Raw genomic sequence first — 144,179 nt, 5'->3', positions numbered from 1 at the left:
TTACTCCTCACTTCATTCCCAGTTACTCCTCACTTCATTCTCAGTTACTCCTCACTTCATTCCCAGTTACTCCTCACTTCATTCCCAGTTACTCCTCACTTCATTCTCAGTTACTCTTCACTTCATTCCCAGTTACTCCTTACTTCATTCCCAGTTACTCCTCACTTCATTCTCAGTTACTCCTCACTTCATTCCAAGCGACTCCTCACTTCATTCCCACGATTCCTCACTTCATTTCCAGCGACTCCTCACTTCATTCCAACGACTCCTCACTTCATTCCCAGCAAGTTCCCACTCCCTACCCCCCCTTTACCCAGCATTGCCTCTCATTCCTAGCACTATTACCAGTACATTCACAATTCATCCCCACGTGCAATCTTGGCGCATTCCCGGCCGATTCCAAGTTAATTTCCAGCTCATTTCCAGCTGATTCTTGTCATCACGCCTGGAATTATCTCATTAAAGAGCTAATTCCAGGTCCTGAGGGAAGCGTGTCTTTGTGTGTAGTGTGCCTGGGGGAGTCTCTTTACTAGGGGGGGGTGTAAGATTAGGGGGAAGGGGAGCTGGTGTATGGGAAGGGGGGAGGTGGAGGGTAGTTAGGTGGAAGGGGGGCTGGGAGAAGGGGTTTAACGAGTAGGAGGGGCGAGGCTGAGGTTGAGAGGGGGTGAGTCTCTCTCTCTCTCTCTCTCTCTCAATGATTAACACAGGGGGTAGCAGCTCCTCACCCTGTGGAAACTCACGATGGTAAAAGAAATCACATTGAGGCGAATCTTGGCTTAATTATTTACCGTTGTTGTTGGTGGTGGTGGTGGTAGGTGGTTATGATCGTGGTTGTGGTAGATAGTGGTGGTAATGGTGGTGATGGTGTTAAGTGATAGTGGCTGTGGTTGTGATGATAGTGGTAGTGTTTGATAGGTGGTGGTGGTGTTGATAGTGGTTGCTGGTGATGGAAGTGGTGATGATAATGGAAATAATGATGGTAGGTGGTGGTGATAGTGGTGGTAGTGGTTGCTGGTGATGATGATGATGATGGTGGTGATGGTAGTGTCGATGATAATGGTAATGACAATGATAATGGTGGTAATGGTGGTGGTGGTAATGGTAATGGTGGTTGAATATGGTGTATGGCGCGGTATCCTGGAGGAGGTGGACCCCGAGTATCAGGTGACTGTGTCGAGACCCTGAATGGCAAGGACCTGTTAGGATAAAGTAGGATTGTGGTGAAGGATGGAGGTTGCTTAAGGAGGAGTGTTGAGGATGAGGGGAAGGGAAGGGAAGGGGGTGATGTGAGTGATGGGAGGGGTGGTGTGAGTGATGGGAGGGGTGGTGTGAGTGATGGGAGGGGAAGTATGAGTGATGGAAGTAGTAGTAGGAGCAGGAGAAGTAGAAGGGGGAGGAGGTTAACGGGAGAAAAGGGAGAAGGAATAATAAGAAGAGGAAGAGGGGAAAATGAAAATGAGTAGGAGTAGGAAAAAAAGACGATAAAAGGAGAAGAAGGAAGAAGGAGGATGAATAGTAGCAGGAGGAGAAGGAGGAGGCGCAACAAGGTAAGTCGTGAGGAGACAAGGTGCTCAGTGAGAGGTCCTTCAGGTGTGGCTCACGTGAAGATTACCTGCACTAATGAAAAGATGTGTAGCGGTGATTGTCGGGGTTCTGGGCCGGCAACCAGGGAGATGGAGAGCTCTGATAATGAGGAAAAGAGAGAGAGAGGGAGAGAGAGTATGCTGACAGGTGGGTGTGTGGACGGATGAGTATGCTGACGGGTGAGAATGCTGATAATTATAATGCATTACTGTGCTTCAATAATTAAGGTTAGATACATACATTAGTCATTAACAATCAAATATTAAAAGAATTACGTCCGTCTGGCTGTTAGTAATGTGTACAGGTAAAATTTTCTATATTAGGGACCAGGTGATGGTAATTTAATGAGAAATACTTAAAAGGTGTTCCCTCGTGAGTGATGGAGATGTGTGTTAACAGCCGGTCTGGAGGGGAGTGGTGGTGGTGGAGCCGTGTGGAGGTGGTGGAGCCGTGTGGAGCTGGTGGTGGTGGTGGTGGAGGGGAGTGGTGGTGGTGGAGCCGTGTGGAGGTGGTGGTGGAGTCGTGTGGTGATGGTTGGTGTGGTTACTGGTGGTAGTAGTGATTGATTCCACTACTCTAAGGCCAGTGAGTGATAAAAGGTGTGGCTTAGGAAACACCACGGATGTGAGTGAAGACGGTGGATCAGCTGGTGGGTGATGGCCAGGTGGTGGGTGATGGCCAGGTGGTGGGTGATGGCCAGGTGGTGGGTGATGGCCAGGTGGTGGGTGATGGCCAGGTGGTGGGTGATGGCCAGGTGGTGGGTGATGGCCAGGTAGTGGGTGATGGCCAGGTGGGTGATGGCCAGTGTGCAAGGTAATCCAGAAGCCGACGTGGAGACTGGCTTGTGTTTGGTGGCCGTGTTGTGCTGTACTTGTAAATGTTGTGGAATTATTTTTCTTAATGACTGTTAAAGGTGTTCTCAAAGTAAACAATGACTTGATGACGTTTTGGAAATCACAAACTATCATCTTGAAAACATTCTCAAATAACACGTCACCGAACACACGTCCTGGGGATGATTGACTGTCTGTAAAGCTTTCTGTAGTTAGTAGAATGTTTTGACAGTGATGAAGTTATTTAAACATGATAGAAATATAGTAAGAAAATATATCAGGGATTAATTAAAACTTTAAGAATAAATAATCCAGAGATTCAGTCAAGCTTCAATAGGAGCTTCAAGGCACGTGACAAGTATAACAACGACTTAAAATCATACCTGAAAAGGGAGAGAGGTAAAAGCGTGGAGGCCAGGGTGGAGTGCTGCTGTGTAAAGCTTAAGAGGCTTTTTAAGGCCGAGGTTAAGATATGGAAATCGTCTTGGAGAAACGATGTCCGGAGTCTGAGAACCTGTAAAGTGAAGGCTCTTGTAGGAGAATACACAGGGAATATTGTGGGGCTGCAATCTGGAAATTAGATTTAGAAAGATGTAGCCTCAAAGGTCGGCTGAGAGAGACTTTTTGCGACTCTCATATAGCTGGAGGGCTTTTATTGTCCCGTGTACTATAAATACACAGTAGTTGGGCGTCTCTAACCTCGTAAAGCGAGAGGTACATTGGCTGAAATCAGGGAGGTCATCCATTTACTTGAGAGGTCTAGTGAAGTACAGGAAACCCTCATACACCTGGAGGACCTCGTATTGTTATGCTACCTTGGGTATGGATGGTCTCTTGTTTCTAATGGTTATCGCTGGCAGTCTCTGGAAACCTGTGAAGGATACGTTGGCTGAAATCAGGCAAGTCAGGCTAAAGTGCCGTTGCCTCAGAAGGTCTAGATGAGAGAGTTAGGGCGATCAAAGCTCACGTCTTGGGAAGGCCTCTTATACTAATGGGGGAAGCTTGGGACCTGGGAGGCAGGGAAGGTAGTCTTCAGAATACGATGACACACACACACACACACACACACACACACACACACACACACACACACACACACACACACACACACACACACACACACACACACGTCTGGAAGCTGTTTACTGATACTACATAACTGGAAGATATCAAGTGGTCATGGTAGCTTTGTGCTGGAAGTTCTTAGGAAATACGACGACTTATTACAGGGAAGACGGTGGGGTTGTACTGGGTTTCTGGAGGGACAGTACAGGCGTCAGGGACAGGAGGGAACACATTACAGTACATCGCTGTGTGTGTGTGTGGGTGGGTGTTGGTAAAGGTCTTCGTGATTCTTCAACATTCAGTATATATATATATATATATATATATATATATATATATATATATATATATATATATATATATATATATATATATATATATATATATATATATATATATATATATATATATATATATATATATATATATATATATATATATATATATAAAGTTTGCCTCGGCATTAACGAAACCACAGACAAAAAAAAAACTGTTCTCTTATTTACAAGGATTAAAAAAAACTATACAAAAAACTCCCGCATCTACAAAACTTAAATAAAGCCGAATAAATTGCTTTCATTTTTACCGGAATACAGAAAAGCGGAGGGAAAATTTGCTTCAGTATAGTGTGGTGAAATTGACTCGGGATACACCCGTGGCCGCGCCTCTTCCACACACACCCACTCAATGGCGAAACATCAATTTTCTGTCAGGATGCAGTTTAGAGAGGCAAAGAACCAGCCTAAGTGTATTCTTGTGGAGTCTTTCGGAGGAGATATTTTTCACAACTAAACACAACATTTCAAACAGTCCTGGGGGGGTTTCCTTGGATGGCGTCTTAAGATTAGGCACCGTAGGTTAATCCCCAGCTTAATTCCACCTGATGATTAAACACCCCTGACGTTACCTGGGGGTAGGGTGGGGGGGGGTTAGATTAGGTTAGCGTTAGGTAGGTTAAGTTAAAGCTTAGATTAGGTTAGCGTTAGGTCAGTTAAAGGTTATGTCAGGTTAACCTTAGGTAAGTTAAAGGTACAGTCTTGTTCAAGATTTTTCGAACACTGCTGGAGATAGCTGGCAACTCAGTCCGTTTGTTAACTATAGTACGTACTATAATATAATACGACACAACAAAGCCCAACCATTAACTAAGCAACGGGGAACTAGGCAACCAATCACCGATAACCCTTCACATTCATTCATATTTTTTTACTACGTACTATAGTAAACAAACGGCCCTGAGTTGCCAGCTGTCTCCAGCAGTGTTCGAAAAATCTTGAACGAGACTTTACATTGGACAGACGTTAAGGCTACGGGTAACCTGCGTGGGTATAGCTTATTATTATGAGAGGAAGGAAGTTGGACGGGAATATTAATCTAGACAGCAAGTTGAAGGAGACTGATAGCAATTTCGGGGAGAATTGATACGTAAAGGTGAAAGGAATATTGAAAAGGCGTAAAAGATATGTGTGAGGATGACCTGCGTGGGGAGGTAGGTAGGTAGGTAGGTAGGGAGGGAGGGAGGGAGGGAGGAAGGGAGGGAAGGAGGGAGGGAGGGAGGGAGGGAGATAGGTTGTGTGGCGTCGTTCTGATGAAGACTTGATTCAGTAAAAGTGGAGGCGTAACTCACCCTGCCTGCACACGTCAACAAAATCATCGTCTCATTCACCGGGAACCACGACGGACGTAAACAAGATACCTTGTTGACCTTCTTCTTCTTCTTCTTCTGCTTCTTCTTCTTCTTCTTCGTCTTCGTCTTCGTCTTCTTCTTCTTCTTCTTCTTCTTCTTCTTCTTCTTCTTCTTCTCCTTCGTCTGCTCCTTTTGTCCCCTTCGTTTATCCTTGACTCAGTATTTATCTTCATCTATCTTCGTCTCCTTTGGCTTCTTTATCTATCTCATTCTCCTCTTTTCCCCTCTTTCGTCTCATTTATTCTCCCTTTCTCCATCCCTTCACCCGCCTCTCTCTCTCTCTCTCTCTCTCTCTCTCTCTCTCTCTCTCTCTCTCTCTCTCTCTCTCGAATCATCCCGGCGTCCCTTTTCTCTCCCTCACCCACCATACCTCACTCTTCCCCTCCTCCCCACCCATCACCCCCACCTTGTCACCTTCACCTTCTCCTTCATTCAGCTTCTCCTCACTCTCCTCCCTCCCTCGCTGTTGCGTCGTGGGCGTAGCAGTAGTGTGTGTGGGTAGGATCTTTACCACTCACCAGAGAACACCTCTCTCTCTCTCTCTCTCTCTCTCTCTCTCTCTCTCTCTCTCTCTCTCTCTCTCTCTTTCTCTCTCCCTCTCTCTCTCCCTCTCTCTCTCTCTCTCTCTACTCTCTCTCAATGACGCTCAGGTTCTTCTCTCCTTGGCACCTCCTTCTCAGTCCCTCTCCTCCTTCTTTTCCTTCCTCCCTCCCATCCGCCTCTCTTTCTCCCTCCTTACCCATCTTTCCCTCCTTCCTTCTCTCTCTCCCTTCCTTCTCCCCTCTCCCTCATTCTTCTCTCTCTCCTTCCTTCCCCTCTCTCTCCCCCTCCTTCCCTCTCTCTCCCTTCCCTCCCTCCTTCCTTCTCTCTCCCTTCCCTCCCTCTCCCTTAAGCGATTCAAGACCTCTATTATCATCCCCCTTTTATACCCCGTTACGAACCCACAGTGTATATAGCAGTCACCCGCGTCTGTCTGTTCGTATACTGGTTTATCTCTTATGCTATCGTTCCCCAGGTCACGAAACCACGCAATGTGATAGTTCTCCCCGCAGCCAATCAGGAGAGAGAGTCACTGTGACGCGATCTTTGATTTTGTTTAACCTCTCTCTCTCTCTCTCTCTCTCTCTCTCTCTCTCTCCCTCCTAATTTCTTGTGGTTATGTGTATTGTTGTTGTTTTATTATTATTTATTCCATAATTATCATTTTTTTCTTACCTCATATTTTATCTTCTTGCCTTATTCCTAATCATTTGTTATTTTTCTTATTCCATTTTCTTCCTTACACCGAAGACTCCCTAATACACTTATTCCGTATTCCTCTTTCTTATCTTATCTCATTCTCTTATTTCCTTACGAGCAAAAATTTCCCCGTCTTCGCTCGGGTTAGGTATATACTGCATAACTGACTGTCACCTTGCCTCCCTGACACCGATAACCCCCCCTCCTGCACTGACTGTCACCACTTGCCCTCCCCTGACACCGTAACCCCCTCCTGCACCTGACTGTCACCACTTGCCCTCCCTGACACCGATAACCCCCCCCCTCCTGCACCTGACTGTCTTGCCTCCTGACACCGATAACCCCCCTCACTGACACCGCCCCTGACTGCACCCTGACTACCACTTGCCCTCCCTGATACTGTCACCACTTGCCCTCTGACACCGTAACCCCTCCTGCACCCTGACTGTCACCACTTGCCCTTTGACACCGATAACCCCCCTCCTGCACTGACACGGCCTCCCTACAATAACCCCCCTCTGCACCTGACTGTCACCACTTGCCCTCCTGACACCGATAACCCCCCTCCCTCCTGCACCCTGACTGACATGGATAACACCCCTGCACTGACTGACTTGCCCTCCCTGACATAACCTCCCCTTGGACTGTCACCACTTGCCCTCCTGACCCGATCCTCCCTCCCTCCACCCTGACTGTCACTACTTGCCCTCCCTGACACGGATAACCCCCCCTTGACTGTCACCACTGTGCCTCCCTGACACCGATACCCTCCTCCCTCCTGCACCCTGACTGTCACTTGCCTCCCTGACACGATAACCCCCTCCCCTTGCACCCTGACTGTCTGCCTCCCTGACACCGATACCCCCTCCCTCCTGCACACCACGCCTCCTGACACCGTGCCCCCTCCTGACACCCTGTGTCACCCTTGCCCTCCCCTGACATGGATAACACCCCTGCACCCCTGACTGTCTACTTGCCCTCCCTGACACCGATAACCCCCCTCCTGCACCCCTGACTGTCACACCTTGCCCTCCCCTGACACCGATTCCTCCTCCTGCACCCTGACTATCTCTTGCCCTCCCTGACACGGATAACACCTTCCTCCTCCCTATTCGTGGTGATCTCTCCGTCGGGGAAGAGTTTTAGTTCTTGCCCTGACCACCCAGAGGGAGTCTGTGGTCAATATTGGGAGCCAGGTAATGTGTGTGTGTGTGTGTTAAGTTTCAGGTGTCTAATTGCTTCCGTTTTAGAGGTATGGTTGGAGAACACACACACACACACACACACACACACACACACACACACACACACACACACGTCCTTTCAGTCCTTTTATTAAATATAGAGATTCCATATTCTTCTATATTTCTTCACTCTATATTCTCGTATATCTTTATTCCATATTATTATATTTCCTTGTTCTCACTTATTTCCCTAATCCTTATACCGTATTTTCCCTTATTTTCCTTTATTTTCCCATTTCCTTATTCCGTATTTTCACTTATCCCCCCTTACTCCCCTATTCCCTCATTACACATTATCAGTTATGTCTCCTCCCTCATCATCGTCGTCTACCGCTAGATGGTGATCACAGGTGTCAGTGTTACAGCCAGGTTAATGTCCGGGCAATAGACACGGGGCTTTACCCATTAATAATTATCTACCATTATGTGCCGTCCCCATTGTCTTCCCCATTGTGTCGTCTACATTATGTCGTCCCCATTATGTGTTCCCCATTGTGTCGTCCACATTATGTCGTCCCCATTATAAATTTCTGCCCATGACAAGAGCTGGTCCTTCCTATTACTTTCATATCGGTGTTATTAGAACTCTCTCTCTCTCTCTCTCTCTCTCTCTCTCTCTCTCTCTCTCTCTCTCTCCGTGGTGGAGGGGTGGTAAGTTGGGTTGCAATTATTAAATATATGGGTATGGTTGGGTAAGGGGAAGGGGGTGGTGGTGGAGGAAGGAGGGAAGGGAAGGGTGTGGGGTGGAAGAGAGGGAAGGGGTGGGTTGGGGGTGGAAGAGGAAGGGGAAGGGTAGGAGGGAGGGAAGGAAGGAGGGAGGAGGGAGAAGAAGGGGTAGGAGGAGGAGGAGGAGGGAAGGAAGGAGGAGAGGAGAAGGAAGGGAGTGGGAGGAGAGAGTATGAGGGAGGGAGGAAGAGGAGGAGGAGGGGAAGGGTAGGAGGGAGGAGGGTACCATCTTGAGTTATTGATTATAGCCGTCTCGGGAGGCTGTGGGGGCCCGCTACTTCCTGCTGTAGGTAACTCTCTCTCTCTCTCTCTCTCTCTCTCTCATTCTTATTTCTGGGATCATTTCTTCTTTTTCTTCTTCTTCAAATTGTTTTTGTAGTAATTTTATTTTCGACTTTTGTTTATACATATATTTTAGATTTGTAAGTTTCGTATTTAAAAAAAATAGCGAACGAGAGAAAGAGAGAGAGAGAGAGAGAGAGACTATATAATCCTGATAAAAGTGTGGATATATTTCTTTGGGTAGAAAAATAACTCACGTGTGATTTTTTTCGTTGTCAAGTGACGTAACAATGGTGATTTGGGAGGAGGAGGGTCGAACCAGTTACCACCAGGACTGAGGACATAGTTACAGTCGTTTTTCCACTCTGCCACATCCTTTCTTCCTCCTCCTTCCCTTTTCTTCCCTTCTTTCCCTTTCTATTCTTCCAAGTATTGTTTTCCCTCTCTTCTTCCCTTGCCTTTCTTTGTCATTCATAGCTCTCTCTCTCTCTCTCTCTCTCTCTCTCTCTCTCTCTCTCTCTCTCTCTCTCTCTCTCTCTCTCTCCTTCCTTTCTTGCCACTCCCTCTTTCTTTTAAATTCTTTCCAATCCATTCCGAATTTCTTTCTCATCTTCCCGTCCTTTATTTCCTCCTCTCCCTATTCTTCCCTCCCCTCCTGACTCCCCTTTGTCCTCCCCTTCCCTCCTTCTCCCTATCCCTCCTCTAACCTCCTCCTCCCCTCACTCCCCTTCTCATCCCTCACCTTTCCCTTATCCCTCCTCTAAGCTCCCCTCTCCCTCCCTCCCCACCTCCCCCACCCCACTCTCCCACCTCCCACCTCCCTCCCCACCTGTGCAGGAACAGGTTAGACACACACAGTCGAAATACTAATACAAAATAAATGACCCAGAAAATACTATGATCTTGACTTTCTCTTGGGTCCGTGGGGGGTAGTGGGAGGAGGGAAAGGAGAATATGGAAGGGGGTAGAGGAGAGGAGACGATGAACGGAAGGGTTAAGGGAAAGAGAAGGGGAAACAGGTGGTGGAACTGACAACTTTCCCCCGTTTGTGAGCATTATAAATTGAAGAGCTGATTTTTTATTATACTGTTTGTTAAGTATTATAGGTTCTTTTGGAATATTATATTATGAAGGGGGAGTATTATATTATGAAGGGGAGTATTATATGTTAGGGGAGTATTATATGTTAGGGGAGTATTATATGTTAGGGGAGTATTATATGTTAGGGGAGTATTATATGTTAGGGGAGTATTATATTATGAAGGGGGAGTATTTATTAGTTACAGGTTGAGTGTTTCCTTGTTTGAGTATTATTAGGGATATATTTTTTTTGACCTGGTTTTTCTCAGCGTTATTACTTGAAGGGTTTGTGTGTGTGTGTGTGTGTGTGTGTGTGTGTCAGTCATAATTATTACTGTGTTTTTAGGTGAGTCTGTTTGTCTGTCTGTGTAATTCTATATCTGTCTGTTTGTCTGTCTGTCTGTCTGTCTGTCTGTCTGTCTGTCTGTCTGTCTGTCTGTCTGTCTGTCTGTGAAAAAAAATAACTAAAAAACAGTGAATCACCTTTGATGCAACTTGTCATATGTAGGTTTAGATTAGAGAAAAGAAGAGAGAGAGAGAGAGTCTTCTAGTAGCGGTGTTAAGGATTAGGGGAGGTGAGGGAGTGAGGGATGAGCATTCAACAGGGTTTAAAGGATTTGGGAGTGGTTGATGAGATAGAAGGAAGGTAGGAGCGTGGGTCATGAGGGGAGGGAGCGTGGGCCATGAGGGAGGGCGTGGGCCATGAGGAGGAGGGCCATGAGGGGGAGCGTGGGCCATGTTGAGGGACGGAGCGTGGGCCATGTTGAGGAAGGAGCGTGGGCCATGAGGGGGGGAGCGTGGGCCATGAGGGGAGGGAGCGTGGGCCATGTTGAGGGAGGGAGCGTGGGCCATGTTGAGGGAAGGGCGTGGGCCATGAGGGGAGGGAGCGTGGGCCATGGGGGGAGGGAGCGTGGGCCATGTTGGGGGAAGGAGCGTGGGCCATGTTGAGGGGACGGAGCGTGGGCCATGTTGGGGGAAGGAGCGTGGGCCATGAGGGAGGGAGCGTGGGCCATGAGGGGAGGAGCGTGGGCCAGAGGGAGAGCCCATGTTGAGGGGACGGAGCGTGGGCCATGTTGAGGGGAAGGCGTGGGCCATGGAGGAGTGGGCCATGAGGGGAAGGAGCGTGGGCCATGTTGAGGGGAAGGAGCGTGGGCCATGTTGAGGACGGAGCGTGGGCATGTTGAAGGAGCGTAGGCCATGTTGAGGGAAGGAGCGTGGGCCATGTTGAGGGGAAGGAGCGTGGGTCATGTTGAGGGGAAGGAGCGTGGGCCATGTTGAGGGAAGGATTGGTAGGTTGGGTTAGGTTAGGTTAAGTTATAAAACACATTGGTTGACCCTCACAACATCCAGGTCATCATGTCAGCACCAGGTAATAGTTAACATCCTCGGTAAACACCTGGTAGTTATAAGAAGCGTTTGAACAACCATCAAAGGCTCACATCTTGAAAAACCTATTGATTAATGTTGGGAAAAAAAACAACTGAATTTTCACCATCTCGATATCACCTCTTAAGGAAATTGATCCGTGGATGCTAAAGAGAGTAAATTATATCGGTCAGTCAGTCAGTCAGTCTCTCAGTTAGTCACTCAGTCAATCAACCAGTCAGTCAGTCAGTCAGTTAGGAAACAGGCTTAAAAATGCAGGGAAAAAATTCTGTCGGAAAGCAACGAATTATGAACTGGGTCACCGTGAGGTAGGAGTCGGGTGAGTGTATGTTAGTAGCTGCGGTGTGGCGGTGCTGGGAGAGCCTTGTGGTGTCCTGCCCTAAACAAGTGTGGTGTAAGGCGAGCATTATCCTTCCCCCAAGGTCTTAAAGTCTTCCTCCCGTAGGTGCAAGACTTCCTGTGACAGAGTGCAGGTGTGGAGGAGGAGGAGGAGAGAAAAGGGGCAGGAGGGAAGAGGTGGTAGGGAAGTGGTAAGGGGAGAGGGAGGGATGGAAGAATCAAGGAGAGAGTGGTAGGAGAGGAAGGAAGGGGGGGAGGGATGACGGTGTACAAGGGTGAAGGTGAGAGAGAGAGGCAGGCCATAATATGACTGAAGTAGAAGAGAGAGAGAGAGAGAGAGAGAGAGAGAGAGAGAGAGAGAGAGAGATTAGAGTATGACTGACGTAAAAGAAAGAGAGAAGAGGAAGAGCAGGAAGAAGAAGAGAAAGGGCCCTTGAGTAAGTGATGAGTAGGGAGATTCACTAAATCCCAAGACCCGAACCTAGTACCTGACCTGACCTGACCTGACCTGACCTAGTATAACTAATCCTTACCTAATCAAATCTAACGAACCTAACCTAACCTAACCAATCCTTACCCAGCCTAACTTAACTTAACCAATCTTTATATAAATTCAATGTAATCTAACGAACCTCTACTTAACCTATGCCAAATATAACCTTTACCTAACTTTAATCTATCCCAAATATAACCTAACCTAACCAAACCAAACACGCAATTCAGCTCTCTAGGATGAGTTTAACCCCCCTTAAGAATTGTAAAGGAAATTGGACAGAATAAGCTTTATATTGTGTATTTTTATATCGAAGTAATAAATAATGGCGGCAATAACAATGAATCTCAGAGTGAATGTGTTAGAGCGGCGAGGCAGAAGGAGAGAAGAATGAAATTTATTGTAAAGACGTGAACGGTGTCCCTGATGCTTCCTTTCTGTTTACCTTTTACGGGGGTACTTATTTCATGGGGGGTGTGATTATAATGGGGTACTTATTTCATGGGGGGTATGATTATAATGGGGTACTTATTTCATGGGGGGTGTGATTATAATGGGGTACTTATTTCATGGGGGTATGATTATGGGTAAGTACTTATTTCATGGGGTATAAGTATCATTGGGTACTTATTTCATGGGGGGTATAATTATAATGGGGTACTTATTTCATGGGGTATAAGTATCATTGGGTACTTATTTCATGGGGGGTATAATTATAATGGGGTACTTATTTCATGGGGGTACAGGTATCATTGGGTACTTATTTCATGGGGGGTATAATTATATTGGGGTACTTACTTCATGGGGTACTAATTCCATGGTGTACTTACATCACAATACCACCAGTCCACCACAGCAGACAGTGTTGACCCTCCACCACACACCACTACCACAGCAGACAGTGTTGACCGTCCACCACACACCACTACCACAGCAGACAGTGTTGACCGTCCACCACACATCACCACCACAGTAGACAGTGTTGACCGTCCACCACACATCACCACCACAGTAGACAGTGTTGACCGTCCACCACACACACCACTACCACAGCAGACAGTGTTGACCGTCCACCACACACCACTACCAAAGCAGACAGTGTTGACCGTCCACCACACACCACTACCACAGCAGACAGTGTTGACCGTCCACCACTACCGCATCTGCTGTCAATTTTCAGCCAATAAAACAATCGGGTTTTCATGGTGTAGGACAGGTTAGTTAGCAGTATGATGCACGGGGTCAATCACACACCACTTTCGCCTCTATCGTCTCAATAGTTAAGGTCTGTTTTCCTGCGATAGTTCCCACATGATACAAGCCTCACCTACACACGACTTTCGCCTCTATCGTCTCAATAGTTAAGGTCTGTTTTCCTGCGATAGTTCCCACATGATACAAGCTTGACCTACACACGACCTTCGCCCCTCTGGTCTCAATAGTTAAGGTCTGGTTTCCTGGTGTATGTGGTCTCCTCGCCGACGATCCACTGCACTTTCATTTACATTTCGCCTTGTAAATACTGAATGAACGAGCGCCAGTAGTATGATGTGCTGTGTAAATGCTGTAGTAAGCTGCTGTAGGGGCTGTGTAGACTGCTGTAAGGGGCTGTTTTAGGGGCTACATTTAGTCCAATAGCCGCCTACAGTAGAATTTTTTTTTGACTTGGTAAACAAAATAGTATTGAGCAAATGTATTTTTATTTTTTACTGTGTCAGAAAGGTTGTGTTCACCTTAGTGTGTGTGTGTGTGTGTGTGTGTGTGTGTGTGTGTGTGTGTGTGTGCGTGTGTGTGCGTGTGTGTGTGTGTGTGTGTGTGTGTGCGTGTGTGTGTGTGTGTGTGTGTTATAATTTTACTGTCATTATTTTCTCCTGTCATGAATATTATACATTTTTCATCTTGCTGTGTGTAGTGAGAACGGAGGAGCCATTATTTATAAACACAAAGACAACATTTCGCTCTGTTAGATATTTTTCCCATTTTTTTATTTTTTTATTTATTTTTAACTTTTATTCTATTTTGTATTATATGTATTATCATGTTCCTGCTGTGTATGTAAACTGTGGGTTAGGTTAGGTCAGGTCAGGTCAGGTCAGGTCAGTTCAAGTTAGATATGGTTAGATTAGATTAAGTTCTATATATGGTTAGATTAGATCAGGTCAGGTCAGGTCAGGTCACTTTATTGTAGTATATTCATCACAGGTAATAACACACACTCTCTCTCTCTCCTGGTTACATCGATCCATTATCCTTAAAAAATAAAAAAATCCTCTTTGTTTTATTGTTGGTATATTTTTATTTCTGATTTTTAATTGTATATTTTTTTACTCTCATTTATTCCTTTGTTTTGCTTCTGCTCATTTTATCTTGTTATTGTCAACTTGTTTTTATTGTCTTGTGTTTTATTTGTTTTTGTTGAAGTGTTTTAATGTATTGTAATATTTGTAGACTTTTGACTTCTGTTTTATTTTCATATATTTTATTTACCTATTTAATTTTGTGGTCTAGTGTGTGTGTGTGTGTGTGTGTGTGTTTTGTGTATATATATGTATTTGTGTATGTATGTATGTATGTATGTATGTATGTATGTATGTATGTATGTATGTATGTATGTATGTCAGTTTTGGGAATTGGAGTGTCCGGTTCACCAAGGCCTTTAATACTGTTTTAATTAGACGTCGTTGACCCTGGTGACCTCCTTAACCACCTGTTTATCGTTGACCCTGGTGACCTCGTTAACCACCTGTTTATAGTTGACCCTGGGTGTAGTGACCTCGTTAACTACCTGTATATCGTTGACCCTGGGTGTAGTGACCTCGTGATGACCTCTCAATGACTGTCGTTAACCCTTGAACTGGTTTTAACGAAGGCTGCTTATGTTTGCCCGTGTGTTTGTTTTGCTTGTTTAAATACGTCTATTTTTTCAGCAATGTTTTTTTTTAATATTGACTTACTCTTATTTATTTATTTATTTATTTATTTTTATTATCACCAATTTACTAAAGGTAAATTGGTGATCTAATTGGTTATGAATAATGATGGTGAGTGATTGTGATGATGATAGTGACTGGTGATTGCAGTGATGGTGACGGTGATAAGATGATAACAAGGAAATAGATGATGATGATGATGAGAATAACTAAAATAACAACGATAATAATAATAATGATGATAATGAGCCCTGTTGATGATACTGATGATGATGATATTATTAAAGTAATGTTAATGACGATGAATCTATTGATAATGATAACAGGAGTCTCTGGAGTCACCACAAAGAACACTTTTACCGTCATTACCTGCAGATTAGACTCGAACATTTCCCACCCTAATGAGAATAACATGTGATAATTGCCTCGTCGAAATTCCGTAATTATTGCCAAGTCATTAGTAGCTGCGTGGTGTGGTGATATAGTGAAGTGTGATGGTGATACGGTATGGTGATGAGGTACTGTGGTGTGATTACAGTGTGGTATGATGATGGTGATATGGTATGATGATGGTGGTGGTGTGATGATATGGTGTAGTGTGATGGTGATGTGGTATAATGGGGTATGGTGTGATGGGGTGTGGTGTGATGGTGATGTGGTATGGTGGTGGTGTGGTTGGTATTGTGATATGGTATGGTGATGAGGTGGTGTTGTGTGATGGTGGTGTGGTGATATTGTGATATATAGAATGTATGATTATGGCAGTTTCCTGTGGTTTAGTGTAGCGGCGTTTAAAGGTGGTACAGTGGGTGTGGTGGTGTGGTGGTGTGGTGATTGGAGGAGTATGGAGCATTGTGTAAGGCAGTGGAGTGTGGTGGAGGATGATGGGTGGAGTGTGTGTGTGTGATGGAGGGTGTGTGGGGGAAGGTGTGTGTGGTGGAGGGTGTGTGTGGTGGAGGGTGTGTGGTGGAGGGTGTGTGTGGTGTGTGTGTGGGGTGGGGGTGAGGGGTGGAGGGTGTGTGGTGGAGGGCGTGTGTGGTGGAGGGCGTGTGTGGTAGAGAGCGTGTGTGGTGGAGGGCGTGTGTGGTAGAGGGCGTGTGTGGTAGAGCCCCAGGTAAGATTGGGCCAGTTGTGTCTCCGTGACGACACCTGTGTATGTCATATTGATCCCCAGCCTAGTGAATAACGCTAGGCCCCACCCACACCTGCAAGCACCCACCCTGGCCCCACCCACACCTGCAAGCACCCACCCTGCCCTCTCCACCCACACCTGCAGGCACCCACCCTGGCCCCACCCACACCTGCAGGCACCCACCCTGCCCCATTCCACACCTGCAGGCACCCACCCTGGCCCCACCCACACCTGCAGGCACCCACCCCGGCCCCACCCACACCTGCAAGCACCCACCCTGGCCCCACCACCTGCAGGCACCACCCTGGCCCCACCCATGCCTGCAGGCAAGCACCCACCCTGGCCCCACCCACACCTGCAGGCATCCACCCTGGCCCCTGCCCACACCTGCAAGCACTCCACCCCTGGCCCCACCTATAATAATTTAGCACCTTACCCTGGCCCCCACCCACACCTATAGGGCACTCCACTGGCACCAACCAGTCCCCATTTACACTTATGGAGGACACATGGATAGGAGAGAGAGAGAGAGAGAAAGAGAGAGAGAGAGAGAGAGGTGGTGTAATTTCCAAGAGATAAAAAGAGACAATCAGACAGACAGACAGGTAACATTGTGTAGGTGAGGAAGAGAGACAGGGAGAGAATTTAATGAATATGAGAGAGGCGGTAGAAGAGAGTGAATAATAGAGAGAGAGGGGGAGAGTGGTCTGGGGAAGAAGGGAGAGAGAGAGAAGAAAAAAAATAAAGACGGAAGAGGGGTGATGACGAATGGAAATAGGGACACAAAAATAGAGAGAGAGAGAGAGAGGAAGAGAGAGAACATGATATGATGAATAATGGGCGAGAAACACAAGAATAAAGCTGGGAAAGAGGTGAGTGAGAGAACAAATTGTATGTGTGTATGTGAGAGAGAGAGAGAGATGACCACCAGGGTTCTCCAGTCGTTATGGAGAAAACACTAACTACTGAACTACCTCGAGATCTTGTTAGGTGTTCATCAACTGGCCAAATTTCACACCAATTCATTAGTATCTGTTCAAGTTATCGTGTTGACAAGATGTTGAGACGGACGTAGGTACAAACCCACGGATATACACAGACCGACAGACGTAAACAAAGACACGCCATAATGGTTGTATTTGATGTGAGACAGACAGACAGACAGACAGACAGACATACAGACAGACAGACAGACAGACAGGCAGACAGACAGACAGACAGACAGACAGACAGACATGGAAGGCGATAGATACAGACCCAGTTCATATGGTAGTGGAAGAAATGTTTTTAATGATAATAATAATAATAATAATAATAATGATAATAATGATGATGATGCACTGCCTTCCTCCATCATCATTAATATGTACAAAACACCTGTATTCGTCTCATTAGTGGAAGGGGGAGGAGACCTGTAGTGTGTTCTGTTTGTTGTAATGATTTAGAACACACACACACACACACACACACACACACACACACACACACACACACACACACACACACTTCACTTCCTCTTAGGGGCTGCTGCCTAAACACTTCACTGTAAACCGGGGGCTCAAGTGGCTGGCCTCTGTGTGTGTGTGTGTGTGTGTGTGTGTGTGTGTGTGTGTGTGTGTGTGTGTGTGTGGTGTGTGTGTGGTGTGTGTGTGTGTGTGTGTGTGTGTGTGTGTGTGTGTGTCAGTCAGAGAATACGTTCATAGCTCTACCCAGCATAACCATAAAAAAAAGTTGATGAAAGAATAAAAATGAAAGAAATACGAAGACGATCTCAAAAGACGACGAATGAAGGAATAAGCAAGAAAAGTGATAAAAATAGAGTATATGCAGGGGAGAAATTAATAGCCAGATATGCAAGAGAAAATAAACAAGAATAAACAAGGGAAGGATATAAATAACAACACGTAAGATAAGATGGAATTAGGATATGCACAAGAGAAAATAAATAAAAATGTCAAGAAGGAGAGAGGAGGAGGAGGAGGAGGGGAGAGAGGGGTGGGGGATCAGATGACAGTGGCGCAAAGGATAGTGATAAATGAAACATGCAAGAGAGAGAGAGAGAGAGAGAGAGTGGGGAGTACTACTACCAACAAAACTTAAGAAAGTGTGGAAGATAATGCAGAATTTAAGAGAGGGTGGCAAGGGTGCACCTGCAGTAAAGAGAGTTAGGGAAAAGTATAGCGTACAGGAAGAGGAGGAGGAAGAAGAGGAAGCGGGAAGAAAGAAGGTGTGGGTGTGGACGAGTAAGGAGTGAGGATATAGGGAAGGTGGGAGTGAAGGAGGAAGAGGAGGAGAAGGAGGGAAGAATGTAGAGAGGTTAGGGTCTTTCTTATCCACGTCTTTTATTAGTTTTTGTCCTTTATCAAGTGTTTTATACGTTATGGGAAGACAGGAAAGGTGAAGAGAAGAGGAAGAGTTGGAGGAGGAAAGAAGAGGGAGAGGAAGAGTAGGAGGAAAATAGAGGGAGGAAGAGGAAGAGTAGGACAAAAAAGAAGAGGAAGAAGACTAACTTATCTCGCTTCTTAACACACACACACACACACACACACACACACACACACACACACACTCACACACACACACACACACACACACACACACACACACACACACACACACACACACACACACACACACACACACTCACACAGCATCGTCCATTTTTAAGAAATATGTTTTTTAATCCCTCTGAAGCCAACGACGAGTACTAAGGTGATTACTCAGTCGCCCTTCGTCCGTCTGTCTGTCTGTCCTCAAACTTTTCACATTTTCGACTTCCTACTCAGAAACTTTTGACTCAGTTAGGTTGAAACTTTCCAGAATGCCCTTTTGATAGTCTCCTCTCAGAATATTTTCACGTTGTCGATATTTACTCAAGAACTATTGGTTTGATTTTTTGTTGAAACGTTCCAGATGTGTTTACAAGATGGTCGCCTTAAGAAATTTCCTTTTTTTTTTTTTTACAATTTCTCAAAACTTTGTGGTTAAAGTTTACTAAAAGCCTCAGGAATTGTTCCTTCGGTAGCCTCCTTTTAAGATTGTCTCCGTTGTTTGTGGACAGTCACTCAAAAAAACTAAACAAACTTGTGTTGAAAAAATATGACAAAACGAACGAAGGATTTTGACAACCCGACCAACAGGAGTCTCAGTGTTCATTCTGAAACTCATCGATCACCCAAGGTAGAGATAGTTTTTTTTAGTTCTATTGTAGTGTCCATCAGTATAGTAGGTCTAGGGCATCTCTTGTTGTGGCGAGTGGTGGAGTGTAGCTGTGGTTGGGAGGTAGTGATGACTGGCCACGTAAACAAACTATGACGTTAGATAAAAACCCCATCTATCTATCTATCTATCTATCTATCTTCCTATATATCTATCTTTATATAAATATGTATCTATCTGTTTATCTGAATCTATCTATCTGTCTATCTAACTGTCTATCTGTCATGTGTGTCACTACTTGTCACGCGTCACCATATTGGTCAGCGTTACATAACCCTGACATAAAGACCTTAAAGCCGGTTGACCTTCCCACACAGGTGTTTTATGTTTTATCAATAGGTGTTTGGCGGCCATTGTTGACAGGTAATTAAAACACCGTGTATTGTGGTCGTACAGTAGTTACCACACACACACACACACACACACACACACACACACACACACACACACACACACACACACACACACACACACACACATAAATGACCATTCTTAAATACCACCCCCAAAAAACACGAGCTAGATAATTACGTGTTAAATTCTCACCTTTGAAAATGTTGACTAGCTAAATAGAGCAGCGGAATGAGTTGTGTTTTTCAGGTGTGAATTTTTTTTTTAAATTGTGTGTTTATTGTTTGGTTGTGTGGTGGTCTATTGTGGTCCAGCCTACCCGCGTTCACGTGTGTTTTACCTGATGATACTGGGTGTGTGGGGGGGGAATATACAGTGAAAGGTCATAGTAGCGCGGTGTATAGTGATGACCTGTTCTCGCCCATACGTGAAATATACACACCACCGCTGACCTTATGGATGTACTGTGGATAGTTGAAGTATATGTGAAAAATACAGTACTTGTTCGTAAATATAGTATCCTCACCCATACTGTATTTATATAATTAAATCCCTCTCTCTCGGTGGGGGAGTTGTTTATAAAGGCACGGTAGATGGGGGAGGTGAAACTCACTTTTATGCCCCTTGACGAGTTTCATGGCCCGGCTGCAGTAGGGAGAGGAGAGAGAGAGAGAGAGAGAGAGAGAGAGAGAGAGAGAGAGAGAGAGAGCAAAGATTAGAAGTATATACCACTCTCTGCCCCCATCAGACCTTTCCTCTCCCCCTCCACCTCTCTCTCCGTCTCCAACTTCTCCCTCCCTCCACTATCTCTTCTCTCTCCCTCCACCACCCATCTTCCTCTCCACCACCTATCTCCCACTCCACCACCCATCTCCTCCACCCATTTCTCCTCCACCACCTACCTCCCCCTCCACCTCCTCCATCTCCTCTACCTCCCACTCCACACCCATCACCCACCCTGAAAAAAAATAAAAGATAAAATAATAAAATTTGTCGTAAAAAATCAACCAATAAAAATATAGGATAAAAAATATGAACAAAATAGCCCCCTCAAAAAAAATTTTATTAAAATAGCTGCCTTACACACACACACACACACACACACACACACACACACACACACACACACACACACACACACACACACACACACACACACACGCAAAAGGGGAAAATACTCTCGTCGTCCCCTCACTTGTTGTTCTTCCCTTTGTTTGTCCATCAACCCTCTCCCCCCCTTCCCCCCCTTTAAGAAAAATACAGCTTTTAAAAAAATGCTGGATTCGCCACGGGAATCCTTGTCTGCTATAAATTTAGGTTAGGGATATAGTGTGTGTGTGTGTGTGTGTGTGTGTGTGTGTCTGTGTGTGTGTGTGTGTGTGTGTGTGTGTGTGTGTGTGTGTGTGTGTGTGTTATCGTCCACATCTACCATAAAGAACTGGGATACCTTCTGAGGGGTGAGTGTTGTTAATGGTGTAATTGCCTTAATAATAATTGCAGTAATTACCTGGTTCGCGTGTCCTGAGGTCATTAGTATTACTCATGTTGTTATAATAGTCGTTGTGGTGGTAGTTGTTGTAGTTTGGTGTTGTTGAGTGGTTAGGTGTTGTAGTAGTAGTTGTAGTTTTAGTTGTTGAATGGTTGTTTGGTTGGGTTGTAGTGGTCATTGTTGTAGTTTTGGTTGTTGGTTGGTTGGTTGGTTGGTTGGGTTGTAGTGGTAATTGTTGTAGTTTTGGTTGTTGGTTGGTTTGTTGGTTGGGTTGTAGTGGTAATTGTTGTAGTTTGGTTGTTAAATAGTTGATTGTGTTGTTGTGGTATATTATTGTAGTCATTTTTCTATTTTTGTAGTTGTGATTGTTGTTGAAAAGCTGATTGTATGTTGTAGTAATGGTGGTTGTAATACATCCAATGGTATACCACATCTATTGTTTTAAGTGACACCTCAAATAACCGCCTTTACTGACCTAACTAATATATATTTTTTCCAAGTGTGTCGTACCTTTACACCTACAATTTTTATACAATTACATTATATTTGAATTACTACACTACGATGATATTAATGTTATTATTTTTGTTCCAGGTAATTTTGGGCGTTGGTTTCACACAGGTGGTCGGGCGGGCAGGTGAGGGTAAGGTAGAAATGTCTTTATGTATCGTAATTTGTTATCCTTTTTGTGTTATTTCGTGTGTGTGTGTGTGTGTGTGTGTGTGTGTGTGTGTGTGTGTGTGTGTGTGTGTGTGTGTCTGTGTTCCAAAGAAAAACATTGAGCAGGTGCGAGCAATGTCTCTGACTCCACCCCCCCACACACACACGATCAAGGTGACCTGGTTCTACACCCCCTCCCACGTGACCTCATCTGTCTCCGGACTGTCAATATTAGTCAAGGCCGATGATGGGAGGTAAACAATGGTGAAGGGAAGAAGGAGGGAGTGAGGGGGAAGGGGAGGGGTAGAAGGTGGGTGAGGTAGAAGGGAGGGGGTGGGGTGGGAGGGGGGAAGGGAGGGGGGAGGGGGTAGAAGGGAGGGAGGGGGTTGAAGGTAAGGGGGGGAGGGGGGTGAAGGGAGGGAAAGAGGGGGAAGGAGACAGAGGGGTAGGGGGGAAGGTGGGTGGGGTAGAAGGGAGGGAGGAGGGGGGTCAAGGTAAGGGGAGGGGGTGGAAGTAGGTGGGTGAGGGGGTAAAGGGAGGTGAGGGGGTAGAAGGGAGGGGTGAGGGGGTAGGAAGGGAGGGGGGGAGGGGGTTGAAGGGAGGGGTGAGGGGGGTTGAAGGGAGGTGAGGGGGGTGAGGGAGGGGTGAGGGAGTAAGGGGGTAGAAAGGAAGGTGGGGGTAGAAGTGAGGGGGTGGGGAGAAAAGGGAGGAGTGAAGGGGATAGAGGGAGGAAGAAGGAGTGAGGGAGGAGTGAAGGAGGGAGAAAGAGAAATTAGTGAAGGAAGGAAACTTGTCAAGATGGTGAGACTGAGAGAGTGACCTAACCTAACCTAACCTGATCTAGCCTAGCCAACCAACCCTAATAATAATAATAATACTCGACAATAGCAATTTAATAACGTATATATGATAATGACATTTAATTATACAAATTCACTTTCATAAACAAATACTTTTAAACAATACTTATAAATTATTGAAAATGAAAGAAAGTCTCTTGGTTTATGACTTAATTGTGCCAAGACTTATGTTGTGTTCATAGGCGTTTTAATGCAGGGGAAAATGTCCTGTTGTCATTTGCCGTTTCTGTAAAAACCGCAATCCGAAAAGTGCTTTGTCTGGACCCCACCCAGTATAACTGATTTATTTTGTGTGTGTGTGTGTGTGTGTGTGTGTGTGTGTGTGTGTGTGTGTGTGTGTGTGTGTGTGTGTGTGTGTGTGTGTGATACATAACATAAAATAATTAAATTGTACAAAACTGAGAAAAAATATATTGATACCAAAATAAAATCCTTAAGAAGACCAAGAATATAAAAAAGACAAGAAAGAATAAGAAAGGGGGAAGAAAGAGAGGAGGAGGACAGAGAGGAATGAAAGGGAGGAGGGACGGGAAAAAATAATGTCTTGAGAATAAAAGGAGTAAGAACCAGTGGACAGAAATAAACAAGAATAATAAAGAAAGAGAGAGAGAGAGAGAGAGAGAGAGAGAGAGGTTTAAAGCAAAGAAGATAACAACACAACTTATATAAAACGAAGGAGGAAGATAAGTTGAGAAAGTCTTAGATAAACGAGGAAGAGAAGAAGAGGAGAGAGGCTAAGATAAACAATAACACGAAAAAAATAGGGGAAAAAACATGGTTAAAGGACGTAATCAAAGAAAACACCCAATATAAACAAAAAGGACGAGACAAAAACAAAAACACTAACAAAGAAGACTTAAAACAGGAAATAACACGATAGAAGATTACAAAAAATAGATAAGAATTCGAGGAGTGAAGGTCCTGATAAAATACAATAAAAGTGCTAAAACAACAAAAGAAGGAGAGAAACCTACAAAAGAGCGTGAACAGAGGGAGGAGACCCGAGGGGGTAGGGAGAGGAGGGAGAGAAGGGAGGTAGGAGACTGAGAGAGAAGAGGAGGGAGGGAGACTGAGAGAAGGGGAAGAGAGGGGGAGAAGGGAGAGAGGAGGGAGGGTGAGAGAAGGGAAGAGAGGGAGGTACGGGAGGAGAGAGAGGGAGGTAGGGAGACTGAGAGAAGGAAGAGAGGGAGGAGAGTGGAGAGAAGGGAAGAGAGGGAGGGAGAGTCGGAAAGGAAAATAAGAGTGACGCAAGGGAAAGAAAGACGGGGAAGAAACACACACACACACACACACACACACACACACACACACACACACACACACACACACACACACACAGTATCTGGTTTATGTGAGGTAGTTTGCATTACTATAATCACCATTAAAGACTGCCGCCCGTGTGCTTACCGACTTATGTTACCAGCTTTATCGACATATCTTAACAGGTCTTGAAGGCAGTAGTTTACAGACTCAGCGGACTGTGTTTTATTATCCTGTATGGTCGGTGAGTTTTAGGGATACCAAGATTATGTTCTCTCCCCTCACCTCCCTCCTTCCCCCCTCCCATTCCCCCCTCCTCCTTATCCACTCCCATTTCCTCCCTCCCCCTCTCACACCATCACCCCCTCCCGTCTCCCCACCACCCTCTCCCACCCTCCCTTCTCCCTACTCCCTTCTCCCATCACCCTCCCTTCCCATCACCCTCCCCACTGAGAATATTACAAGAAACATTACACCAACTCCAACCTCAGACTCGAAACCAGTGACCATACTTAAGTCTTTGCTCCAGCGTTAGTCACCCTATGGTCTACACGCCAGTTACGTCACCCATCTCTCGCCGTTACGTCACTCCTATCGCGGTCTACACGCCAGTTACGTCACTCCTATCCGGTCTACACGCCAGTAGTCACTCCTCCGGTCACACGCCAATTCGTCACCCTATCTCGTCTACACCCAATTACGTCACCCTATCTCGGTCTACACCCATACGTCACCCTATCTCGGTCTACACGCCAGTTACGTCACTCCTATCTCGGTCTACACGCCAGTTACGTCACTCCTATCTCGGTCTACACTCCAGTTACGTCACTCCTATCGCGGTTCACACTCCCAAAGGCGCCTACGTTAAATTGTGTCCTCGAGAGTAGAGATCTGAAGTTAATTTGTGTCCTCGTAAGTAGAGACCTGAAATGTAGCTACTTAACCCACTTGACTTAGAATGAAAGGAACTACACAATTAACCCCTATGTTATATTTTTTCCTCGTAAGTTAATAATTCTTCTATTTACATCACCTTCCACGGTTTCTCTTGTGAGTCTTCATTTATCGTTTTTATTCATCTTCCCATTTTCTGACTGCCCTTCTTCTCGTATTCTTTTTCTGATTATCTTTTGGTTCATGTTCTTATTCTTATTTTCTTTGATAGTTATTCTTCTCTATTTCTCTTCCTCTTCTCATTTTCCTTCACTATCCTTCCTCTTCTCCTCTTCTCATTTTCTTTGTTTCTCTTTCAGGTTTCATCCTTTACAACTTTTTCATCATCATAATTCCTTCTTTGTTTATGCATCCTGGTGTTGGTGTGCCCCCCCTCCCCCTCCCCCCCTTCCCCCTCCTTAGTGTCTCCCTGCTGGTGTTACTGCCCCTCCCACCCCTCCACCCCGGCGTTACTCTCCTCTCCACCCTCCCTCTAATGTTACTTCCCTCTCCACACCACCCCTCATGTATTACTGCCCCCTCCTCCTCCCCCCCCTCCGGTTTAAAAGAAGCTGGACGGCGAGGTATGAGCCATCAGGGAGGAGTTAGAGACAAAAATGGTACAAAAAGTGTTAAAGACGAGACACGAAGAGAACGGGACGATGACGAGCTGATGCAACAGATGGTGGTGGTGGCCTTCCTGGGAGATGAAGGGGGAGAGGAGGAGGATGGGGAGGTAAAGGGGGAGAGGAGGAAGATGGGGAGGTGAAGGGAAAGGGGTGCAGGATGATGGGGAGGGGGAGACGAAGAGGTGGAAGATGATGGGGAGTTAAAGTAAGTAGTTCACAGTAATTTGACCTTGATAGACAATATAGTCACCTTTGACCTCTGACCTCTGACCTCTGACTTGTCTCGACTTCATAACAACAAAAGGTTTCAAAAGGATCTCTCTCTCCGGAAACTAATCTCAAAGTTTGATAACGTTCGCTTCAAGTGCCTTGTTAGGAAGAGTTGTTTATGCACATGCGAGTAAACAAATAAACAAAGAAAACAAAAAGGTGCCTGACAGAAAACAAACTTGATAAATAAGTATGATTTACACACACACACACACACACACACACACACACACACACACACACACACACACACACACACACACACACACACACACACACACACACACACACACACACCACACACACACACACACACACACACACACACACACACACACACACACACACACACACACACACACACACACACACACACACACACACACACACACACACACACACACACACACACACACACACACACACACACACACACACACACACACACACACACACACACACACACATGTATATCAGCAAACACAACATTACGACAGATTGTGAGAAATATGCATAAGTTTTATGACAGAAAATGTGAAACAAAAACAACGACCGATAACATGAGGAAATACGGAAAATTAGAAGAAAAAAATATATAACGCCATAAAAATATACCTGGAAAATACAAACCATTACGAAAAAAATCCGAGGAAACTAAAAAAAATAAATAAAAAAAAATAAAAATACACAATATTCACATAAAAAACTAGACAATATATTTTAATGGATCATCAGTTTATTTTATTTTTGTCTCACATGGAAAAAAAAGTATTATATCTGTGTATTATAATTTGATAAACTCGCCATTGATTTTTTTTTTTTTGTACCCGAAGAAAAAATTTGTGTTTTAGCTTTTAATGAAGTAAGTTTGTAAATAAAGAACGGTGTAATTTAGAGGCGAAAGACGGAGGAAAAGATTCAGTGAGGAGGCTATTTTTCACCTCCCTCGACAGACAGACAGACAGATGGGGAGGTAGGTAGGTAGGAGACAGACAGGTAGGAGGAAGGAGACAGACAGACAGACGGGGAGGTAGGTAGGTAGGTAGTCAGTCAGGGAGAAAGTTAGGTAGGAAGGGGAGCAGACCCACAGACAGACAGACAGGGAGGGAGGGAGGGAGGAAGACAGAGTGGCAGTTAGGGAAGGGACCAGAAAGATAGACAGACAGACAAACAGACAGACAGACAGGGAGGAAGAGGAAGAATTCTTGAAGACGTTTCGGGCCGGAGAGTTGTGTGGGTGGGATCCAGCAGGTGGTAGCGGTGGTGATGATGGTAGTTGTGGTGATGGAAGTAGTGGTGGTGGATAGTTGGGGGTGATGGTAGGAGTTGTTGCTGGTAGTTATGTTGGTGGTGGTAGCTGTGATGGTGGTAGTTGTGGTAGGATGGTGGTAGTGATGGTAGTGGTTGTTCTTCCTTCTCTTTCATTATTGCTTCTCCTTCACCCTCCATTTACTCTCCTCTCTTCGTTACTCCTGTTTCTCGCCTTGTTCCTTCATTTCTTCTTCCTCCTACTCCCTTATTCTCCTCCTCCTCCTCCTCCTCCTCCTCCTCCTCCTCCCTCCTCCACACGTCCCGGGAGAGTCACCCTGAAAGACGTGTACCTGGGAAAGGTTAAGAAAAAAGACTAATGTTTAAATACCTGTGAAGGCTTCTCTCTCCTCCTCTCTCTCTTCCTCCTCCTCCTCTCTTCCTCCTCCTCCTCCTCTTAATCCTCTCCTCCTCCTCCTCCTCGTCTTCCATTCCCTTTTCCTCCTAGTCGATAAAATATGGACTTATCCCACCCTCCTCTCCCTCTCTCTCTCTCTCTCTCTCTCTCTCACAGGCGTTCATCTTGCGGGAGTTTTGTTTGCCCTCCTCGACGTTCTTTTCAGTAAGTTATTGTTCATCTAAGCGACCCTAGTTTACCTCACCCAGATTAGTGGTTAAAGTAAACTAATATTCTGTCGTGAAATAGTCTACCTTCACCTCCCCTCACCCCCCCTCCCTCCCTGAACTCCTCACCTGTACCCCCCCACCTTCCCTCACCTGTACCTCACCTTCCTCACCTCCACCCTTCACCTTCCTTCACCTTCCCTCACCTAATCTCTCTCTCACCTTCCTTCACCTTCCCTCACCTAATCTCTCTCTCTCTCTCTCTCTGGCCGCCACAACACCTCAGGCAGGAGACTGTCATAATACACGTCTTCACAGTAACTTGAAATCAATTCACTGAGTCTTAGGGAAGTTATCAAGCGTAAACCACATTTGTGACGGCCGGGTGAACTGATAGCTCCTTCACCCACCCAGCCCACCCTGCCCACCCTCCTTCACCCCATCCAACCCTGTCTTACCACCCTCCTCCACCCGGCCCACCCCGTCTACCTACCCTACTTCACCCAACCCACCCCGTCCACCTACCCTACTTCACCCAACCCACCCCTCTCTTCCTCCCTCCACCCACCTTCTCCCTTCCAGCCACTCTCTTCTACCTTTTCCTTTCCTCCACACTCCCACTCCTCCACCCCCACCCCCCCCAAGAACTGCCTCCCTCTTATTACAGGTGGGGAGGAAGCAATCGCCCTCCCATTACTACATTACTATGCTGAGTGCTCTCTCTCTCTCTCTCTCTCTCTCTCTCTCTCTCTCAGGTTAGTTAAGGTTACGCTGGGTCAGATTGAAGTTAAGGTTTGGTTAGGTTAAGTTAGGTTTGGGTAGGGTAGGGTATGTTAGGTTAGGTTAGGTTAATTTAAGTTAGGTTAAGTTAGACCTTCATGTTACGTTAGGTTAGGTTAGTTTAAGTTAGGTTAAGTTAGACCTTCAAGTTAGGTGAAATAATCTTGGGACGAGGCGTGAGTAATCTTGAGGTGTTCCTTCAGTGGTCAGTACCCAGGACGTTGTATGAAGGTATACACTGTGTGAGTCCTGGACCTGACGCTGCGAATTTTTATGTTTTGGCCAGAGTTCAGTGTTGAGGGCGGCGAGGTGGTGGGGAGAAGTCAGTCTTTATGGCGTGAGAGAGAGACAAAGAAAGAAAGATATAATAAAATAAAGAAAGAAAGAAAGAGAGAAAAACGAACAAGTTACACTATTTTCGCAATGACAACCAATCTAGAGAGAGAGAGAGAGAGAGAGAGAGAGAGAGAGAGAGAGATAGGAAAGAAGAAGAAGAGGAGAAGGAGGAAGAGGAAGGGATACCGACAATAAAATTAAGGTTAATGTTTCTTGTCCTATAGTGGAGGAAGAGGGAGGAGGGCAACCAGGAAGAAGGAGGAGGAGGAGGAAGAGGGACATTCACCTTAAACTCCAGATTGGATTTTCTTGTCCGAGGGAAAAAGACGAACAAGAGGAAGAACAAGAAGAGGAAGAGAAGTGGGAGGAGGAGGAAGAAGAAGAAGAAGCAGGAACATTCACTTTAAACTTAAGATTGAAGTTTCTTGTCTGAGGGGTCGAGGGAAAGGGCAGGAAGGAGAATATGAAGAGAAAGAGTAAAGGAGGAGAAGGAGAAAAAGAGGAAAGGAGGAGGGTAAAGCGGAGAGAAAGAGGAAGGAGGGATGAGGAGAGAAAGAGGTAAAGGAGGAGGATGAAGAGAGAAAGAGATAAAGGAGGAGGAGAGAAGTGGAAGTAGGAGAAATAAGAGGAAAGGATAAAGAAGAAAAGGAGGAAAGAAAGGTGTAAAGAAGAGAAAGAAAGCAAAATTAAATGAGGAACGGATGAAAAATACGAAAAGGAAGCAAAGGAGAAGAAAACGAAGAGGAAGAGAAAGGACGAGAATAAGAAGAGGAAGAAAAAGACGAGAAGAACAAAAAGAAGAAGAGGAGGGAGAAGAGGAGGAGACATTCACGCTAGACTCATGATCGAAGTTTCTTGTCTTGAAGGAATAATACAAATATAACAAGAGTGAGTTGGACCAGACTCTCTCTCTCTCTCTCTCTCTCTCTCTCTCTCTCTCTCTCTCTCTCTCTCTCTCTCTCTCTCTCTCTCTCTCTCTCTCTCTCTCTCTCTCTCTCTCTCTCTCTTTATCTATCTATCTATCTGTCTATCTATCTACCTATCTATCGTTCTCTCTCTTCATCTATCTATCTTTATCTATCTATGTATATACTTTTTTTAGATATACATATTTTTTGTCCAGGGGAATTTTTTCCTTTCAAATTTACAAACTTTTTATATTTATATACATTTCGTGATTTACACTATTTGGGGGAATTTATTTTTTTATTTTTTTCCACGGTCCATAATTTTGTCTTAAGGGGTAAAGTTCAGTAGTATCTGAGGCCGGTCTCCCGTAGTGAAGATTCTTGTAGAGTCGTTATGTTGCCTACAGCGATCATATCACCGCTTTTCCTTTCTCGTATATATTGTGAACCCCCCAACCACTCCACTCCACTCTACTCCACTCCACTCTACTCCATACCACACCACTCCACTCCACTCCAATGTTTTCTGGGTAGTAATGTGTTGTATAGCAGGTGATGGGTCTCTCTCTCTCTCTCTCTCTCTGTTAGTACGTTTATATACCCTTCCATCTATCTATCTGTATTCGATTCCTTTAAGATCTTTTTCTTCTCTTCTGTTTTTTTTTATATATTGTTTGCTCCACCTTTCTCTTTATTTTCGCTGATAATGAGGAAAATAACAAGTGACAGTCGCTAATATACTGTAAGTGACATGATAGCTAGTGCAAAATAAACAGTGACAGTCGCGAATATAAGTGACATGATAGCTGTAGGAAAATAACAAGTGACACATGCTAGGATAAGTGACATGATAGCTGTAGGGAAATAACAAGTGACAGTCGCTAGTATAAGTGACATGATAGCCAGAGGAAAATAACAAGTGACAATCGCTAATATAAGTGACATGCTAACGGGAGGGAGATAAAACAAATGACAGTCGCAATTATAAGTGACATAATGGCCAAATAACAATCGCTCGCATAAGTGACACGATGGCCGGAGGGAGATAAAACAAGTGACAGTCAGAGTATAGAAACAGCTTCCTATACGTTGCTGATCCTCCATCATCATTAACCAATCCCACGTCCTCATTAAGGATCAAGCAAGGATCTGAATTTTAAATCAAACTCTTCACTGACTCCATTCCTTCAGTCGCTGGATTCTCTGATTTTATTTTATATTTTCTTTGTCGTCTTCTTAATCGATTGAAAATATTGTGAAAAGATAATGACATGAGTTTCCACTTGGGTTTTGTTCTTTATTTTGCTGTAATTGGAAATGTGAGTTTTGGGGGATATGTAATAAAGTCTCTCTCTCTCTCTCTCTCTCTCTCTCTCTCTCTCTCTCTCTCTCTCTCTCTCCCATCTATATTGGTCAGGAAATTCATCATCGTACGTACGTGTAGTTTTTGTACTGACGTGTTAGCTTAAAATATTAATGGCATACCCTCTCTTCTCTCTCCTCTCTCCTCTCTCCGTCTCCTCCCCACCCCTTTACCCTCCCTTTTCTCTCCTCTCCCACCTCCCTCCCTTCCTCTTCTGCCTCTCCTTTCCCCTTTACCTCTACCCCCTATCTTCCTTCCTCTTCCCTCCCCTCCTTTTTCTTCCTCTTCCCCATTCTCCCCACCCCTCCCCTAACCCCCTACCCACACAAACCCTCCCCCTACTTCACTAAGGGGAGCCGCTACCCCCCCCCCCTCCCAGGCAGGCGGGGAGGGCGGTCGTCACACATAGATAAGCTCCAAAGTTCCCTCCCTCAAATTTAATTAAAGCGACCTGTGCCTGGCTCTACCTGCTGGACCTAGGGGAGGGGGAGAGAGGTAGGGAGGGAGGGAAGGAAGGAGGGATGATGAGTAGAAGGAGGGAGAGAGGATAAGGGGTGTTTGGGGAGGGAGGGAGGGGTGATAAGGAAGGCTTGGGAAGGAAGGAAGGAGGCGAATACATCTCTTAATACAACACTTAATACAAGATTGTTGTGTTAGTGAGGTAGATTAATACAGTTGTGAGTGAGGGAGGGAGAAGGGTGATTCTCTTTAACTCACAAAAGTAGCACAGTTTGATATATTTACTCTAAATTGACCCCCCTCCCTCCCTCCCCCCTCCCCCCTCTCCCCCAAATAAACTGCAGTGTTAATTTAACTTGAAGCCATAAATTTATTCAGGTAAACCCACAGTCATTAAACCCGCGATTAAAACAACTTGGAATCACCTGAAGGTTAAACACCTAATGCTACCTGGGGGGGATTATCGTTAGGGGTTTAGGTAGGTTAAGTAAGGTTAGGGTAGGTTAAGTTGCGCTAGGTTAGGTTAGGTGAGGTGAGGTTGTAACAGTGCCACAGTGAATCTCGGAAGGGGTCACCAGTGCCTGTCACTCAAGTGATACTACTGGCATCAGGGGAGGGGGAGGAGGGATGCAGAGGGGGAGTGAGGATGGTGGAGGGGAGAGGAGGAACAGAGGGGAGAGGAGGGGATGGTGGGAGGGGAGGAGGGACAGGAGGGGAGAGGAGGGATGGTGAGGGATGGTGGAGGGGGAGAGGATGCAGAGGGGGAGGAGGGATGGTGAGGAGAGTGAGGATGGTGAGGGGAGAGTGAGGGATGGTGAGGGGAGAGGAGGGATGGTGAGGGGAGGAGGATGCAGAGGGGAGAGGAGGGATGGTGAGGGATGGTGAGGGGAGAGGAGGATGAAGAGGGGAGAGTGAGGATGGTGGGAGGGGAGAGTGAGGATGGTGAGGGGAGAGTGAGGGAAGGTGAGGGGGGGAGGAGGGGATGGACAGAGGGTGGTGGAAGGAGACAATTGAAGAGAGAGAGAGAGAGAGAGAGAGAGAGAGAGAGAGAGAGAGAGAGAGAGAGAGAGAGAGAGAGATCATCGAGTCATGTGGTTCGTTAAGTGTGTTGACATTGTGCTCCAACTATTGTGAGTCACAGCTGAGAGGAAATAAGGAACCAGGAAGTGATTTTATTTTGTTACTTTATTTTTTTTTGTGAAGAACTTGTGAATGGAAAAGAGTTTGATGTGTTAAGTCATAGTTGAGGGGAAAAATAAAAGTGATATCCGTTTTAAAAGTTATTGAAAGTTATTACAAAGACACAAAAGGAACTAACCCGATGAAAGACTTAAGGTGGGAAGGGAGAATGAAATCAGGGAGTAGAATTTATTTATGAGTCGCTAAATGGAAAAAAAATAACTTGGGAATAATTGTGGGAGAAAATGGAAACAGGAAGGGATTTATTTATTTTATTTTTATTTTTTTTATTTTTTAGAGTTGCTGAATGATGAACAATGATCTGGTAACCATTTTTGCCCGTGTTAGTTGGCGAGGAAATAAGTGAACAGGAAGTGAATTTTGCTTTTAAAATTTGCAGAATGGATAAAGATATTTTGGCTTATTTATTGAATGAAGTATTTTTAGTGGCTTGGTGCTAGATATCGAGGATGGTGTGTGTGCGTGTGTGTGTGTGTATGCTTTAGTTTTTATGTTTGTGTGTGTATGTGCTTGTCTTTGTGTGCGTGTGTCTGTCTATCTGTCTTGTCAGTATTTATAAAGTAACAACCATCTTCTGTAAACACTGCCCTCCCCCTCCCCCCGAACCCCAACAAAGACAACAAAATCAGTAGAACAAACACAGATTATATATTTGTTTTATGTGACACAATACTCTTAACCATAAACTGCCTCCTCTCTCTCTCTCTCTCTCTCTCTCTCTCTCTCTCTCTCAGTGTGTGGGGCCTGAGGATACTTTTATACACAGGTGTTGTTTTTGAGTTTGGGACGTGACTTTTGGGGGTGAAAGATATAAAAAGATTCTGTAGGGGCCTTTTATCACAGGGGGCAGGTGTGTGTGTGTGTGTGTGTGTGTGTGTGTGTGTGTGTGTGTGTGTGTGTGTGTGTGTGTGTGTGTGTGTGTGTGTGTGTGTGTGTCCGTCCTGATGAAGAGTTGGTGAGGTGTTGGAGGAGGGAAGGTGGGGTGAGGGGGAAGGTGGATGGAGGAAGGTCGAAAGGTGGGGGAGGGAAGGAGGTAAGGTAGAGGGAAGAAGGAGGAACAAAGAAGATGGAAGGAAGGAAGAAGATAGTAATGGAAAGGGTGGGTAGGAACAAGGAAGGGAGAGAGGGGGGAGGGGGGGAGGAAGAAGTAGTAAGGAGAAAGCGAAAAGAAGTAAAAATGAAATAAGTTGAGCGAAAGAATAGGTAGGAGGTGAGGAGGAGGGGAGGGAGAGGGGGGCAGAGAGGGGTGAGAGAATGAAGGAGGGGAGGGGAGAGAATGAAGGAGGGAGGAGGATAGTGGGGAGGAGGAAGGGAAGGGAGGGAGGTGAGAGGAGGCAGGATAGTGGCTCTTTTCTGGTGCTCTCGAGAAACTGTAGTAGCATATTGCTACTTATTAAGAGGGGAAGAGGAGGAGGAGGAGGAGGAGGTCTTGGTGAAGGATAAGAAGAGGAGGAGGAGGAGGAGGTCTTCATGGAGGTAATAATGAATAAAAGAAAATCCTAGGAGGGAAGACGACAAGAGGAGGGAGATACTAGGAGACAGACGAATGAAAGAAGAAAGAAGAAGAAAATAGGAAAGAAAACACCAGCTTCGTCAAGAACACAGAGTAACATGTGGTGTGAGGGTATATGGTGGTGTTCCTTCCTGGTATTAGTAAACATCTCTACCTGGTGTTGGACTGTACCATCTGACCATACACTAGTTAGAACACAGGTGAGAGGAGGAGGAAGGGAGGGAGGGAGAAGGAGATGAGAGGAGGAAGGAAGGAAGGAAGAAGTGAGGGAGGGAATAAGGTTGAGGGAGGGAGGGGATAAGGTTGAGGGAGGGAGGGAGGGGATAAGATTGAGGGAGGGAAGGAATAAGGTTGAGGGAGGAAGTGATAAGGTTGAGGGAGGGAGGGAGGGAGGGCTAGAGAGGGAGGTGAGAGGAGGGAGGGAAGGAATAAGGCAGAGGGAGTGATACAATCTCATGGTCTAGCCTATAGTTATCGCCAGTACTGAACGTTGGTGATGGTATCTTTAAATATTCTCAGTATACCGTAATTAAGATGTGCAGTATATCAGTGTAATTATCTCCAGTGTTATAACTTATCTATACTGTAAATACTTTGTCTCGTGGTCAGGCGTCAGTGTCGATACTGTTGAGCGCAAGAGGACGGTTTAACACTGCGTAAAAAGCGTATGGGTATTTTTGATGTTTATTTAAAAGTGACTCAAAATTGCTAATGTCAAGAATCATTTTCCAATTTACACAAAAATTATCAAAGTTGTTTTCTTACTTATTAGAAAATATATACAAGTTGTTTACTGTATTATAAACAAAGATGGCGTAAGATCAGGTCATTAGAAGAATAACACACTAATTACACTTACTACTCCTATTAGGGTTGAAAAATCTTAGCTTAATTACCTGTGATTAAAACTACGACACCTTATTCGTTGACCATCAAGGTACCGTAGTTCGTTGTTGAGGTCACGGCTTGTTAGGGTGGTGTGGGCAGCCAGTGTGTATTGGTAGTTTGTCCAGGTTTATATCCGTGTAATTAGTCGCTAATGGGGTGTGGGGAGTTAGCTAATTGGTAGTTAGGGTGATTGAATAGTTACCTAATTGGTCGTTAGTGAGTTTGAAAAGCTAGCTAATTGGTGTGTGTGTGTGTGTGTGTGTGACTGGTCAGGACAGACACACAGCACCATTGTGTACACACCCTAGTTTACCTCAGTCCAGTTAGTATGCCATCCTATCCCTCCCTCCCTCCTCCCCCCATTCTCTATCCCCTACTCTTCTCCCTCCCCATTCCTCACACTCTTCCTCTCCCATTCCCTCACCCCCCCACTTGGTAAAAAGAGATTGAGAGATACAGAAACAAGGAGAGATAGAGAGTTAGAGAGAGAGAGAGAGTTAGAGAGAGAGAGAGAGAGAGAAAGAGAGATAAAGAATAAAGCAGAAATAGAGACACTAAAGGTGTAGGGGAAGTGAGAGATGATGTAATAATATTTAGATTAATGAACAAATAATATCCGCGCCATTAAACAGAGGAGGAAACTAGTGGAGCTGACACCTTACCCATATACACTCTGGATTTATGGTACACCCACGACTACACCTTTATGGTACTCCCACGACTACACCTTTATGGTACTCCCACGACTACACCTTTATGGTACTCCCACGACTACACCTTTATGGTACTCCCACGACTACACCTTTATGGTACACCCACGACTACACCTTTATGGTACTCCCACGACTACACCTTTATGGTACTCCCACGACTACACCTTTATGGTACTCCCACGACTACACCTTTATGGTACTCCCACGACTACACCTTTATGGTACTCCCACGACTACACCTTTATGGTACACCCACGACTACACCTTTATGGTATTCCACGACTACACATTTATGGTACTCCTACACTGACTACACCTTTATGGTACTCCCACGACTACACCTTTATGGTACTCCCACGACTATACCTTTATGGTACTCCCACGACTACACCTTTATGGTACTCACGACTACACCTTTATGGTACACCCACGACTACACTTATGGTACTCCCACGACTACACCTTTATGGTACTCCCACGACTACACCTTTATAATGTCACAAGCGCCATTTTAAAATAAATTATTATGGTAACAGAAGAAAGATGAGAAGAGGAAGAAGAATGAGTAGGAGAAGAAGCGGAGGAATTAGGAGGAGGAAAGGCAGGAGGAAGAATGAAAGGAGGAGGAAGAGAAGGAGTGAGGGAGGGAGGTAAACAAAGGCACTGCAGCTCCCTGAACTCAGAGTAGGACAAGGACAATAACAACAAATAAACAAAGAGAATTAGCAACAACAACAAGAATAGGAAGAGGGGTAGGAGGAGGAGGTGGTGGAAGAGGAGGAGGAGGTGGGAAGAAGGGTAGGAGGAGGAGGAGGAGGAGGAGGTGATGCTACTATGGAACAGGTGGAGGAGGAGGTGGAAGAGGGGTAGGAGGAGGAGGAGATGGAAGAGGGGTAGGAGGAGGAGGTATTATGGAAGAGCAGGGGGGAGGAGGAGGTAAGAAGCACACTAGACCTCCAAGAGATAGAGGCCAGGTCAGCCGTGTTCCATTATGGCCTCACAAACTTGTAATTAACCTCTCAAGGGGTAAGGGAACGAGAAGGGGGGAGGCTGCTGAGGTAAGGAAGTGGAGGGATGATGGAGAGGATGAGGGAGTAAGGGAGGAAGAGGGAAGGCTTCTTAGATATAGGAAGGAGAAAGAAAGGGGTAATGGAAGGTGTTAAGGAAAGGGGTGAGGAAAAGAAGGAAAGGGGAGGGAGAGACGGGAAGGAAGGAAGGAAGGAAAGTGGGAGAGGGAGAGAGAGGACAGAAGGAAGGAAAGTGAAAGAGAAGGAAGGAAGAAAGGGAGGCAAGCCTTAAGACACGAAGGGAGGGAAGAAATTAAGGGTGATGGAAGAGGTTAAAGGATGAGAGATGGATGAACATATTTTTATCAACCCTGCTTCGTCTTGTGGTCAGGAATAACAGGATTAAGGATCAGAGAAGGTGTTAAGTCAGAAGAGAAGGTGTAGATGGTCAGGAGAAGGGTGTTTAAGGGTGGTCAGGAGAAGGGTGTTTTAAGGGTGGTCAAGGAAAAGGGTGTTTATAAGGGTGGTCAGGAGAAGGGTGTTTATAAGGGTGGTCAGGAGAAGGGTAAGGTGGTCAGGGAGAAGGGTGTTTATAGGGGTGGTCAGGGAGAAGGGTGTTTTTAAGGATGGTCAGGGAGAAGGGTGTTTTTAAGGGTGGTCAGGGAGAAGTGTGTTTATAAGGGTGATCAGGGAGAAGGGTGTTTATAAGGGTGGTCAGGGAGAAGGGTGTTTTTAAGGGTGGTCAAGGAGAAGGGTGTTTATAAGGGTGGTCAGGGGGATGGGTGCTTTTTTCAGGGAGAAAATTAGGACATATGCTCAGGGGTATAATGGTTTTGTGAAGGGTGCTTAGAAAACTAAACCATACCTTAATCACGTTCCAATTACCTGAAGTGTTTAAACTCCCCCTTAAGTGGTCACTAAACTCCTTAAACCACTACCTAAACCCATTAAACCACCACCTAAACGCCTTAAACCACCACCTAAACGCCTTAAACCTCACCTAAACCCCTTAAACCTCACCTAAACCCCTTAAACCTCCACCTAAACCCCTTAAACCTCCACCTAAACCCCATAAACCAGTAGCAGCGTCCCGACCTGCGCCAACGCCAGCAAGAAGTGGTTGGGAGGGTTTTTCAGTCGGTCCGTCATTTGTCTGAGGGGGCGGCCAGACTCTCCTCCCCCTGATGTCCCTGGTTAAGGGGTTTCAGGGGGAGGTTTCTCTTGGGAGTACGTGTGGCTGTAGGAGGTATTATTCTCTGGGGGAGCAAGAAGTTGACCATTTGTGAGGATAGAAGGTTTCTCTGGGGGACCTTACCCTTTGCTAATCTTCGGTAAAAGTTTTCTAATAAATACACCTACTGTATTCCTTCGCTGTTTATAATGGGATTCTTGTTCGTATATAAATCTTGATGAAATGTGTATAGATATTTTGTTTGTTTGTATGCTGAGTGATATATTTTGACAAGTACAGTATGTATTTGTCACAGTTGTTGTTCTTTGTCGACTCTGGGTATCTTAGCTGAGCCGTCCGTTATGTTCACCAGTGTATAATGAAGGTGTGTTTTTTACCTGGGTTACTTTGATGTGATGTAGCGTTACGTCACCTAAGTAGCTCTCCCAAGAATGTGTTTAATGCGGCGTGTAGTAATTTCAGCTGTGTGTGTGTGTGTGTGTGTGTGTGTGTGTGTGTGTGTGTGTGTGTGTGTGTGTGTGTGTGACGCCTCATTAAAGATGGCAACAGTAGCTCGCCACCTGTCACACGCTCTGCCCGAGGTAAAAATATTTTGCATTCTTTTTAAGCCGTAAGTTGAGGGGCTCAGAGGTGGTCCATCCTGTGTGTTGTGTGTGTACGACTTCATCACACACACACACACACACACACACACACACAGCTCACCAAGTTCTTACACCGCTCACCACCCGTAGTACTGCACGCCTCCTGACAAGTACACACTTTTTATGTCACATCCCTGAGTGAGGTTTTTGTGATGATCATAGACACATTAATCTTTGTACTGCCGAGGCCCGGGACCTTCTTTACTAACCTTGTGTCATCATGCTGTCAGAGGCCACAACACATACACATTCTCATACGTTTTATACATGTATTTAGATAATTATACATGTATACACCTTATACATGTATGTATATCACTTACACGGGTATTTTTCGTATTTGCATAGATGGCATCGTGCTGTAAGGCCAGACACCTACATACATGTTATGTATTTACTTGCATGTGTGTACCTCTTACACACGCGGTGGTTTACACATGTTATACCAGTGAACTTACACACGTGTCTCCGTCTTGTCATACCAGAGACTTAACACTCCGTTCTTAAGTGACTCACGGCTACACACACACACACACACACACACACACACACACACACACACACACACACACACACACACACACACACACACACACACACACACACACACACACACTGCAGAATACATTGTAAGAGATAGATAGATAGATAGAGGACAGGATGAATGGATGGGTTGCTTGTTAACGAGGCTGTCTGAGGGGATCACGGCCGAACAGCATGATTAATTACCAGTGGTTGAGGTGTTGACTGCTGTGGTTGTAAATGATCGTCTGCCCGGCCACCACTGTACCTCACACACGTGTATTATTGTGTGCGTGTGTATGAGAGAGAGAACAGTTCCAACACACACACACACACACACACACACACACACACACACACACACACACACACACACACACACACACACACACACACAGTTGACGGCCAAAGTTGAAATTACACTGAACTTCTCCCTTAACTAGATGCGTTTTCTTTTCCTTACTTACTATGAAAAATATTATGAACGTACAGTACAAATTGTCGAGAATCCGGGGCCAGTAGTTGGTGTAGTGAGGACCCCATTGTGGCGAACTGTCTAGTGTATGATGTGTAGTATCTTCTGTGTATGTTTATTTATGTGTACATGTATTAAATTTGACCTAATAGAATATAGTAAGTTTGGGGATAGTGTGTGTGTGTGTGTGTGTGTGTGTCAGGGTCAGAGCTTTAAAGTGACTTCCATGACCTGTCTCTCTAAAAGGTCAAGGTCACGGGTGTATCTAGGTCACCAGCACGAGATGGCAATGAACACCTCCCTCGAGTGCAGTGTAGTTTCATATTCATAGCCTTCAACAGATGGCCGTCAAGAAGCCCGTGATAGGCCCTTACACACTGGCCATGGCCCTCACACGCATGGAGTTTGACCAAGAGAGTTGACGTCAGATGATGGTAACTAAATTGTTGGATTGTGTGGTCTATGAGGTGTGTGTTGAAAGAGTTGACGGGATGGATTGATTGTTGAGTGAAATATATAAGGATAAGAATGCTAGCTGATGGAAGGATTTAGTCATGAATGAAATGAAAATATCTGAATGAAAGAAAAACTAAGAGATTACTGTCTTGATTTCGGTGAATAGATAACATAATTCATAACATTAGAAAATATTATAGACAGACAGACACAAAGACAAACAGGCGTAGAAAGGCAGACAGACAGAGACATTGAAAACAAGAAGAATTTTCTCATATCCACGAACATTTGCTCATGGCGGCGTTCTGTCACACACTCCCCCTCCTCTTCTCCCCCTCTCCTTTACTCCTCCTCTACTCCCCCTCCTCTACTCCCCTCCTTTACTCCCCTCCTCTACTCCCCTCCTCTACTCCCCACCACCTCCCCCCCCCACTCCTCTTTCTTCCGGGTCTCTCCTGCCCCACCACCACAGTCTCCTCCTCCATTTCCTCACACCCCTTCCTCCCACCACACCTCTCCCTCCATCACTATTTGTTCCTTGCCAGCACCATCATTACTCCTTCCTCCCCCTTCACCTCTACTCACGTCTCCACCACCACCTCTTTTTCCTCTCTCTCCCTCACTACTCCTCCTTAACCTCCTCTCCCCGCCACTTCTCTCCCTATCCCCCACCACCATCCCCCTTCTTCCCTCCTCTTCCCCACACCACCATCCTTCCCCATTCATTCCTCCCTCTCTGACCACTCAAACTTCCACCTCCCTTCACTTCCTCCCCACCCCCCACAAGAAATCCACTTTAGTATCGCGAATCCCGTGTAAGAGACGTGTGACTCTCGCCTCTCCGTCTCTCTCGGGTCGTTTGCTAGCGATTTGCATTGTTCAATTCGGAAGAGTGACGATATGTCAGTCTTGTCCTCAGACCGCTCCCTGCCTCTTGTTGGTAATGGATAAATATTGATTTTCCCGCAAGAGGGACATACAGTGATAAGCGACAAGTGTGTACGTGTTTGTGTGTGGAGAGAGAGAGAGAGAGAGAGAGAGAGAGAGAGAGAGAGAGAGAGAGAGATTTCGTGTATTGGATGATGCTTGTTCAAGCTCTGTCTGTCCGTACATCCGTCAATTAGTCTGTCTCAGTCCACCTGTCTGTCCGTCCGCTATTATAGGGGTTCTCTCCTGTAGGTCCTCGGTAGACTGAGGATTAACGGAGAGAGAGAGAGAGAGAGCCAGAGCCACTTAGCACAACAAGCTAGACGTATGTCCAGGAATAACAGCTTTTCATGATAAGGCAGATGTTACTGCCAGTCCCTTAATGCATTGTGAGCTGATGGAGGGAAGGGAGGGGTGTGTCTGTGCGGAGAGGAGGGAAGGGAGGGGTGTGTCTGTGTGGAGAGGAGGGAAGGGAGGGGTGTCTGTGTGGAGGGAAGGGTGTGTGGAGTGAGGGGTGTCTGTGTGAGAGGAATTATGAAAGAAGTGTCAGGTCGTCCATCGTAGCCACTCACACACACACAAAATTTCAGACTCTCAAGCATCATTAACCTGTATTATAAAGAATAAACAACACAGTCCACTCAACACAGTGCCATAATTTCCCCGTGATTACAATACGTCCCGCAGGCAGCAGTAGCGCGAAGGTAACGACTCCTGGGGTAATTACGAGTGTTTACAGCCTCGTTGGGTGTAATTGCAGCGTGTAATTAGAGTGAGTGAGACCAAACAAGGGAGAGGGGTAGGGTAGTTTGTTGGTGTTAATTCATCAGATTGTGTGTGCTAGTTAGTGTCGTTATCTCCTCTTCTCTTCTTCCTCCCTCCTTCTCTTCCTGCCATTTCCTCCTCCTCGTCCATCTGTATCATCCTATCCTCTACCCTCGAGCCTCCTGTCCCTGTTATTCTCACTTCCTCCTATTCCCGAACCCTTTTTCTCCTTCCCATCTCCCATCCCATCAGAGAGAGAGAGAGAGAGAGAGAGAGAGCCCCCCCTCTCTCCCTCCAGCGTATACTCACCCATGGGACACACACTCTTCCCTCCCCTCTCTACCCCCTTCCTCCCCTTCCCTTCCCTCCCCTCCCCTTCCTCCCCCCCTGCCCCCTCCTAATGGACGCGGTCACAGCAGGTAATGTTAATAGTTAATGGAATGGAATTTTACATCAACCCATAAAAAAACCTCGGAATTGTATTTAACACAACTCTGTGACTTTATAGTGTGTGTGTGTGTGTGTGTGTGTGTGTGTGTGTGTGTGTGTGTGTGTGTGTGTGTGTGTGTGACCTGACCTCCCTTGTTACATTACATGAACACTGTGACGTCACTATACTACACAATCATGCAGCCGCCCAACACTACCAGCTGCCCACCATTGCCACTCCCACCCAACACTGCCACCCCCACCCACCACTGCCACCACCCACCCACCACTACCACCCACCCAACACTACCAGCCGCCCACCACTACCACCCACCCACCACTACCAGCCACCCAGGAGTAACACAGTACACCAGCAACACAGTACACCAGCAACACAGTACACCAGCAACACAGTACACCAGCAACACGTCAACAGTATTTGTAACAACAGTAATTATTGGGCGACTAATTACACCATTGCATGACCGATCCCTCCTGTGTTGTGTCTTCACCCTCCTTCACTCCTTCCCTCCTTCACGCCTTCCCTCCCTCCCTCTCTCCCTCCTTCACTCCTTCCCTCCTTCCTTCCTCCCTCTCTCCCTCCTTCACTCCTTCCCTCCTTCCTCCCTCCCTCCCTGCTGATGATGCCAAACCTGGTGGTGGTGGTAATGGAATATTTTATAAACATATCAGTGTTTACATTTATCACGGTCATGCAGGATTTCTGACATGCGACGTAAATTGGCCCCCCACAGTCCTGGGCTGGGGAGTGCCTGCTTTCCGTCAATCCATCCGTCAATCCGTCATTTCCGTCCGTCATGTAATTGTGAACACGATAACTTGAACATATACTGTAGTCGTGATTTTTTACCCAAATTTGGTGCATGAATTTATCACAACAAACTCAATATGTAACGAAGTAGGGGAGTGTAACTTAACCTAACCTAACCCTAACCAAACCCTAACCTAACCCTAACCTAACCCTAACCTAACCCTAACCATACTGGAATTGTTGTGTTTGTTGATGTTAAATTAAGACAGGTCTTGGTTTTATCTACCGCTCTGATCCAACCCTAAGAGAAGCAGAGAAAGTAGATAGATAGATAGATAGATAGATAGATAGATAGATAGATAGATAGACAGACACTTACGCTATCACTGTTACCTTGGTTGAAAGGTAGACGGACTTAGTGAGTGTTGACGTGTTCCAGGTTGTATGTGAGGAGGAGGTGTGTCTGATGGTCGGCCTTTGGCGCCCCTCCTGAGACTTCTGCAGCAGTACCACCACGCCCCTGACACGCCCACGCCCACGCCACCACCACCACTGCCACCATGACCAAGTACTTTGACTTCGTGTGGAGGAAGGAAGTGGATTCGCGCCTACAGGAAGGTGCTGTGATTGACCGGTGGACTGAGGTGAGTGACTGCTGCCTGCTCTCTCTCTCTCTCTCTCTCTACAACGTTGTATTGATTCTTCTTTTTTTTTTTTAATTTTTTTTAGTTCTTCTTATTTTTTATTCATCTTGTTCTTGTTCTTCATCTATTTATTTTAGTGTTGTTGCTTTCTTTTTTCTTTCTTTCTTCTTCTGCCCTTTCTTTCTTCTTCTTCTTCTTCTTCGTCTTCTTCTTCTTCGTCTTCGTCTTCGTCTTCTTCTTCTTCGTCTTCGTCTTCTTCTTCTTCGTCTTCTTCTTAAGTAGAATTAAAATTATCTATAAATTTATGAGTGAAAGTATAATATATGGGTAAGTTTATGAGTGAGTGTGTGAAGGCAATATATGAGAGCTTCTATGGGGGAGTGTGGGCGGGGGGGTGACGCCCAGTGGTATATTAATGTTGGAACTTCGGCAATAAAACTGTTTATAAGGCTTAGCTGTGGTGTATAGCTGTCAGTGGCTGTCAGTGAGTCGTTGTTGGGGTCTGTCTGTTTGCTCTCTCTCTCTCTCTAAAAGGTGAGAGAGAGATAATTTGGGGAAGAAGAGAAAGTGCAAATAAAGGAGAGAATGAGATTAAGAGTAAAGAAGTACTATGGGAGAGAGAGAGAGAGAGAGAGAGAGAGAGAGAGAGAGACCGCCCGCTTTCCTCATATCAGCCCCCAAAAAAGATATTAATTAAATATTTTTGGCCACCTGTTCCTTCCTGGGTGATGGGGCGGAAGTTCAGGTCGTTTGTGGCTGAATTGGATTTTCGATTTTTGTGTGTGACGTATTTTATGCGGCGAGCTGCCAGCCAGAGGGGGTATATTGACATCCACGCGTGGGTTTGTGGGTTTGTAGTTGACGTGGGGGTTAACTAATTGGGTTTGTAGTTGAGGTGGGTGAGAGTGGTGGGTTTAGTTGACGTAGGGAGAGTTAATTGGGTTTGTGTGTTTGTAGTTGAGGTGGGGTGAGCTAATTGGGTTTGTAGTTGACGGGGGTGAGCTAATTGGGTTTGTAGTTGAGGTGGGGTGAGCTAATTGGGTTTGTAGTTGACGGGGGTGAGCTAATTGGTTTTGTAGTTGAGGTGGGGTGAGCTAATTGGGTTTGTGTTGACGGAGCGAAATATTTGTCTCTTGTGTTTATAAGTGATAGTGCAGCTTAACAGGCCCTAACTTAGCTTAATCAGTAGGGCCCATTTGGACTGAGGCCCAGTAGGAGGGACCCATAATGACTGGAGCCCATGAGGAGGGACCCATAATGACTGGAACCCATTAGGAGGGACCCATAATGACTGGAGCCCATGAGGAGGGACCCATAATGACTGGAGCCCATGAGGAGGGACCCATAATGACTGGAACCCATTGAGAGGAGCCCATAATGACTGGAATCCATTGAGAGGAGCCCATAATGACTGGAACCCATTGAGAGGAGCCCATTATGACTGAGGGTACCATATGACCAGCCCCACTCAGTATTACAGACCTGTATTAACCCACTGAGGGATGTCTTTTATGCTTCAATTATATGCAAATTTATCTCCCTACATTTGTGTTTTATTTTGTGTAATGTAGCATTAATTGTGAGGGAGGGTGGGGGTGGTGTGAGGGAGATTGGGGGTGGTTAGGGAGATTGGAGATTGGTGAGGGGAGGTGGGGAGGTGGAGTGAGGGAGGGGATTTGGGTGGGAGTGGTGAGGGCTGGAGGCAGTAGTTTGGGCGTAGATTCAGATCAAGTGTTTTCAGGAGTTAGGTATATATTTTGTGTATCTGGGTGGGTGTCTGGAAGAGTAGAGTGTACCTGAGGGGTGGAGGAGGTATACCTGTGGGTGTATGTTCACTCTGGGTGGGTGTAACAAGCAGTGGAATGTATCTAGTAGTGGGTGTTACCTGAGTGTAATACCCCCCAGTGGAGTGTCTCCCACCCCCCGGGTAGAGTGTCTCCCACCCCCCAGGTAGGTGTCTCCCACCCCGGGTAGTGTCTCCCACCCCCTCCAAAGTGTATCAGGTGGATGGAGAAAACAATGGAAAGAGTAATTTTGTCTGTGTGTGTGTGTCCCCGGCTCACCTGTACCCCCCCCCACCTCTCTCCCTCCCCCACCCTCACTCCCTCCACTCTCCCGTCCTCCACCACCAACACCACAACAATGGTTCTTTTGTACTGAGTCTTAATACACCCCTCCGTAACCCATCCACGCCTCCAACAACTGGTGATGGTGGTAGTGGTGGAGGGTGGTTGTGGTGTCGGTTGTAGTGGTAGGTGGTGGTTCGTGGTGTTGTGGTGTTGGTTGTAATGGTAGTTGTGGTAAGTGGTGGTACTGTGTTGGTGATTGTGTTTGCTGGTATTGTGGTGGTGGTTGTTAATGACGGTGGTAGGTGGTGGCATGTAATGGTGGTTGTGTTGTCAGTGCAGGGGTGGGATAATTGTTATGATGGGTGGTGAGTGGCAGTGGGTGGTGATAAAGAGGGGAGCAGGGAAAAATAGAGATAGAAAGATGAAAGACTTAATGTGCGATAAAGACGACTTAGAGAGAGAGAGAGAGAGAGAGAGAGAGAGAGAGACACGCTGCTCCAAATCTCCAAAGACACTTGATGGAAACAAACATCAGCTGACTGGCAACAAAAACATCACCTGACTGGTAACATAAACATCACCTTGGCAACATAAACATCAGCTGACTGGCAACAAAAACATCACCTTGACAACATAAACATCAGCTGACTGGCAACATAAACATCACCTTGGCAACATAAACATCACCTGACTGGCAACGTAAACATCAGCTGACTGGCAACAAAAACATCACCTGACTGGTAACATAAACATCACCTTGGCAACATAAACATCAGCTGACTGGCAACAAAAACATCACCTTGACAACATAAACATCAGCTGACTGGCAACATAGAAAGCATCACCTTGGCAACATAAGCATCACCCCATTTGTAGCATGAAACATCAGCTGACTGGCAACAAAACATCAGCTGACTGGTAACATAAACATCACCTTGGCAACAAAAACATCAGCTGACTGGCAACATAAACATCAACTTGGCAACAAAAACATCAGCTGACTGGCAACATAAACATCAACTTGGCAACATAAACATCAACTGACTGGCAACATTCTCCTACAAGTTGTGGTGAAGAATGTGTGTGTGTGTGTGTGTGTGTGTGTGTGTGTGTGTGTGTGTGTGTGTGTGTGTGTGTGTGTGTGTGTGTGTGCTCTTCGAGCTCAGGGAAATTGAACACGGACTAAAGGGAAGTGAGATAATAAATACAGGAAATAGCATAGGGGAATAGGAGGAGGAGGAGGAGGAGGAAAATAGTGTAGCCAGGTATATGAGATAAACAGGAAATTGCTTGGGTTATGTTGTTAGAGTTGGGTTTTGAGAACAGGATTAGGTTGGGTAAGGTTAAGTTAGGAGGAAGTAGAGGGAACAAAAACGAAGAATGAGGAAGAAGGAATAAGAGAAAGGATGAGAACCAACTATAAAAAACAATAAAGATGGAGGTAACGAAGGTGGAGATGGGAGAGACAGGAGGAGGAGGAGGAGGAATGAGAGGGAGGAACAGGAGAGGAGGAGGAAGGGAAGGAAAGAGGGAGGGAGGTGATGGTTTGACCCCCCCCCCCACACAGCTCAACTTACATTTGTTTGTCTGTTCTATTTTGGTCGGTATGTGGGTGGTGAGGGGCGGCATGTGGGTGGTGAGAAGTGAAGACTGGTTGTGAGAGGTGAGGGTGGTGGTGAGAGGTGAGGGTGATAGTGACAGGTGAGGGGTGGTGGTGAGGTGATAGTGTACAGGTGAGGGAGGTGGGGTGGTGGTCGTGGGGAGATGCAGGCGAGAATTAACAGGGTGTGTATGTAATAACATCATTACCGTATTGTTATTATTGTTATTATTGTTATTATTATTGTTATTGTTATTATTATTATTATTATTATTATTATTATTATTATTATTATTATTAATATTGTTATTATTATTATTATTATTATTATTATTATTATTATTATTATTATTATTATTATTATTATTATTATTATTTTGTTATTGTTATTATTATTATTATTATTATCATATAAAGTACAATCATAATAATTATGTCAATCGTCTTTAATGCCTTCATAATTTGGAGAGAGAGAGACTCCTGTAGGTGGTGTCTCCTGAAGGCGTAAGAGATACACTAATTAGTGCCGCCCTTGGGAGAGCTCTTTAGCCACGCCGCGTCTCTCCTCCCCATCTTTTACACTCTCTTGCTCTTCCTCTTACACCTCCTCTTTGTTATGTTTTTTGTCGTCTCTTCCAGTCTTTGTTTTCTCTCTCCCATCACCTCTTTTATCCCTTTCATCACCACTATCACACTTCTTCTTTTCTTCCCTCCATTACCTCTTTTCTTGGCCTCTTTCTCACCTTATCCCCCACTGCTCTTTCACCTCAGCCCTCTTCCCCACCCTCTCCCTTTACTCCTATCATCTACCCCTTCCTCCCCTTTCCCCCCTCCATCAGCCCTCTCTACCCTTAACCTTCTCCCCTTCCTCTGCCCTCTCTCCCTACCGCCCTCTCTCCCTACCTTCACTTTCTACCTGCCTCAGCCTTCTCCCTGCCCCTCTCCCACCCCTCCTGCCCCCTACCCCTCTGCCCCTCCTCTGCCCCCCTACCCCTCTGCCCCCCCCCTACCCCTCTGCCCCCTTGCCCCTCTGCCCTCTGCTCCCCTGCCCTCACGTATACACAGAGGGGGGAGCGTTCAGGTCTGTTGTTAAGGAACATTAGGTTATGAGGCTCTATGGGAGGCCGTGACGTGTTCCCTGGGGCGGTGTCTACGTCCTGGGGGGAGGTGGTGAAAAGAGGGAGGAAATAGGTGGGGGGGTGGGAAAAAAAGAAGGATAGAGGGAAAGAAGAGGAGAGGGAGAATGAAGAGGAGAGGGAGGATAGGAGAGAAATGGGGATTTGATACGTGTGACCGCCGGCGTGGATCTCTCTCTCTCTCTCTCTCTCTCTCTCTCTCTCTCTCTCTCTCTCTCAGGGTAGGAGGAAGAGGAGGTGAGGGAGGGCATACATTATCCTCCCTGACAGTATCGTGATAAGGGAGGTCAGTTTTCCTGTCTGGTCACCACTACGTGCTCTTTGTTCTCACTCGTTCGTCCACCCGTCTACCTTTTTGTCCACCTGTCCGTCCATCCGTCTACCTATCCGTTGATTCGTCTACCTTTTCGTCCATCTATTTACCTTTTCGTCCACCTGTCCGTCCGCCTATCCGTCCATCTGTCCGTCCACTTATCCGCCCACCTATCCGTCCACCTGTCCGTGTATCCGTCCGTCTGTTCGTTGCTCCGTAGGGTTGCCAAATGATTAGTGAAGTTCTATAATAATACATTGAAACTAAACCTTTTCCTTCAGTTCTTGATGACCCTTATTGCTTATGGTGAGAGACTAGGTTAGGTTAGGTTAGGTTAGACTATGTTAGTTTAGACTTTACTTTGTTAGGTTAGACTACGTTAGATTTGGTTAGACTACGTTAGATTTGGTTAGGGTAGTAATAAAGTCATGTATATACAGTTGGTGTTGTTTACTTGTTTGTTCCTATAAATCACCATCGACAACAGCAGAAAGATGAGAATATTATCAGTATTTCACCATTATCACCAAAGCCCATGAGTTAGTGTTATTTTTTACAGACAGATATTACTTCATGCTAAAAAAATATTAATTGTAATTTTTAAACAGACATAAATTATTTCAGGTGGATGTTGTGTTGTGTTGTGTTGTGTTGTGTTACGTTAGATAAGAGTAAGCAAGATTAGGTAAGGATAGATTACATGAAATTAGGTTGGCTTAGATTAGGCAAGGTTAGGTTAGGTTATGTTAGATCAGGTTAGGTTAGGTCAGGTTAGGTTATGTTAGATCAGGTTAGGTCAGGTCAGGTCAGGTTAGGTCGTGTCAGGTTAGGTTAGATCAGGTCAGGTTATGTTAGATCAGGTTAGGTCAGGTCAGGTTAGGTTATGTTAGATCAGGTTAGGTCAGGTCAGGTCAGGTTAGGTTAGGTTAGGTTAGAATCACTATACAGAAAATAATGAACGAAAAAAAAATCCTGAACACAGTCAAATAATAATTAAACATGGACTAATATATTGCTTCCATAATTCATCATACATTTTAATCTTTTATCGACAAAACGATCACACGGAACGAGGACGAAAATAATAGTCGGGATTATTAGCGTTGATACTTTGATGTCCCGTAATGACAACTTCAAATATGATGAATTAAAACTGTACAATGATATGGGGCGGAGAGGTGACGGTGGTGGGGAGACGGTGGTGACTGGTGGTTTATTATTGTGTTGAGAGAGAGTTTCTGTTAGCATCTCCGTATAAAATTCACAAACCGATTATGCAGATTAGTAATAAAAGTTTCCCCGCGATGAGGATAAACTAGCTGGCTCGATAATTGTGAGGAAGTGGGTGAGGAGAGGGGATGGGGAGGGGAGAGAGAGGAAGAGGAAAATAGGGGGAGAGAGAGAGTAAGGGGAAAGGATTTTGAGAGGAGAGAGGGGGGAAAAGAGAGAGAGAGGGGGATATAGGAAAGACAGATGAAGGAGGTAGCGTGGAGGGGAGAAAGTGAAAAGGAAAGGGAAGGGAGAGAGGGAGAGGAAGCATAAAGGGAGAAAAGGAATAAGGGAAGGAGAGAGGGAATAAGAGAAGAGAACATTGATAAATAGGGAAGAGGAAAGAGAGAGAAAAGGATAAGAGGAATATGAGAGAAGATAGGACGAAAGTCGGATATGTGTAAGGAAGAGGGTGGAGAGAGAGGTAGGGAAGAAAGACGAGAGAGAGAGAGAGAATGGAAGGAGAGGAGTAAGTGACCAAAAAGAATGGAAGATAAAAAGCATAAAATTAGACCATAGAGAAACGTGTGAAGCCAAAACATCGCAAACTGAAACTTGTAGACTGAAACTTGTATTGACTGAAACGTTGGGGGCAGAAACGTGCTTGACTGAAACATATGAGGGTGAAACGTGGTGGCGTGGGAGAGGTTGACCATTGAGAAACACAGCTTCAAGGTACCTTCTGAAATCTTAGTGGCTGTGTTAGTTGAATTTACTGCCTGGAACCTTGACAGGAAACATGGCGGGCAAGTTTATCTCTGTGGGGGAGAATGTGTGTGTGTGTGTGTGTGTGTGTGTGTGTGTGTGTGTGTGCGTGTGTGTGTGTGTGTGAGAATGTGTGAAATAAAACATTCATGTATTTTGGCACTAAAGATAAATAATAATACTATTTTTATTCTTATCATCATCATCGTCATCATCATTACGGCCCATAATCAAGTAAACACAACTCTATATAACTCTCTAACTCAACAAATTTAGCGAAATATATCCAGGAAAAAAAATCAAATTCAGTATATTTCCGACACAATATTTCGCCTTCCACAACTTGGCTGGCGAGTATTTTTATTTTTGTTTTTATTGTCGAGTCAATCCACGGCGAGGGGTGAACTGGCTTCTTACTCCAGCCAAGTCAGGAGAGTTAACTTATGTCGAGGTCAGGTAGAGTTAAGTGCTACACAAGTTGGGATATTTGTGTGTCAGGGTATTTGTTTATTGATGCCGAAGTTAGGATACGTGTGAAATGGTGCCCAACTTAGGATGCTTGTTAAGTGATCCTAACATAATAAATTTTTAACTTGTTCTTTGTATCACGTACCAATGTAAAGTGACTCCTAAAACCACGTACCTATGTAAAGTGACTCCTAAAACCACGTACCTATGTAAAGTAACCCCTAAAACCACGTACCTATGTAAAGTGACTCCTAAAACCACGTACCTATGTAAAGTGACCCCTAAAACCACGTACCTATGTAAAGTGACCCCCTAAAACCACGTACCTATGTAAAGTGACTCCTAAAACCACGTACCTATGTATAGTGACCCCTAAAACCACGTACCTATGTAAGTGGACTCCTAAAACCACGTACCTATGTAAAGTGACTCCTAAAACTACGTACCTATGTAAAGTAACCCCTAAAACCACGTACCTATGTAAAGTGACTCCTAAAACCACGTACCTATATAAAGTAACCCCTATAACCACGTACCTATGTAAAGTAACCTCTAAAACCACGTACCTATGTAAAGTGACCCCTAAAACCACGTACCTATGTAAAGTGACCCCTAAAACAGACAGACAGACAGACATAAAAAAAGATACTTATACAGACAGTCAGACAAACAAATACACAGACAGAGAGACAGGCAGTGAATACATTGAACACGGTGATACACTCAGCTGATCACCGTCACCAGCTGTTCCAACAACTGGCCCATGTTAGCGCTGGGTTTAAGGATGGTCTGGTAGTGCGTGTGACGGATGTTGATTTGATTATCCGGGCCCGTCAGAGGCTAATCTGTCCCCTCCCCTCTCTCTCTCTCTCTCTCTCTCTCTCTCTCTCTCTCTCTCTCTCTCTCTCTCTCTCTCCCTCTCTCTCTCTCTCTCTCTCTCTCTCTCTCTCTCTCTCTCTCTCTCCCTCTCTCTCTCTCTCTCTCTCTCTCTCTCTCTCTCTCTCTCTCTCTAACCTCAATTCTCTCATTGTTATCATCCCGTCACCCTTTCCTCCCTCCCTTTCCCCTCTCCCTTTATGTCTCATTCTCATCTCCCATATATCCCACTCTCTCTCTCTCTCCCCTCCTTCCATTTCTTTCTTCTCTCCTCTCCTCCCCTCTTCCCTCCCCTCTTCCCCTCTCCTTCCCTCTTCCTCTTATACTTTCTCCTCGTTCCTCTCCTTCCCCTGTGATCCCTCCACCCTTCTCCCCTTTTCCTTCCCTCTCCCCCTCCCGTCTCCTTCCCTCTTCCTCTTCCCCCTCCCCTCTCATCCTTTCCACTCCCCTCTCATCCTTCCCATTCCAGCCCTCTCCCTCCCTCTCCCACTCACCCCTGTTCCCAAGCCCTCACGGTCACTACAGATACATTTTTATTGGTGTATTTGTTTATTTGTTTGTTTGTTTGTCTGTTTGTGTGTGTGTGCGGGTGATATTTTTTCGTGTTTGTCTCTGTGTTTATTCGTGTGTACGTGAGCGGTGAGTGAAGTGGAAACGACGGTAAATGGGACGAGTTGAAAACGAAAAAGAAAATCGGGAAAAAATCGGTGGGAAAAAATCGGAAATAACATAAATTGGCGGGAAAATCGGAAAAAAAATCGACAGAAAAATGGATAATAACAAAATCGGAAATAGAAAAATTCGACAGGAAAAGATCTGATAAGTATAAAAACAAGAAAACAAAAACAAAGACAAAATCTGAAGAAAAAAATCGGTAAGACAAAATCAAATAAAAAAAATACAATAAATAAATAAAAATCTTAAAAAAAATTAAGGAGTGGAAGAGTTTACGCTTCACTGAAAATTGGGTCGAGTTTTTGAGCCAATTGAGAGAATAATTCATTAGGCGGCTCCGGTCACCCAAAACTCTACGGTGAATTAGACGAACATTTCATTATATAACATTAAGGCTGTACTGATAGTGATGATAATGGTTATGATGATGATGATGATAATAATAATAATAATAATAATAATAATAATAATAATAATAATAATAATAATAATAATAATAATAATAGGAAAATCATAGATAGAAACATATATATGAATAATAGTTTAAATACTTATGCATTACATATACACACACTCTCTCTCTCTCTCTCTCTCTCTCTCTCTCTCTCTCTCTCTCTCTCTCTCTCTCTAATCACCAAAAGATTCTGACTTCCGCTGCCTTTCTGAAAAGTTCAACGACCTCCCGTTAGCAACCGTGTGAGAAGGATGGAGGGAGGAGGAGGAGGGCTAGTGAGGGAGGGAGGGAGAGAAGGATGAACGGAGGAGGAGGCGGTGGAGAAGTAATGGGAGAAGAAGGAGGAGAGGGAAGGTGAAAAAGAGAGGAAATTATTATTATGCGGTAGTTAAAGGGAATAAAATATAGGAAATAAGAGACAGACAAAGAGAGAGGCAGACAGAGAGAGAGACAGACAGAGAGAGAGAGAGAGACAGACAGAGAGAGAGACAGACAGAGGGAGAGAGACAGAGGGAGAACATAAGATAAATTTCAGAAGTAGAGAAGCGGAAAGAAATGAATAAAGAAAGACTCACAGTTCTGATAATCAAAATGGCGTCAAGAATACACCAAGACTCTACCCTAACTGCCATCTCTATAGTTAATATTCTTCCCCATAATTACCCACACAAGATGGAGTCAATATCTCACTGTGACTCGACCTCTCAGGATTCAGGTGGGAAAATAGACGTATTAATGGCGTCAAAACTTCTTTAAGACTCAAGCATAACTAATATACATTTTCTCACTATATACATAATTGGTGGGAAGTAACAGCTACAACACAGCACATAAGGTACAGCTACAACACAGCACATAAGGTACAGCTACAACACAGCACATAAGGTACAGCTACAACACAGCACATAAGGTACAGCTACAACACAGCACATAAGGTACAGCTACAACACAGCACATAAGGTACAGCTACAACACAGCACATAAGGTACAACACAGCACATAGGTACAGCTACATACAGCACATAAGGTACAGCTACAACTTCAGCACATAAAAATTATTCCCCTTTTGGCACATAAGGTGCAGCTAACCCCACAGCACATAAGGTACAGCTACAACACAGCACATAATTACAGCTACAACACAGCACATAGTGCAGCCACAACACAGCACATAAGGTACAGCTACAACACAGCACATAAGTGCACTTCAACACAGCACATGGTACAGCTACAACACAGCACATAAGGTACAGCTACAACACAGCACATAAGGTACAGCTACAACACAGCACATAAGGTACAGCTACAACACAGCACATAAGGTACAGCTACAACACAGCACATAGTTGGCGTCTTACAGTTTTACTACACTATAACTATGAATGGTAACACGGGAGAGGCTTTCTTGTGGCCGCCCCAGGGAGCCTTACTAGCTGAGGGAGGCTTACTGGAGGTGTGTAACGAGTGTGGTAGTGAGGCTCTGTGTGTGTGTGTGTATGTGTGTGTGTGTGTGTGTACCAGTAGGTATTGTGGAGGTGTACCAAAACCTAACCTAAACCTAACCTAACCTAACCAAAACCTAACCTAAATCTAACCTATGCTACCAGTTCCTACCCAACCCTCAATATCAGTTATCCCCTCCCTCTCTCCCTCCCTTCCTCCCACTCTTCATTAACACCTGACACCTGTACGTCTCTCTCCTCCTCCTCCTCCCTCCCTTACCCTCACCTCCATGTACCCCTTACTAGTGGTGCGTTAATATGGGGCGAGTGAGACCCCCCCCTACCCTCCTCCTCCCCTTAACCCCTCCCCTTTGCCTCCAACTACTGGCGTAAGGGGAAGGGAAAGGGAAGAGGAAGGGGGGGGGTTGGATGTAAGGGGTGAGTTAGGTTGCCTGGGTGACGGCCTCGGGCTGGGTTGGCGTCGTCAGAATAGCCAACCATCCCACCACCCCACCATCATCACCACCACCATCACCACCGCCACTACCACCACCCAGTGTCTGTCTCCTCCCTCCGACACACACACACACACACACACACACACACACACACACACGGTTAGGTTAAGTTGGGTTAAATTCAACATCAACACAGGAATAAAGACACAACAAATTACTAACTTACTAATAATTCACCTCAAACTTATACAGGTGTTGTGGTAAATAGATTTATATATGAGTGTACTATTAGTTATACAGTTAAGGTAAGGTAAGGTAAGGTAAGGTAGGGTAAGGTAAGGTAAGGTAAGGTAAGGTAAGGTAAGGGATAATGATTGTGTGGTTTAATATTACGTTTGTGTTTATAGAAGATCAGCTGTTTTTTGTTGACATTGGGGGGGTTCAAAGACCTCAGGAAATGGGTTAATTCAACTTCCCTCCCAGGTATATTCCCCTCCTCCTCCTCCTCCTCTCTCTCTTCCTCCTATCTCCCTCTCTTCATTCATCTTCCTCTCCCCCTCCTCTTCCTTCATCTTCTTCTCCTCCCTATTATCGCCCTCTCCTCCTCCTTCCTTTTCCTCTCCTCCTTCACATCCTCACAATCATCCTACAGAGTTAGGTTAGGTTAGACTAGATTAAGTTAGGTTAGAGTTAGGTTAAAATAGGTTAGGTTAGGTCAGGTTTGACTAGGTTAGAGTTAGGTTTGATTAGGTTAGATTGGAATAGGTTAGGTTAGAGTTATGTTAGACTAGGTTAGTTTAGGTTAGATTAGATTAGGTTAGATTAGATTAGGTTAGGTTAGAGTTATGTTAGAATAGGTTAGGTTAGGTTTGAGTTAGGGTGTATAATCATCAGGTGAAATACGCTGGGAGGGAGGGGGGGGGGTGGGGTAATTTTCAGGTGGTCTTTAAATTAAATAGTTAAATACAGTCTTACCTCTTCAAAGTCCCTCAACATGAAAGCATAGCCAAGACGAGCAATCAACAGTGCCTGGCGTAATGTTTCTCCTTATACATGGTTCGCCAGACGCAATATTCACTTTGATTTTGTTATTGTTGTTGTTTATTTTTTCCCGATACGACTCAGGTGTTTGAAGTTCTTGGTATTATTTATCGTGGAGTGGGAGTTGTGTTTGTTTACTTACTTACTTATGTACTTACTTATGTACTTACTTATTTATTTACTCACTTATGTACTTACTTACTAACTTATTTACTTATTTATTTACTTACTTACTGACTTACTTTCTTATTATTTACTTATTACTTATTTATTTACCTATTTACTTGTTTACTTACTTACTTCCTTACTTACGTACTTACAGCTGCCGTGTCCAGGGTGTTGGATAGTGATGTTTAGTTTTTCGTCGTCTCCCTCCCTCCTTCCCTTCCTCCTTCTCTCCCTCCTTTCCTCCCTCCCTCTCTCCCTCCCCCTCCCTCTCTCCCTTCCTCCTTCCTCCATCACTCCTCCTCCTCTCTCCCTACGTCCCTCCCTCCCTCTCTCCACCAGTCGTAAAATCTCATCAAGTTTCTTCTACAACATATTTTGAACCAGACCTCCCCCCGACAGGTAAAAATCAGGACGGCTTGCACCTTCCGTCTTAGACCCCTCACGCTCACCCTCACCCCCCACTCCCTTACCTCCATGAGCCTCTGTCATCATGGTGAATCTCTTTTAATTACCATCTTAATTATCACTGTGGCACCACAAAGGTCGTAAACATGAGAGAGCCCCTATGTGTGTGTGTGTGTGTGTGTGTGTGTGTGTGTCCTACAATCATAAGTTGACACGGTATGTGAAGCTAACCTAACCTAACCTCCCCCAAAAACATTTATTAAGGTGCAAGAGTCATCTAAAGAACACGTATCTACCCCCCTCCCCACCCCCCTCACGCGGTTAGGGGTATTACATAATGGTCGACCGTATTCTCCACACACACACACACACACATACACACACACACACACACACACACACACACACACACACACACATACACACACACACACACATACACACACACACACACACACACACACACACACACACACACACAGGAAGCCGGAACTGTGACAACTGATAGGAGGTTTTGTTCCTCGAGGCTAGACAAATATTTCACGACTGAGGCAAAATGGTAAGGGAGAGGTGAGGGAGAAAGAGGAAGTGATGGAGAGAGGGTATGAGGGTGAGGGAGAGAGAGAGAGGGTATAAAGGCGAGGGGAAGTGAGGGTGAAGGAAAGTTGAGGATGGGGAGAGGTGAGGTGAGGGGGAGAGGTTAGGGTAAGAGGGAGAGTCAAAGGGGGGAAAGTATAAGTCAGGGAGAGAGAGAGAGAGAGAGAGAGAGAGAGAGAGAGAGAGAGAGAGAGAGAGAGAGAGCACGTCCTACTTAGGGTCTCCATCAATCGTCGCGGCAGCAGACCAACAGACAGGCAAGGAACAGATAACAGACAGAGACAAAGGCGAGACAGACATAAAAAAAAAAGACGCCAGACATAGATAAACAAAAAGATGTACGAGACAGACAGGCAGACAGAGATAGGCTTTAACTACATACAAACAGACGGGTAGACAGACAAACCCGGTTTCTATTATTGACTGTCAGCTAATTCTCCCTTACGTAATGTTGTAGACAAAGAGAGACAGAATTATGATGTTCAGACACACAGACAGGGAAAAGACCTCCACACAAGACACAGACATACAGACAATGACCCAAAAGACACCCCCCTCCCTCACCCTACCCCCCCTACCCCCTCTCAACCCCCCTCATCAGTTGGAGGTGAGGGCGGAGGCTCGTATACTCAGAGGCGGGGAATTCCCAGCTGTGTGAATGTAAATATTTACATCTTGACATGCGTCGCTCGCTCTCACACCCTGCAGCAATATACCCAGGGTTCTCACTCACCTGTCTCATGCTCTCTACTTCACCTCACCTCACTTCACCTCACCTCACCTCACCTCACCTCACCCCACCCCACGTCGCCTCGCCTCACTTCACCTCACCCCATTTCACCTCACCTCGACCTCGCCTCACCTCGACCTCGCCTCACCTCACTTCACCTCACCCCCATCTCACCTCACTTCACCTAACCTCATCTCACCCCTAGAGAAATGATTCATCAGTTAATCAGTCAGAAAAGGCGGGCACGAAATAACTCTCAGTATATCAGTCAAGAAAGGTTGGCATAGGTCTGTCTACTCAACCTTCTCTTTCCATACCATACCCAGAGTGCCAGAGTGCCATTGAGAGTGCCAGAGTGCCAGTGAGAGTGCCAGAGTGCCATTGAGAGTGCCAGAGTGCCATTGAGAGACCCCACACAGTGCTATCAATTTGTGTTGACATAGTGTTGAGGGAAAACATGTAAATACTCGCCAGCCACTCCCTGAAGGACTACTCAAAGCCAGTCTCCTACAGTCTCCTACAGTCTCCCCCAGTCTCCTCCAGTCTCCCCCAGTCTCCTGCATCAACAACAGTCTTCAGGTTCTCCCGTGAGCTTTACCGTGTCTCTCATAGTAAGAGAAAGAGGTCTTTTGTCTGTGTGTGTTGTGTCTGTCCCTCTCTCTCTCTCTCTCTCTCGGTGGCTGGTCGGGTGGATGGAGAGTTAAGTATCAAGGTAGAGGTGTTTTGGTGTTAGAGGTAATAATGGGGCTTATTAATTATGGCGCCCTCGACACTCTGAAGGTGCTACAGCAGAAGGGAAGGGTAGGTAAGGGTAAGGAAGGGAAGAGGAAGTGAAGGGAGGCATTGTGGGTAAGGGTAAGGATGGGAGGAAGGAGGGTGTGCGAGGGAGGGGGTAAAGGGGTAAGGAAGGAAGGGAGGGACGGTTAATAAGGGAGAGAAGTAAGGTAGGGAGGAAGGGAAAGTGGGTGGGTAAGAGAGGTAGGAGGGTAAAGAAGGAACGATCTGTAAGGGAATAGGAGGGAGGGAGGGTTAATAAGGGAGGGGAGAAGGATGGAAGTAGGACGGGTTAGAACACACTGTCGTTATCAATCATATCAAAACAAAAGAAAGAAAACGATAAGGCAACAGCAAACATAACAGCAACAACAACAACAACAGCATCAACAACACCACCCATATATTAAGAACACGTATGAATCTATTGGAAGTCTTCTCTTTAGTATAAATATAAATAAAATAAAATAAAAGAAGTGTGATCCAAATTCCCCTCCTCTTGTTCTTCTCCTCCTTCTCTTCTCCTCCTGTTCTTCTCCTCCTTCTCCACTTCTTCCTACTCTACATGCACTTTTTACCTCCCTCCTCATTTTTCATCCCTCCCACTTCATTTCTTCCCTTACCCTCCCACCTCCTCTATCACCCCTCTCACCCTCTCCCCCTACCCTCTCACCCTCCCCTCTCACCCTCCCCCTCCCCTCTCCCCCTACCCTCTCACCCTCCCCTACGTATAAATTATCATATATTCCTCGTGTGTTGGGCCGCCAGTAAGAAAGGTGTGGGAGGTATATGTCAATGTCTTCAGCACCACGCTAGTGACTCATAAGAACACCACTTGTGCCCCGGCCTCGCTTGACAAAGGTTCCTGGGCTATATTTACAAAGGTTCCTGGGCTACATTTACAAAGGTTCCTGGGCTATATATAAGGTTCCTGGGCTATATTTACAAAGTCTCCTCAGTTATACAGTATTTACAAAGGTTCCTGGGCTATATTTACAAAGGTTCGTCAGTTATATTTACAAATTTTATTGGATTATATTTACAAAGGGTCCTCAGTTATATTTACAAAGGTTCCTCGGCTATATTTACAATGTTTCTGGGCTGTATTTACAAAGGGTCCTCAGTTATATTTACAAAGGTTCCTCGGCTATATTTACAATGTTTCTGGGCTGTATTTACAAAGGGTCCTCAGTTATATTTACAAATATTCATGAGACCTTTCCAAAGGTTGTAGTTCCTGTGTAGTCTCAGTGCAATTTTTACTTCCATTTGGCCGCCATCTTCGTATACTGGACCGTGTAAACATAAGGCTCCTCCCAATACGTATTTTGTATCTTGTATTTTGTTAATTCTTTCGTATTTTGAGGACTGTATTATATGTGCTCAGGAGTCAATCTAACCTAACTTAACCTAACCTAACCTTTAACCCCTTTAAGCAGAGATTTGTTAAAAGAAGAAAACAATAATATAAATGTATGTTTTATTTTTTGATGACAGACGTGGAGATTTTTTATATGAAGAAAAGGTTGCAATATATTCCTTTCGTGGTTCAACTTTTTTTTCTTGATGGGTGTGGGTGGGTGGATGTTTGAAGGGGTGTGGTTGATGGGTGTGTGTGTGTGTGGGGGGTGGGTGGGTATGAAGTGTATGTGTTGAGTGTGGGTGGGTGTTTTTGTTTGAGGTGTATGTTTTTTGTTGTGTGTGTTTGTTGTGCTTGTTGAGGCGTGGTTGTATCTCCAATATTTGAGTAATTGATGTGTTTGTTTACATGTGTTTGTTTGGGATATAGTGTGACGCTCCTGTCGGTTTTTTTTATTTACACACACACACACACACACACACACACACACACTACGGAAAAAAATGAACACCATAAAAAAGATTGAAGAGGTAACAGCTTAACAAAACGTAACTCGATGTATAAGAGAATAGATAAAAAGAGATAAAGAAGAACAGTCAACAATAATAACAGTAAGAGGTGAAACACAAGGACCTCTCTCTCTCTCTCTCAGCTATGGTAGTCTCCTTCTCACAACAAAACTCCAAGTAATCCATCTATTTCACCCATCCTCGTTGGTCCACACACCCCAACATCACCCATCAACAACACGTCCGTCCGTCCGCCAACCATCAGAGGACGCCATGCTATCCTCTCATGTCCGCACACCACACGACGTCATGCTGTCCTCTCATGCACGCACACCTCCACTTGCTAAATGTTCTCCCACTGACATTACATGTCACATAAATAAACGTTCCAGCAACACCAGAAAAAAATATATATGTATATAAACATGGAGGAAAAATGTACAGTAGAGAGATGATATTCTTCACCATAACACACATTCTCCCTCCCTGTTTCTTACGTCAGGTGAATGGTCAGGCGTGTGTTGTGTTTTTCTCGTGTACATAACCTGGAACTTTTATTACCGTAGGAGTGCGGTGTATTGTGTGTTGTGATATGTTGGAAATACTGTTCATATATGTACTGTAGGTGTGTGTGTACTGTAGGTGTTTGGGTATGTATGTATATGTGTGTGTATATGTTTGTGTTTGTATGTGTGTATATGAGTCACAGTTGTCGTCGTGTTTCTTACCTCTGTCATTTACAACAGTAGGGGAAGGAAAAGTTTTGAGATGTATGTGATAGTGATCTGTCGGGCGGGCGGGCGGACCTCCCAGGGGTGTGAGCGAGACTTGGGGACGAATATTTTGATGGTATTGCTTGTTACGTCACCCGTGTGTGTGTACCTCTAACATTACCGGAGATTGTGTGTGTGTTGGGGTTGCATTAGTGTACGTATTACTGCCTGTTTGTGTGTGAAGGTGGATGCATTAGTGTGTGGGTGTGTCGTATATTTGTAATGGTGAGAACATTATTGTTGTTTATTGTTTACAAAGCTACAGCCGCCATTGTTTTCCGCACCGTTAATACTAATGAATATTTTCCGTAATAAAAATATGTAGTGTCAAATGTTGGTTTTCTTTAACATAGTGATAATATAAGCGTCATGATACTTGTCTTTCAATAGACGTATAATTTAACTCTTAATCATAATATAAAGTAAAAATTTATATCTAATTTAGTGTAATAGAATGTAAGCGTTTATATATTATGGTGTGTACTTATAATTTAAGTAACGGTGTGAATTTGTGTTTACCTACCATAGAAGTCTGTCTGTCTGTCTCTGTCTTTGTATGTACAGTATTGTGTTGATGTCCGTTTTCTATACATGTTACCGTATTACTGTTGACGTTTGTGTTTTTTTTTACAGGACAAGGAAAGTTACGACTATGAACCCAACTGTACCTTCAAGGTGGATGAGTACGGCTTCTTTGTCTTCTGGAAGAGTGACGGTAGAGTGAGTATAAACCTCGTTCATTTCTCTTAAGGGTTCATATCACAGGGTTCAAATCTTGTTCATATCTTTCAGGGGTTCATATTTTGTTCATGTCCTTCAAGGGCTCATATATTGTTCATTTATCTTAAAGGTTAATGTCAAGGGTTCAAATCAGGTTCATTTCTCTTAAAGGTTCATATGAAGGGTTCAAACCTTGTTCATTTCTCTTGATGATTCAAATCTTCATTTATCTTAAGGGTTCGTGTCAAAGGTTCAAATCTTGTTTACTTCTCTGTAAGAATCATATAAGGGGTTCAAATATGGACTGTTACTATTTTTGGAGTGTTTGTGTGCGTGTGTAACTGTATGTATGTGTATGTAGAGTACGTGTCAATGAATGTGTATGTATGTATCTATGTATGTAGTCCCCAAAACAGTATCATGCCAACTTTGTATACCCTTTGATCTGATAAATACTGTATATCTCTAACTAACAGTATATGTCTCTTAATTATATCTCTCTAATCCTGTGTCTGTGTCACTACTCACATTTTTTTTTCTCCCAGGAAGGAAACGTGGCTGAATTGTCTCAGGTTTCTGACATCCGTAGAGGAACATTACCCAGGGTCAGTACACGCTGCTTTGCTTACCTTCCTGTTGTTCATCGGGTACCTGGGATCCGATAGGTACTCTATTTGGTTCACCTGATGATTAACCTTCCCAGCTTATTTCATCTTTAGATTAACCTCCCCCTCTTATTTCACCTTTAGATTAACCTCCCAGCTTATTTCATCTTTAGATTAACCTCCCCAGCTTATTTCACCTTTAGATTAACCTCCCAGCTTATTTCATCTTTAGATTAACCTCCCCAGCTTATTACACCTGTAGATTAACCTCTCCAGCTTATTTCCCATTAAGATTAACCACATTGGTCCAAAAGTTCGGTTTAGACCTTCAGATCAATAAACCTTTGGGAACATAAGAGCTGTATAAGCAATCAACTCACATGGATCCCTCACCTGTGATGTCTCATTACCTTCATTAAACACTTGACGTCACTTCCGTGTTAATATTACTAAGTTGCTTTCCATATTTATTTATCCCTGAGGCCTGAGCCCGTACTGAGGAGAGGGAAGTGAACTTGTGGCTACAGTTAGAATGTCAGCCATGCTCTGATTGATGTAGTCTTCCTTCAATCTCGTGTTAATATAAGCTACTTGTACGATCAGATAAGTTTTATTTACAGTTTCATTTACGTGTGTTTTGTATTAAATATTTAACACACGTAAATGAAAATGTAAACTTTGTAATTTCTTAAGTATATAATCGGTTATTAAAAGGAAACAATAACAAATAAGGTTGTGATGTTTAAATGTTCGTTGGTTTATGTTTATAGTGAGGAGACACGTGAACAATACATGATAAAAGAAGGTAAACTCTATTACTGTAGTGTATGTACTTTAAAATTACCGTAAATTTTTACTTTAGTCCCTAGGGGTTGACCAATATGTTTTTCCAGTGTATTTTGGTGTGTTTTAAACGAATCTGACTTTAATTTTTGGCGGAAATTGCTAGTTTTTGCCCCCCCCCACCCAACAATAATGGGGGAGAGCCTCGGAAATCTGGGTTTTTGGGTGGGGTAGAAAACGAAAACTAGTCATCTAACCTAACAAAACCCAACCCCTAGCTGGACCCCGAGTAGGCCTAGCTTAAACTAACCCAAATGTTTCAGTAGTTAAAAACTTTGGGGCGCGCCATCTACGAAAATACAATACCTTAGTTAGAAGTGGAAGGACCAGGGATACGTAAGAATTGGATAAGAATGATCGTCTTTCTCATAAAACTCTGCAATAAATTAAAAATAATCATAGGAGCACAAATGACAACCAACCTCCACCACTGCCATTGTGAGACTGGTCAATGAAATTACTGTATTCAAATTACCCAGGCGCTGCATCCTTTGAAAAAAATCAAATTGGATTGGTAAAAAGAAATTCGCATGTTATCAATACATCATTGGTCACGACTGGATGACGTCAGTCAATATTGCGCATGCGTGATGCGCCAATAACATTACCTCACAGCCGAAGACTAAAAACTACGTAAAATCAATTAAATTCAATTGTGTCGCAATTATCCATTTCTGCCATGTATACCCCTGTACAGTATATGGGGCTCAAAATGCTCAGAATAGCGAGATCTAAATGTTTCAGTAGTTTATAACTATCGGGCGCACCATGTCCTTAAGTAAAATAATACCAAAATGGCTTACATACGTGGTGTTTGATCATTGACAGTTTTGTGTTATAGGTAGAGAAAGTAAAGAATTAGAACCTAACCTAAACTAACCCACCCTGGGCTATTAGGTTCCTGACATTGTAATTTCAGTCCCATGTTAACTTAGTCTTCCTCAGAGGTTGAATTGGATTCATTGTAAACTTAAAGTAATTTTTCTTGTACTGTATTACCACCGTACCACCCAAACACACCTTGCCAAACCAAATTTACCCCAAATCCTAAGATTAGGTTTGGCTTGTTTTTATGTCAGCTTTCACTAATGGCTGTCACATTTTTTCCTTTATCCACCACCGGATTTACATTATTTGCTGTGAAACAATATAAAGTGTCCAAACAATTTAATGTACAGTACTGTGTTGTAATTCTTATATTTTACAGGTAGTTCAGTAACATGTCAACGGTGTTATTAAATATACTGTATCAGTGTAATTACATCCAACAGGTGTAGAAGAAAGGCTTATTATAATTCATAGGCATAGACATTAATGGATTTTCATTGTACAATTATTTAAATTTAAAAATATATAATAAATCATGATTGTTTATTGAGTTATCACTTAGTAATAAACAATGGCTCCTTCCTTTGATTTACAAATACCTCAATGACTTCCTTTCCCCCCAGGATAGCAAGCTGTTGGATAAGTTATTAAACAAATTTGGCCAAGATGTGGAGGACAAGATGCTGGCCATTTGTTCGGGGCTGGATTATGTCAGCATCAACTATATCAACATTGTCTGCAAAACAAAAGATGAGGCAGATGTAAGTTTTCATTGTCTGGTTCATATTTAGAATTGTGAGGAATTATATGTATCTATGAACTTGCTTTGAAATACTGTATATGTCTTCATGATTAATATAAAGTCAGTTAATTTCTTTGATTGGTTGTATTAAGATCAGTCACAGTGCACTCATGTCTGCCAACTCAGGAGACAAGGAATTGGGCAAGGCTGATGGGATATTACACCTTTTCACATGTCCGTTGAGACATTGTTACATAACTATTTGACAAATTTCATAACTGAATGACAGAACACATATCGAATGACAATCTAAAATAACTGTTGGTGGTATGTCATTCTCCAATTGTTACATTCTCAAACTACCGGGTATATGTAGACTGTCGGTTTATTGTTCACGTCTGTCAACTTCATAACTTATGTCAGTCATTTCCGTTAGCATGAACGAACAGTTATTTTAGATTGTCATTCGATATGTGTTCTGTCATTCGGTTATGAAATTTGTCAAATAGTTATGTAACAATGTCTCAACGGATATGTGAAAAGGTGTATTTGTGGTGTAATGCTGAGCTGGTCACTCGTCACATCAGCACCTCAGACTAAGCTAACCCTCTTGGAGGATTTATTGCACATTGCATATTATTTGCCCCTCTTGGCTAGAAGGACGAACTGTATTGTACAATCCAAGGTTCAAGAAAAGTCAGGCGAGTGGACATGTGTTCGTTCAGTTCAGTAGTTTCTTAATGACTACAGCATGTTAGTTATAATTTTTTTTAATTATTTATTTTCTAATGACAACACAAAGTGATAGGTTTGTTTGTTATCTACAATTACTACAGTAGCATGTAGGTAAGAAGGACAAACATATTACTGTCTTGAGGTTGTTGGAAGGCAGACAAGCAGTCGAGCCAATCAGGTGAACAGAGGGCTATGGACACAGGAAACAACTGGGTAAAAGTAGAGGCCATGTTTACAGTCATGGTATAAATGACTATGATGTGAATATAGAAATAATATTGTTATTCAATGAATAACATAGAAGATATTGAGCTCTGTATTATTAATAGAGTTCTTAAAATATTCGGTAAAACTGCAGATTACAGCAACCAAAGAATCTGATAAAAAATATGTTTATCGATTGAGTGTAGTAAATTTCCGGAATTCTCTGGTTGCTGTTAACTGCAATATTCCAAATATTCTTGTGCTCTAGTGAGGGTATTTCATTGTTGGAATATTTTGGTATTTACAGCTAAGAGGTACACTTTTGAGGCCACACAATCAGGTGAAATATTAATGTATACAGTATGTATATGGCGAAGAATATTGACCTCAATATACTTCCATGTAGCACAATACAGTACAGGTACTGTTTAAGCTAATCTGAGAAATAATCTCTCATTGTTTTTTAACTCATCACCTTATGGGCTTTCCTCAGCAGTCATCCAATAGATTTGTTTTGTCTTATAGCAATTATAATCACCCATCATCAACGAGTGTTATTGGTTTTTATTTGCAACTTGTGTTAATTGTTTGTTCAGGTGTTCATTTTACTCATTATCACTGATAAACACATACAGTAATGGGACTTGTTAAAATAGATACAATACTGAGAGACCAGTTGTGTTCATAACTGACCAGTACAGTATTGTGAATAATTGTGATTATAAGCATCAATTACTTGGGGACAAGTTACTTCATTACAAGACATACACTCTTGCAGTTTGGGGACAACTAGAACACCAAATGATCTATTTCCACAAAATCATTCATATATTTGAAGATTTAAAGATGGCCTGTTCTGGACATTCACTTGTCCTCAGTCTTTGTACCAAGTTAGATCATGGTAGTCAAGGGTCTGACTAGTTAGTCCAGGTCCCAAGCCAGTTCAGGGTGTAAGGTAGCCCTAGGCCCAAACTGTCATCGAGACTAAACCTATCCAGGAACTGAACTAGTTGAGCTAGTGTAGCGCTGTTGATTCAGGGGTTGAAGTGATCTTTTATCAGGTGCTGGAATAAGTGACTTAGGGCTTTTGGATACCTGTAATACACTTAACTGATAATGAGTACAGTACTACTCATGGACTAATGTGAGAGTAAGTTACTTAAGCTGTTGGTCAGCCTTAGCAACAATAACATAAATATCATACCTTTACCTAATATTAATAATCTCCTTATCCACAGGCATGGTTAGAAGGTCTTCGAAATATATTTCACAACATCAGGGCTAATAACATATGTCCAATGATGTGCTTAAAAAAGCAGTAAGTCCCCTCCTCATAGCAAATTTTAACTGGTGCATGACATTAATTTTTAGTCTAAAGCATTCTCTTGCAGGTGCAGCATATTTATGCATGATCTGCATTAGGTATGCTTTTGACACATGTTATAAATGCATTTTATCAGAGATACAAAAGTGGACTTGACATATTGTTAATTGATTCAGTGTAATTATTAGTGCCTGATATGTGTACTGACTCTCATTATAATGTGTTAAATGTTTGGGGACAGTATATTTGTGATTAGCATTTTAATTAATTAATTAATTATGTGGCAATGACTGCATGCAACTTGTGGCTAAAACAGTGTACACATAGATACTGGTACTTGTTCAGGGCACATAAATCATTCCGTTTTGTGTGAAACAAGCTGATGCACATTAACCAATTTATGCTTCAGCACATTAACTGCTGCTTGGTTGTGCACATTTTAATGGCTTAAGTGTGATATGCATGTGCTGGCAAAGGTTTTTATTGACATTGCTTTAATTGGCTTGGTATTCAGCTGACATGGAATACTTTTTATAGTGAATGTATGAGGATAAATTTATTTTGCCACAGTGAATTGGTTAAATTAATGAAAGAATTATGGTGAGGGTAATCAGGCATTAAGACTAATACATGTACAATTAATGCAAGTAATATAAAGGTGACATTAGACCCATCATTGATTACTTCCTTAAAGGTCTTGAGAATAATTTAGGGTTGGTTTGAAACAGTGCTCTATAGTACAGTACCTCTTTCTTAATTATTATGCCATTAAAATATTCCAATATGCAGGATTACTTAAGTAGTTAATGTATTAATACAAGAATAATGAAGAAGACTTTTCAAATGCTGTACAGTACCAACCAGTACTGTTGATTGTATATTGTGGGAGACCTACTCATAAATATTATTATTTGGTTCTTTCATGGGATGGTCAGTATTCTCTTCAAATTGCCTAAGAAGCTTTAGTTGATGTAATACTATGTCTCTATTTTTTTTTTTTTTATTAACTTTAATGCTGGAGAATATGTAGCACACATTTCCCCCATGGTATTGTGAGAACATTATTAATAACACGTTACACATGATGTATAACAAACCTTGAAGTGGTAAAGTAGGTGGAGTTCAGTTTGTGTGAACTAATTTTTGTTGTCGCTGTTTATAATTTGTAGCAAGTTTTGTCAAAGGAACATTTTTACCCATAAATCATTAGTTTTCTTCAATTCTTCCTTTTGCTGGATTCTCATATATAGATGTGGCAACTAGGTCTGCGGAGAGTTACTAATAACAACAAACTCAACAACGTGTGCCCCAGAACCAACTTGATGAAGCAGTAAGATATCATGGAGCGGTGACTGTGGTAGACCAGCTACTGTTACTGTAGTTGTACTCTTAGACTCCCCAGAAAAAGCTGCAGTACAGTGACCCCTCGTTTAACGAACACCTCGGTTAACGTAATTTCGATTAACGAACTGCCTTCCATAAGGATCTTCAATTCGGTTAACGAAAAAATTCAACTGCACTGACCGGGCAACCAGCTTTAGTATCAGTCCGCCAATACATTAATCGGTTCTAGGGCTTAAATTCCTTACTATTTTTGTAAATATCAAGAAGTTTATACTATTCAATAATTTTAAAAGTTTAATATTCAATTTTTTAGTCATTTTAACAATTATTGAACGAAATTGAAGGTAAAGTGACTAGTTTAATGCGCTGCATCCAGCCTCTTAACACAGCAAACAGGCGTCAGTCTCTCTCTGTTTTCACTGGAGGTAACATCTTGCTTGAGACTCTCTTCAACTAAATGCTTTTTTTCTGTGTTTCCAAGCAAATTATTGGTCATTTTGAAATATATTTTATATATTGACAATATATAATGCAGTGCAGCATTGATTTAAAGAAAATAATCTTGAATTAAACCAGAGAGCTAAAATTTTATGGGTGAAATGGCACCATGGGGTGACTTCTCTTCCACCCCACTGCCTTCTCTTCTTCCTTCTCCTCCACCCCCATTCTAAATCCCATCATCATCATCATCATCATCATCATCCAGGAGCCTTCTACATACACACAATCTCAAAGTGCGAACTTTTCACCATTTTGTTGAATTTAGGAAATTTTCGGTGAGCTGGAACCAATTGATTCAAAAAACCCATTGAAACAATGGTTTCGTTAACGAACGCTTTCGGTTAACGAACGACCTTCTGAACGGATTGAGTTCATAACTCGAAATAATGTACAGTACTGTATAATGAAATATTATATGGTTGAATTTTCAATTACTTTATTGTATTACCACAGTTGCTATTTTTATCTTAAATAATATCTATATCCTCTGTTAGGCTTAGTTTACATTGTCTTCATATTGCATTCCAAAATACAGTAGTATCTATATCTATTGGTATATATTGTAGCTGTGTACCTTTTTCACACCAAAAACTGTTAATATTATTGAAGTGCAGTATACTTCATGTGAACAGAATCTGATACTGTAATGTAGTACTTGAGTATTATCTTAAAGCATAAACTCTTATCTGTTTTCTTAGCAAGATACATAGGTGTTGAAAATAACAAAATAATTGTTAACAAATCTGGGTTGAAGACAGTGGTGTAAGTTCTTTAAGGTGTTGTGTATAGCTATATGTTAATTATTTTTCTATAAGTTCACATCTTTTCTTGAACAGTGTTAGGAATTTACTTTTAGAAAGATGTTTAAGCCCTCCACACTGTATGTTCAGATAGCTAATTTATATGTAGTATTAACATCATATATTCACTTGCTAGCTAGGCCATATGTTGAGGTTAACTACAATACCTACAGTACTATGATTCATTAGTACAGCTGCTCATGTTATGTACTGTAATGTACTAAACCACAACATATTTAAAAAAAGAAATGGTGATCCTAATTATACTTATAATCAAGCTTTGATGTTGCGTTCTCAACAAATAAACTGAATCACATGACGTGTTTTGGGACAACTTGTCAGTAAACCTGTTGATTATACAGTTCCTGAATTACATTTCAGAGCTGAAAGTGAGGTTCAAATTAGAAAATAATTAGATTGGCAAAAACTCATTAACAGTAAACAAGTGCGATGATACCAGCATCACTCAACAATAAAAATGAGGATTTTACCAACATTACTTCTCCAGATAAATTTATACACCATTTTTACCAAGCCTTCCCATGAGATACAGTTCATGTGGCTTCCCCATATGTGTGCATGTGCTTTTATGCTGCTGCTGTCTGTCCATCCAAACATCTTGTGAACATGATAACTTTTAACTAATAGAAATGGATGTCATTGAAAGTTGGAATGTGGATACTGTATAACCCAACAAGATCTCGGATGAATTCAGTAATCAACATTTTCCCTTCTTAGGTTGGGGAGTTGTGGGTATAAATAAATATAATGTGCACATTAGTGTACAGTATTATTATATCAGATTCATCGTAAAAGTAATTTCTATTAAAAATCTAACTTTCTTAACCTTGTATTTAGACTCCACTTTGTAATTTGCTTACGTCATACTTGTGTCCTGCTTTCTTGTAATACTTTTCCTGTCTTTAGTCTATTGCATGTCTTTATTGTTTGCCTATTTATATGTTTTCTAAGCTAAATTTATTGTATACTGTAGTTACATTATGTATTACTGCAGTGTACTATATGATTCAAGTGTATAGTTTTCCTTGACAATATTATGAATATAACACTGCGACTCTTGACCAGTTCAGGTATTTCAATCCCAGTAAAAGTGTTGGACAAGTTACTCAAGTAACCACAATACATGCACAGGAATTGCTCCATCATCAATTAATATTGAATGGGATGAAGTTAATTAAAATCTCCACAATTTTTAATTACTGCACCAATAATTTATAATTAAGACTTTCTTTGCCACATTTCCTCCTCAGCTGTACAGGGTCTCTGGCCCCTCTCGGAGTGTACTCCACAAGTTTATTCCTAGATCATAGTAGTTCATTTTCTGATTTGAATCATTGATAATATATACTAAGTACAATCCACTTATATTAGAACTTGCTTCCTTTACTAGTAATAAAAGTATATGCATGTTTAGATACAAATAGATGTGTCTATTAACCCTTGTGTTTTCCCTTTACTATGAAATAACAGTTGGATGCGCCTTGGGATGATGGTGGACAGTGGTGGTAAGATCCCTGTAAAACACATTGTCCGAACCTTTGCCTCCGGCAAGACAGAAAAGATGGTCTATTCATGCCTAGAAGAAATGGGTCTGCCTTCTGGAAAGGTAAGACATGTCATACACCCAGTATTTGTAGGTACTATTTACTGTAGTACTGTTTTCAATTGAAATGCTGTCTATAGATACGACTTTACAGATACTGTACTGTACTGTACTGGCCATATTGACACACTTGGGCTGTGCCATTTCATGACAGCCTGTAAATATTTAAACATTATATAATATACTGTACTGTGTTGAATGTAAAAGTAGGACTATAAAGGATTTCTCACATGATGAGAAACAACTCTTAATTCTTTCACAACAATAAGAAACATAATGTAACCTTGTGTCACACTTCTGTCATCTTGTATTGCAACACCAAGTAAAACTCTGTTATCTTTTGACATTGTGTTACATAAGAAATGCTTAAGATTATTTTTCCCATAAATTTGCATTATTGACTCATAGGATCATGGAGAAGTATGTTGTCATATTCCATTACTTTTGAAGAAAAAAAACGCCTAAAAGATGGCTTTGAAGATGCTTTTGTTTTATATTGGGTTTCTCTCATAACAGGGTGACAGCATAGAAAAAGATGCCTTCACTTTCGAGAAGTTCTACAAACTTTACCATACTATCTGTCCTAGGACTGATATTGATGAACTCTATACAAGCGTGTAAGTTGTACATTACTTACCTAACTATACTGCATCCTCTTTAGTCCTTGTCACCTTACTACCCTGTCTTATAAGTCTTCTTCATGCTTTAATATCTTTGTGCGGCTGGTTGGACTGTTTTTCACTCCTCAGATTTTCACCTGCAGTAGAGTTAATTTAGGATCATAATTTTTTTAATATTTGATTGGAAGTTTTGTTAAGTCGCCATAAGTTATTTATGTGACTTGATATAAAAAATGCTACACAGTGATGAAATTTGAAGACCAATATCCTTATGTAAGATTATACAGTTGTGTGTGGGTTAAAGTTTGAATATTTTAGCCATACAATATATGTTATTTGCTTGAATTATCTCTTGTCATTATTGAATTTGAACTCCAATATGTCTATGCCTTCTTATGAAATCACAAAACTAGAGTACAGAATTCTTCAATACATACTATACTGTAAATAATGGTGTAGATTTCTCTGATATTTTGTGTGTGGAAATGTCTAGTGGTTAAGGTGTTCTGGGGTAAAAATTTTCATGTTACAATTCTTATATCCTTTAGGAAATTGAGCATCAAGAATATCAGTACATTGTAGATGCAATATATAGAAAGAAATATTTACTTATGGATACACACTGTATGTGGTTACAGAGGAGATGTTTTACTTTCTCTTATCTTTCCATTCACTTACAACTTATAAATTTTTATGTAGACATCACCCACCTTTCCTAATCAGTGTACAATGCAAATTTATTTGAAATGTTGGTAATTTCTTAGTTATAACTCTCTTCAGAGGACACACCATCATGTGTACCTTGCCTAGTTTATCATGAAGTAAAAAAATGGAAAATTAAATTTTTGACTGACTAAACCTAAATTGACTCTTACCCTGACAGCTGCACTCATGTATCAAGAGGTTTTTCTAACTGCTTGCAGTAGACCTTATATTTTTTTATGTCACCTCCCCTGTCACCTCACTGATGTACATCTTCCTCTGGCAGCACAAAAGGGGAACACGTCAGTCTAGCACAGTTGGTCAACTTTATGAATGAGAAACAGCGAGACCCGAGCCTCAATGAAATTTTGTATCCATTATATGATGAGAAGCGGTGCATGCAGATCATCAAAGCCCATGAGCCTAACGAGGAGAACATTGAAAATAGTATGTAGAAGTCTAAATTTTGTTTTAGAGACACTCTAAAATAATATCCAAAGCATGAATAATGTCTTATACTGTATAATGTACATCATTTACCGGTAGTTTTATTTATTTATTTTATTTATTTTATTTTTTAGAGAGATTTAGCAAAGACGGTTTGTTGGCATACCTCATGTCTGATGAGAACGCACCTGTGTTTCTGGATCGTCTGGACATCTACCAAGATATGGACCAACCACTCTCCCATTACTACATCAACTCCTCTCACAACACCTACCTCTCTGGAAGACAATTTGGTGGCAAGTCCACAGCAGAAATGTACAGACAGACCCTTCTTGCTGGCTGCAGGTGAGATCACTTGTATTCTAACATATACAGTAGCTGAAACAACTATCTGTGCATACTTTGTGGGAAACAATATGAGACCATGGACGATAAATTTTGGTATATGAGGGCTGTCACTAGTCACACGTAAAATTTCGGAGCATATTGACCCCCACCTTCATAGATAGTTGTTTTAGTTACTGTACATACAATACTCTGTGATGCTTTTACCTTTTGTGTTACCATGTTGCTGCTCCGTGACTCTTGAATTGGTCTTCTCCCACAGGTGTGTGGAACTTGACTGTTGGGATGGTAAGGGTGAAGACGAGGAGCCTATCATCACTCACGGAAAGGCTATGTGCACTGATATCCTCTTCAAAGAAGCCATCATTGCTATTCGAGACTGCGCCTTTGTTACCTCTGACTATCCAGTTATTCTGTCCTTTGAAAATCATTGTTGCAAGAAACAGCAGTACAAGTTGGCCAAATACTGTGATGAGTATTTTGGAGATCTGCTTTCAAAGGAGGCCCTCCCAGACAGCCCTGTAAGATCTTTCTTAGTGTTTGTATTTAATTTTTCATATATTTCCTATACCTGTAGTGTATGTCCATAAAGCAAAGTGTGTAATGGTAAGACACTATCTATCTTTCTATCTATCTATCTATCTATCTGTCTATCTATCTATCTATCTATCTATCTGTCAGCTTTTGGTTTCCAAACCTTAACTCCAGTTTTCTCACATTATATTGCGTAGGGAACTTACCCCTAAATGTGTGTTTGCTCTCAGTTCTGCCCACGAGACGTGACCGATCGCCCAAGCGGCTAACGAGCCAATCAGTGGTGAAGAGGATAAATAAAAAAGAAAAGATGACCCAACTTTATAGCCTTAGAAGAGTTGGTACAGTGGAAAAAGTGAATCTTTTCTCTGGTTGAAGAAAGGTTTTTATTTGTTTTGGTATTCCATACATCACAAGTCAAGTTCACCATCAGCTTTTGAAGGCAGCCGTTGATTATTGTATTAGTCTTTGGTGGCCTTGGTTAAACAGTCCAAGTTCTCTGCATCTCTTTGGGCATTTTGTGTGCTGTTTTTTAATACTATACTACTGTTGATTTTTGTAGTTTCAGTTTTATAACCTTTAAGAATATATGTACTGTACAGTACTAAGGAAACAGTACAGTTACAGATTTATTCCATACATGATGTACAGTATGTACCCAGCATTGTACTTCCTTAATGCAGTAACTTCTTGTTAAGAACTAAAAGTAATTTTATTGAATTTGATGTCATGTACAGTTCATTTTTAATTTAGTGTATTGTGTAGTTTGTTTTAGATTAATACATTGTAAAGTTCACTTTCATTAGTAAGTTATGTTTTAATTTTCTGTTTGATAGTGTTTGTTCACTTTGAACCTGGAATGTTTTGGTTTAATCAGCAATACTGACTTGGTAATCGTAAAGCAGCTCATATAACAAAAAGTGGTAGTTTGCAGTTGTCAGTTTTTCGTGCAAAAGTTTCCAAAGAGCACTCAACAACTACAGTACGTAGTATGAGATATTAAAAAGTTGCATTTAGACATCTACCAGTATTCCTGAATTACTGTGGACATGCAGTATATTCAAGAACAATGCTGTAGTATGATCAGTGTTTGGTTAAGAAGAACTTCAGGCACATATTAAATTCCATTAGAAAATAAATGAATGTCTTAAGAAAATATAAGTCATTTCCAAGTTGAGTCAGTACACACTCAAAGTTATTTGTAATCACAACTTATGAAGTCTTGGTTTAATTTTTCCACAGTTGGTTCCTGGTCATCACCTTCCATCACCTAATCAATTAAAGAGGAAAATTCTCATTAAGAACAAACGCTTGAAGCCAGAAGTAGAGAAACAAGAGTTAGAATTGTTCTTGAAGGGTCAACTAGATCTTGTGGATGATGATGATGCAAGGGAGGATGCTTCTCAAGCCAACCCACAACCAAAGGAACCTAAGGTGAGGCGAGTCATCATAGATGAGTGAAGTGAGGAATGTATTGGAGGCCTTTGGAAGAACTTAAGTATACAGAAACTTGTCATATTACAGTTGGTCCACCTGAATGCATATTTAACATGTGAAGATAAATTTCAAGTCATCAAGAATTTGAATTAAAAGGAATTAATGATTAGTATTTTAATACTAGGAAATAGTAGAACTGAACAGGCTTGGAATTTCACAACAGCTTAGCCTTATAACACCCACTTTTTGGCCTCACTGTTCTTGACTTATTCTATTTTGAGTGCAGTGTCCCTTATGAATTTCCAGGCCTGTGATGTTAAAAATTTTTAGTCGTTACTTTATGTACCATATATACAGAGTATATACATATACAGTATATATATGCTGATAACCACATAGGAAGCAAGAAAACACGAAGTTCTCAAGCGCTTTTGTGTAATTCACATCTTCAGGGGTGAGTACAGACTAAGGAGTAATATTGGACAAGGCTAATATATACAGTAAAGGAGTGAGATCAAGTCCCTAGGGACAGCAGGTGTCCACCATAATCAGGTCATAAGGTAGGGTGACCCAACTCTTTCACCTGGTTAGAAATCTTCTTTATCACAAAATTGTCCAGTTTGTACATGCCATTACTCAAATTCATGTTGACAGATTCTGGATGTTTAATGAGACTGGATTCTATAATGTTCCTGCTGCCAATTGAATTACAAGGTATTATTGAGGAGGCATTATCCCAGTCAATGCAATGCTTATTATCTCTCATATGAATGAACAGAGCATTGGATTCCTGGCCTGTCCTAACTATATATATGCTGTAAGTCTAGTTGTAAGATCTTTACCCGTCTGTCCTAAGTAGAACATATTACATTCCTTGCAAGGAACCTTGTAAATGCAGCTGCCTGCATTGTTGGGGGAGTTCTTAATTAACATTGTTTTACAGTGCATGAGTTACTAAATGTTGCATTTATGCCCCAGGTTTTCAGTTGTAGAAGAATTTAAGAGAAATTTTTGTTAAAAGGTTTAAAGATTCTTATTGTCATGGGGAGGCTTAGGATCAGTTCTATAAAAAGATTTTTTTGCGATGTTAAAGCATTTGTCTATAAAATACCTTGGGTATTTTAAGTTCAAACCAGTATTATTGATATATTATATTCCTCATCAATGAATTCCGGACTGCATCTTCGTAGAGCACGTAAAATCGTTAATGAGAATACTGACTGTTTGACTCTATTATGGTGGGTTTAGAATAATAATGAATGTATGAACACACATTAGTAGGTTTCCTATAAATACTGAACTTAAAGGTGTTACCTATTCTGTGGATCAGACAGTCTAGCCTTGTCAAGTATTTCTCCTTAGTCTGTACTGAAGATGTGAATTACACGAAAGCGCTTGAGAACTTCGTGTTTTCTTGTTTCCTATGTGGTTATCAGCATATATATGGATCGCGCACACCTACAATAATTTATTTGAATATATACTGTATATAAGATGATGAATTTATGTTTTTTATAGAAGAAAAAAGTGTTTCTGGATGATTTCAGAGATTTCATGATTTTGATTACATCAGTGAGTAAAATACTGTAGTGTAACAAGATGGCACAGCTCAGGTGTATTGTACAGTAAATATGAGTGTGAGGAGCAAGGAGTACTGTACATGTGAGATATTTATATGTGCATTGGCTCAGTGTGTGTGTTTAAGGGTGAGAGGGCTGAGAATTTGTAATGGGAGGGAGTGTGATGGATAAGGAGTTGTATAATGTGTATACATGTACAATGTGAATGCACACTGTATGCCAACTGTATTTCTTATCATGAATAGTACAGTGGGGTATTGTAAAAAAAGATAACATAATTTCAGTTTTGAATTAATAATCTTCAATCATGAATTAGTAAATATGAGTTCAGTTTAACATATGCCAATTAATAGTAATGTATAACACCCTTAACAGCTCAAGGCAATAACAACGAGACGACAGGAAATTTAGTTTATGAATAACAGTTTTATAATGAAAAATTACTTAGACAAAATAATAGAGCATTGATTTGAGTAGTAAAATGCTAACTAGTGAACTGTAGTAAATTATGAGCATTTGTTTAGTTTCACCTACCAAGTTCCAGTTAGTGGAAAATCTTGAAATAACAATGAATTTTATTTGATATCCTTCTATATTTTTTCAAATTCTAATTGAACTTTGATCTATACTCTTCTGACTAATTAACTGACTAATCCTCCTGAGTCTGTCACTTTGCTTTTTATTCTTCAGTTTCCTTTGAAATTCTTGTTTAAAACCTAATCCCCGCAATTTTATAAATAATATTTTGCGTGAATGATTGCCCTCATTTAAATCCTAAAGTAATCTGTTATCTAGTGCCAATAAATAAGTCTGCCCCTCGCTAATCATAAGATACCACTGGTGATGGTCTCGCCTCCATCCAGTACAGTTTGGCCAGAATGACTGCTTGGATACATGCATTTTATGGTTGTAAGTTGCATACAAGTAATCACAGTCGCTTTGATTTGATACTTGAATGTTCATATTTATAATTTTAGTTGTTCATACTATCCTACGTACAATGATTATTTTTATGGTTTTTATCCTTTATAACTTACCCAACATGTATGCACACTTGGGGTATGCACAAGTTGTGTAAACAGATCTCTAATGGCCAAGCAAAATTTAGTATGGTTTCTGATCATATTGCACTTTTCAGCCTGTAGATGTTGTCTGTCTCCCATCCCCTGCCCCTTAATGACCAGACAGTACATATTCATTGTCAGCCATCATCCAATTCAATTTTTATTATACAGCATGATATTTGGTAATACTGTACTGTACTTGATGTCCCTCTTGCTGAAGAGAAGTTACATTGTTCTTACACTATTTATGCTGCCTGTAATTGTACTTGCTCCCCCCCACCCTCCCACATTACCCCACAATACTGTGTAGTATGAAGGCATCCTTTTCCCTCCCTCATCAAGGCTAGAAAGACAAAAGCCATTCCAGCACTGAGTTCTTCACCCTTGCTACTAGCTCGTCTCGCCTCACCTCTCCAGCCTCCGTCTCCTTCTCTGTCCCTCGTAGAGTAACTCGTGCACTACCATCACCACCCCTGTGTCGCAGCCCTCGCTAGAAGATGATAAGCCCCTGACGGCCGAAGAGCGAGCCTTCCTCTACTACCAGTATACAGGCGCCACCACCCACGTCCACCCTGTCCTCTCCTCCTACGTCAACTACTGCCAGCCGGTCAAGTTCCAGGGTTTTGATGTGGCAGAAGGTAACCTTGCTTGCTACTTTCAAGCCTGTCTGCATGGGTTCTGTGCCTGCAATTTTATGTTTGACGGGTTATAATGTTATGAGTTACATCAATGTGTGATTGTAATTTTCATATGGAATTTTTTGTTGTACAGTATAGTATATTCTTTCTTCTTCACACACACACACACACACACATATGCTTTTTCTAACAAGGGTATGTATTACTCTGTCACCATTTCCTAAATAAAGGTATTTTTTATAATACAGTATTTGTGCATTATAGGCACACATTATACAGTATTTTGTAAATTGTTAGTGTGTTAAACTTCATTACTTCGCTGTAGAAGTAAATTGAAGCAGAGTAATATAACAATGCCAGCAAGGGAAGATATGAAAGACCAACTGAGAAAATGGAAACTTGAACAAAAATATACAATACAGTACAGTATTGGAGATCTCAAAATGTGAATATTGTTTTAAAAAATGAACCAACATTAGGTGAAAGGAGAACAAGGTATTTTTATTGCCACAAGAACACGAAAGACATTATAACATAACTTTCTGAGTATTTTACTAACTGACAAATGCAAGTCTCAGATTTAAAGTTGATTTTCATGAAAAGAGAAAATGTATTACCGTCACAAGTACAGTATTGATATACTGTATAAAGCCAAGAGCAGGAGTACTTTTGTGTGTTTCATAATGGGTGCTAGTATTTTTCATCTGTGATTAATATTCCTGTGTATATAATGTGTAAATAGATACAGTATTAAAATTCACCTCAGATGCAAGTTGAATGTGTGTGGCCCAGGCAAAAATTTATCTAAAATAACTCCTTGGGTATGGAACTATTCCTTGTGTGATAGATCCATTAGTGTTATAATAGCCTTGAGATAACCTGGATGACTTGTTAGGCATTGTCAAATTGGGAAGCGTGGGAAGGTTGTGAAGGAAATATGAATAAAAAAGAAAGTTGAGAATTGACATTTAATATAGTACAGTACGTATATATTGTAAAGTGAGAATCATTTCTATACTGTAATTCCAGTGGATGATTAGTGAGGAAAAGTATATACACTGTACGTACATTTGAGAAGATTACCTACTTGAAAGAATAAATTTGGATCTTCTTTGCTAAATATACTGAGATATTTACATGATCAAAAAATGCTGGCTGTAAGGTAATTGGTAAAATTATTTTATTTATTTATTTATTTTTTCACCCCCCAGGCTCTGATGTGGGTCATTGACCTGTGCCCTGGTGGGCTAATCCCCTAATTAAAAAAATAAGTAAATAAATTTGATGATCTGAAGTACTGCATATGCAGTAGAGTATAAATGTAATGAAAGATGACATTCTAGTAAGTGAAAATAAATACTGTTTGTAATGTGATAGACCAGTATGCGGGGATGTACAATGATGTGTGTTTAGAAATTTGGTTGATAAAAGATAAATTTTCGGTACAGGAAACTTAATGAGGGGCAGAATTATTATACAATATTGAAAAATATCATTGTACAAAATAAAAGAAAGTGCCATCACTTTCATTTTTAAATGGTGTTTAATGGCATAACCCAAATACCGTACTGTACAGTATTGTATATTTCTATATTTTTCAGTTCATTTTGTTAACTAACCATTATTTTCTTTCTCTACATTCTATAATATTAAATTTCATATATTCTCATGGTGTCACTGAATTTTCTCCTGACTTACTGTTCTGTCATTACGTTTACCTGCCCACAAAGTGATGTTTCATCAGGCATGTACACAACTTATTCTCCTATTTTGCCTATGATATACAATGATATTTTCTCTACCTGCATGTCTGGCATTCAATTTGTGATACTGTTCATTGCACGGCCCTCTTGCATGTTACTTGTGTGTGTAGCCTGAAGAGAAAAGTGCTGAAGGAGCACCAGAGCCTCCAAAGTACTCTGGCACCTCCTTAACCAACATCCATCCGTGGCTGTCATCCATGGTTAACTATGCATGGCCTGTGCATTTCAATGGTTTTCAAGCTGCAGAAGGTATTGAAGCTTTCACCATATGTACTGGCCATAGAGTACTGCCCCATTTGTGGATGTTCCTTACTTAGACCCCATGCTCAGTAGACTCACACAGTATACATTACTCAGAATGAATTGATATCAGCTTAGTTTCCATTGTTTCTATAGCTTTCAGTATTTTAATTTAGTGGATTAATTATTAAGTATATCCAGGATGTGTTCTGGGTTTCTTGAAGTACAGTACGTAGCTAGTTTTGTACAGCATTGCTTATTATTAGTTGAGGTAATTAGACAGATACAATACAGTACAGTACTTTACAGTGTATGTCTTAGAGAGTTGCTGGAATTATACTGTACAGTACTCTAGAATGCAGTCTTTTAGTTCCATAGATTATTCAGTAGAGTAGTTTATATTTGTAAGCTTTATATTATAAAATGTTTCTGCATTTGTTCATAAGATGGTGAAACTACTGCTGTAAATAAAAATTTTGATCAATTTCCAAAGGATAATAAAAATATGCACATATCTTTACAGGGTTTTGGGAGGAACCAACCACCAGCTAAATTGACATATTCTGCTGCTCTCTTGTCCAATTCAAATCGTTCACAGTACAGTACAATACAGTACAACAATTATTTTCACCCTGAGTTACTGTTATGTGTTCTGTTTGGTTAATGATTCAAACTCTATGATGTATAATTCTTCACAGTATCTGAATAAAATTAATTTTCAATGTCAGTACTGTATTATAAATTCTTTTTATTTAGTTGTATTATATGATCAGTTCATTTATTTTACATTATCTGATTAATATTTCATTCACTTATATTCAGTGTTCAGCTTCTGTTTGCTAGTTAGTGTCATTATTTTTAACCAATGTTTCTACAAAGCCTCAGGTAGCCATGGAAACACTACAGCAGAAGAAGCCCATGGGTGGTCAAGCGGGATAACCTCCCATTAACCCCCCTTTCTCCCACTGACAAATTATTTATTCTTGATTTATCCAATCATTTTCACAAGTTAACCAATATTCTTCACATCTATTATATTCCACGTTACTTTCTCTCCCCACTCATCTCATGCTATATGGACCCAAACCTTACATAACATATAAATCAACCCACATACTCACCTTTATTCCTCTCTTACATTCCTGTCATATGATGTCACATACAATATATGTTTATTTTCAGTGTGTTTTAGAAATCCACAACTTGTGTAGATAATGAATATTTACCACATAATAATTTTGATAAGTGTATTATTATAAAAAAAGAACAGTTTGTAATTGTCAAGACATGAACTCTTTATTTCTAACTTGACAGAGAAAAATGTCCACCACAATATGTCCTCCTTCTCGGAAACTATGGGGTTAGGCTACCTCAAGACTCAGGCAATTGAATTTGTCAATTACAACAAACGGCAAATGTCCAGAATCTACCCCAAGGGAGCTAGGGTCGACTCTTCCAACTATATGCCTCAGGTGTGTAATAACAACTAAACACTTTTGGTCCAAATTTTTTTTGAAATAAGAGTTTTAGTTTTACGAAGTACAGTACAGTACAGGTAATCATATTTCAAAGGGAAGTTTAATAAATCAGATTTGCTAGTTAAATTTACAAGGCATTGCTCTTCTGCCTGTGTATAGCCACTGTTTCATGTTTGTGTTGGGTAGATCAAGGGTTATTAGAAACCTCAAAGGAAGGAATAAATAATGGGGACAGTTGGACAAGACAAGTGCAGAAAGCCATTACAATTAACATTTAATTTATTTTTTCTTCCACAATAGTAACAAGTATCAACTTTCCTAAACCATATTATTTTCCATTAACATACATTCCAAATCATTTTCCAGTATGGTCTAAAGATTATTTAATTTTATGAACACAGGTTGGTGACGTAGTGTTATGGACATGCATGATAGATCAGCAAAAATTCGCATCATAGAATGGTGTACTATATCTCTCATTATCTTCCATATATAGTTTCCAAGTCTTTTCCTTAACCTGTTGGTACAGTATCTCCCCTTTAATTATCTCATTTACCACTTAAATCTGTACCCTAGATGGATAAAAAGGGTCAAAAGGCTAAATTTTTTAAGTCTTAATATTATCTGTTGTCCTCTCTCCATCCCATATGCACAGGCTGGATCAAGGGAAACAGAAATCTAAATAAGGCAGGATATCAGTGTCCAGGAGGGAAGCATGTACACAAAAGTAGAGAGTTATAAGGAAGGTGTACAGAACCTCAGTAAAGGGCTAAAATGGTCAGTAGGAACACACCGCTCACAGTTCATAACATCAGTAAATTCTCCCACTTGTTACCAACCTCCCAGACACCATCACTTTTCATACATACATTAACTTCATCATAAAGTTTCTTGACATTGAACAAACTTCTATGTACCCCATGTTGAATCTCTGTAGGAACTAATATATATATATATATATATATATATATATATATATATATATATATATATATATATATATATATATATATATATATATATATATATATATATATATATATATATATATATATATATATATCTTGATAAAATACGGGAAAATGGAAACAACGGAGCACCTTAGCTTTCGTCTTTATTCAAGACATGTGTGTGTATCTTGATAAAATCACAGATGTCTTGAATAAAGACGAAAGCTAACTATATATATATATATATATATATATATATATATATATATATATATATATATATATATATATATATATATATATATATATATATATATATATATATATATATATATATATATATATATATATACAGTATATATGAATGATGTTGTACTCCATTGACTGCATACCTCCCACAGGTGTTTTGGAATGCAGGTTGCCAGATGGTGTCCTTAAATTTCCAAACTTCAGATCTTCCCATGCAGCTGAATCAGGGCAAGTTTGAGTACAATGGGAATTGTGGATATCTCCTCAAACCTGATTTCATGAGACGTACTGACAAGACTTTTGATCCCTTTGCTGAGTCCCCAGTGGATGGTGTGATTGCAGCACAGGTTTCTGTGTCGGTATGTAGCAACAGTAAAGGGCATTGCTCTTTATCACTCCTTTGAAACATCTTAGCATGTTTCCAAGTTATTCTATGTACCTATACTAGTTTTTTATTTTTTATTTATTTTTTAATTATTTTGGAAACTTTAATTATTATAATTTTCATAAGAAATTTCCAACCAGGATATCATGAAAATATACAGAGGACACAATACTATATAGTTTTTCCTTCTTTATCACTATAGTAAATGCACCAGAACATCTTAAACAAAGGCAGTGCAGGAGTAATTTTGTGCAGGTTCTGGCAGAAATGTAATTACCTTCACTCACATTACATTAAGTTATATATTACTGTACCATCTTACTCATGGTCAACATCACCTTCCTAGATACATAAGCACTATATTATTTCTTGTACTAATTTGAATCCCTTAAAATTCTTCAGGTGATTGCTGGTCAGTTCTTATCAGACAAAAAGGTTGGAACTTATGTTGAAGTGGACATGTATGGCTTGCCTACTGACACCATCAGAAAAGAGTTTAGGACGCGTATGATTCCTGGAAATGGCCTTAATCCCCAGTATAATGAGGAACCCTTCCTCTTTCGTAAGGTGAGGTTTAGGCATCCAAAATGAATTTATATACAGTATATATGTACTGTATGAGTGTAATGGAATGGAAATACACATAATTAAATAACATGTAACTACTAGTATCTGGAAGGTTTTTAATGCATACAGTACAGTACTGTAATTAAGTTTTGATAACAGTAAAACATTTCTAACATGGTATCCAGGATACAGTATTTGAACAGAGTGTACTGTACTGTATTTGCATTGGACAAAGTATCAGATTAATAGTTAAAATGTCAGAAATGTGTATTGCCTGATAGAAATTATGAGAACCCTCTACTGATTTCACCTTAAATGAGCACATCTAGGGGTCATGTGAATTCAGAAATATTGGTTTTTGGGTTATTTGTCTGCAATAAAGAGAAATCAACAAAGAAAAAAGTTAAAAGACAGATGGGTAAACTAAATGATGGCATGGGTCATAACTGTGTACCTCTGGCCACAGATGGTGAGGAATAAGAAGGACCAGATTATTATCTTTCATTAATATTTAAAGGTCATGAAACAGGATGTATATTTTTAGAATTCGGTAATCATACTTGCTGCTCTTATAATAGGTTGTGTTGCCTGACTTGGCTGTGCTGCGATTTGGTGTGTTTGATGAAAATGGAAAGATGCTGGGCCAGAGAATTCTGCCTTTGGATGGTCTGCAGGCAGGCTATCGGCACATCTCTCTACGTACTGAAGGGAACTTCCCCATGTCACTACCTATGTTGTTTTGCAATATTGAATTGAAGATCTATGTTCCTGATGGTCTTGGCGGTAGGTTTACAATACAGTAACTATATATACACTCAGCCAATATTGTGCAAAAGTGTCTTGAAATTACTTTATGGAGGAATGACAATATATGAGAGTTTAAATTGATAGTGTTAATTGAAATATTCAGATATATTGCAAGATTGAGCGATGTCTTCCTTGTTACAGACATCATGCCGTAAGTGATTATTTTAGTTTCTAAAATATCTTGTCAGCTTTAGAAAATTTATTTACTTTATTAGACTTGATGGATGCCCTTTCGGACCCTCGAGCCTTCTTAAGTGCCCAAGAAAAGCGTGAGGAACAGATGAAGGCCATGGGTATTGAGGCTTCAGACATTGATACCAAGGCACTCAAGGGAGGAGGAGGTAAAGCTGGAGGTGCCAAGCCAGCAGCGGGTGCCAAGGCTGGAGCAGGTGGCAAACCTGGGGCAGGTGCTGGTGGAAAGAAGGAGGAGGAAGTCGGTAAGTATTTTATATTATAGACATGTGGATAGAATAGAGGAGGTCAGTTGGGTCAAGAGGTGCATGGGTCTGAATGTGTGGAAGGGAGGGGAGCCAGGGGTAGGCTAAGAATGGCATGGGGAGAGGTTGTAAAAAATGACCTAAGGTAGAAACCTGACTAGAGAGGTTGCATGGAGAGATTTCATGGATAATCATTGCTAACCTATGCAGGTGTAGAAAATGGTCATAAAACAGATGAAAATGATCATTATCATCATAAAGGAATCTATGAGTGACAAATGGCATGCTTGAGAGTGATATACTGTACTGTATAGGGTGAATGGGACAAAATGCAGAAATCAAATGGGTACAGTATGTGGAAGTGAAAGCCAACAAGTATCTGTTGAAGTGCTATGGACATATTGAAACAATGGGAAATATTGGTAAAATAACAAAAACATTGTGTACATGTTATTCAGTAGTGGATGGCAGGAGGCAGGTGAAAGATTTAAGTGAAGTACAACAGGTATCTGCCGTTTGGCAATCGTTCACTTAGCAATAATTCGGTTTAGCGATTTAAAATTTCTAACACCCGTGGTTATTTAACAATCTGCAATTGTTCAGTTTAGCGATCTTCAACTCAGTGAGGAACATATTTTCAAGGCTGATAAAAGCCCACTTGGAAAGGGAGCTGCTATATAAGATACTACCTATGAATCAACCAACCTGAATTTTAGAAATAATTTCGGAAATCATTATCAACTTTTCCATCAAAAAACATAAATTAACTTTTTGATAACCAGAGGGGGTACCTATCTAGGTTTGTTATATAGAAATCGCATATTGTAGGGATATGCTACCGGCACACCACCTACCCTGCCTTTGAACATTGCGATCTGTGTTTTACTATACTGTATTGCTCTGTATATTTTTGAACACTGTGCACCGTTCTTATTGCTCTGCATCGCAGTTATTGTTGTGACTTTGGTGTGTTATTGAGTACTGTCCGGACTGTTCATTACCCTGTACTATTGTGATATTGTGTACTAAAGTGATTGCTCCTCCCTCCCCCTCTGCTCTTGTCGACTAACAGGCAGACCAGTTAAGACCTGTTTACTGTATTCCCTTTATGTTTTTGTCTTTAAGAGGATTATTTTTTATTTTATTTTATTTTATTTATTTTTTTTTGCACATTCTGTATAAACAATGTGTGTGCATGTAACAGAGTACAAGAAAATTTGTACATCTACCCAAAATTATGAGTTGAAAAATAGCATATCTCACAGTTCAACCTCACCCGCTCTGAGTGCTACTGGGTGGCGAGTCGGCCAGGCAACTCTGCTACACAATTATGTGCCATATGCATGAATTTTATTCCTCGTTATCCCTTGTTTAAAATATTATTTTTGTTTTTATTCACTCAGCAAGCAAATCATGTTGCGAGATCCAGAATGCAGCAGTGTACAGTACTTACAGTACATGATAATCAAGCATGGTGTCAGATGGTTTATGAGGATGTCCCACTAGAGAAAATGGATGATTTCTCTTGATTCCAGCCAACCTGCAGTATCATGTTATTAGTGGCTGGGATGCTATCAATACCTGTGCTCTTTTAGAAGAAAGTCCTCTGTCACTGTGTGGAGTTCATACTGTCTGGAGTGACACCTTTCTTTCTGGAGTGGGATGTTAAAGCTTCTGACCCCACACTGTAATTGTTTGAGGCTATCAGCAATAGTTCAGCTAAAGATTTGGCAATTCATGTATAAAGGGAATCAAAGTGGTTTGCAGCTTCAGATGCAACCAAGTTACCACTGTACCACCAATATCCTTCCTTCTGTATGATGGTCATTCTCTTCTTTTACAGTTGAATATGAACCCATCAACCTTGAAACACTTAGATCACAAAAGAATTTCCTGAAAGCAACCAAGAAGCAGCAGAAGGAACTGGAAAGTATGAGAAAAAAACACATGAAGGAGCGTTTGTCTATTCAAAAAGCACAGTGCAGTGCCATTGAGAAACTGGCAAAGGGTAAAAAGTTAGTATTTTATTGTTTGTTAACTCTCACTCACTCTCTTCCCCTCCTCCTCCCCAGGGTAAATTTTATATTCCCAAATCACATTTAATATTCTATTTGCTCATATGGTCTTCACTGTAATAGGAAAAGAAGAATTGCCAGCCAAAAGAAGGTGTATCTTGTATTGACTGTTTTTAATACTACACTGTACCCTTGTGAATTCGACAAAAGGGGGCTCTGGGTCACCTGAATTGCCGAAAAATCTGAATTAACCGAGTTCGGAATATTTTTATATTACAGTACTGTATTCGACAATTTCTAAATTTCTATGTTCGATTATTCATTTGTTTTCTCTTCAGTTTTTGCACCTAATTCTTATAGGAGAGAGCAGAAAGCAGCATAAAAGGGCTGAAACAAATAGAAATAATTCACACATGATTCTCCAAGGACTGACTATCAAGGTTTAACCGAAATGTAGGGGAGATATTTTTACTTGAATTTCCATGCTTTGAATACAAGGTGGATACTGTACAGTATATGCTTTTTTTTCTTTAGAGATGTAATGGATGATCCAAAAATCAAGTCATTAGTGTCAGAACAAATGAAACAGTGGTCTGAGATGATGGAGAAGCACCGAAAGGAGGAATGGGAAATGTTGAAAGAACATCTTAAGAGTCAGGAGGATATATTAAAGAAGCTCATGGAAGAAGAACAAGCAGGGCAAATAAAGAAGATGGAAGCAAAACATGAACAGTAAGTTATTCCAAATTTATATGTAACTGTTCACCAGACATACCATAAGTTTCCCATTCTTGCTTAGGATAGTAATTATAAAATTGCAAAAAAAAATGCACCTTAAGGTTTAATCACTGAACATTATTATTTATTTATTTATTTTTTTTTACTTTGCCTATTTACTATTGACCTTGTAACTGTTTTTATCTTTATTAGTGTCTTGGTCTAAGACAGGGGTGTCAAACATGCGACCCTGCGGCCCGACACCCTCTTACATGCGGGCCGCTGCTCACTGGCTGCTCCAGCTGCACCTTGAGCAGCTAAGAGCCTAAGACAGCAGCACTTGAAGTAAAAAGTTAAGATTTTGTACATATCAGATAATACTCTTTTAGTCTATTGACTATCTATTCTATTGAGTCTGTTTAAAGGCAAGTGCTTGTATGTAATTTGGGTAGTCGCGATATAAAAGAATCTTTATAAAAAAATATATATATGCCGAACCTACTATACCGGTATAAGATGTAATAGCTCTGCAGGACTAGTACCCATGGGCAGTCACACGGGTACTGTTCCTGCATAGTTGCTCAAGGCAGTTGGAGCATTGCAAATATCAGAAGCAGTGTCCATTGTTTTTACTTTTGAGCCCATAATCATGTTATCAAAGAAAAGAACAATTAATGACGAGCATCGGGTAGTACAGGAAGAGTGGAAAATCCTGTACTTTTTTGTTGAAGTGAATGGAAAACTGACATGTTTAATTTGAAAGCAACAGATACCTGTTGCCAAAGATTACAACTTTTGAAGGCATTATGGCACTAATCACGCTCTGAAGTATAATAAATATAGTGGCAAGTTACGTGAAGACAAAGTTAGAGTTTAAGCAGTTATCGAAAAAGCAGCAATCAGTATTTAAGAGTATTCACCAAGTCAGTGATGCTGCAGTTAAGGCAAGTTACAGGATTGCCCATGAAATAGCTGTGTCATTGAAGCATTTCCAAACATTAGCCTCTCAAGAAATATAGTTGCAGAGAGAATTAATGAATTATCAGAGAATATTAACAGTCAACTCAAAGACAAAGTTATGTCCTTTACTGCATTTTCTGTTTCAATTGATGAAAATACCTGCTTTATTGAACCTCAGTTACCCGGAGATTAGAGCGCCTGCCACCACCTAGCCTATACAGTCAACCCTCGCTTTACTCGGTCCCACATTCCACGTTTACACGGTACCCTGCCGAAACTGGAATGCTCACATTCCGCGGTGCGTGTACCCTTTTACGCGGAGAGCGGCTGGCGAGCCGCGCCATTTTTGGATCCAAACCTCTCGCCCTCTCCCGCCATCCGCCATGTTGTGTAAGCGGCGCGAGCAGGGTGCGCACAAGGTCGCCCAGTCATCAAAACATTACCGAGTTCTTCACCCGCCACCCACCACAGCCGGCCCAAGTCAGTGATAGTGATAATTATAGTGAGGATATGGACTTATATGGATTGTGAGGGGTTTGACAAAGAGGCCCTGCAAGCCTCTGTGGTGGATAGTGATACAATTGATACAAGTGATACAGGTGAGGGCCAATAATTAATCTGCCCTCTGCCTCGGAACCAACCCTCCATCCCCGTGTGCCCAGCCATCTTTTCTACTAATGTAAGTGTTAAAAAACCTAATATTATTGATATTTCTCTTAATTATTAATTGTGTGTGCATACCATCATAAAATTAAGAAGTTATTTTTACTACAACGTAGGTATTGTGTCTGAAAAAGTGGAGTTTGGGGGTCGGCCCGGTCTCTATTTCAATTAATCCCATATGTTATGTTGTTCACTTTACGCGTTTCTCACTTTCCGCGGTATCCTGTGGTTGAATCAACCGCGTAAAGTGAGGGTTCACTGTACTACAGATGGGCGAGGGGCGACATAAACGAAATGTATAACATCTCAGGAGGAACTACTCAGTCTAAAGTACATACCAGGAGCTGGCAGACGTTTGCCCCACAAGGGGTCACAGCTCAAGTTTGAAGAAGCCGCATGTCCAGAAAACCGTGAGGACGAACTTTTTTGGAGTGAGAATTGTGAACTCTTGGAACAATCTGCCAGAGAACGTTGTGACGGCACTGAGTGAGCTCATTCAAGGCCAGACTTGACCAACACTGGAGCAGGTTCCGATATATACAGGAGCCAGTGCATGCCCAATACTTGCCAACACTGCATATCAGAAACATGACCGACCGCCCAAGCGGCTAACGAACCGATCAGTGGCAAAGAGGATAAAACAAAAAATACTGTATAAATGTAACTGATGTAACACAACTTGCAGTTTTTATATGTGGTGTGGATGAAAATATACAGTTAACAGAAGAGTTTGTGGAACTGGTACCAATGAAAGGAACAACAGGTGATGACATCTTCGTGAGTTTGGTAGGGGGTACTAGATAAATTAGGTCTTGACTGGGTACAAATTGTGAGTGTGGCTACAGATGGAGCACCACAAATGGTGTGTAGAAAAGCTGGTGTGGCAAGAAAATTAAAGGAAAAACTACTAGCTGTGAACCCAAACCATCAATTTCATAATTTGCATTGCATTATACTGTACATAGAGAAGTGTTGTGCAGTAAAACATTAAAGATGGATAATGTCATGGATATCGTTATAAAGACAGTGAACTTATACGAGCACGAGGTCTGAACCACAGACAGTTCAACTGCTATTGGGGGAAAATGAGAACACTCACGGACTGCCATACCACACTTATGTTCATTAGTTAAGTCGTGGAGTCCTACTGAAGCAATTTAATGAATTGTGTAGTGAAATACAGATGTTTACGGAACAGAGAGGAAAAGGTGTATATGAATTGAAAAATAATGAATGGATGGATATTACTGAGCATTTAAATTACCTGAACATAAAGATGCAAGTACACAATAAATTGGTATCAGAGTTTTATGACTGCATTTGTGTCTTTGAGATGAAACTGCAGCTTTTTGAAAGGCAACTTGCAGAGTAATCTTTCACACTCTCCGACCTTAACGTCCCTGCAAGGCACACCTGAGCTTCATGTTCATACCAACACAGAAAAGTACTGTATCAAGATTTCCATGTTAAGGAATGAGTTCCAAGAAAGATTTGCTGACTTTAAATACCTTGAGAAATATTTTTCCATTTTCAGAACCCATTCTCTGTCAGTGTTAATGAGGTACCAGAACATCTTCAGTTAGAATTAATTGACCTCCAGTGTGATTCTGTTTTGAGGAACAAGTTTTCAAGTGTCGATGTTGGCACATTTTATCAATATGTGGGACCAAATTATCCCAGGATTAAGTGTTTTGCCTCAAAGATTATGTCCATGTTCGGAAGTACGTATGTTTATGAACAGCTCTTTTCCGTAACGAATGTTAACAAATCTCAGCTTTGTTCTCAACTTACTGATGCACACCTGAATTCAATACTGAAGGTTGCTGCAGCCCAGTCATTAGCTCCAAACTTTGATGCCAAGGTGCCAAGTATCAGGGAGCAGCAGTAGCAGGAAATAAGACTAATCAAGGTAGCTATATATTATTCAACACATAGCACAAGTAGGTTTTTGTTTTTTGTTTTTTTGTTTTTTTATAGAGAGAGAGCAGCTTCGTGCTTGCCCTTTGGCAGGGAGGCTTGTCCCTCACTCTCGAGTAGACTACACCTCAACAAACAGCGCCTCTAGTCCTGTTCCTGCATCCACCTCTCTTATTTTGCCGCACTATTCCCCGAAGGGACAATCGCAAAGTGCTCATAATTATTTTACATGGCCCTCATAGTGTGTACTAATATTAAATCTGGCCCGCCGTAGCAAAGAAGTTTGACACCCCAGGTCTAAGATGTCGACCCCGTTCTCTAAACTTACTATGTTATATTCTAATTTCTTTTGAGCTGACTTTTTGTTGTTACATAAACTTGAGGCATTCTCCAGACTAAAAGTCTGAGTTTCAATACTGTACATAAAGAAATTAAAAGAAATACTCTCTGAAACCCATGTTCTTTTGGCTTTCCTGCGAGAGATAACTCTTGGATAAATTATACAGAATTAATCATGATTTTGGGCAAAACAATTATTTCCCATAATCTCAAGCACAGGGAATTACAAGTTAACTATGTAGTGCTGGGAAGTGTGTAACTAAGTAGTAGGTAGCTATCAAATGGAGGTACTACCAGTACCACCTGGGAGAATATTGGAAGCATAATGTGTTGTCTAATGGTAGACCCTACTGCCATATGGCATCACAAAAATTGTGACCAAGTCCCAGGTTGCCGATCTGACTTTCTGCCTCATTTACACACAATTGCAGGGTTTCATTTGTTTCTCTTGCTATTGGCAACACAACATACTGTATATCGTTTCTCACTCTTGATTTATTTTTTCGTTTGTGTATTTATTTATGGTTATTATTATTAGTATTTTAATTTTTTGGCTATAATTTTTATCTATTTTTATTAATTATTATTAAATATTATTATTATTATTATTAGTATTATTATTACTGTATTATTATTATTATTATTATTATTATTATTATTATTATTATTATTATTATTATTATTATTATTATTATTATTATTATTATATTTTTGCCCCCCAGGCCCTGATGTGGGTCATTGACCTGTGCTCGGGTGGTCTACTCCCCGTAAAAATAAAGAAAAAATATATAATACCGGTAGTTACTAACCAGTTCTGATAACTTGCTAGCCACTTGGATGCTTTATATACTCTTATCAGATTTCCGTTACCTTCCCCAGCCTCTCACATATTTTCTAGCTTTAAGATCATTTGCATAATACTTATTAAAGTTGAGATTTATGCAGAAATTAGTTGAACAGGGTACAATGTATATAAAATTAGTACATTAGTACAGAATTATTGTATAAAAAACAGTTATTCATCTTTCTTGACTCCTGCCTGTGCAAGGTCATTCAAACATCCATCTAGGGCTTAATCTGAAGTAGTGTTTTTCCATACTTTTTACTTTTACTTTTATCCTCTTCACCACTGATCGACTCGTTAGCTGCTTGGGCGATCGGTCACGTCTCTGTTTCAACATGTTGGATGCGTGGGTCTTAGTGTTGAATAGTGGCTGAGTACCTGTAATTCAATACTGCTGAAAAATATTAAAATTATTGTGATCCAAATAAGTGAAGGGAGTGTTAAATAGATTTGAGTGTATTTACATATCTAAACCTGCAGTGCATCTTATACTCACTGAATTAATCTGCATACATGATCATGGGCACGCTAATAACCACCACTTCTCTTGTTTCTAATATAGAAGTGAGTTTAGTTACAGATTCAATTCAACAACTGATTATCATGGTGTGTGTGTGCTATACGGTTTATTAATAGAGTTGCAGCCGGTGGCTGAAAATATACAAACTTACATGTGATTGTGTGTTTTTTTTTTTTTTTAAGGTTGAGTGTTTCTTTAGATTTCATCATATTAACTTGCAGGGACATGAAGGATATGAAGGCTCAGCAGGCTAAGGCGGCTATGGAAACAGCTAAAGATGTCAATCAAGACAAGACCCTTAAAACTAAAGCTGATCGTGATCGTCGTCTCAAGGAGAAAAATCAAAACAACACCAAGAGATTTATTGAAGAACGTAAAATTTCTGCTATGAAACAAGGAAAGCAGAAAGAGAAGCTTAAGAAGGTTCATGACCAACAGATGACAGAGCTTACCAAAGATATTCAAATGGTTTGTTACCTGATTTCCTTTTGTTCTCTAAGTTACGTGGTGGCAACGTCAGCTAAGCCTTCATATTTGCTCTTTTCCTTTTGCCAACCATGTAGAAAATACAGTACAAGTTAATTAGTTTAGTAAATTACCATGTATCTCATAATTTTTAAAATGCTGTACAGTAAACCCTCGAAGATCCGGACCCGGGAAATCCGGATTTCAGAAGATTCAGGCCAAAAAATTAGGGGTTCTGGGCCAAGAAGCATTCCCAAACAGGGTGAAGGTAGTTTTAGGCTTAAAGTTTTTTCTCATAAAACGTCACAGACTAAAATTAGCAGAATATAACTTGCATCGGTGGAATCCTTGCAAGACAGCGAATAATTGGAATATAGATTTTGCACAAGAGATAAAAAAATTTTCCTTTAGTGTAGTACATTTAAGTACAAAATTTTCTACTCATATTTTTGGGTAGATATACATAACTTTGTTCATTTATTTGTACTCATTTACATGCACACACCATCTTTAATATGTGTAAAAGAAATAACTGTCCTAGGGGCAAACCTGTACTGCACTCAAATGTACTAAATAATTACTAAATTTTTTATGTCTAGTGCAAACTATAGCATGTTTATATTCAAATTAATCAATATCTTACAAGAATTCCAGCAATGTAAGTTATATTCTCCCAAGTCAGTTCAGTGACATTTTATAAGTGAAAAACTTACTCTCTCTATATGACACATAAATAAATACTCTCTAGGTAACCTTCGCTGCCAGCTGTCAAAACATTTCACCTCACCTCCCCTCCCCCTCAGGGTGAAGGTGGTTTTAGGCTTAAAGTTTTTATCTTATAAAATGGCACATACTAAACTTAGCAGAATATAACTTGCATTGCAGAAATCTTTGCAAGATGGCGAATAATTTGAGTATAGACATTACATATTTTGAAAAAATATATAAAAATTTTAGTCCTTTAATGTAGTACATCGAGTACAAATGAGGACAGTAATATTTTACTCAAAATTATGGCTTTTTCACAGGAAAAAGTCTGTATGACGAATGCCAGTAGTCAGGATAAATATGTACATGTACTGTATTTTTGGTGTTTTTTATATCATTATTTATCGTTTTTATACATTTTATACATTCGGCGGAAGATTCGGACAATCTGCTTTTCCGGACAGGTGGTCCCCCCTCTTATTCCAGATCTTTGAGGGTTCACTGTATTATTTTGCTTGGTAGTGTATGCTTATAGACTAAGAAGTAAATATACAGTACAGTATTTCTTATTCACCTTATATGCTCATACTCTATCATTATTTCATCTGTGTCACTTTATATATATATATATATATATATATATATATATATATATATATATATATATATATATATATATATATATATATATATATATATATATATATATATATATATATATATATACATACATACATACAGTAAAACCTCAGTAAATCGGACTTCAATATATTGGAATTCGCTTTTTTCGGACTCTAAGATGCTCTGGTCATCAGAAATACTAAAAAAAAAAAAAAAAGTTTTAACAAATGGGGAAGATTAATAAAAAATCATATGAAATGAACCACACTTATTGAATACTGTACAGTGGTATAATCAGATTTGCTACAAGCCTACTTGAGTAGGTATGTAAGCCGGCTGGGGCTGATCAGGTGTTGCTGCATTTGTCAGGTTTATTTATTTATTAATTCAGACTGTCAGTTGGTTGAAAATGTTCAAAGGAGGGCCACCAGGCTGGTGCCTGCACTTCGGCACCTCAGCTACCCTGAGAGATTGGAGCGCCTGAACTTGCCTTGCTTATACTACAGACAGGCAAAAGGGGACCTAGTTGAGGTGTATAAGCATCTCAGGGGGCACTACTCAGTAGAATGTCCTAACTTGGAGCTGGCGGACGCTCGCCCCACAAGGGGTCACAGCTCAAGATTGAAGAAGCCGCAAACTTTTTCGGAGTGAGGGTTGTAAACTCTTGGAACAATCTACCAGAGAGTGTTGTGACGGCACCGAGTGTGAGCTCTTTCAAGACAAGACTTGACCAACACTGGAGCGGGTTCAGGTACATTCAGGAGCCAGTGCATGCCCAGTATTTGCCAACAGTGCGTGACAGAGACGTGACCGATCGCCTGGGCGGCTTGCGAGCCGATCTTTTTGTGAAGAAGATAAATGAAAAGGAAAAGTAATCAGAGACGTGACCAATCGCCCAAGCGGCTAACAAGCCGATCAGTGGCGAAGAGGATAAAAGTAAAAAGTATTATATTCTCATATGATTGGCCTTTTATGGTTCATCATGATTAATATAACATCTTCAGTAATAGAGAAAAAATACAATACTGTAATACTGCAATTTGTAATATGGCTTTAAAATAAAAGGATAAGTTGTATCAGAAGGTTATTTACTCAAGATGTGTTCGTGCGAGAGCTTGCAGTGGATTTCTCCCCTACAAACGCTGTTTGTCGCTGAGTAGCCGACCCCGCGAATTCCCCAGTGTATGCCTCGTGGTCTAGGTCAACCAGCTCCGCCTTACATGACGGAGGTCAACTACTAAGCCACGCCTACCTCCGCTATTTAAGACCTGACCTCGTGGTGACCACTCTCTTTCTACCTACACCAACCAGCAAGCAACACCTCCTCCTCCGCCTGCCTGGCGGTCCTCGCTCCCGCCGGCGAGCATGGCGACCCACAAGCTGGTCCTCCTCTGAGCATCCTCACCAACCAGCTCTCTCTACATCACGCTTGTAACCATGCTGCCTTCCCAGCACCAAGCTGCATTGTACATCCAATACAACATGTATACAGAGAGCACATTGTGAGTTTCCTGTCTCCATCCCATTCTGAGTGTGAACCAAACAACCCGTACCCCACAAGCTTTCAACAGACCAGCTTACACCAGGGGTCACTATAACACACTGTATAGTGTTTGATATGAAGATACCTTCCTGAAAATGCTATTTACTACCTTTGAGTGTTAGATAATGGCTCAATTTGGCTGCTTGTACACTTAGACAAATGATTAATGAATAAACCAGGGTATATGCTAGTGCATAATACAGTAGTGTATACTACAATATTACTTATTAAGTAATGATAAATACACTACACTAGTATTTATTAAGTGGTGGTAAATACACTGCAATAGTATTTAAGTGATGCTAAATACACGACTGTACTGGACTAATTTGCTTAGTGTTGAAAACAGACATTCTGGTAAGCTTATCAGCTGTTTGCCCTTTGTAAACAAATGACTCGTGGTGTTCATTGTGGGAATCTTTTTTCAGGAAAGCTGATTTTTTGGGGATAATATTTTATCAACCTGGCACTAAATGATCCTAAATTATATGAGAAGTGTGGTGAAATTGCATAAAGAAGTGTTAAAGAAATCTTGGGGGAGAGAGGGGAAGCAACTCACCCCGGTCACGCGTGCTACCCCCACTCCCTCTGCCAGCTGCTCCCAGAGTAACACTCATCTTCCACATACAATATACTCCAACACTTATTTGTTCTTATTTTTATCTTTATAGCACTGTACAGTATACAGTTTTCTCTTTATTCATAAGACAAATTCTGTGGTTATTTACATAAAACACTTCACAGTACCGGTAACTGATTTTCTTTAAACAGTTCAGATAAGCAGTGTTATCAACCCCCCCGACCATATATTGGCTTTTTTAGGACTCACATTTTTTGGACTGGGGCCTGCGCTAATTAGTCTGATGTATCGAGGTTCTACTGTATATATATATATATATATATAAAATAAAGTAAATAAGTAAGTAGAGTAAAAGTATTTACAGTACTGTACCCTATATTGCATCCTGTTTCTCACACTCTAAGAAGGGTGTACATACTACAGTATGTGCAAATTCCTTATCTCCATGCACTTGCATATCATCAAATATTCATCATTTTACTTAAAAGTTCCTCTGAATTGTTTGCATGTAAAGTGAAAACTCCTTATACAATAAGATTTTTTAGTTTGAAGGAAAGGGGACAATTCTATGACAGGAAGATGGGAAGTATTACTCTGATTTGAACTCAGTTGACCAAAGGACATCACTGAAAATTAATATACTGAACAGTACTGTACCTCCATTTTGAGAATAGCCTCCTTTGGTTTTATCTTTTAATGTATGCCCATTAGTTTTCCTTTTATTTTAAATCTTATTAGTACCGGTATTTATAGAGAATTTAGTTACAAAAACTTTCACGACTTGCAGAATCAGTTGGTAGCTACCAGTATGTGGAGAGGCACCTGACGTGCCTGCACTCCGGCACCTCAGGTACCCAAGGTACCCTGAGAGGTTAAAGCGCCTGTGGTTGCCTAGCTCTTACCATAGATGGGCAAGTGGTGATTAATATAAGTTTATAAACACCTCAGAGGACATTAGGCCAATACTCAATTGAGTGTTAATACGTGGAACTAGCGGATGCCTGCCCCAATAGAGGTCACAGCCTTAGGGTAAAGAAGCCACAAGTTAAAAAATTGACTGTTAGTTTTGATGACAAGACAAATTTTTTTTCTATATATTGTTATGTATCACAACTATATAGAAAATATTATTCATGTCAAGTTTAACAATGCTCAATGTTATTTTGTAATCTGTTTTTCCAGGCCATACAGTTCTATGAGAACACTGAGGCAGAGTACAAGATGTGGAATAAGATGGAATTCTTCTGTTGAGACTTGCAACAACTGCATATGGTCATTCACACCAGCCTCAGCCTCCCATCATCCCCTTCAAATATCCTCTGTTTGTGTCTTATTTCTGACATCACATTTCATTAACTTTTAAGCTTTAGTATGCAACATTTCATGTACAATAATTCTAACCATAACCAACCATAAGCCATTACATATAATTAACATTAAGATCCCATATTGATCAGGGTACTGTATTTAGTGCTCTTAATATGTGCAGCATTTGGGAATACAGTATTCATGTTGTTCACACTTATATATTATTTATTGGATCATCTTCATCACTCAACACTCGCACACGGATGCATTCACAAATACAGTGCAGTACATGTACTGTGTATGGATATACATATACAAATATACACTATATTTATCTTACCCTGATTAAGACAGAAACAAAATATTTACAATAATTACAAGTTAAAATACCAAAATAAACCTCATTTTTTGTTCTAAGTTTCTAAAAATACTAATAACAGAAGCACTTCCAATTACATTTTAGTAACCAGGAAACTGTAACTATAATAACACATCTGTAGCTTCAGTCACACTAAGCAAATACTGTACATTACTTTAATAACTAAATCAGTTCAACATAAAAGCCTTGCATAAGTGTTTTATAATAAAGTTTCAGCTTAGAGTAGTATAAATGCTCATGGGGTATTTGATGGATATTTATAGTAGTTACCCAGTAGACACAAATCAACTACCCCATCTGACTAAAAGCGGGTGTTCTTTGGGCACCGTGATCTGGTCAACAATAATAGGGCCTTTTGAAGATGACCTATAATTGATTGATGTACTATATTGGCAATAAGATATTTTGATAAGAGCATGTTAATTTTATTTGATGTTGGTAATTTTTATTCATGATGAGGTTTTTGTTCTGCAAAGTAAATTGTCCTAGATATATTTTTGCCATCAAGAGAAGGCTCGAGCTTTTGAGCATTGGTCAGTAGTGAACATTTTATAAAGGCTTTATGGCACTCTCAGTGTCTTCATTACATAATTAGATAGTATTGCATTTTCATAATATTTTTTGACCAGGACTAGTTAAGTGTATAAAGTTTTTAAACTTTCCACTTTCATGAGCACGTTTCAGTATTTTTTAAGTCAAATCTAAATATAACATACTGGGATATGTTATATACCGGTAAGTAATTACTTCTAGGATTTCCACTGGTTAGTGTACTATGTTTTATGTTGTCTATTTAGTGAATATTTATCATTATGCATTCCTCTGTTAATCTTTAGCGAGATTGTATGACAAGAAAATTCTGCTTAGGATGTTATGAAAATACTTTTAATATTTATTAATATAAAGTATATATATATAATTAATGTTAAATTTATTTTAAACAGTTGAGTATTGTGACTTAACAGTATGTTATTGCAAACTGATTCATTTTCAGTTTTAGATAAATTTGCATATAATGCTTTTGATTTCCTGTATGAAAGTGTATGTAACCTCTAGTCTTGTTCTAGTCAATTTGATAAGAGTTTATATTTAGATAATATTATATACATATATATACATATATATATCTATATATATTTATATATTCACTGCATATGTAAGATTGCTTCCTCTGTAGTGCCAAGTATTACTGTGAACATGAAAAATATTATTAACAGAATCAGTGAATGTGATCCAGTTGTCAGGTTTTAATAAGGTCCAAACTGCACCTGACAATACAAATATGATCAGCCTTAACAGTGTGTGCTAACAGAGGGTCAGTTCAGGTGATTGAAGTATTTTTAAAGTCCACAGTAGCTTCTTAATTTTATTTATGTTCTCCTTTTGTATAGTTCAGTATGAGTACTATTTAAATAGATAAATCCATTATTGAAGTTAATGGTTAAAATACAAAAAATCTTAATGATGCCTTTAGGGGCTGTTTCTATAAGCAAAGCCTTGCTATATAAATACAGGTATTAGTGCAATTGGCAAAAGCTATAGAGTTGCAATTTCCATTGTTTTATTTATATAAGATACATGATAGGTGGACTGAATTATTTTCACCAGCAAAGGCTATATGAGCATGAAAACAGTGGAAGAGACACTTGTATGTGTTTGTGAAAGATGAAAATTTTTTACTTATGGAATCCTATTCTTACTATAGATGAATTACACAAGTTGAAAGTTTTCATCTTGAGACATACACAAGAGGATGTCGTATCTTGATGTATTTTGAACAGTATTTACCCATAGGCGATTTTGCCAATGTGCCAAAGAATCAAAGTTTCCATCCTCATGGCATAATGCCCCTGGGCCGCAGAGTCAGCCAGTATTTTTCTACCTTTGGATAATAATGAGGGTATTTTTATCATCGGTGTTTAGATGGTGAATTACGTCCATTAATGGTATAGTAGATATTTGTTTTGAGTTACTGTATGTAGAAGAATGGCAACACTTTAAACCATGGCAGAGTTTAGGCATGAAATAGGAATTATTTTATGAAAAGAAGATGGAATAATTGTGTTCTTTGCTTCTCGGAGTTAATATATGACGCTGGTGTTGATGCAGGTGCTCGCCAGTGTGTACAGGGGTGCAGGAATCATGGTGAGACCATTTACATTCAATAACGTGCCTATATCAACTTGCCATCTGTCAGACCCTGTACCATTCATGTTCACATGCTGCACTTTACTTGTTTCATCAAAATAATTATACAGTACTGCACATTATCAGTCTTAATGATCATAGAAAGCAAACATTACAAAACAATTATGTGATGGTAATTTTGTGCTATTGTTCTTTCATTGTCGGATATAACAGAGTCAGTACACCTGATCATTTTTTTCATGAATTTTCAACACAAGTATTTATTTTTTCGCAAAAAGATAAATCAAAATAACAAATCAAATAAATTTGAGAATTGCCATTAAATACTTTTCATTTTATTTTCACTAAGTTTATATGTTCTTCATTTCTCAATGTTGTTGGCAACAGCCTAGTTTGTCTTGATCAACTGTGGAGGTTATGCAGTGTGAGAAATTACCAGCTTTCCCTTTCACCCATTATAAATTGTTTTGTCACATTCGTATTAAAGTGCCACTAACAAGCATTCAGAAACTCCACTTCTTTTAGATATTAACTCTGTCTTAATTGTTCACCTTTAAACAATTCTCCAAGCTACTGATGCCTTCCTTTTTTAAGGTGTTCTTCTTGATTCCATCTTCATAACTATTGTACTTGCTGAAGCAACTAACAATCTTTCCGTATTTTTTTTCCTAGTGCAAACAAGTGGTGCCTGCTTGATATATTATCTGAAGCAAATTTAAATTCTTCAGTAGGCACTATGAGCGTTAGTGTTGGGTTTTAAAAATGAGGAAGTGTGAACACCACCAATAGCCTAATTGTTGAGGGAGGGGAAATTTTTTTTACATACCACCCACTGTGAATGTAGAAAATTGATAGATAACAAATCTTGTGTACAAATAATAAAAAACAAAATCCACGGGTTGAGGCAGACATGAGCTCTGGTGGGAGAGCAGGTAACTTAGACTGATGCCTTTAATCTCTTAAGTAACTATGGCTTAACAGCTTTGTAGTAGGAACTAAGTTTGTCTTAATATATATATTTTGGCCCTTGTTGAGTATCAGTGAATCTGTCATAGTAAAAACAATATTTTCCTCACTGTGTGTAAGTTCAGTATGACCAATGAAAACACCATTTTTTGGCTACAACTTTGCAAATGGGGAACCTGATTTATTGTGGAGATATTCCCTTAAGGTCTGGTCAAGAAAACTGGATTAACAGAATTTATAATTAACTAATTTCCATGGATGAAATATTTGTGAAAATTTTTCCTCTAACCTTACCTTCAGGTTAGAAAAATTAAAGTAAAATGTTAAGCAAAGATGTGCCATCATGGATGTGGGGAGTGTTGCCCATATTGAAAATAAAAAGTTATCAAATTATTGAGAAAACTATCATCAAATACTAAAGTGACCAGCTAATTTATGTTGTACATGTAAGTCATATGAAATTAATTATCTTGCCTTTATTGTGAGCAAGAATATCACTAAGAGGTGATGATTTTGCCCTGACTCTGTGCAGTACAGGACCAAGCCATAATACTGGGTCTTGGTTGTCCATCTGTCCAGTCCTATAATAAAGTGCAGGCAACTCATGATCACCAGAATGATTCCTGTATATTGTTACTTATTTGTGTATTCTATCCCTATGCACACAACTTTTATGTATCATAAATGCTGGATGGTATAAGTTTAAGGAAAAAATAACCAGGTTGGGTGTTACATGGGTGACTTTTGATGTTCTGTGGATTACAGTAATTATGATTTATTTTAGCACTTCAGAATTTATGAACAGCAAAGACTACTGTAGTATCGAACTGATTAATTAACATCATATGAAGATGCAACTGCTATAAAATTTGCCAATATTAATTAATAACCTTAAGAATGACCTCAACCTTAAGAAATCTCAGACACTATTTTCACTCTTTAAAGCCTTTTCACTCTACAGTACTGTACAAGAATTAACTGTTAAACTCTGGTGGCAAATTGACGCTTTCGGAGGACGCATTTAATATATACTTATTTTTACCCACAATAAGACACAAATTACGTATCTCTTCTCAGCTGGGATAAAACACACTATAGGTCCCTCTTCTGCCAACTAACACAACAAAACAAGGGAGAAACACATAGAACAAAGGAACAGTCTCCTGAGTTACGTAGGTTGGGGATTAATCTTCTTGATGACAGCAGTGGACCCCAGACCTGATCCTCAATACTATTACACTTTCTAAATATCATCTACATATTAGCAGTTCACCTCACAGTAAGTCTTACATTTATTTATTACTGTATTATTTACTTTATTATTACTGTTTGTACACTTAAAAAGTATTTGTTTGTACAGTAATTATAAATAGAGTAATTTATGTGGCAGTCAAGGCTTGGTAATTGAGTATGGTTGTTGGTTGGTATAATGAGGAACAATCTGAACAAATTGAACAGAAAACAAATGAATAATTGAACACAAAATGAGAAATTGTCAAATAATGTCAAAATATTCATAACTCAGTTAGTTTGTATTTTCAGTAGTTCAGTGGACCACAAACTAGACTATACCCTCATTCAGTTGACAAAAAGAGACTCTGGGTCACCCAAATTATGGAGAATACAAATTAACCAAGTTTTGAATATTTTGACATTATTTGACAATTTCTCAATTTTTTGTGTTCAATTATTCATTTGTTTTCTGTTCAATTTGTTCAGATTGTTCCAACCAACAAACATACTCAGTTACTATAGCAGCACCAACATTTCTTTACAACCTGTCCTCATGTTATTCTTTGCCTAACTCCTGTATCTCTTGACACAGTTAGTTTCCTCCTTTCTTTCCTGAACCATCTCAGTTTAGCCTCCAGGTACTGTACTTCTCTCTGTTGCCAACCATCTTCCACTTCTCACACGATCTTTTTTTCTCTTTTTATCTCTCTTTCTCTCCACTTCATCATTCCCGCCATCAATCACACTCAACAGAACATCTTTTATTATGGCCCAGCGTCTTGGTACACTGCCCCTCACTGGCTGTTTCCTAGCCTCTCAACTCACAAGAAAATGTTTCCTTTACATTCAGTTCCTTCACAATTCCCACACTCTCCTTCTTGGAACATCCACCTTCTTCCTCTCCCTCCATCTTTAAGTAACACACACACACACACACACAAGCAACCTGTTCTAATTTCCTGACCAAAATGTAGCCAATCTGGGTTTCTGTATCACCTGCCTTAGGCCTACATGGTCAGCCTACTTGCCCTATTCTTAAACACATGTTACATACCATCCCCAAACTCAAGTGTTCTTTCACCTTCAGTATTCCTTATTCCAAAGCCTCTCCCACCATGCACACCTTCCTTACCCAGTGCGACAAATTTGGACAATAAAAATGGTTTGTTTTAACGTCACTACATTATAAACTGTATCTCCTAAAACAACATTAACTGGCATGACTATAACAGAATAATGGCCGCTTAAGTCACTCAACAGATTTTACAGCAACATTAAATGACTTTTTACTTTTTTTTTTACTTTTATCCTCTTCGCCACTGATCGGCTTGTTAGCCGCTTGGGCGATCGGTCACGTCTCTTTTCCTTTATATTCTTCACCAAAAGGTCGGCTCGCTAGCCGCCCGGGCAATCGGTCACGTCTCTGTCACGCACTGTTGGCAAATACTGGGCATGCACCGGCTCCTGAATGTACCTGAACCCGCTCCAGTGTTGGTCAAGTCTTCTCTTGAAAGAGCTCACACTCGGTGCCGTCACAACACTCTCTGGTAGATTGTTCCAAGAGTTTACAACCCTCACTCCGAAAAAGTTTGCCCTCACGGTTTTCCGGACTTGCGGCTTCTTCAATCTTGAGCTGTGACCCCTTGTGGGGCGAGCGTCCGCCAGCTCCAAGTAAGGACACTCAACTGAGTAGTGCCCCCTGAGATGCTTATAAACCTCAACTAGGTCCCCCCTTGCCCGTCTGTAGTATAAGCTAGGCAAGTTCAGGCGCTCCAATCTCTCAGGGTAGCTGAGATGCCGAAGTGCAGGCACCAGTTTGGTGGCCCTCCTTTGAACATTTTCAACCAACTGACAGTCCCTAGCATATCTCGGGGACCAGATGGGGTGACAGTACTCCAGATGGGGAAGCACTTCACTCCTGAAGATCGTCACGAGGGACGGACCGTCTAGATATCTGAACGACCTTCTTATAAGACCCAATAATTTATTTGCCTGATTTACCTTCTTCTCACAATGGCCCGAGAACTTCAGCTCATTGTCAACATACACACCTAGGTCCTTCTCACACACAGTCTCAACTAGTACATTTTCTTCATCCCGTTGGGACATATGGTACGCCTCCTTACCGTTGGTACGCCCCAGGTGCATCCTCTTACACTTCGTGACATTGAATCTCAGCAGCCATTCCTTCGACCATTCCTGGAGCCCACAGAGGTCCTTCTGCAGCTCTTCACAGTCCGCTTGGTTCTTAATTTCCCGAAATAACTTGGCGTCATCGGCAAACATTTGTATGGAGGAGTGTACAACGTCAGGCATATCATTTATGAAACAAACAAACAACAGCGGGCCCAATACACTACCCTGCGGTACCCCACTTGTTACAGGTACAGATGACGATTTCGTGCCATTAATCACCACACATTGCTTGCGGTCATGTAGAAAGTCTTCTATCCACGCTAGGACATTTCCCCGAATTCCGTACCCTTCCAGTTTGATTTTCAGCCTTTCGTGGGGTACACTGTCGAAAGCCTTGGCAAAATCTAGGTAAATATTGTCGATATTACCACCCCGTTCTAGAATATGGGTCCAAATATCCAATACCTTGAGCAATTGTGTCAAGCAAGAGCGCCCCGGCATAAAACCGTGTTGGCAATCTTTTACAAGGTTGTTTCGTAGTAGATGTTCCATCGCTGCATCTCTGATAATACTCTCAAGTACTTTACATATTATGCTGGTCAGGCTCACCGGTCTATAGTTGTTCGTGGAGTGCCTATCGCCCTTCTTGAAGATAGGACTCACATAAGCCACTTTCCATTCACTGGGGACCATTTGTTCATCCAGGCATTTACAAAACAGAATCTTCAGGGGCTCTGCAAGCTCGTTGCACAGCTCCCTTAGCACTCTAGGATGCACCATGTCAGGTCCAGGACTCTTATGGACCTTTAGCCTGGACAGTTTATTTCTAATACCCTCTTCTGTGAACACAATGTGGGTCAGTGCTGTGTCGAACCGTCTGTCCTCAAACGCAGGAAGGTTAGTTGCATCCTCTCTTGTGAACACTGAGGAAAAGAAGCTGTTCAATGCCTCAGCTTTATCCTGGTCAGAATCTGCGTAACTACCATCTTCAAGCCTCAGGTCTGATACTCCTACTCGCGTTTTCAATTTCGACTTTGCATAGCGGTAAAACGCCTTTGGGTTTGACTTGACCTCGCGTGCAACCAGCCTTTGGAACTCCTTTTCAGCCCTCCTACACTCTATCTTTGCTTGGTTTCTGGCTCTTGCATACATCCTCCTGTCTTGCTCATCGTTTGACCCAACCCACGTCTTGAATTTCTGGGTTTTCTTCTTAATTTTGTCGACCGCCGCATGGTTCATGTGTAGGGATCCCCTCGTATTCCTAGAAGCACTGGGTTTGGTCTTGGGTATATATTTATCGATCAAATGGGTCATTTTACTAGTTATGATATTCAGCGTAGTGTCTGCGTTCTTGTACCTTAATAAGTCAGGCCAGTTGATACCCCTCATCTCTTCCCTCATCCCATTGTAATTTCCCTTGTAATATTTGCACCTTGGCCTGGCCTTATCTTGAACTAGGTAACAGTTAAATCTGAATGACAACACTGTATGGTGACTGGTGCCAACTGGGGCAAGGTGTTCCAGTTTGGCCACCATACCCTCCTCGTTTGTTATGATGAGGTCAAGTGGCTTGGGTGTTTGTTCCCCTCTGTAATGTGTCGGGTCTCTCACATGTTGGAACAGAAAATTATCTCTCAGAGTTTCTACAAAAAGAGTAGCAGGATTATTCAAGTCATTCGGGGTTGACTCGTTTCTCCAGTCGATGTCGCCATAGTTAAAGTCCCCCATGATAAGGAGGTGGCTGGGGTTGAGCATCGCCGCATTGTTTATTAAGGTTCTTAAGTTCCTTTGATTTAGTGGGCCACAGTTCGGGGATCTGTAGATACACCCGACGATAAGTAAGTCCCCTCCCTTTAATTTAATTTTACACCACTTGGACTCTTCAAAAACATCCTCTCCCTGTACCCTCGCCTGGCTGGCTCTAAGGTCTTGCCTAGCGTAGATAACCACACCCCTCCTGCAGGATTCTTGAGTTAGGTTCGTAAATGAGTCATATCCAGCAATACTGAACTCACATTCCTCTGGGTCGATTCTCCTGTTCTTGTACAACAGTTCTACAACTCCTACAATATCTGGTTGGTGTACTCTTAGTAGTGTTTCAAACTCCTCCCTCTTATCAAGGAACGTGTCGGTATTAGTGTACATGACATTCAAGCCAGAATTTGTTCTCGGTAACGTCTCTGCTCTTAGTAATAAACCCGCTCCACCCACATTCTCAGAAGCTGCAGCATTTGCTAAGTACACTGTATTTTGCAGGGTGTGGTTAAAAATGTCATTGTTTACACGGCGCTCGTTCCCTCCTGTCCGGTAGGCTGAGCTGGTGCCGCCTCCCGGGTGGGGGGTTGAGTGGGTGGAGGGTGCACTGCTGCCCCCTGGCCCTGTGTCGGCACACTTGTTCCACTACCCTCCCCCTGAGTATAACCCATGTGCACCTGTCCCCGTTCCTCCTCGACTCCTCCCTCTTCTGCTTCAAGTCCAGCAGGAGCTTCTTGTGCTGTTCCCTCTGCATTACCGTGCGGTCTGGGTGAATAAATACATCCCGAAATGCCTCGCTCCTTGCTAAGTTTTTTGCCTGCCGGATAACTTGCCATTTTTCCTCCTCACTCCCTAGTGTGATCCTGAGGGGGCGAGGCTTAGCCCCCTGCTTTTGTCCCAGTCTCCTCACATCCTGAGGGGTTGCTGGAATCTTCAGAACCTCTGTGCAAATATTTTGAAACAGCACCTTGTCGTGTGTTTCCTTACTCACAGTTCCCTCTGCCTGGCTCTCTGGGACTCCAAAAACTATTACATTGTTCCTGCGCTGGAGCCGTTCCTGGTGTTCCTCCTCTCCCCTAACAGTAGGTGCGTTAATTTTCATTTCTTCGACACACTTTTTCAGAGTCCCAATCTGCTGTAGAACCTGTACTGATTCTGCATTACTCTCCGCCCCCCCCCCGTGGCCCTCCTAATACGTCCGCATAACTCCTCTTAGCAACCACCTCCATTCTATTAGCTACTTCCTCAGTCTTAGCAAGGATCTCTTTCTCAACTTGCTCCAGTTTGTCAACCAGCAGGGCTCCTGCTTCATCTATTTTCGTCCCTAGAGAACTCGTTCCCTTATGGATTGCAATCGCTTCATTCACCTTGACTATGCAGCCAGGGCAATACCAGCAACAGCCATCAAGCTTTACGGCAGTTAGTAACCTCCTAAACGCTGCATTAGTTAGGCCTGCATCCTCCATATCCGACGTCTCCCTGCAGTAATCACATATCAAACTCATGGTTGTTGTTGTTGTGGGGGGGGGGGTGCAGACTGTGTATAAATCTACACCTATTTCAAAGAAAATAAAGAGAGAAAAAGTACTTAGCTACTCTCTGTTGCCTATGGAGTTGTCGTCTGCGACTGCGTACACTGTATCTCCCTGTGAATGGTGTATTGTAGGCACAGTTTCAGTCCTTGAGAAAGCACACAATCAACATAAAATTTAAAGTCTCTGTGGCACCTATGACACGACTTGGTTTCAGCTGGCACGGTGCCTTTCCAGCTTGCTTGCTAGTGAGCGCTCACTTTAAGTTATTTACAACTTCAGCGGTCACTGATGACACTATGAACTATCACTGTGTACGCCGAACTAATGAGATAGAATTCCTTATTGAACAATAAAATGTATTTACGGTTTAGTTTAACATAAATGGTAAATATATGTGAAGTACCTGAATGGTTCAACAGTCTCACTAAATCATATTAATTCTAAAGTCCTTAAAAAAACAAAAAGGAAATAATTTTGTTCTTTAATTTCAAATCATATTGTGATGGCATTCTAAGTCCAGGTAAGTTTAAAAGATAAATTTAGCCAAATTATACCTCGATAAACAGTGAGAAATAAAAGTGTTCTGGTTTATAATTAAAATAAGGCAAATTGTCAATCTTCCAGAGCCACAGCTAAACACCTCAATTTAATATTGACCTCCACCTCACACTGGCTCACACTACAACAGAGTAACACCTGTGATGAAACAACATTATCAGGGAAAAGCTCAAAATATTTACATACACTAGACCACTTTAGATAGATAGATGTATATTTATTATGTAAACTTATCATATAAGTTTACAATTGGTTCAACCTGCATATAGACAATGCAGGTATACAGTTCACCATGTATATAGACAATGCAAGTATACAGTTCAGTATACTGTATTGTATTAGCCTCTGTCACAACAATATTATATAAATATGAGCTAAGGACATATACTCATTATATACATTCTATCACCCAGACTATTGAGCATACAGCTACATAAGCATTTGTTCTGTCACACCTCCTAGAGTGTACAGCCCATAAACATTTGTTCTGTCACACCTCCTAGGGTGTACAGCCCATAAACATTTGTTCCGTCACACCTCCTAGAGTGTACAGCCCATTAAACTACAGACTCAACCCTCAGTGTGTGGTAGGCTGTTTAGTTAATGACCTGTTGAAGTGTGGTTACCCTCCAACCACCAGTCACCAGACTCAAGAGAGTTCAGCCCAGTTCACAGCCCGACACAATGCCCTAAAGTTGTGTCGTGAGACCAGCTCTCCGGGCTGTACCTCTCTCTAAATATATCAGCTAATTACAAGCTAATAGCTAATGCTCATTAGTCTGTCAATACCAAATAATTGTACAGACATTACTACCCAATATAACTATTAAATCAGCACGTGTGTTTACATTAAACCAAGGAACAACGAGTGAAGAGACCATTACCTGTGTGTCTTGTTTAACTTACAAGCTAAGATAATTACAAGTACAACCCAGGAACAGCTGTGACGATTTAAACTATCTACGACTGTATCAAAGGTGACATGACGTGAGATGACCTGATATCTCACTCACCTGTATCAAAGGTGACATGACTTGAGATGACCCGATATCTCACTCAGCTGCATCAAAGGTGACATGACGTGAGATGACCGGATATCTCACTCAGCTGCATCAAAGGTGACATGACGTGAGATGACCTTATATCTCACTCAGCTGCATCAAAGGTGACATGACGTGAGATGACCCGATATCTCACTCAGCTGCATCAAAGGTGACATGACGTGAGATGACCTTATATCTCACTTAGCTGCATCAAAGGTACCGGCGACTAATCTACACTCGTTCAGGCAAGTGTTAACAAGTGAGATAGTTTGGTATCTTACCACAGCGAAAACAATATAGACAAACAGGTTTACAGTTCAGCATGTATATAGACAATGTAGGTATACAGCAAACTACACCACCTCCTCCGCCTGCCTGGCGGTCCTCGCTCCCGCCGGCGAGCATGGCGACCCACAAGCTGTCCTCCTCTGAGCATCCTCACCAACCAGCTCTCTCTACATCACGCTTGTAACCATGCTGCCTTCCCAGCACCAAGCTGCACTGTACATCCAATACAATATGTATACAGAGAGCACATTGTGAGTTTCCTTTCTCCATCCCATCCTGAGTGTGAACAAAACATCTCGTACCTCACAAGTCCTCCTGGTGTCCTGCCTGGAGTCACACTCACCAGAGGCCAAGAGGGTCAAAGGCCAGCTAAATATGGTGACAGACTTAACCAGTACTGGAGAAGATTCAGATACATTCAGGAGCCAGTGCTTATCCAGTACTTGCCAACACTGCGCAACAGAGACGTGACCGACCGCCCGATCGGCTACTGATCAGTGGCGAAGAGGATAAAAGCAAAAAAAAGTTGTTTCAAGACATCTGTGGGTTCATACAATTTCGTTTAGGGTACATTAGTTGTTACCAGCATAATACAGTAAGTATATCAGTTATTATTATTATTATTACTTTTACTTTTATCCTCTTCACCACTGATCGTCTCCGTTACGCACTGTTGGCAAGTACTGTACTGGACAAGCACTGGCTCCTGAATGTATCTGCTCGGTGCCGTCACAACACTCTATGGCAGGTTGTTCCAAGAGTTCACAACCCTCACTCCGAAAAGTTTGCCCTCACAGTTTTCTGGACCTGCGGCTTCTTCAATCTTACTTTTACTTTTATCCTCTTCGCCACTGATCGGCTCGCTAGCCGCCCGGGCGATCGGTCACGTCTCTGTCACGCACTGTTGGCAAATACTGGGCATGCACCGGCTCCTGAATGTACCTGCTCCAGGTAAGGTCACTCGACTGAATAGTGCCATAATTATTATTATTATTTTTTTTTTTTTATTAATTATTTGCAATTAACTACGTTGAGTTGTAACCAATTTATTAAGGCTACTCAACCCAGTTTTAAAACTTTTTAATACTTTATATTGTTAAAATGTGAGATTTAATATTTATCTATTATGGAGGGTAATTTTACGTTCAACGTCGTAAATTAATTTGAAAAAGAACAAAAACAAATGTCATATGGCACAAGGATCCCGCTCCCTCTACCAAGGAATAAACAATTGAAATTGAAATTGAATTGATTTTTTTTTATCCTCCCCCCCCCCCCGTCATCTTACAATGCTGTTTTTAATACATACCAATATTATAGCACATGTATTAGTTTATAAAACAATCATGGGTTAAACAAGAAATAAATATAGAGTAGCCAGTGTGGTGCGGGTGACGGCCAACAGGTGAGGGGCGGAGGTGTTCAAATTGACTTCTTCACCTCACTAACTAATTTAATGAGAAAAATGGATAACATAAGCGACTGTACGAAGACTAAGTCCGTGTTAAATGTTCTTGGGCCTATCGCTAACCAGGTGAGTTGATGCTTCATTAATGTAGAGTAAGAGTTACCGTGTAAGGTGTGCGGGTAATAAAGGCAGGTGACAGGTGGGTCTGACTAATTACCCAAATGTAGCCAAATATAGCCGGAATGAAGTCAAATAATGGTCCTAGATGAATAAATCGGACTGCCAATCACTTCTCGACTAGTATTTGGTGTCATAAAGTCAAAAAAAATTGGTAAACTTAATTTAATCTGAGTTAATAGATCAAGTGCATGTACCTAACCTAACCTAACACAACACAACTCAGATTAAATTGAGTTTACCAATTTTTTTTGACTTTATGACACCAAATACTAGTCGAGAAGTGATTGGCAGTCCGATTTATTCATCTAGGACCATTATTTGACTTCATTCCGGCTATATTTGGGTACATTTGGGTAATTAGTCGGACCGGGTGACAGGTGTAGTCCGCCAGGTACACAAAGATAGTGGGAACTACTGTTAGTCACTGAGTGACTGTATAATCACTCATTGATTCCTGCTAAAATTAGACATAGCTCAAGGATGGTTCTTTTACATTGCCAAAGGTGCAGAGCCCACAGAATACTTGCATATGATACCTGAAATTCTAATGAAATTAGCCAGAAAAACAAGGAATCGTCAGAGAATTTATGTCTGCTAAACCAGCAGACACCCTGGAGAACAATTCTATGGGTGTGCTTACCTCACTGACTGCTCACCCAATGAAAAGGAAATAATGATAATAATAAAAAAATAAAGCTCTTTCATTTAATTTTCATACTCTAAAACACTATGTCAATTAAATCAAATTCTTACCCGCCAGTTACTCATCCACCGGCACTTTACTATACACCCCCTGTACTTTACAACTAGTGGTAGCTGTACTGTATATTCATTATATATATATATATATCTTCATGACACAGGTGGTGGAGCTGAGGGGTCGCCAAGGTGTTGTCTGTGATGCTACAACAGTGATCAAGTTACTGAAACAGTGCCAGGCTTTAGACACATCGTGTGTCCTGCTGGTGTCCCGCCTGGCATCGCACGCTCTCTCCCACAAGGATGATGTGCTCTCGTCAGAGGCCAAGAGGATCAAAGGCCAGCTAAATAAGGTGACAGACTCGCTCACTGATGCCACAAGAGATCTTCATGTAAGTTTTGGTTCATGCTGAACATTTTGCTACATGACTCACATTTATATACTATGGTGATTTTTATTTTGCAGGTATATGATGGATTTAACCTTATCCTCAGCTAAATAAGTTTTTATGTGTGTACATCTTATTGAGGAACAAGTTGAATGTTTATAAACTGTACTTACCTGTGTGTATGTGTGCCACTTAATGTTTGTCTTTCTACGTTAAAAGTTTGATACAATGCTCATTTTCATGTTAAATCATTTAAGTCAACAGATACAGCAGCATTATTATCATGAAATGATTTATTTGTGTATTTTTAAATTTATTACATACAAAACCTATACAGTACCTTGAAAAAGGTATTTGTATTCTCAAAACACAACCTGGACCCCATACTGCTCAAGAGAAAAGGTATTCCCCAATTTATGAAAGGGTTCTAGTCCTGAAAAACCTTTTTTTAAATTGCTTTTTTGTAAATCAGAACTAATTTTCTCATGTACAGTACATATTCCTATTGTAAAAGCTGAGATACAGATAGTTGTTTTAGCTACTGCACAATCACAAAAATTTTCTGTCAGTCTTCTGACCTGAAACTCGTGAATCTAAGATATTACACATTGTTGGGCCCACGGATGGCAAACTGGGTCAAGTGATGTCTTGGATTCACAGGTTTGTGGATGGGAAGGAGGACTGACAGGACTCTTTTCTGTGACTGTACATACAATATAGTACAGCTATAATTTTATATTGAACCTGTACCTGTACTTAAAAAAAACATGAGATTTAAGAACATAAGGACATAAGAAAATAAGGAGTCTGTGCATGGCAGCTCCTGTCGAGAGTCACAACCACTCTCTATCGTCCATGAATCTATCTAGCCTCCTTTTAAACCTTTCCAGCATCCCAGCACTTACTACAAAGTTGCTAAGCTTGTTCCATTCGTCTACCACCCTATTTGTGAACCAGTTTCTTCGTATCTCCCTCCTAAACCTAAACTTATCCAACTTAAATCCGTTGCTAAGAGTCCTATCCTGCTCGGATATTATAAGACCTTTATCTATATCTCCTTTATTGATTCCTTTCACCCACTTAAATATGTCTATCATATATCACACTAAGCCAGCATATATAATAAACATGTAACTGTAGTACAGGCATTCACTGATTTATGTCATGTCAAACAGTGTCATTTTGATATACCTGTAAAGTCATTTAATAATTAGGGAACAATATTTTATATAAGTCGCTGAAGTCTGGTATAGCATCTTTCTGAATCTCGCACACAGCAGTGTGGCGCCTGCCTCGCCCAAGCATTCCCAGCCTGCCAAAATTCTGATTCACGTTTTCTATCTTGGTGACAACAACTGTTGGTGCTCCATTAATTATTTTTTAACCTAATATTAAAAATAACTATCACCATGCTTGGGAAACATCATGCAAACAGTTCTGAAAATTCAGGAAGTGTGGAGTCAGGGGATGAGACAGCACCTGGGGAGACTGGCTGCATTAATTTATCATCTTTTCATTATTACTCGGGATATATAATGAAAATTACCAAAAAAATCATAACTGGATTTTTTTTTATTGAATCGTGGCAAAATTGTTTTTTCTGTAACATTAGATTTTTGTAAACTGAACTTTCATAAACTGGGGACTGCCTGTACATAATCTTCAGAAATCTGCACACTGCTTGGTCCCATTGTGTTAAGATTTATCAGCTTTGACTGTACTGTACAGTAGAGGTGCTATAATAGAAAATGTGGATACCTGAATATCAGATACCTCAGCTTATTTCACCTGATGATTAACCACCCCTAATGTTAACCTAACCTTCCTCCCCCCAGATAGTGGTAGAGTGGTTAATAATCAGATAAAGTAAGCTGGAATGTCTAGTCTTCAGGTGATCCTTTTATGTCTATAAGAAGTGTAAAACTTGTTAAGCTGTGCACAGTGTTTTCTGGGAACTCAACCCTGCGTTAAGAGAGGGGGCAGTGTACTGTACCACTGTAACATTTCCAATTGTATCTAAGCACAATACTGTACTGTACCCATCTCTCAGCATGGTGATGTAGGTGTGAGGGACAATGATGAGGTGTGGGCAGGAATCGTAGAGGATACAGAGCAGCTGTTGTCCACCTTGACGGAGGCTCTGCTGGCATGGGACCGTGCCCAGCTGCGTAGAGTGACACAAGCGCTCACACACCTGCAACAGTGTCTGTGTCGCCTGGAGCAGACTCACACTGTTCACCATCTTCCCAATGAGTTTCAGGTATGGGATTTTTTCATAAGATGGAAAAGTATAGTTAGATTGTATATTTATTCAGATATCAAGTTCTCTCGGAAATGTAAGTACACTCTACTGCAATGTAATGTTTTAGTCCAGCTATGATAATAACAGTTATGTACAATTACCCAAATAAATAATGATCACTGTTTCTTGAAACTTGAATCAGAAAGTGTTATCTAGCAACTACAAAAATTGCTTTATTTTCACCTTTATTGTTTCAAGATGGAACACAATTTTATTAAATACTAACTGGAATGCAGTGGTCTTGGTGTTCTTTCACAATATTACCCGGTTCCTCTGTGGTGGGTGAGTAGTGGTTTATTGCTCTATTTTCCTCTTTTTTGTTCCTGTGACTATTGTGGCTTATGGAACTGTTACTTTTTGTCATCTGTTTCACTTATACCAATAAAGTTTATATTTTCCCCCAATTTTTGGCAAACACAGCACTGATAAGAATAGTGTCTTCACCTGAACCACAAAGTTCCTTGTGCAAAATACAGTAAACCCTCGATAACTCGGCACATATGGGGCTCTGGCCTTGCCGAGTTATCCCAAATTCCAACTTATCGAGGCACTTCCCTCTACTACAAAAAAAAATAAATAAATAAAGAAAAATAAATTATTGACCCATATATGTGTACATGTAATTACTGAATTAAAAAAGTAACACTTACCAGCACTGCAGGCAAAGAATGAAGCATCATAGTAGGTGACACAGATGCATGGTAGGTGACACAGAGATATGGTAGGTAACACAGAGGCATGGTAGGTGATGCAGGTGGCCAGATATGTCGAGATTCTCCCAGATAATTTTACATATCTTGCATTTCTCGAGTTATACTAATACTGTACATTCCGAGACCATATCCATGCAGAGTTATATGAATTTCCAAGTTATCAAATGCCAAGTTATCGAGGGTTTACTATATTTATATAATACTGGTTTGAAAAAACATTTTTTGCTAATTATATTATTAAACTACAGTATGGTGTATCTTTATGATACACCCAATAATAAAAATTTCCTAGTCAACATTGTGTCTTATCTGGTCATTTTTCTTATTTTAATACTAATTCGATATTGTTGATGTTCATCTATATAGAGAACTTGTGTCTTAGCATGTCTAATAAATCTCATCGTACATTTGTGTTCTTACTCTGCAAGAAAGAGTTTGCATTGATTGTATTGCAAATAATAATAATTATTGATATTCAATCATTTTGACCAAGGACAGCTGACAAAGCCATAAGATGTTTGTTTCCTGTAGAGTCCTAATGCCAGCAGCATCTGGTGTTCTTGAGGCCAGGTGGTTACCCTCCCAACCACTAACCAGACCTAACGTTGCTTAACTTCGCTCATCAGACAAAAAGCAGTGTTTCAACGCGGTACTGTTGACATAATCCAAGAAAAAGAAACACGTTTTTTAAATAAAACGCCAACTATTCTTATAACACATGACTGAATATAAATCAGATGTTGCTGTTTTCATCCTAATTTTCTGTATAAATATTTATATCTGCTGTTTCTTATACAGGTTGTAGTATGTGCAAGTGTGGATTTATTAAACTTGCTGGAAGTACGGTGTGAGGATCTGTACCGACGAGCACAGCGGGAGACAGTGAGGCTGTTAGCACTGCAGCTGTGTCACACTCTTCCTCTACTTGCCTCTACATGTGCTGCTACTGTCACTTATCCTCTCAGCAAACACATTAGGGTAAGTCTTCCAGTCTCTCAACACTCACATAACAGTTCCATGGTCTTTTGCCTCCCAGTTGCAGTTTTCCTTAACTTTATGTGGACAGGACATGAAGGTCACACCCATTACAGTGCATATCTATCCCTATATACATTCACATTAAATGAAAGAAGTAAAGCCTGAATCTCTGACTCCTTATGTGACTGCACCAGCTCATTGTACAGTAGCTTCAAGTTTATGTTTATTTAACACCTGTGGGAATTATTAAGGGCAAAGATAAGTTATAAGAGCCTGTTATGAAGATGTATGTTGGAGTTAAATTGTCTCTCTTTTTTTTATGGGGAATAGCCCACCCGGGCACAACGGGGCCTAGGGGGGCGAAAAAGATAAGAGCAAAACGAAATTAAAAATTTAAAAGAAAAAGATTATTATACAGTATTAATCTACACCACGAGGATGCCGGAAAACCAGCTTTTTAAAGTGAGACAGATTATATGAGTATGGAAACACAGAAGAAGGCAGAGCATTCCACAGTTTTGCTGTGTGAGGAAAGAAGGAGGTACTATAATAGGTTATTCTAGTGTGACCGACTGCCACAGAGAAATTGTGGGCACCACGGGCAAGACGAGTGTTACGAGCCGACGGCCTTCCCGGCGGTACACAGGAGGCCAAATCCACCAAACATTGCCCGTTAAAGTACCTGTAAAAGAGAGAGAAAGTGAAGCAACATTGTGGCGAAGAGAAAGTGAAGAAAGATTATCAACTAAAGGAGGAGAGTAAATAAGACGAAATGCCTTTGATTCCACCCTATCTAACAGTTGGACAGAAGAAAAGCCACCCCAGATATGAGAGCGGTACTACTTCAAGTTAGGACGAATGAATCCCTTATATACTTGAAGCAACTGCTCAGGAGTGAAATAACTATGGCATCTGTACAGCATTCCCAGTTTTCATGAGGCAGCTTTAGCAATGTTGTGGATGTGTGGCTTCCATGACATATAAAAGGAAGTGTTTGTCGTGCAGTGACTTTATCACATACAAAGTAAAGAAAAAAATCTGGCTTTGCTGGTAGTTTATTTAACAAGGGTGATGGAATTTTGTGTTGCTCCATAAATGCTTCAGTAAGCTGTCAGCATGTAGGACTTGTAATTTACCTCAGTGTTAAAAGCAACTCACAGCATGCATTTTGTAACTCAAGGGAATTTGGAAGTTGTGCTCCACCTATTTCTGATAATTATATGTCAAGGATCCCTGGGCTGGCATCTCTAGTTTACTAATTAGAAAAATTTCCTTCCTTTATTTTAATGTTTGAACTTAGGGAAACTTTTAGGAACATGAGGCTTTTATGGATATTTTTGGATTATGAATCAAGAATTTTACAGTTGTCAAGAGAATGTATCAATTTGAGGTATTGTCTTGGTCAGGGGTGGGCAATTATTTTTGATGGAGGGGTCACTTCATGAATGGTGGCACACTTTGCGGGCCACACACTTAATGTAGATGCAAATGTATTATATTAACACAAAGTAAAGCCTTGTATATGTAAATACAAATGCAGTGGCGAGCCACAGAAATAATTTGGCGGGCCATACTTTGCCCACCCCTGGTCTTGGTGATAACCTTGATGTGCTTCAACTTGAGGCAGTCAGATACAGTGCAGTACAGTAGATGTATTCTTACATCTCCAAGTACAGTACAGTATATGAAAATTTGGCATATGAACTAAACATGGGGTCACGACCCCAAATGGGGTTGCTAGAAGCATCATAAAGGGTCACATAGATGTCATGGGGTTGATGGAGTCACATTGAGCTCATAGTGTTGCTGGGCTCCGGTACTGCTCATAGGGTTGCTGGGCTCCCATAGGGTTACATAAACGTCATGGGGTCGCTGGAGTCACATGGGTCTTGCAGTGGTCACTTTTCTTTCTTTTCTTTTTCTTTTCTTTTTTTTTTCTTTTTTTTTCTAGTCAGATGTCATGGACTAAAGGATGTAGCTGACTGGTGCTGCTTTGTTAAGTTGGGACCATAAATTGTGGTTAAAGGATTAATGCAGTTATTCTCCTTCTGTCAGGTCAGGTTAGGCTTACCCTGATGATACATTTTTCAACGGAACTTCCACACTCCTACCTTTGAACTGTTCTCAGCTCAGTTCACTCTCTACTTCCCACGGATGCAGACAGAAAATGGAAGCAAATTACAATGATTGATTCTCTGAGTTGCTTACTGAGTCTTTTGATTATGTTCAGTTTCCATTCAAGACAGATGTAAAACAGTCTGGCTTTTGATCTCAGTTTGACAGCGAGGCAAGGGTGAATTTTGACGTCTATGATCACATAGCAAAGTTTGGATTACTACAGTATATCAAAGAGACATTCATTGGTTAAAAATTGAGCTGTCAAGGTTTTGGTAGAATTTGGAAGTACCCTATGATTGTGAGGTTTATAAAAAATGATTACTGTAACCGTATATCAAACTTCAACTTAGAAAATTGTAAGCCATGTTGTTTAATCACATAATTATACCCCCAGTTAAGCAGAAACATTATAAAATGATAATGCATACTTGTCACATTCGAAATATGCCAGAGTTGTAACGAAGAAATTGTATGTTATGTTGCTTAACCAGGGAATGATACCTCCAGTTATAGAACATTAAATGATGATACAAGCATGTCACATATTAAATGTGACAGTTGTAACCTGTTTCTGCCAGTGTATACTTTGACTTCTCATTTATGTCATACATTTTCCTTATTTATTTTTACAGTTAAATATGTGTGAATATATGCAACTGTTTATATTTCTGCTGTAAGCTTAATTGGATTACTTTATATCACTACACAATTTTAACAATCATCTGGTGGCCCACCAGGTGATTGTTAAAATTGTGAAGTGATATAAGGTTCAGTGACTGGACAATCTTATCTGAAGCTCTTAATCATATGTTTACTTATATCTTCATACATTACAGAGGAACATTAAGTAATTTCTAAATTACTAACTCTTGTGTGTTGGTCTTCTAGGGAAGTCGTGAATTGGTGTCAATTCGGTTGCAGACTCTGCTGACTGACCTTCACTCCCACGTAGGTCTTGGTGATGCTGAGTATGACCTGGGTGAAGCTGGATCCTTCATTACTTGTGTCAGTATGAAGTTAATTCTTTTGTAGATCTTTACAGTACAGTGTCTCTTGTTTATGCTTCGTGTAGCATTTTGCGAGCCATGATAACTAAAATACTAAATGTACTTCTTACAGTGCAGTACTCTATGTATGTTGCTTTTAGCTTGATTGTCTTTATAAACTGACCAGGTCTGGTACAGGAAGCCCTGAGATGACTGTTCCATCACCTCAGTAACTTTCTTTGCTGTGAAAAATAAAATAAAATAGAATTAATAAGAACAAAATTAGCTCAGGATTTTTGTAAAATGAATCCTTGTAAATCGGGGACTGCCTGTACAGTATACATATTGTACGTACATTATATCATGTAATTTAAAGCTTGAGATATGCGTGTCTTTTGAGAATCTGATTTCACTGCTTTATTTGGCAATGTATTCTCTGAAGAAAAGATTTATTTGGAATTGCAGCACCATACTAAAAACGAAATTTGAAAATCCTTATTGCTTTCTTTCAGGTTGACAACATACTTGAACTACTGTTAGAAGCCCAAGATAAGAGTAACTCACCAACAAGTAGGAGCGCAGGACCCCATAGTTTGCATGTGAAGCCCCAGTTGGAGGAAGTACTCAGACATGGTATAGCTGTGGCTTACTGTAGCTCACCTGATGACAACCATATCATTATGGCCATGTGTGAGAATGTGAGTACTATACTTTACTGAATTAAGAGTTTTAGAAGGAAATTGAGCAAATAGATAGCACCTCTAATGGATATGAACAACTGGCAATATTGTCTTGTATGTGGCATCTGTAGCTCATGTTTATTTAAGCATAATATGTGCAGACTTATTTTGCATAGAATCAGTCAATCTGATTTCCCATTTATTTTATTTATTTATCTATCATCATCATCATCATCATCATCATCATCATCATCATCATCATCACCACCACCACCACCACCACCACCACCACCACCCACCACCACCACCACCACCACCACCACACCACCACCACCACCACCACCACCACCACCACCACCACCACCACCACCACCACCACCCTACTTGCTTGCTTATGGCAATCCGTCAGAGTCAACAATGACTCAACAAGTTCGCCTGAGTGGTGAAATGATTTTCATGATGGTAGGGGTGTGGTGACCCCACCACCACCAGCTTGGTCCTGATCACCAAGTTTCAGTGGTAAGAGCAGACTCATATGACCTTCAAGTGACTAGGATTGCAGGAGTTTCAGTCTGTCGAAATCTGCCTGTTGTGAGACACCCAACCGTGGCTTTGTGTAGGGTGAACTCCCATAGCCTTATGTCCTTCCAGACTAAACCAGAAGGCAGTGGGGAGGTAGGTGGTTGGTAGGCATCAGGGCATGTCCGCACACAGAAGTGCCTGTCTGCCATACCTCTGGGGCCCACTGCTGCTCTGAGATGCTTACAGAATTTGCCTGGGGTCGCAAGACACCCAGTTACCGTGCATTGCTATGAGGAGACACTGAAGGGTCTTGGTGATGGAGAGGCTGTATACCGGCAGGGGAGAGACTTAGGCACTTGGCTCTTCCTTTTTACCACAAGGTCTAGCCGGTGGCAGTAGCTGAAAGCGTAAGAGTAGCACGCAGCGTATGCACCTTAATACTAGCTTAATGCTACCACACTAGACCCATCATATCACCCTGTGGGTAGCACCCACCAACACACTCATCACCACTATCATCATTATTATTATTATTATTATTATTATTATTATTATTATTATTATTATTATTATTATTATTATTATTATTGTTATTATTATTATTAATACACCTTTCATACTATTGTTTGAAATGGATCAAACAATACAGAAACCTCAAAGAAGGTAGGAAGTATTACAGGAGACTTGTAAGACAATTGTAAAAAACAACAGGGAAATGGTAAGATAACAAATGGAGATATCCACACATACTTACTGATATCCTCAACTTGTTTATGTAGTACACAAAATGATTCCTAGTATCCACACACTAAATATTTCAAACTGCTTCTTCTGGCATTCAGGATTTCAAATAATTTGTGGATCTACTGTATTCCCAGTTACTGTTTCCTCCCTTTTGTTGGTACAGTGCCAATGAAAATATTGGCATCTCAGACATGTAGTGGAGTTCTTCACTTCATATCCTTTGGGAACCTAACATATTTTTCAGCTTTGTCATCGTCATCCAGGTCTGGAAACTATTAAACAACCACTATCTTGTGCAGGCTCTAAAACAGTTGAAAATCTTGGTGACCCTGGAGCGAAGTGGTAGTCCTGATGCTGTAGATGTGCAGATAGCTTGTGACATCTTGGCTGATTGTGTGGAGTTACTGGAACAAAAGGTTAACACTGCTCTCATACGCCTCATAGCCCAGGTAAGATGTTTCACCTCTTAAGATGTTGTCAAGTATACAGTAAAGCCCAACTGTAGACTGTAATGAAGTGAGGTAGTTACAGGAAAAATTAATTGATTGCTTTTCAATAACTTTATTTTGTGTAGACCAGTGTTTTGTATTTTTTTTTTTTTTTTGACATTTATATTTACAGTCTAATGCTCAATCCTGACTAACTCCCACACCCTGTTTTCTCTCTGAGCTCTTTTGGTGTTAAATTTTGATGTAAGACATTTCTTTGAAGAAAAACTCTCCAGTACTGTGTTGTGTTACACTAGTTAAGGTACACAAGAGTGTGTGTCCTCTGGTGAGCATTATAGCTGGACTTGTCTAGTGCACCATGGATAAGAAAGAGGAAGATATACTGTATGTTTTACTTGTGTAGTGAGAGGTGTGTGGCCACCCTGTGTGTAAAGAGCCGTAAATTATAATATTTGGCTGGAAAGACAATAATTAACATTGATAAAGAACAATTAATTAGGGAACGAGACCCTACACAATTGAAGCTTGTATTCTGTGGAGGAGTTCCTATATACTGTAGGTCCAATTTACGTTTCCATGTGCGCTCTCCAACAGTTACCTTAATATGTAGGTATTCTGTAAATTGTCCTTTGTACTCACCTTATCATTTCCATAAGTTTGTAACACTCTCTTCTCTCCAGACATTTGCAGCTCCCATGACCCCTATTGAGTCTTTGATGGAGTTAGTGACGTCTGTTGCCGGCACCACGGACCATAAGACGCTGGACACTCGCATCATGGACTTTGATCTTCACGTAGATCACATTTTTCAGGTTGGGGGATTCGCCACAGCCTGCACTTCTGATGAAACAAGTATGATCTTACTGTACAATAGAAGCTGTTAGGAACTACAGTTGTTGATCAGGGTGAAGAGAGGTTTAGTTAGTGTGTTCAGGGAATTACTTGGGGAAAATTTATAATAGAAATATCATTAAGTTGGAAGTCTTGACACAAGGGAGGTAACAGAAGCTGTGCACCAATTTATTCTTACTGATTTATTTCTATCATCATCAGCATAACCATCTCCAACATCATCACCATCATCATCCTCATCATCATCATCATCACCATCACCATTGTACAGTTATTTTCCACACTTGCGTGGGTTAGCTGTGGTAACCGGATGGCACAGTGACCAGGTTGTCATTAGGTAAGTTAGAAGCAAGTTTAATGACAGGATCCCCTTCCCATCTCTGATTCACTTTAACAGAGTTGGAACTGGGTATTATAAAGTAATCATTCCTTGTAGCGGAATTCCTTTTAGTAGAAGTTCAATTTAGCTGAACGTAATCGTGCCGGTATTTGCTTCTCCGTCTAGCTAGATGAAGGGAGTTTCCGGTAACGCCTGCTTGGGCTCACATCATTGTTTTGGCACGATCAATCAGTTTCCTGCCACACATTGTTGCGGTCTCAATTTTTTTTTTCACATTCCCCCAGTGTTTGTGTAGTGTACAGTATGTATATCTTTGTCACCATACCTTAAGTGAGAGCTAAATCCAGTGAAGGGAAGGTTAAGAGAGTCTCTCTTAATTTTACAGAAACTAGAAATTTTTATTTACCATTTTATTATTTATAGTACTTTGCTGACATTTACTGTACAGTATATGTGCAAAATCATAATATGTGTACATTTAAATGGTTGGGAATATTAACATTGGGTTCGTGGCCTAGTTGGTCATTTTTGCCTGACATTTGTCAGGTGTCTGACAACTCGCTCTCACTCTCTTAGTACTTTTACAAGTGGCTTCCAACGATCTACTTACTGCCTAGTACTCAGTTCCTGAGAATGATGTATGAATACAGTGAAGAGCATCTAATACCATGTAAAGTGACCATTAAAAGTAATAATAGAACATAAAATATTGCCAGTCGCTGTGGAAAAATCATTTCAATGCTCTAATGTGACCTAGAAATAAAGAAAATATAATGTAAAACTATAAAATAAGAAAAAAGAAGAGCATGGGTATGTATAGGAAGTAAACTAATTTGTGGAGGCAGTGGTCTGTTGTAACTACGTCACCACCCAGCCGACACCATCCTCTCTCCCTGCCCCCGGGCCAAATGTAACATCACGGCATACACACCGCAGCAGCCGCACACATCTGAATCAGCTGGTGGCTGAACTGTGTGGTTCACTCTTTGCATCGCTCGGTTATTTTTTGTGCATAAAATATGTATTTTTGTATTTTATGATGTGCCATACATAATTTTTATTGTTTATTGTAGCAGTTTTTCTTAATTTGTTAAAATGTGGACTACAGAATAACAAAGAACTGGAACCTATTATCATTTAAATTTAACTCTGAAAACAAACTATTAAAGGACGAGGTGGATTTCATAAACATATTCACTTCATTGCCAATGGTATAAATGTATTCGATTTAGTGGATTCCTCCCTTTTGTGGAATCGGCCTACTTGCTTTATTCTGTTATATGGAATTATTAATATAGTATTGTATACTGGAATTCCAAGTGCTTACATTGAGAAATAGAGCTACTGTTTATGTGCATATTAGTATGTCCTTTGCTTCTGCTCTCTTTCTCTCTGTATTCTATCTTATGATTTGCTCAAAGTATATTTTTCTTGTAATTCAATTTATTTAGAGTAACTCATTCACTTGCTAAATGTTTCAGCACACAAACATAATTGTTTAGCATGTATTTGGAATACAGTACCTCCGTGTACTACAATAAATTCTGTAGCAATGAAAAGAATGGAGTCTTTCTTCAGTCAAAATTTTGAATGTAGTACAATTTCATTTTCTCAATGGTAAGCTGTGTTGATTGTACAGTATACCTTAGATTGATAAGACTATTATAAAGTATTAGCTGATCACCACATCTCCCTCATTAGGAGTGCGCCTCATCCGGGACAGTCTCCTCACACTGGAGTGGTTGGAGGGCTGCCTTGTGCCATCTATAGTGTCTGCATACACTGACCCACACCCTAATGCTCGTGCTCATGCCCACATGCTGGCAAGACACTGGATGGTAGCTGTTACACAGCTTTGGGACTGTCTAGATTTTATCATGGACCCAGCTGCATTCGCCTTGGTAAGATGTTCTGTTTTGGAGGGTACAGTATACAGTGTAGCAATAATTACTCTGCTGTATTTCTTTATCTGAAAATATTAAAACTGATGACTATCTATCTATATATAGTAACAATTATGTAAATAATCATAATATGTACAAACAATACATGGATAGCATCATTACCCTATCATTACCTAACTTAATTTAGGTTCACTTTGTTTATATTAGGATAGTAATTGACTTTTTGCTGAAACATAGCAAATATTGACATACAAGTGTATGAATTACTGTAACTTTAATTCAGTTGTAGCAATAGAAACAAAAAGTTATCCCTATTTTGGCAAAACTATTGGTAGCATTTTCAGGTCTAATCAGATGATTGGCCCATTTTAGCGTGATGTATGCATGTGTGTGTTTATGATTGTAGGAATATTTATTTCCTTTTCAATCTTGTAAGCCCCATACTGATATAGTTAAGGATGGCCTGGAGCAAGAGCAACACATCCATTATCTACCTATTGCTTTTTTTTACAGTCATTAAGCTCTTACAGTAGAAGCCCAGTTATCCGGAATCCAGGTAACTGGCAGATTTAACTAACTGGCACCAAGATGAAATAATAATAATAAAAATTCCTGCAAAATCAGCTAGAATTGTAAGTTTGATTACCATGCACAATGGGGGATGAGCTGCCTTATTTATCGCTGTAATAAACAATAAAATTAATACAGTACATAGCATATCATAAAATACAATAGCACATTTTTTTATGTACAAAAATTAGCTCCTTCCACACTCAAACCATCCTCTGGGTGACATGACCCACTTCAGCCAGGAAGTCAACCAGCTGACACACAGACGTGTGGCTGCCACGCTTTGCCATGTGTATTCCATGACGTCACATCGGAGGTAGCACAGCCACACAGTTATAGCCCAATATACAAGGCGGCTGGGCTGGTGATTCAGCAACGGAGTTGTTGGCTGCCACTTCCACACACACACACACACACCTACGCTCTTCATTTTTCCTATTTTATAGTTTTATATCATATTTATTTTATTTTCAAGCCACATCGTTTATATAGAGTGGAATAAGTGTTTATCTGAGATGAATTTGCGAGGTCAGCTTGTAGCATTGTGAATTGTAGGATTTATTGGGGGATCCTAAGAGTGAGTTTCAACTAACAGGATTACAGGGCTTCTACTCTATGAGTTTGTTTACTCCACATGAGGTATCATTGTTGTCATATGATATTTTTTAGTGATCTTTATTTGTTACAGACTACAGTCATATAGGAAGTAATATTTTACACTTGTGGAACAGGTAACCAAACAGGAAGTGCATCAGTTGTGGGCAGAGTTAAAGGACTGTCTCTACACCCAAGATGTGGCCTGGGTTGAGAAGCAGGTGATGAGGGTAGTGACTTTCACATCAAGGGTCTTGGCCTTACACGAGAAGAACAGCTTCCTCTTAGACTCGCAGCTTGAAGACTTACAAGTAGGTAAGTTGACCCCATATATCTCTGGACTATGACCATATTACAAACATATACAGTACAGTTTGTTTGTATTTCCTCTATACTGTACTATGTAGCTAGTGTATATTCAGTAAACAGATGGGTACTAACTTCACTGACTCATGTTTGCTGCTGAAGCTTTATTATAAGAAGAACTAAATAATAGTTAAAGCGAAGGTAGTATATCCCAATACAGTACTGTATGTCCTTGTTACATATGATATTTTTCTTAATTACTGTTCTTCCACTTTGGGTTCAGTTGAAAGTAAATCAGTATTAAAGAGAAAGTTTTGTTCAACATGGTCATGCAAATCTTTGAGGTTCAATATGAAACTGTCAAAGCTGTGCAATGCAAATACAGTACTGTACATGTACAGTAATATGCAATTATCTTTGTTTGGCTCAAATGTGTATATATATTCCCCCCCCCTCACGGATATTGTCAGTGGAAGAAAAATTACTATTAGAAGAAGGGGCTCTTAATGCCTCAATACTTCTCCCAAAACAAAGAATGGGCACACAAATGAAGTAACATGCAGTACAATTATATGCTGCACAAGATCTCCTGTGGTATGGTTGCTTCTTTTTTAAGGATCGCTGGTTCACACCTGGGGCACCCCCAGTCCACCCAGCAGTGAATGACACTTAACTTTGTTTCCCTATGTACTGAAGGCTTAGTGTCATTGTATTGTATCCATACTGATTCTAATGGACCCCACTATCATATATAGCCAACAGTAGCTCATTAACAAACAACCTAAGCTTTCTAGCCTATTACCTATACGTACTGTAGTGATAAAACATAGATTTCTGTCTCGTTATCTTTAATATTTTAAACCAGTGTTTTAACATGCTCTGCTAAATCAAGAAAACATTGAATTTTTATTGGCATTTAGAGATTCAGAATTGTAAAGAAATTAACAATTGTGTATCTCTTTGTTTCTCCAGCAATTAAGGAGATGAAGCGGAGTGTGGAGGCAGTGGTAGCTTCACCCACAGACTTGTCACTTCACCGCAGCATGATCAAGAGGGTGCAGCTTACACTCACTCTTCTCTCTCGTATTGCAAACTCTCTCAATGAGGAATATCTCCAGCCTGATGATGATGTTAATGATGAAGAGCAACACCAGAAAAAGGCTGAGAGTAAACTGCCACATGCCAAGTTAACAAGTAAGGGAAACATGTCTACTTCTTAGGGTTTAGGATTTTGATCTTTATGGGTTTTACTGTGTATGAGGTGCTTACATGGGAATTGTGTTGTGTTTGAAATTTTATGAATTTAATTATGTTATCATGAAGGTGAAACGCTTTTTCTGTTTTCCACCACCAGAAACAGAGAGGGAGCAGCTTATCACATCAAACATAAAGGACATCCCTATTGATGTAGCAACACCTGTGCCAGTGTTGCACCACCAGAGAACCAGTATTAACCCTCAGCAACCCTCAGCAGCACAAGGGAACCAAGAGCATCTGCAGCAGAAGTCACTAAAAAGGTCCTCCAGATCCACATCCAGGCTTGGGGAAGTGCGGGTCAGGGCTGCTAGCTCTAATATGTCCGGTTAGTTTCTTACTTGTCACCTATGTTTATTAGTTATGTTTTAAATAATTCTACAATTCAGTAATAAATTATAATAAAAGGTAATTTATTGGAATCAGTAGCAGAATTGACTTTGTCTTGTATCTTGAAGGTCATCATTCTCGGTCAATGCAAGCCATGGCCAGCGAGACCCTTGGTTGTGATACTTCTATTGACATCACAAAGTTCCTCAGCCATTCCACCAACACACTGTCATCTTCAACCCGTGCATCCAGAAGGAACTTCACTCTCAGGGTATGTGGCAGTGATGGAGCTTGGTCAGCTTATATAAAGGGTTCCGTATGGTGTTTATACCTCATAGTGACTCATGCAAGGTGAGCAGATTAATTTATTTCATTGTTGTTTGACAATAATAACTGTATTATTACCAATATCCTCATAATGTTGAGAGTGGTACCTCTAGTGTAATGTCATATTCATGTGACTGACTGCATGAAACAACAACATTGGGCTAAAAGAAAGAAAGAAGGTTGTTTAGTGTCTGCATCTTCCACTGTGGTGGAAATTGCACAGTAGTGGAAGATACACACATTACCACTGTACCATCTCTCTGTAGCATTTACATCAGCCAACACCACGGTTTTTTCGCATTTCCGATAAAAGATACAAATTACATGAACACATCCACTCCTCCTTTTTTATCACTTTCAAGCTTTTGTCACTATGATGCAGTGTGGCTGATGTCAGATGAACACACACACACACACACACACACACACACACACACACACACACACACACACACACACACACACACACACACACACACACACACACACACACACACACACACACACACACACACACACACACACACACACACACACACACACACACACACACACACACACACACACACACACACACACACACACACACACACACACACACACACTTCCTTGTTTAGTCTTCCTCTTTCTCTCTCTCTTTATCCTCATTGGTATTTATTGTGTGTGAGATGATAACCTTCTGAGGCCTCACTTGCTTCTTCCTGTGTCATTTCCATCTATAACAAGAAAAAATATACTGTACAGTATATGTTTATGCTTCTTTGCATTTTCGTATTTTATTAATTTATTTTTGTAGACATGATAATACTGTAATAATGAATGAATAAAAAAATTGATAAATAAAGAATAAAGCACAAATTGTTATAACATAGACACATTACAGATGCATTTATTAGGCAGTTTCTCAGACGACTGCGTCAGAGGTTGCTGTTTATATACTGTACTCAATTGTGGGTCTGCTCTACCTTTATCCTTACTTACTCTGGTTATTGGTACATTAACCACAATTAGCTGATAAAAATTTTACTTAGTGTCCAAATCAGAATATGATGTTTTGAGCATTTCTGTTGGACACTACTAATACTGTACAGGTGCCTGGTACAGTGTTTAAGGGATGTTTGTATAAATAGTGAGATAATTTTGCAATAACCAGAGATATTCTTTTGTGCAGGTGAAGGAGATAAACCTAGATATGGATGGGGCCTTGGTAATGAAAGCCAGCGTTCCCTCACATCATTCTACTCACTCCAAAATGGGTTTACCAGAAGGTCATGCCAGGGCTTTTACAACTGAGAGAAAAGCTGCAGGTGAGATGGCAGAATTTTGAAGTGGAATTGTGTAAGTGTAGACAACCACATTATTATATACACCCTACCATACCATACACCACAACCCAACCACACCATACACCATCACCCAACCACACCATACACCACCACCAAACCACACCATACACCACCACCCAACCACACTATACACCACTACCCAGCCACACCATACACCACCACCCAGCCACACCATACACCATTCTCCAGACACACCTTCACCTAATATGTCAAGCTAGCTCTCCAATACAGTACAGTTCAGTACTTAATTTGGATTTATAATCTTACTTTTACATGTAATTCAACATGCTCAATGTCAGCCTTTAACATTTTGAGAACCTCCCCCCCCCCATGGGAAAATTCTCTTCTGTTTATGAAAAGTTTTTCAGGACTGGAACCCTTTCATAAATTGGGTTGTTTGTGCCTGTTTACAGATATCATGACTTTGTCAAAAATTCAGCAGTTGATTACATAGGTAATACCATTCAGAAATGGCATATGAACATGGGTCTCATTCACAACGGTTACAAAGGTGTGGGTAGATGGTTACAAAAGTGTGGGTAGATGTAAAACTATGTACTAGTACTGTGTTATATGTAATCTTGTTTTAGTTACCATAAATTGTGCTAATGAAAGAAACTGGTTCAAACTCACCCAAAGAGGGATTGGCAGAAGAAGGAGAGATGTGTGACCAAAATGCCCCTGGGATGTGGTGCAGTAGTGGGGAAGATCAGTATTATGACTCAAGACTAAAAGAGGTATCTGATCTAATAGCTCAAGAGAAAACTCTTCACTCAGCCCCACAACAACAAAGCTTTGGTGAAGAACTGACAGGTGGGTCACATTGTTGTCTCTTAACATCTTGATATAATTCAGTGGTTGTTTGACATTAAAGGCATTGAGGACTAAATTTGTTTGTAGAGTTTTGTAATTAAAACTTTAGACATGTTTCACAATTTAAATCACATTCATATTAATATTTACCAGCGTGTCTTTACTCCTATTTCTGGCAACTGTACATGATAATGACAGGGCTTGAGAAAGAATATAAACACATTTGCAGGTGGAATCTTTTTCACATATGTATATGATAACCAAACTAAAATTTAGAATTGTTTACGCAATGTTTCCAGTATTGTCAGCCTTATATTTAAAAGTTTTGAAGATTTCACGCATGGCGACCTTAAGTATCCAGGGCTGAAGTGGGATAAGGTTATTTGATTTTGATCCCCTCACCCCTTTGTCATCGTATCTGGTGAGTCACTGAGGCTGAGGGGACAAGGTATCACAGATTTAAATGTGGTGATAATATAGTTGTTGTTTTTCCTTATAGTTTTCTTATATTTAGGTATTCTGGAGAATCTCACATCAGTGGCAAGCAATTTCACACCCTTTACAACCCCGACATCTGGAAAGAAACGAAAATGTCAGTGGGAAGACTTTGAAAACAAAGAAAACACTGATGGGTCACTCAGGCTCCGGGGCATCAGGCTACAGAATGCATCTTTCAATCCACAGTTCCCAGAAATAACAGCTGGAGAGACAACAGATGTGTTTGATGAAAATCAATCCGGTGTGGACAACAAGAATGTCAGTGAATTTAAAGATTTGAGTGTTGGAGGCATTCAAGATCTTGCAATTTGGAAAGATTTTACAGCTATTTTGGAGAGAAAAACACCTATCAAGAGTAAAATATTTAACTTCAGTAGTAACTTCAGTAGCTGGCAACATCCACAGACACCAGTTCCCTTTTCTTCTTTGGGGAAAAATATTGCAACCTCTGATTTAGTCAAGGGTGTAAACAAAACTAGGAATGTGGTGGATTTGAGTGACACACCATTTTTTGACCAAACTCCACCTTTACCATCAACATCCTTCTCAAAGATGTGTGATGTGTCAAACCCTGTCACTTCATCATCTGACTGCTCTGTCAGCTCTTCCAGTGCATCTATCAGCACTCCTCAGAGAATGAAGGATCTCCAGTTTGTCCGTCAGCGACTGACAACACTGAGACGCTCTCTGAAATAGATATAGTACTGTACCTGTACTGTGCTGCATTTACTTTTTGGTTGGGCATAAAATACCATGGTCGTGACAGTGCAACAAATTCTGCCGTACTTTTGAGCCGAGTCAAACAGTCTTTAAGAAAATTAAAAGAAATACCACCACTTTATTCTTTCATGCCATTGATTATGTTCTTTAGATACTGTTTATTGTTAACATAATGTGTAATAATGCCTTTGTCAGACCCAATATTGACAGTTGATATTATTTTCATTCAGCCAATAGGTTTTAGTGAAGCCATTTATCCCCATGGGAAAAAAATGAAAATAGACATAAAATGGGAATAGGCAGCAAATATAAATATACAGTATAAAGTGTAGATGGTATTGACTGTGTGCCACCCTAAGGCTTCTACAGCACATCTTTCTGCCTCTCTTGACACCCAACACAGTTTAACACTCAATTTTCTTCAGATGTGATTTCATACAGTGTAATGAATTTAGACATACAGTATCTATAAAACTGTCATTGCTCTAGGCAGCTTTCAGACATTTTAAATGCAATATCATGTACAAAGGAATAAGATAGATATATACATTTGGTAAATAGATATTTATTCAGTATAATTGTCATGCAAATTTACATTGATTCAGCAGGTGGAAAAGGTGAGATAGTTGAGTAATTATCCAAGACAACTTTTTAGAAATGTCCAATATGTATTCTTTGTTATGGTTCATTCACACACTGATGGTCATTGTCACTCCATTCCTCCATCAGATCACCTGAAGATTAGGTACCCCAGCTTATTTTACCTGTTGATTAAACACCCTAATGCTACCTGGAGGGATTAGGTTAGGTTAGGGTGTTTAAGCATAAGGGGAAATAAGCTGGGGTGCTTAATTTTCAGGTGGTTCCCAACATATTTTCAAGTTGTTTCCAGAACATAACTCAGAAACTACAGAAATTAATTTTACATTAACCCTTAGGCCCCGGGTGACGTTCCAGAACGTCCGACCGGCGTGCCCCAGAACGTGCGCCTTTTCCCGCCACTGTTTAAATGCCCAGTGCGGGTTATCAGGTTCCCGTGTGACTATTTGCCTGTCACGCCACACCTCGGCCACAGGGAAGCTTCCTGAATGTAATTACCTACTTTTATTTGTTTAATTTTCATTGTTTGTCCAGTTTACCATGTTGTATCAAAGTAATATTGCTAAAAGTAGTGTAGTTGTATTGCAGTGTAGTATTACTGGAAGATAATACTATGATTATGTTATAAATGTATTTATTTATGGAATTATTATTATTTTATGCATTACTTGCTCTACCAAACACAAAGACAGCCAGACTGCTGTGTGTCTCCAAGCACTTCTTATGAAAAATAATGCAAAAATAAATTTTAGATGAATTATTTATAGGAAATAAGTATTATGATCAATAAATATATGCACTATTGGCCATCTCGGACACAAAGGCAAGTGCGTAGTGACAGCGAGCGCTCGACGTAAAAAAAACATTCCCCTTATTTGTCTCGTCCCTGAGGCGCCACGGAAGTTTCTAGAGGGACAATACGTATATAATTTTTCTTGCGTCTTTTTTATTGTTTTATCATTTATAAAGGTCAAAAATTATTTTTGGAGAAGTTGATTTTTCTCGTTTTACCCCCGCGTGGGGGGTACAGCCGTCGCCACCCTAGCCCGGGGCGTAGGGGTTAAATATGTGTTTTGGCTGAAAAATTGTCCATGTGAATGCATCCTCCAATTACTGTACAGTACTATATATGATAAATTCTATAGGAAAATTGGGTTGATGTAACAGAGCATCATGGTGAAAAACTTTTAAAGAATATATTCCTTCCATAACACAGGGGTTAGTAATAGTGATACAGTACAGTAGTAGTAGTATCTGTAGTAGTGTTGCACTGCTGTGACACTCGCAGTAGTAATGGTTAGCCATGTCTCAAAAACTTGTCTGTGAATTTTTCTGAAGTTGTCAGCGATGAAGGAAGGCTACAGGTTCCTGAAGTATGCATGTGAAGGGATTAGTTGGTTCATATTGGATTTCTCTAGTAAATTTCTAGATACGTACTGCACTGTATTTCATTCCTCATAGATTTTATTTTTATATTGCAGTTGGCAGCTCAAATAATTCTGTTCCTTATATTATCATTCCTATATTTGAACACTTATGAGTCTAATTAAAGAATATTTATGCAATATTTATCTTGGTACAGTATGTTTGTTTTTATATAAATTTTGTATATCTTCATCTTCCTTTTCCTTTCTCATAGTCTCAGTTATTTTTATTTTTCAGATTTTTCTTCTGAATCTTAAAGGGATTGCTTAAGACAACTATCACTAACATATAGACTTAAATATGTTGTGTTGCAGAGGTCAAAGGTCACAGATATCACTATTAATAAGAAGACAAGATGCAGTTGCTTGTACAAGTATACAGTACAGTATGTCACTATTTATAGTTTTATTTTTGTTACTTCCAGGAAGACATTTCAGAAATGTTTTTGCTGTACAATTGGCATAGTAAGCGATATCAGTGTTTTTAGTATGATTCATTCAAACAACAGTATCTGGCAAATAAGCAGCAGTCAAGTGAGTGACTGACGCCATTGTAGTCAGATGATAAACTAGTATTAACAAAATCCTGAGCCAAATTTCTCGCTGCTTAATCCTTTTCTAGCATTTTTGCTGGTCGAAGGCTTCCAGGTGGGTTGTAAAAGAGCTGTATCTCAATCCCATGCTTGGCAGACGAAGATTTGTGAAGAAAAAAAATGACAGCCTGTCCGAGACGATACAGCAGTACAAGCTAATAACACTTACTTCTTGTGTTGAACATTCAGTATATGGCTCATTTCCATGATTACAAGTTGTTTTACTTTTAGAACAAAATGAAAGGCCTTAGTTGCTTTAAAATAATTATCAATTGAGTAAGTGTTCATGAAGTTAGCAAATTAGCAAAATGTTTGCTTTTTTCCCCTAAATAACAAATGGCCATTAACCATCTGGTACTCCTGGCCATGATTGGAAATCTCACCCCCTTGCAGTCTTTCGACGCAGGTTGCGTCGGTAAAAGGAACATTTTTTTCATTTTAATCAACGGGTAGAGTGATACATACACAAATTGCACCCTTAGAAATGCATCTACCACACGGGGCTAGTGGGAGGAACTTAAGTGGTTGATAGGGCCGCTCCGGCGCTCCACTGTTCCTGCACTGTTCCTGATTCAACAATTGTGTAAATACGTAGACATAATTTGTTTGTGCAAATGTACAGTAGCTAAAACAACTATCTGCATACTTTGTGGGAAACAATATGAGACCATGGACGATAAATTTTGGTATATGAGGGCTGTCACTAGTCACACGTAAAATTTCGGAGCATATCGACCCCCACCTGCACAGATAGTTGTTTTAGCTACTGTACCTCTGATATCTCATTACATTTTATGGTTGATTTCTTGCCATCTAATTTTAAAGATTCCTTAATAAAAAAGGAACCACATTTCTCTTTGTCATATAGAGATTTTAGTTTCATCTGTTGACTCAGAAGGTTTTAACTGTATAACATGACCTTTAGGACTCATGAAAAGAAGCAGCTGTGGTTAGTTTAGTTTTTACAATTAAGAAATGTCTCATTCTTCATATTTTTATGGTGCCTTTATCAGTAGGTTCCAAGTGAAAATTATTTTATTAAAATTATTTTATCCCTCCCAACTATGGCAGGATTCTGATGTGTTAAATCATATTAAGAATAATTTAGGATAATGGCATATTGGTGATGGTGTTTCAGCTTTAATATTTAATGTTGTTGTTTGTATTAACATTATAATAGATTTCTGTATTTTTTTTTTTGGGGGGGGGGCAATTACTACACTTAGTAAGTCTTACAATTGGTAGATTTAATTATTAAATTATGTATATTAAGATGCTACCACATAGCTATCATTTGTTCATGTGTCTGATTGATGACTTTTGGATGTTGTAGAATATAATTTCATTGAAATTGTCTTGGTTACTTTATGCCCAGGTTTGAATATAGCATTTGACAATTACTTCAAATTCTACAACTTCTTATCTAGATCCAGGTCTCACCCATACTGCTTGTACTGTACAGCGATTGTTCTACCTGTGTTGCATAGTGTTGCAGCTTTCACTCAGTTATTTGAGTGTGGATGAACTCAGTGCTCTGATGTCATCCTATTTTTTTGGGTCATTGTTTCATAATCTCTGAAACAACACAGTATTAGTATTGTTCTTAATTCTTTCCCTCACACTTCATATTTCCTCACTGTGTCAACTCCTTGTCAATTTGCTGTGTACTGACAATGGAATTCAAGTCTTTCCTTAATTTTTTTTTTAATTTGACTTAACTCTATCTGTAAATTACTGCAGTGGGTGTTAGCATAGTGTTGAAGTGCCTCATGTTGATGATTTATCGTAATTATTGAGTAGAAATATTTAACAAAGGAAAGTTGTGCATGTTTGTTTTGGGTGAGATCTACTTAGGGAGCACAAGTTATTGGTACTCAGGGATAGGAGAGAGAGTGAAGAGTCTTGTCCTCATAGTCCTCACAGATAGGCAAGGGTATTAAGCACCACTTGGATGACTACCAAAGATATCATTGGCTGGGACATTATATCTATTTTTGAATACAAGTACAACACAGCGCTGTCAGCCAGGGATATGATAATGGTGCTTTAACACTCTTGGCCTATCTGTGAGGTCTATAATGGTGTAGAGATACAACCCACCATAAATGTATTGTAATATACAGGGCGTCCGCATTGAAATTAATCAACTTTGAAACCTTATAAATTTTTACTGAATGATGCAAACAGAGGAACATTCACACAATTCATAGTCAGTATGCTTGAGATTCATTTGGTGTATGGGTATATATCATTCGGATATGTTAGGGTAGACATTCAACACGTTCACCATTCGTAGCATGGATTAAGTCACAACGGTACTCAATTTCCCTCCACACATTGTATAACATCTGAGGTTATGGATGCCACCGTCACTGTGATGTGCTATTTCAGGTGCACCTTTATGGAGGATATCTCTGGGCTTCCGTGGAAGGTAGCATGTATGCATTAGACATCCTCCTCCGATATTCTGAGCTTTTCTCTACCATGCCCAATACCTGCCAACAGTGCGTAACAGAGACGTGACCGATCGCCCAAGCAGCTATCGAGCTGATCAGTGGTGAAGAGGATAAAAGTAAAGTAAAAAGTAAAAGAACACTGCCAGTCTCTTCAAATTGCTTCATCCATGTGTACAGGTCTCTTCGGGGTGATGGTTTCTTTCCAAACTTTGTACAAAAACATCGTTAAACCAGGGTAGGTGACTTCAGTTCAAGTCATTCATAACACACATTTTGCCTCTTCTTGCGGGGTCGTCATAATTCAATCTAAAATACACACAACAAAAATTAAGCACAGAAACTTAGATACAGGTACACCACCGATTTTCCGGCACCCTTGTTTCCAAAGCCTTGCCGGACCAACCGAGGTCAGGTAATAATAATTCAACGATACACCTCTGACCCACTAATTAAACACCTCCCGTGTCTCTAAAGAACTATGGACTGCTAGAAACTTAAATTAAACAAATATGAAATGTAAATTAAACGTGAAAAAGCCATAATTTTGAACAATTTATTACTGTACACACTTTATACTCAAATGTACCTCACTAAAGGACAAAAAAAAAATTATTACATTTTAATAAATATCTGATAATAATTCAAATATAATAACTGATTTGTTTTACAACTTTTATTCTTACCATTAATAAAACTACAATTAACTGATGCTTTTATTTGTTTTCTTAAACTTCAAATTCTTCTAGAACAGGGAGAAGTTATTCAATAGATTTTAAACCCAGTAGTACTGTAGTAATAAAACTCAGTAGTATTTACCAATTACGCTTTCAAAATTAGATGATCACCCACCAATCGCATTTCAGGATGGAATCATTGTGCCAGTTCTAAAATAGATATGCTAGGCCTCGCCATTTCCTCTAATATGTCATGGAAACCACACGTCCACAACATTGCTAAAGCTGCCTCCCGAAAGCTGAGAATGCTGTACAGATGCCGTAGCTACTTCCCTCCTGAGCAGTTGCTTCAAGTTTATAAGGGATTCATTCGTCCTAATTTGGAGTACAGTACTGCTCTCATATCTGGGGTGGCTCTTCTTCTGTCCAACTGTTAGATAGGGTGGAATCAAAGGTATTTCATCTTATTGACTCTCCTCCTTTAGTTGATAATCTTTCTTCCCTTTCTCTTCACTGTAATGTTGCTTCACTCTCTCTTTTACAAGTATTTCAACAGGGCATTGTTCGGTGGATTTGGTATCCTGTGTACCGCCGTCAAGGCCTTGGGGTCGTAATACTCGTCTTGCCCATGGTGCCCACAGTTTCTCAGTGGCTGTTGGTCACACTAGAATAACCCACTATAGTACATCCTTCTTTCCTTACACAGCCAAACTGTGGAATGCTCTGCCTCCTTCTGTCTTTCCATACTCAGACTTTGTCTCACTTTAAATAGCTAGTTTTCCAACATCTTCGTGGTGTAGATTAACATAATCTTTTTATTTTAAATTTTTAATCATATATATATACTGTATATATATATATATTTTTCTCCAATACCTATTTTATTACATTATGACAGTGGTAATGATTGCCTAGTCAGTCACCATAATTAAAAAAAAAAGTTTTCTATAATCAAGGGAAGCAGGCAGTCATTCCCCAAGTACATAAAATTAGCAAGTACAGTAGACACACCGGATATCAGGACTCTACCCTGTGAGCTGTAAAATTAAATTTAATATTAAAATTAAAAGCGTTTTACATAGGTATACAATTTTTATTGTATTACGCATCCTCCCTTTTATGACCTTTATAGCACATGAGAGGTAGCAGCTGTCGTGTTATATTGTGCATCATGATATACTGAGCATTTTAATGAAGATATTGAATTGAATGTTATAAATTCATTGATAGCGAATTTTTGCTTTGAAAACATAGATCTAACTTATCCATCAATAATATATGTCAATCATGAATGAACTATAAATTTGCACAGGAAATGCCATAGAAGAAAATCGATTTTATAACTAAGAAAGAATCCTATTGATAATGGTAAAAAATCCGAAATAGCTATTGGGATAAAAACGAATATTAACCGGAATGACACTGACAAGTTTGCCAACGCGGTTTTATGCCTGGACGATCTCCACGACGCAATCATTCGTCTTTTCTGACGCTCACACGTCTCAAGACTCTACCATTGATGCTAACTATGCCGGATTTAGACCTGTGGAGGCCCCCTCCATTATAACTACCCAAGAGGGTGGGGTGGCGAGTGAAGCGAGCCTAAACATCTGGGAGTTCCGGGGGGTGCTGTAAGCCCCCCCCAGGAAAATTTTGAAATTTGAACACTTCTTTGGAGAATTTTGAAGCCATATGCAGTTATATTGAGGAAATTAGAACATTGAGATATTTTTAATTAACTGTATATTTATTGATAGTGTTGGGTATGGGATGTTTGGGTTCACACTCAGGATGGGATGGAGAAAGGAAACTCACAATGTGCTCTCTGTATACATGTTGTATTGGATGTACAATGCAGCTTGGTGCTGGGAAGTGGCAGCGTGGTTACAAGCGTGATGTAGAGAGAGCTGGTTGGTGAGGACGCTCAGAGGACAGCTTGTGGGTCGTCATGCTCGCCGGCGGGAGCGAGGACCGCCAGGCAGCGGCGGAGGAGGTGGTGTAGCTTGCTGCGGCTGTAGCTAGAAGAGAGTTGGTTGGTGAGGATGCTCAGAGGAGGACAGCTTGTGGGTCGCCATGCTCACCGGCGGGAGCGAGGGCCGCCAGGCAGCGGCGGAGGAGGTGGTGTAGCTTGCTGGTTGGTGTAGGTAGAAAGAGAGAGGTCACCACGAGGTCAGGTCTTTTATAGCGGAGGTAGGCGTGGGTAGATTGTTGACCCCCGCTCCGTGGGTGGCGCTGGTTGACCTAGACCATGAGGCATACACTGGGGAATTCGTAGGGTCGGCTACTCAGCGACAAACAGCGTTTGTAGGGGAGGAATCCACTACAGTAGTGTACAAATTCCTAACACACACACACACACACGTGAGACATGACTGGAGTCATTCATGTGGTTTCATGTCGACCAGCCCTGATATAGCTACTCTTGCACATGTCAAAAATTTTCAAGAGACTTCACAGAAAAGAATATATTATTAGTTATTACAGAGATTATTCCTTGCATTATTAATCAGATAAACCTCAACTCAAATAATGGTTCTGTCCAAGAATGCATGGAATAGATAAACATGAATTTTAAAGAATGAAAAATAAAAATAATCCAAATGAATAAACAAATAAATAAAATATTGTAATATGTGGAGGCCCCTGGGCAGCTGCCCACTCCTGGATGTTAAGTTAGCGGTAATCATGCTAAATGTAGCAAGCTTGTGATGCCCTCGTCCACTTTTATAAATTATCAGTGTCACGACCATAGACAATTTTTGCTTAGCGATTTAATGATTCCGTAATGTTACTTAGTGTTATATGGCGGAAAGTCTTACTAGAAATGCTGATTTGCAATATGTTATGATATACAGTAGTCGGGTGAGCCTTGATCTTAGGGGCCGGTGTTATATGATAAACCTTCCGGTTGTATAATATGCGTATTTATGTGAAATAGTAAGTTTAAAAATCCTGAAAATATATCCTCTGCCAGTTTGGAAGTCCTCCTTTGGACAGCTTAACTTTCATAATCTATATTTATAATTTATTCCCTGCTACGTTTAGTTTTTTAATATATTGTTTTATTAAAAATTACTTGTTTAATACATTCAGATTAACTTGACAGACATTATCTCTTTTCACTTGATTTTTGTCTGTTTGCAAAATTTGGCTATTTTTTTAAATCAAATGAGTCCTTACAAAACCAAGTTAGTGTAGCGCTGTTGGCTCTACCGTCACTAACAGCTGACCACCATAACAACCAACATCACGTTAACACCATGCCTGCTGAGGAGAGTTTTACTAATAAAGGAGGACCCCATGGCTTAGGTAAGTTGATTATGGTATTGTACAATATAAATTTTGGCAGATTTTTTTTATATTGAAAATATGATTTATACTATTATCACCTTAACCTAGCCGGTATGTGGGGCAACTAACACATAGAGTAATGGCCACTGGAACAGCCACTATCAACAAGGATTGACGGTTGCAGGAATTAAACCTTTAGACTGTAGGGGTTTCTGTAAAAAAAATGTTTTATCTCAATTTCCCCAATTGGTATGAGGGTAAATTTTTACTTTCGGAGTCCCTATGGGTCGACCAATATGTTTTTCCAGTATATTTTGATGTGTTTTAAACGAATCTGACCTGCATTTTGGAGGGAAATTTTCGTTTTTGCCCCCCAACAATAATGGAGTAGACCCTGGTAAATCAGGAGTTTTTGGGTGGGGGAGAAAACGAAAAAGAGTCGTCTAACCTAACAAAGCCTAACCTAACCTAACCCCTGGCAGGCCTAGCTTAAACTAACCTAACCTAAATGTTTCAGTACTTTGGGGCGCGCCATGTCCGAAAGTACAATACCTATGTTAGAAGGGGATAGAAGATATTCTTTCTCGTAAAACTCGGCAATAAACTTAAATTAATCGTAGGAGGACAAATAACAACCAACCTCCACCACGGCCAGGGTCAGACTGTCAATGAAATTAAAATCCGTACCCAAGCTGCTTCCTTTGAAAAAATTAAAATGTGATTGGTCGAAAAAAATTCACGTGATGATATCAATACATCATTGCAAGAGGGTGGAAGAGGCTACTGCACATCAAATGTTGCATATTCATGGGACATATATCAAGTGGCAAACATTCCTGTTTTGCAAGTTTAAAAAGTCTGGACTCCTATTGCAGCAGGTTTAAATTCACTGAGACTTAAATAACAAAAAGGCAGAATAGTGTTGTCCAAAATTATGATATCATTTACTGTACAGTATAATTATTATTATTATCTGTGCACACTGGTTTATTTCAACAGGTGATCCTGATGATAAGTCTTTACGGAGAGTTGAAATTGAGGTGTGTATACCAAAGAGGATGCGTGATATAGCCCGAAGGGAGAAGTGTCCAAAGGAGGTGGAAGGTAAGAATGTCACTAAAGTGTATCATAAGGTATAAGGTAGTCTGTCAATTTTAGGGCTATTGGAGGAGACCAGGAGGATGGAAGAATGAAGTGAAGGAAATGCAATGCAGGACTAGAAGGGAGGGAGATTGACATCCAGCTAACAGCAGTGTGTGTGTGAATGAAAGGAGAGCTTGGAACATAGAGATATCACAGCAGTTAGGAGGGAGTGGATGACTGTAAATGGAAATGAGTTTCTATATGCTCCTGATTCCAGCCTCCTTTCATCTTCGTAGGAAACACTTGGGCTAATCAAAAAGTAATTTTTTTAAAACATATCTTCCCTTTACTTAAATTACTTTTATCCCCCACAGAATTTACAAAGTGCTGTAAGGATTCCAGCTACGCCATGGTGGTCAAGTGTCGCCCACAAAACACTGCCCTCTGGGACTGCCTCACCAAGTGGTACCATGATAAAGATTTTAAGGTATATCACTATTATTTTTAGGGATGTTATTTTATATCCCCTTGTCTCTCCTGCAGAAGGGAGATATAAAATAGGCCAGTGTCCATGTGTGTGTCTGTGTGGTGTCAGAATTTTTTATGACAGAAATTCAAATAACTGTAGCAAAGCTGGTAGCTGAGCAACTTTATATAGTACATGCCTGGAATGAGGGATGGGTCCTTCAGGCCTTACTCCTTTTAGCAGGTGGTAACAGAACTTACAACTACCCTTCCCTCTCCATCATACCATTGGTTATAATGAGGGAGATCGAATGCATCATTGTCGTATAGGGGCAGATCTAATTAGAAAATGTGCCCGCCCAGTCAGTATACAGGTGTACCCCAATATTCGACACATATAGGGACAGGGAAAAGTCATTGATTAGTGAATTAACAGTTA

The 144,179-nt window shown here is 40.8% G+C and overlaps 3 protein-coding genes across 6 annotated transcripts in view; all 3 read left to right on the top strand.

The window, feature by feature from the left end:
• The first annotated feature begins 43,355 nt into the window (after positions 1 to 43,355).
• LOC121857318 (1-phosphatidylinositol 4,5-bisphosphate phosphodiesterase-like) lies at positions 43,356 to 103,220 on the top strand. 4 transcript variants are annotated; one of them, XM_042353326.1, is made up of 21 exons: positions 43,356 to 43,556; positions 62,012 to 62,098; positions 62,644 to 62,703; positions 64,998 to 65,135; positions 68,630 to 68,709; positions 71,516 to 71,651; positions 72,165 to 72,265; positions 73,257 to 73,417; positions 73,552 to 73,762; positions 74,025 to 74,283; positions 75,539 to 75,730; positions 78,823 to 79,015; positions 82,333 to 82,490; positions 83,848 to 84,054; positions 84,483 to 84,647; positions 85,226 to 85,430; positions 85,670 to 85,891; positions 87,735 to 87,906; positions 88,441 to 88,638; positions 94,088 to 94,334; positions 98,966 to 103,220. In XM_042353326.1, the coding sequence occupies exons 1-21, from the start codon at positions 43,473 to 43,475 to the stop codon at positions 99,032 to 99,034; spliced, it is 3,345 nt and encodes a 1,114-aa protein (XP_042209260.1). In that variant the 5' UTR covers positions 43,356 to 43,472; the 3' UTR covers positions 99,035 to 103,220. The 4 variants fall into 4 exon arrangements, with proteins under 4 accessions (XP_042209260.1, XP_042209262.1, XP_042209261.1 ...); XM_042353328.1 differs by lacking the exons at positions 68,630 to 68,709; positions 78,823 to 79,015 and adding exons at positions 67,294 to 67,373; positions 80,889 to 81,027; XM_042353327.1 differs by lacking the exon at positions 68,630 to 68,709 and adding an exon at positions 67,294 to 67,373 and having other exon boundaries at positions 78,862 to 79,015.
• A 9,310-nt stretch (positions 103,221 to 112,530) lies between these two features.
• On the top strand, positions 112,531 to 134,220 carry LOC121857241. Its single transcript, XM_042353219.1, has 16 exons — positions 112,531 to 112,666; positions 113,584 to 113,811; positions 115,859 to 116,068; positions 117,622 to 117,801; positions 120,808 to 120,924; positions 121,418 to 121,603; positions 123,151 to 123,300; positions 123,981 to 124,152; positions 126,194 to 126,393; positions 127,698 to 127,875; positions 128,839 to 129,060; positions 129,221 to 129,448; positions 129,579 to 129,721; positions 130,949 to 131,084; positions 131,763 to 131,936; positions 132,451 to 134,220. Exons 1-16 carry the CDS (start codon positions 112,589 to 112,591, stop codon positions 133,128 to 133,130), a joined length of 3,282 nt encoding a protein of 1,093 aa, XP_042209153.1. The 5' UTR covers positions 112,531 to 112,588; the 3' UTR covers positions 133,131 to 134,220.
• A 7,844-nt stretch (positions 134,221 to 142,064) lies between these two features.
• LOC121857156 (COX assembly mitochondrial protein homolog) overlaps positions 142,065 to 144,179 on the top strand; it is a 4,889-nt gene continuing 2,774 nt past the window's right edge. Inside the window, exons 1-3 of the mRNA XM_042353050.1 lie at positions 142,065 to 142,210; positions 143,192 to 143,296; positions 143,650 to 143,762. Of these exons, the coding sequence (XP_042208984.1) occupies positions 142,162 to 142,210; positions 143,192 to 143,296; positions 143,650 to 143,762 (267 nt within the window). The 5' untranslated portion in view covers positions 142,065 to 142,161. The remainder of the gene's footprint in view (positions 142,211 to 143,191; positions 143,297 to 143,649; positions 143,763 to 144,179) is intronic.

Source organism: Homarus americanus, unplaced genomic scaffold (genome assembly GCF_018991925.1).
Source record: "Homarus americanus isolate GMGI-L3 unplaced genomic scaffold, GMGI_Hamer_2.0 scaffold20465, whole genome shotgun sequence".
NCBI classification, from domain to species: domain Eukaryota; kingdom Metazoa; phylum Arthropoda; class Malacostraca; order Decapoda; family Nephropidae; genus Homarus; species Homarus americanus.
This window is presented reverse-complemented; position numbering and strand designations above follow the sequence as displayed.

Bases quoted from the DNA above. Each gene is read 5' to 3' on its own strand.
- LOC121857318 (XM_042353326.1), top strand. From the start codon at position 43,473: ATGACCAAGTACTTTGACTTCGTGTGGAGGAAGGAAGTGGATTCGCGC. The intron at 72,266-73,256 runs GTAAGTTGTACA...TTCCTCTGGCAG, and splicing joins GATGAACTCTATACAAGCGT to CACAAAAGGGGAACACGTCA. The intron at 87,907-88,440 runs GTTAGTATTTTA...TTTTTTCTTTAG, and splicing joins AAACTGGCAAAGGGTAAAAA to AGATGTAATGGATGATCCAA.
- LOC121857241 (XM_042353219.1), top strand. From the start codon at position 112,589: ATGAGAAAAATGGATAACATAAGCGACTGTACGAAGACTAAGTCCGTG. The intron at 120,925-121,417 runs GTCAGTATGAAG...GCTTTCTTTCAG, and splicing joins CTGGATCCTTCATTACTTGT to GTTGACAACATACTTGAACT. The intron at 129,061-129,220 runs GTAAGGGAAACA...TTCCACCACCAG, and splicing joins GCCACATGCCAAGTTAACAA to AAACAGAGAGGGAGCAGCTT.